Below are 144179 nucleotides of genomic sequence, written 5' to 3'. Positions count from 1 at the left end.
GTGTGACTTGGTGGGCATGGCATGGCTTGGTGGGTGTAGCTGGGTGGGCATGGCAGGAAAGGATACTGTAAAATCTCCATTCCCACCCCACTCCCGGGGAAGGTTACTGCAAAATCCCCATTTCCTCCAGATCAACTGGGACTCGGGAAGAAGCGAATAGATGGGGGTGGGGCCAGTCAGAATTTTTACTATACCAGTTCTTCAAACTACTCAAAATTTCCACTACCAGTTCTCCAGAATTCACTATCAGTTCCACTATCAGTTCTTGAATACAGCTCATCTGTCTGGAACCCGCACTGCATATCGGACATTAATACAATTGAGAGAGTCCAGAGATATTTCACGAGAAGAATCCTCCACTCCTCTGCTCACAACAGAATATCTTATGCCACCAGAGTTGAAATTTTGGACTTAGAAAATTTAGAACTACGCCGCCGTCAGTATGACCTAAGCATAGCTCATAAAATCATCTGCTACAATGTCTTACCTGTCAATGAGTACTTCAGCGTCAGCCACAACAATACACGAGCAAACAATAGATACAAACTTATGGTAAATCGCTCCAAACTCGATTGCAAAAAATATGACTTCAGCAACAGAGGGTCAGTGCCTGGAATACACTACCTGACTCTGTGGTTTCATCCCAAAACACCCAAAACTTTAACCTTAGACTGTCTACTGTCTACCTCACCCCATTCCTAAGGGGTCTGTAAAGGGGCGTGCATAAGCGCACCAGCGTACCTACCGTCCCTGTCCTAATGTTCCTTTTTATTCATATCCATTTCATGTATTCTTAATCATGTTTATACTTTTATCTGTTATCTTATATATGCTTGACAAATAATAAATAAATAAAATAATAATAAATAATAAATAAATTTCTCCTTGGAACCAGATCAGGTCTGAAAACACTGATCTGTCTTATTTCGCAGTGGGGGTGGGAGGTGCGCAGAGCTGTGGGAACGGCCTGAATTCTCTCCAGCCACCGGCTCTTCCGTTGGGTTCCATTATGACATCAAGTTTGGAACCTTTTCAAAACCCGAGGAACTGCCAAGATGGTGGTTGGGATGTGGACCTTCAGCAGCCCACCCCAGGAAGGGAAGAGACTAGGCACCTCTGCCTTGATCCTCATCCTGGGTGGCCTTTGGGGGAGATGGATCACGGAGGTTGGAGCTGGGCCAATGAGTGAAAAACTATCTGGTATTTATTCCTTTGTTTATTTATCCCTCCATCCCATTTCTACCCTGTTCATCTCACCTAGGTAAGATAGGTGAAGGAGGCTGAGGAATGAGCTGTAGGTCCTTAGAGATGTTCCCCAAAATTATGATCCCTTTCCTGCCCCCAGGAACACCCAGGAGATGAGGAGATAAAACCAAGGTGATGGCTACCACTGCATAATCAAAGCCTTTTTTTGTCGTATGCATGTGCAATACACATAAATTAGGGCAGACTTTCACTTCTACGCTCCCATATAATTGTTTTTATACATGTCTATGGAGATTCTCAGTCATCCAGGTCAGGGGGTCTCCAATCTTGGTCCCTTTAAGACTTGTGGACTTCAATTCCCAGAGTTCCTCAGCCAGCTTTGCTGGCTGAGGGACTCTGGGAGTTGAAGTCCACAAGTCTTAAAGGGACCAAGGTTGGAGACCCCTGTTCCAGGTCATGGTTGTCCCAAAGGTGCTTTTTTTCAAGAGGCAACTGAATTTTCTGGTTTTTCTTCGAAGATGTTTTGCTTCTCATCCAAGAAGCTTCTTCAGCTCTGACCGGATGGCAGGGAATATACTCTTTGCAGACAGCTGGACATTTGTCTTTTATACACACACACAGACCCCAAAATGACAGATGTTCCTATTGCCTCCCCTTGACCTGTAAACACATAATTTCTCACTGCAGGAACAAATAGGAATATCAAACCAGGAGAGATTAGGTAGAGTTCATGTCCTGCCTACATCTTCCTTCTCACAACCAGCAAATAAATATAGTTCCTCTCCATCATTGCTTGAGTCTTCGCAACTGGTTTTGCTAAGATAAAACAAGGAAATTATAAGAGTTTGGTCTTTGATTGAACTATGTCCCTTACTGATCTACAATAGTCTGTTTTTAAGCCCTGGTAGTAATATAATAATATAACAACAGAGTTGGAAGGGACCTTGGAGGCCTTCTAGTCCAACCCCCTGCCCTGGCAGGAAACCCTACATCATCTCAGTCAGTAATAGAACTATTGTGGATCTGAATTTGTTTTCTGTAACATGGGATAAAAGAAGACACACATGCATTGGCATGTATGTAGTTGTATGTATGTTTGTGCATCAGTAGTGGGTTTCAAATTTTTTTACTACCGGTTCTGTGGGTGTGGCTTGGTGGGCATGGCTTGGTGGGCATGGCAGGAGAAGGATACTTTAAAATCTCCATTCCTACCTCACTCTGGGGAAGGGAGACTGCAAAATCTCCATTCCCTCCCCAATCCAGGGGAAGGTTATTGCAAAATCCCCATTTCCTCTTGATCAGCTGGGACTTGGGAGGCAGAGAATAAAATGGGGATGGGGCCAGTCAGAATTTTTACTATTAGTTCTCCGAACTACTCAAAATTTCCGCCACCAGTTCTACAGTACTGGTCAGAACCTGCTGAAACCCACCTCTGGCGTGCATCTGTGTGAATATACACATTTATGTGTATAAGTTGTGTATTTGTGTGTCTATACACACACACACACATACACACGCACACACACACACACCTTATATACATACAAAAATATTGTAAATCCACATGTACATATACATACGTACATATACCTTGTAATTATTCTTCCAAATGTTGGAGAGGTCATCCAAAAATGGCTCGCTCTTTCATTTGTGATGGCCATGGGATAAAATTATACCTTCGAGATATACAGTTACTCCTTGATTTATGACCAACCACTTAGGACCATTCAAAATTATAATGGACCTCCCAGGATGATAATGCGCATGACTGCATTTTGGGCACTTGGCAACCAACCCACAGGTACAGCCAGTTGCAGTGTCCCACAGTCATGTGACCACATTTTATGATGTTTTTGCTAAAAGCCAGCATTTAATTCCGTTTTTGGCAACACCAAAACATGGTGAACAATTGGTTTTCTTAATGACTGCTCAGATGCTTTATGATTGAACAGGTCAATCAAATGGATGATCTGTTTTACAACTGTCATGACTTATGACCATAAGGAACCTACTCCATTAAGTTCATTAAGTCAAGGACTACCTATACAATTCTGGGGGCGATGAGCATTATTTCTAAACAAAAAAATCAATACTATCTTACTATTGTATTCCTATTCATGGGAATAAATCTCAAGCTTAAATAAGGAATGCATTATCTACTTCAATTTAGCAGCTAAAATAGTAACGATACATAAATACCACTTTATAATGCCTTGGTAAGGCCACACTTGGAATATTGCATTCAGTTTGGTCGCCATGATGTAAAAAAGATGTTGAGACTCTAGAAAGAGTGCAGAGAAGAGCAACAAAGATGATTAGGGGACTGGAGGCTAAAACATATGAAGAACAGTTGCAGGAACTCGGTATGTCTAGTTTAATGAAAAGAAGGACTAGGGGAGACATGATAGCAGTGTTCCAATATCTCAGGGGTTGCCACAAAGAAGAGGGAGTCAAACTATTCTCCAAAGCAGTTGGGAAAGTGTCTCCAAATGTCAAAAGTGAAAACCATGTGACTGCACTAACAACACAGCAGCAGCCAGTAGCAACCACAACTTCCCCAAATTTCATTCCCTCAGGAGTCGTAGGTTCCCAGATTTTGGGACCTATTCTATAAGTTAACCCATTTGAGGGACCTTGGTTCAAAAAATTGTTGCCCTATGAATGCACCATTTCACTCACTTAAAGACCATGACAATGAGAGTACTATCTAGTCTAAAGTATTTAGGAGGAAAGGTAGCATATTTATCAGTAGTGGGTTGCTACCGGTTCTCCCCAGTTCGCAAGAACCGGTAGTAAACATTTTGAATAGTTCGGAGAACCGGTAGTAAAAATTCCGCCTGGCCCCACCCCCAATCTCCTGCTGCCTCCCGACTGTCAGCTGATCGGCTAGAAGGAAAAAATCAAGACTCACTTGTCGAAGAAGAGGAGAAAAAAACACACTGTCCCTTTAAATTGAGAAGCCAATAAGCCTCCCAACTGATGGCTCACTTCTCAGCCAGGAGATCGCTTGGCAAAGAAGAAGTGGGGTGGGTGGGAAACGCTGTCATTTTAAATTGACAGAGCTGGAAGCTCCTTTCTGGGTCAGCTGAACAACAAATTGGATAAGTGGAGGCATTCTTATATGGTTCAAAGTTTTTGAAGTTTTGGGGTTTGTGCAACATGGGGCTTTGTGTTTCTAAAAAGGTTTGGGCGATTTCCATTGTGAAGTATCCTGTCCTGAATGAGTTTTCTGCCTGCTTGTAAATGGAGACGAACTTCCGGCTTCCACTTTCTATGATTGATTGATTGATTGATTGATTGATTGATTGATTGATTTTGTCACACAGTATATATAAGCATAAGCATGAAATAACTATACAATATATAAGCATATATATGAGTATGAGTATGTAATAACTATATTAATTGGATATAACGAAAGGAAACAATAAGACAGGAACAGTAGGCACGTTTGTGCTCTTATGATCTCTAAGCACCGGTAGCTATTTTCTGCTTACAAAGTTTCCTTTATGCAGCTGGCAGGAATGTGGAATTCCAAGCAGGTTCCTTGCTAGCAGCTTTATTATTCCTTAATTATCTGGGATATTTTATTTGGGAAATGAAGAGGGGTGAGTTTGATTCCTTCCCAGAACAGATTAGTGGGGTGGGGAGGAAATGGGGATTTTGAAGTAACCTTCCCCTGGAGTGGGGAGGGAATGGGGATTTTAGGCTTGCTGTCAAACATCAGCCAAAATATTAATGATTGTTTTGAACAATATGCAGGTTGTATTACATGAATGGTTATTTTATATGTGAAATTATGACTGAAACCTATATAGGTTCACACTGTCAGGAAGTTTGTCCTTAGTTTTAGGTTGCTTCTCTCTTTGTTGAGTTTCCACCCATTGCTTCTTGTTTTGCCTTCTGGTGCTTTGGAAAATACTTTTTCCCCCCCCTTCTTTCTAGCAGCCCCTTAAAAGACTGTTGCCTATCACACTCTTGGGCAAAGCATGTGAGCCATTTCCTCCTTTCAGTGGTCCATGAAAGTGCATCTATAGCAGAGGTCTCTAACCTTGGCCACTTTAAGACTTTAAGACAGCAAAGCTGGCTGAGGAATTCTGGGAGTTGAAGTCCATCAGTCTTAAAGCGGCCAAGTTTGAAGACCCCTGACTCCAGGGGTATGTAGATAATAAAGTTGAAAAAAGATGAACAACATTTTTGCACAACTATAGATACGTTGAGGCTGGGTGTGACAAGGAATGGCTGGGAGGGGAGGGGCCAGGCAAGGTACCCCTTGACATGAGAGACATTGAGTTGGCCACGCCTACCCAGTCATATGACCACCAAGCCACACCCACTGTCACATGACCATCAAGCCATGCCCACAAAATAAACCACGCCCACAGAACTGGTAGTAAAAAAAATTTAGAACCCACCCCTGATATGTATCAATCCATAACTATGATGCCCATCTCATTTTTTTCTCACCAGCCTCAAGCGTGTGCCCCATCATCCACCAGTACATTCCTCGGGACTCCAAAGCCTTCATCCCCATTCCTCGCTCTAACAGTTACGCAGTCCTGTGCCGAGTGAACCTCACCTCATCCCAATGTGAGTGGGTCTTGATTGCCAACAGAGGGCGCTGTTACTACTTCAACTTGGGCCTGAAGGAGCACCTCGTTCTCCACCAGATGGGCCTTATCGTCATGCACATGAAGAAGGAGCTGGAAGGAGAGTATCAGGTCCTCTCTGGGATAAACCGGACTTGCCAGGAAAGGGTCTTGATGACGTATGTGGGTAAGAGTCTCCCAGAGGGAGGAAGATGGCAATGACTGAGGTTTTTTTTTTAATCAGGGTGCTGTATAGATAAAGCTTGATCTTATGAAATGCTTTAGATGTATTCCGGGGGTGGGATCCCCACCGGTTTAACAACCAATTTGCCAAGCACGCGCACCAAACACACAATGTGAGCGCGTGCACAGTTTGGAGAAAACTCATCTTCCGCATTGCTTCCGGCAAGGAAAACAGCTGAGGCACGGCAATCCACTTTGCTGCGCCAATCAGCTGCGCTTCAGAAACGGAAAAATAGGTGAATATAACGCAGGCGGGGCAGGCGGACCTACTTCAAAAATCGGAGCGAACTGGTTCACTCACGGCTGAAAGTTGGAGCTAACGGTTCGCCCGAACTGGTCCAAACTGGTAGAATCCCACCACTGATCTGTTCCTTTAGCTAGGACTGAGAAGAACTGATAAGCCCTCAGCTATGAAAGTTTCTCAGTGACCTCAGACCAGTGATGGTTGACTGTATCCATGCAACGTGGCCCCATTCCTCCCAATGCCAGACTTGGTGAATGCTGATTTCGGAGGATGATGTGCTGTAACTTAGCATATTATGCCAACCCAGCCCTTTGATGAATGTATGGTTCTGTTCTGTCTCCGTCCTCACTTTGGAGTAACGAGCTGGCCTACAACCAGTGGTTACCCAGCTCCTATCAGTCCTGGCCGAGAAAATGCAGCTGCCTGCCAAAAAGTTCAAACAGATTAAGACTTCAGTTCACTTTGACATGCTTCAGCTAATTTGCTTCCCGTAGAAATGAGAGCAGTCCCAAAGCTCCTTATATATCCTTCCCTTCCCTCTCTAATCTTCTGAAGCGCGGGTCGGTCCAGGCTTGATTAGTATGGTTATCAGCTGCATCTGTAGGCATAGCCTGAGGAAGGGAGGAATCAGGGGATGTCGGCCTCATTACGTCCTCCGACTGGCCTGGTTCTGGCTCCTGGAGCCAGGCCAAAGGAATCAGTGCTCCTGAGGTAAGCCTTACCGGCCCTTCCCCCTCACTCTCAGAGTCACTTTCGGGCACATTCGGGGGCTGGAGCCACAACAGGTTCCATGTATGGTTTGGAATCTCCAAATGGATTGTTTCAACAACCAGGCTACTCACGTTGCATGAATGCAGCTAAAAAAGTTACAACACTACCTCACAGCTCACCCAACCTAACCAGGTACACAAAAATTAAAATATTCACTTATGGAACCCAATGAGGTCTACCTCCCCGCCTACTTTCAGTTTCATAGCCAAATCTGAAAAAAATAAAAATGGGACTCCAATGGGATCCTGAGTCTCAAGACTCAAAAGCAGTGATTTAACAACAGAAATTACAATCCTTCTGTTAATACAATCTTAAATACGAATAATCTATACTGATGACCCTTACCTAAGAGAAAAGAACAATTACCGTGGAAAACACGTGTTATCTAGTCAGCCATACATTTCGCAGAATCAAATTCACGAAAGAAGAAAATAGCAAGCTATCTGAAACAGAAAGAGAATAAGAGAGTTGGAAGTCATCTAGCCTAAATCTAGCCCATATCTCTATTAGCGGAGGTAAACCATAGCTTATTACTAATTCAAGTATAAAAAAAGCAACTCTTGCAAACAAATTCCTCAGCTGCCATAGGACACATAAAGCATAGGACTCAGGGGTGGATTTCACTTATCTTTGCTACCGGTTCGCTTGGGCATGTTCCACTTCTGCACATGCACAGAAGCTTCTGCGCATGCGCAGAGCATATTTGATGACGTCTGGGTGAGTGGCCAGAGCCTCCAACCACCGCTACTGCCAGTTCGCCCAAACCGGGGTGAACCAGTAGCAACCCACCACTGATAGGACTCCATAGGTCTTGCATAGACTCGATGCAGTCAAGCCATAACACACTGCAACACACTTTGAAAAACAGAAACTACTTGCAACACAAATGCCCATGCAACTTCACAAAAAAGGACACCCAACTCAATATGACACAAACAACATCCCAAAAGAAGGCCGTCCTTTACATCAAATGTATATCAGAGTCCACCAACAGATTATTCCAGGCAAAACTTTCTGTTCAAACCCATAGCAGTACCAGCAGAAGACAACACTGAAGCTCTGTACAAAAATACAATACAAAGACTGCAGAGCCCCAACAAATAGTCAAAAAGACCTAATACCAGCTCAGCAATTTCATTTCCCACTAACGATCTTGGGGCAGAACCTATTCCAACAAGGTTGGGAAACCATCAACATTTTAGATTTAAATTTAACTTAACGTTTTAAATCTAAATTTAGCCAGATTGAAAAAAATGCAATAGAATGTTTAGAAACCTGGGACTTTAACCAAAGCACAATTTAAAAAACAAAACAAAACCCACATATAGACTTAAGCCAGGGATGAACCACAAGATATTACCAAAGACTTCCCAAAGGTGCTTTTTCATAAGGCAGCTGAACTTTGTTTTACCTTGAAGACGTTTCACTTCTCATCCAAGAAGCTCCTTGGATGAGAAGTGAAACATCTTTTTTTTATTTATTTATTTACATTTATATCCCGCCTTTCTCCGAAGACTCAGGGCGGCTTACAGTGTGTAATAGTCTCATTCTATTTGTATATTTACAAAGTCAACTTATTGCCCCCCCAACAATCTGGGTCCTCATTTTACCTACCTTATAAAGGATGGAAGGCTGAGTCAACCTTGGGCCTGGTGGGATTAGAACCTGCAGTAATTGCAGGCAGCTGTGTTTTAATAACAGGCTATCTTACAGCCTGAGCCACCACAGCCCTTCAAGGAAAAACGAAGTGCAGCTGCCTTATGAAAAAGCACCTTTGCCACAAGCATGACCTGGATGACTGAGAATCTCCACAGACATTTACCAAACACTTCATTCACCAGTGGGTTGCTCCCAGTTTGGTCCGGTTCTTTAGAACCAGTAGTAAAAGCGGCGGGAGGCTCGCGCTCCCGTTGCGAACCGGTAGTAAAGGTAAATAGAACCCACCCCTGACTTCATTCACATGTAAAGTAACTGCTGCCAAAGGATCCCCTCGACCCAAGCATGACCACAAATGACACAGAAGGAAGACAGATAACATCGCTGCCAACCAACCAATCTCATTTCCTCATCTTTTGTACTCTTGAGGTTGCCAACGGGGGCAATGACAGGTTTGCAACCTCAACACCTACACTACCTCAAACCACAACAGATGTCAACTTTAAGCTATACATATATATATATATACATCTTCATCAAGGACTTGGACGAGGGGATAGATGGGGAACTCATCAACTTTGCAGGCGACACACCAAGCTGGCAGGAATAGCCAACACTCCAGAAAATAGGCTCAAGATACAGAAGGATCTTGACAGATTTGAACATTGGGTGCTATCTAACAAAATGACATTCAATGGTGAAAATGTAAGGTTCTACAATTAGGCAGGAAAAACAAAATGCACAGATACAATGTAAGTGGTACCTTGCTCAATAGTAGTAACTGTGAGAGGGATCTTGGAGTCTTAGTGGACAACCATTTAGATATGAGCCAGAAGTGTGCAGCAACTGCCAAAAAAGCCAACACATTCTAGGCTGCATAAACAGAGGGACAGAATCAAGATCACATGAAGTGTTAATACCACTTTATAGTGCCTTGGTAAGGCCATACTTGGAAAACTGCATTCAGTTTTAGTTGCCACGATGTAAAAAAAATGTGGCGACTCTAGAAAGAGTGCAGAGAAGAGCAACAAAGATGATTAGGGGACTGGAGGCTAAAACATATGAAGAACAGTTGCAGGAACTGCGTATGTCTAGTCTGATGAAAAGAAGGACTAAGGATGACATGATAGCAGTGTTCCAATATCTCAGGGGCTGCCACAAAGAAGAGGGAGTCAAGCTATTCTCCAAAGCACCTGAGGGTAGAACAAGGAGCAATGGGTGGACACTGATCAAGGAGAGAAGCAATTTAAAACTAAGGAGAAATTTCCTGACAGTTAGAATCTGTGGAACAACTTGCCTCCAGAAGTTGCGAATGCTCCAACACTGGAAGTTTTTAGGAAGAAATTGAACAACCATTTGTATGAAATGGTGTAGGGTTTCCTGCCTAAGCAGGGGGTTGGACTAGAAGACCTCCAAGGTCCTTTCCAACTCTGTTATTCTATATCAACTCCTATTACAATATCACTCTTTTTCTGTCCACTCCACCCCACCGGATGGCTTGTTGTAAGGACCATCACAGGAAACTCTGCTATTCTTTTATTCTGTCCACTTATTGTAATTTTTTAGCAATACTGCTACTCTTTGAGTTGCTACTGTAATTAAGCCTGAGTCCTTCGGGAGATAGGGCGGTATATAAATTTGAATAAATAAATAAATAAATAAATAGTAATTACAGACATAAATCACGATGGTCATAAAGCAGGCCATGTACATTTACAATATGTGTATAAGAAAAGGAAAAATAAAAAAACTTTTATAAAAAAAAAGCAGGCCAGCCCCAAGACTGGACCCAATTTTACAACTTTTGTTGTGGCAAAATTACACAAACCCGTTTTTTCATTATAGGGCATTTTTTTGGGGGGGGGAGGGGTTGAAAGTAAATGTTTGTTTCTAGCAAAAATGTCCTAAATCACGGCCACGTGACCATGGGAAACTGCAGATAGCCTGTAATGGTGTAAGGCAGGGGTGTCAAACTCAAGGCCCGGGGGCCGGATCCGTCCCATAAAGTGCTTAGATCTGACCCACAGGGCCGCCCTGGAAACAGCAAAGGACCAGTCCGTGGTGCCTCTGTCAGTGAAAACGGAGCTCAGGAGGGCCGTGTGCTGCCCTTCTGAGCTCTGTTTTCGCTGGCAGAGGGTTGCAGGAAGCCATCACAGCCAAAAAAGGAGCTCAGGAACCCGTTTTCACTGGCAGAGTGCTCGGACTGCCACAGGCGCCCCCGACATGATGTCGAGCTGGCGTCAGGGTTGGACTAGAAGACCTCCAAGGTCCCTTCCTACTGCATTATTCTGCACTTCTGTAAGCCGTAGATTTACCTTGCTTCCTGATCTGCAGGATTCCTTTTCAGGGAACACATCTGTTGTGCAGGGAGATATGGCATCCACATCAGAGGTGGTATTCAGCCGGTTCTGACCGATTCTGGGGAACCGGTAGCGGAAATTTTGAGTAGTTCGGAGAACCGGCAAATACCACCTCTGGTTTATTTTATTTATTTATAATTTAATTTCTATACCGCCCTTCTCCCGATGGACTCAGGGCGGTTTACAGCCATATTTAAAAACACAAAATACAAACAGCAAACCAACTGATCCAGGACTCCGTCAACTTCCAGATCTTCGAACCTTCCGTCGCGAGCTCAAGACTTATTTATTCATCTGTGCAGGACTGGCTTAGACTTTTAAATTTAGAGGGGTTTTAAATTGATTTTAATATTTATATTTCTATTTTTAATAATTGGTATTATTAATTATTGGCATTAGAATAAGTCTTTTAATGATTATTTTAATTTGTATATTGATGTTTTTATATGCCTGTAAACCGCCCTGAGTCCTTTGGGAGATAGGGCGGTATATAAGTTTAAATAATAAATAAATAAATAAATAAAATAAAAACCAAATATTTAATAGGCTGAATCAAACTAAAACGGTCGTAGACCAACATAAAACCCATTTAAAAATTTCGATTTAAAATTACCCTTAGGCCAGTCCCGCACGATGAAATAATAAAGTCTTAAGTTCACGTTTGAAGGTCCGGAGGTCGGGGAGTTGGCGCAACCCCGGAGGCAGCTCATTCCAAAATGCCGGTGCCGCCACAGAGAAGGCTCTCCCCCTGGGGGCCGCCAACCGACATTGTCGGTTGACATTGGTTGCCCTGCCCCCGATCTATTCACTGCCTCCTGAGTCCCAGCTGATCAAGTCAATGCAGATTTTACATTATCCTTCCCTTACCCTGGAGTGGGGTGGAAATGGAGATTTTACAGTATTTACCTGCCATGCCCACCAAGCCACGCCCACAGAACCAGTAGTAAAAAAATATTTGAATTCCACCACTGATCCACATCATGGCCCTAAGCATCCCCAAATGTGCCCAGTAAAACACACTTAACTCTCTCCTCAGAGAGACTATTCTGTAGGGGGAAACGGGGAGATAATTCAGTTTTATATAGAACAATTTTGCATCTTACTATGCACTCAGAGACTTGTCACAAATTATATTCTGAGAAGATTTCTCCTTCTCCCAAATGCTTCCCCCCACCCCAATCCTAGGGCCGTTATTCCTTTATCGGATCTTCTTGCTGATCCCTGGCATCATGTTCCTGGTGGGGCTGGGAATGCTGTGGGACTGGCTGATCAAAGCCCGCAGTCGCATGGGGGCCTCGGAAGAAGAGCAGACCGCTAACCAACTGATCCAGCACGTCATCGCCCCTCCCTTGGATACGACCGCCCGCCTGTGACCGAAACTCCAACTTTCTTTCCCGTTCACTAAAGAGGTTGACGCCAATGTGACCCGGCGCTCATTCATTTGCTCTCAATCCGTGGCTTGTAAATATCTCTTGACTGTTGTCCTGCTCAAATTCTGGGGTTGTTGGGGGTTTTTTTTGGTTCTTTTGTTTCAGAAATTGTAATTAATAAAGAGTTCTAAACCAAACTGATTTTGAGACTGGATAGTGACTGCTTGTTTGATGTTTGTTGCTGGGGGGAGGGGGTTGAGCGGCCAAGGCAAGATAAGGAGTGGCTGGGAGGGGCCAGGCGGGGTGGGGCGTGGTCAGCCAGTGGTGCAATCCACCGGTTCGCCAAACTAGGCAAAAAGTTAACAAGGGGTTCGGACGAACCGGACATAACTGGCTAAATCACACCCCTGAGGGTGTGCAGGGCTATTGGTGTCATTCCAGATCGGGCTCATGGTAACTGAGGGCCAAACCATCTTAGAATCCATGACGAGGAGTTAACCACTATGCCATCATGGCTCTTTCAGATTTAGGAGCCCATCCAATTCTCCATTCCCCTGCACAGCTATTGTTTTATGGGTGCTGAAAGGTGTCCTTTGAGCATTGTAGATAAGTGGAAAAATGCATGATCTGGGAATACGGTGACTTCCCCTTTGAAATCAATATTCTAAAGATGATGGCTGAGTGTAGGAAAGAAGAGATTGGTGAATCGTAATTTTCCCTGGAGTGACATTAGGAAGTTTGGCAGAAGGCTACTGCAGCAAGCATCACAGACCAAGACATTTATTGGCACAAACCGAAATAATTCCAAGATGAGTGAGAAGGGCAGACACAAGGGAGACCAGGCTGGATAATTCAACTGCAAGACTGGGGTAGAGATTTTGAAGTCCCACTGCCACTTTTTGCCAGGATGATATTCTGATATGAGCAAAGTGCAGTGGATAGAGGAAATAGTAATAGCAATAGCACTTATATACCATTTTATAGTGCTTTACATCATTCCAGGGATAAAATCTATTTACCTTCCTTACCGGTTTGGAAGTGCACGCACCGCGCAGGCAGACCTTCTGCGCATGCGCCAAAACTTCTGGGCATGCGCAGAAGGTAAAAAACACATTACTTCCTGGTTAAAAACCAGGAAGTAATGACACCTGGGCGGGTGGGCGGAGCTTCGCTCTGCCATTGCTACCGGATCGCCAAACCACCAGCCACAATCGCTACCGGATCGCCAGATCCAGTCAGAACCGGGACCATTTCACCCCTGCATCATTCCCTAAGCGGTTTATAGAGTCAGCCTATTGCCCCCAACAATCTGGATCCTCATTTTACTGACCTCGGAAGGATGGAAGGCTGAGTCAACCCTGAGCCTGGCGAAATTCGAACTGCCATATTGCAGGCAGCCAGCAGTCAGCAGAAGTAGCCTGCAGTACTGCATTCTAACCACTGCACCACTACAGCTAGGGCTGGGATTCTATCAGTTTGGGCGAACTGGTAGCTCCGACGATCAGCTGGGAGCGAACCGGTTTGCTCCAACGATTAGGTGGGCCCGCCCTCTTGCCCATGTGCTTTACTGACCTATATCTTCTCAGCTGATTCACACAGCAGAATGGATTGCCATGCCTCAGCTGTGTTACTCCCCAGCAGTAATGCGGAAGGTAAGTTTTCGTAAAACTGTGCACATGCGTGCCCGGAGTGCATGTGTGCGTACAAAACACGTGATCACCGAACCGGTTGTTAAACCAGCAGAATCCCACCACTGACTACAGCTCAGATAGAATAGAATAGAATAGAATAGAATAGAATAGAATAGAATAGAATAGAATAGAATAGAATAGAATAGAAAAGAAATTCTTTATTGGCCAAGTGTGATTGGGCAGACAAGGAATTTGCCCCCAGTGCATAAGCTCTCAGTGTACATAATCCCCATTTATCTGTATTTACTTCTTTGGTTCATGTTTATGTTCATACCTATACTTGTTATCTTGTACATGTTTGACAAACAAATAAATAAAATAAAATAAATCATCAGGTCAGACCAGTTTTGAATCTTCGAGTGACTGCTTGCAAAGAGGGAATAGAATGGACTTTCTCTTAAAACAGCCATCCTAACGCACCTCAATGTTTTCAACTTTCACCGGGCTGTTCTTTGCAACGCTACAATCTGAGCTAAGATCTCAAAGCTCCAGGTCCCACACCGAGAGGGGGTAGCTGCTTTGAGTGCTGAGAAAGGGGAGCAGCTCTTCATGGAAGTATGCTTGGAAGGTGTAGAGGTGGGACATGCTGCTGCTGTTGTAAAAAGAGAGCTGCCCCCCTTCAAAGTCCAGGTAGACCCCAACTTTCTCCATCCTCCCACAGACCAAGAGAGGCATACGGGGCTCACTCAGAGCTTGGTACTCTCCCGCCTTCAGCTCAATAGCCCACACCCCTTCCTTGGGCAGAAACTTCAGCTGCTTCTTGCGCTTCACAGACTTTTTGGCCGTCCCCACTATCCAACTGGGGCTGTCCCCAACTTGGATCTCCCAGTAGAAGCGCCCAGTGGTAATGCCCTTCCGTCCCACCACACACGGAGTAGAGGTGAAGCGCTCCAGCTTTCGTCGCCAAAACCGTCGGCCAGGACTGAACTTGACCCCGGTGGCTTCTTCCACAAGGACCAAGCTGGGATGAGCTGAGTTGCAATCCAAAGTGATGCTTGCAGGGACTAGAGAGGGAAGATGGAAAGAATTCAGAATGAACAAAAGCGGACTTGTGCAGCAGGGTATTGCAGAAGTATAAAGAGGTCCAGGAAAAAATTAGATACAAATGAATGTAATATTAGTCAGCTGCTAATAAAGCTATTCCCATCCTCAACATGCCTGAAGCTTCCTTCCTTTCTTTTAGCCCAAACTACATTATGGTGTAATTATATATAATAGGATAATTAGAGCAATTAAGCAATTATATTTAGAAGAGTTAGTGGTAAATGGAAAGGAGGCCATCAAAGAACATGGTGGGTTGACACCATCAAAACTGACACCAGCCAGAGCATAGAAGAACTCAGAGAAGCAGTGCAAGATTGAAAAATGGATACCATCATTAGAGATTACAGATTTACAAGAATTGGAAGGGACCTTGTAGGTCATCTAATCCAACCCCCTCAACCAGACCCTGCACCATTTCTGACAGGTGGCAGTCCAGCCTCTTCTTGAAAGCTTCTAGTGATGAAGCTCCCACAACTTCTGAAGGCAAAGCTGTTCCACTAGTTAATTGCTCTCAGGGTCAGAAAATTTCTCCTTATTTCTAGGTTGAATCTCTCCTTGTTCAATTTCCATCCATTATTCCTTGTCTGGCCTCCTCCTGTCTGTGGCAGCCCCTCAAATATTGGAAGACTGCTATCATGTCTCCCCTAGTCCTTCTCTTCACTACGACTAGCCATACCCAGTTCCTGCAACCGTTCTTCATATGTTTTAGCCTTCAATCCCCTAATCATCTTGGTTGCTCTCCTCTGCATTTTTTTTAGAGTCTCAACATCTTTTTTATAGCGTGGTGACCAAAACTGAATGCAGTACTCTAGGTGTGGTCTTACTAAGCCTTTATAGAGCGGTATTAGTACCTCACTTGATCTTGATTGTATCCCTCTGTTAATGCAACTTAGAATGCCATTGGATTTTTTGGCTGCAGCTGCACACTGTCGGCTCATATTTAGCTGGTTGTCCACTAAGACTCCAAGATCGGTTTCACAGTTACTGCTATTAAGCCTGGTTTCCCCATGTCTATATGTATACATCATCATCATCATCATCACCACCACCACCACTGTCGTGTCCCACTCCTCCGCTGACGGCCGGGTCAGGGAAATCCGAATCAGGCTTGCCTCTGCAGCTCTGCCCAAAGTCCTAGCAAAGTCCTCAGAGCAGGCAGGAGGCCAGAAAGTGACTTCAGCAAGATAAGTTTGACTTTGCCTGACTCAGAAACTGCCAGAAAGCAGATCCTTTATATAGGCCATGGGGTGTGGCTCCATGACTCAGCACTCATTAAGGCCTGCCCCTCCCTTCCTTCTGTTGCCTCCACCTATCCAGTCTTCTGATGCGAGGGTCACTCCAATCAGCAGCTGTTGGAAATAAACCTTCCTCAGGCTCACATGCTGTGGGGGAGGGGGAGGGGTCTAGCTGCTCCATTTGCCTGGGCATGGAGCCAGGGCTGGGGCCGGGGGGTGCTCCCTCCTCTGCAGCCTGCTTGGGCATGGAGCCAGGGCTGGGACCGGGAGGTGCCCCCTCCTCTTCAGCTTGTCTGGGCATGGAGCCAGGACTGGAGCCGGGAGGCATACATTCCTCCGTGTTCGGGAGCAGATAAGAAGGCCCCGGCTGCTGTGAGAGTGGGCAAGACACAACCACATTACAAGGTTATTGCTATGGAATACGTAGCCTTGAACTTCCAGAGAAAAAATAGGGTATAAAAGTAAATACATCCATAACCAATATGGGTAGTCCTCAACTTACAACAGTTCATTTACTGACCATTCAAAGTTTTAAAATCACTGAAAAAAGTGACTTGTGACCATTTTTCACACTTACAACTGTTGTAGCACCCCCATGGTCACATGATCTACCTTCAGATCAGTGGTGGTATTTAGCCGGTTCTATCCAGTTCGGGCGAACCAGTAGCGGCGGCTGTGGGAGGCTCCGCCCACCCACCCAGACATCATCACGTTTTTGATGCTCTGCGCACGAAACACACACTCACATTCGCGAAGGTAAGTGAATACCACCTTTGCTTCAGATGCTTGAAACTGACTCACATTTATGAGGGTCGCAGTGTCCAGGAGTCACGTAATCTGCCTGCGACCTTCTGACAAGCAAAGTCAACAGGAAAACCAGATTCACTTAACAACCGTGTTACTAATTTAACAACTACAGTGATTCAGTTAACAAATGTGGCAAGAAAAGTAGCAAAATGGGGCAAAATTTCTCGCTTAACAACATATATTTTGGGCTCAACTGTGATCGTAAGTTGAGGACAACCTGTACATTTGGTCTAAAAACCTCAACTCACCTGGATGTACCGCACCCAGGAGCTCCTTCCAGGCGTAGAATTGCAGAGGTCCTTTAAACTCGCCCAGGTTCAAATCTACAGCCACCACTCCATCTTCATCCTCTTCCTTCTCTTCTTCTTCTTCCTCTGCTGTCTCTTGTTCTTCCTCTTCTTCTTCCTCTTCTTCTTCTTCCTCCTCCTCCTCTTCCTCTTCTTCTTCTTCCTCCTCTTCTTCCTCATCAACGACTTCATCAATCTCATTCTCACACTCATCTGTGTCTTCACTGCTGGCCCCCAGCCCATCTTCTCCTACCAGTTCAGCATCTAGTTCGGGTTCGTCTGGAGCTCCTTGTTCCTTACGGAGCCTGTAGAAGAAGAGCATCCCAAGGATCAGCCATTTTAGAATAAGCTGCTCCAATAGCAATAGCACTTAGACTTATATACCGCTTCACAGTGCTTTACAGCAGTTTTACAGAGTCAGCACATTGCCCCCAATAATTTGGGTCCTCATTTTACCCACCTCGGAAGGATGGAAGGCTGAGTCCAACCTTGAGCCTGGTGAGATTCGAACTGCCAAATTGCAGGCAGCTGGCAGTCAGCAGAAGTAGCCTGCAGTACTGCATTTTAATCACTGCGCCACCATAGCTCTATCTATCAAGCCTAGAGGAATCAGATCAGGGTCTTTCTATAGAAAGATATCTAAGCACTTCTGATCAAAAAAGAATGATGCCACCCCAAAAAAATTTATTTCACTTCTTTAATGGATTTTATGCAACAAGGAAAAATAGCATGGAAAATATTTATACAAAAAATGGGAAGATTAGAATTGGAAGATAATTACATCTGGGACTGCCTCCTGCTCCATAAATCAGGTTTTAGTAGAAGCACCCATGCATTTTTTTAAAAAAATAATCACAGCAAAGAACAGCACAAAGCCAGCATTTTTTTGACTTCCAAAAAAGTTAAGTAGGTTCAGATCTGATGAAGACTCCCCAAGGAAGCTGCAAAAACCAAGAGAAAATGATGGCCATGCTGTGGCCAAGAAAATGCCCACCTCATCATCAGAAGAGAAGACTCACTCAAGAGAATCTCCACTTCTTTCTTTTTGCAGTTTTACAGAGATTTTAGAAGTGATTTGGGTAGGAGCCAAAGGGCCAGAAGAACATTCTCCCTCCCAATCAAATTCTTTTCATGGCCAAATCAATCTTACTTTGCTTCCACTCCCAAGAAGGAAGAGGAGCTAACATTATAATTGTAGCAGTTTTAAAATGGAAGTAAACAAGTAGCCATCTTCACTTCCACATGGGGAGGAGCTTCACCTACTCAGTTTGGAAAATCCAGCAGTTTCTGAAAGGTGGAAGAAGAAAGTCGTGCCTGCAGTGAGGAGGCAAACTAATATACCTTGTATCGGGGTGTCAAACTCAAGGCCTACAGGCCGGATCCAGCCCACAGGGTGCTTAGATCTGGCCTGTGGAGCCACTCTGGAAACAACAAAGGACTGGCCTATGGCGCCTCTGCCAGTGAAAACAGAGCTCATGAGGACCACATGCGGCCCTCCCGATCTCCTTTTTTGTTGGCAGAGGGTTGCAGGAAGCCATCAAAGCTGAAAACGGAGCTCGGGAGCCCATTTTTGCTGGCAGAGCACTCGGCCAGCCCCCAACACGAGTGACGTTGAGCTGGCCACGCCCACCCTGGCCACACACACACCTCGAGGTCAAACACAACTCTGATGTGGCCCTCAATGAAATCGAGTTTGACACCCTTGCCCTGTAGGGTCAGCCCTCCTTGTTGGTTCATGCTTTTCTTCCTTTCATGTATTTATTATATAGGTAGACTTAGACTTACCAGCTATTCATTGAGAGACCAAAGTTACAACAATCCTGAAAAGAGTGATTTACAACCGGTCCTCACATTTACAGCCGTTGGTCGTGATCAAGTTACAGGTGCTTGACAACCAGCCTTCATTTATGATAGTTGCCGCATTGTGGGTCATGTGACGGCCATTTGCGACTTTCCAAGCAAGCAAAGTCAATGGCGGAGGCTGGATTGTCTTAACGACTGCAGAGATTCACTTAACAATGGTGGCAGAAAAAAGTTTGGGGGCGACATTTAACAACCACCTGGCTTATGAAAGGAAACGTTGGTCCTAACTTTGGCTGTAATTTGATGTATAAGAAAAGAGAAACACTACTTACCTCTCTAGCAACTCTTTTGCCTCCTGTGGGAGGGAGGGAGGGAGGGAGGGAGGGAAGGAAAGGAAGGAAGGAAGGAAGGAAGGAAGGAAGGAAGGAAGGAAGGAAGGAAGGAAGGAAGGAGAGATAACAGTCAAAATAATTCTTTCTGTGGGTTATCACCCACTTTCCTGTCAAAGCATTGTGCATTTTAATGGTGCACAACAGATTTTTGCTCTCAGTAGATCACCTCAGTACGTAAATACTTCCACATCCCAGATACGCTCCCTCTACAAAAGTTGGCCAATGTACCCCGTTTCTCTGCAGCCTGCCCTTAAAATCAAATTGTTTTGCTTTTAGGAATAAATATTTCTTCTTCCCTCACAGCTGCCTGGATCTCATTTTTATTTATCCTTGTGCAACCCCAGCTTGAGTTGGAAGCCCAAATTATTCTTCTGACAATGATTTGGTGCAATCTATGCAACCAGAAATTTTCTTCTTTCCACGATCCTCCTTACCTTAAGGAAACTAATGTGGTCTTTGCATTCAAGGCCGGCCTGTACACGGCACAGAGTTTCTGAACGTGAAGCCATCTTGCAGTCCAGTTCCTTTAACTTGGTTTCCATCTGAGCCAAGTTCTTTTCTCTCTGGTTCTCTAAGGCCTGTTTTATGCCCAGCTCTCTGTCATTCAGCAGCTGGTGCATCTTCACAAACTCTCCAGAGATATGATCAGACAAGGATTCGGAGCAGGTCTGGAAAAACAGAGATGGGGCACAGCAAAAGGTTGTGGTTTGGTTAAACACAACATGATCACCTGTCCACAATAGTGTTGGTTTTGGGGTAGACTCCTGAAAATACCTTGGATAGCCATAAAAAATAAATCAATGGTCCATCAAACAAATCAACTCATTTGATTTCTTATTTGAAGCACTAATGACTCAAAACATCCTACTTCGGGTATGTTCAGTGGTGGGACTTATTCATAACTTAACAACTAGTTCTCTGGCTGGGTAGGCGTGGCTGGTTGGTCATGTAACTGGGTGGGTGATGTCACTCATCACAGCCAGCTCCGCCTCCTGGCCACTTGCCACAAAGGCAGAGGTTGAATTCAGTCGGTTGGGGCTAATTCCACCCCCGGCTGGCCCTGCCCCTGCTCATTTTGGGGCCTGTTTTTTGGCTGGTTTTTTGGACCATTTTCAGGCCGTTTTTGGCTGGGAAACCAGCCAAAAAAGGCCCAAAAAACAGTTGAAAAACTGGTCGTTTTTCAGGCTGTTTTTCAGCTGATTTTGGGGCCAGTTTTGGGTTGTTTTGGGGTCATTTTCAGGCCAATTTCTGAGCTGTTTTCAGGTCGTTTTGGGGCCATTTTCAGGCAGTTTTGGGGGCCATTTTTGGGGCGATTTCAGCCCATTTTTTAGGCTATTTTTGGCCCCAAAAACGGCCCAGAAAACAGGCTGAAAAATGAGCAGGGGTGGGGCCCGCCAGTAGTGGGATTTCCCAGTTCACCAAACTGCGCAGAATCTTAACTACCAGTTCCCCTGAACCAGTGTGAACCGGCAGCAGCCCTCCTCTGGGCATGTGATGCAAAGCCTTAACTTTCTTAAAGAGACTCTTAATACTAGGAAAGATGGAAAGAAAGAGAAGATGAAGAAGAACAAAAGCAAAGATGGTGGACATAGTTACAGTGGCAATGGGAACACCATTAGGAGATCTGAAAAACGACCTTAAGGATAAATCGTCATGGAGAAACTCCGTTTTGCTAGCAGTTGAAAACTACTTGATGGCATATAATTTATTTTATTTATTTATTAAATTTATATGCCACCCATTTCACTGTCAGGTAACTCATAATCAATCATTGCCACTATGATGATTACCTAGGCTACACCAGCAATTTAAATCTTTTGCCTTTTTTATTATAATATAATGAAAGCACCCGTATACACACATGTACATACATGCACACAAAGTTCCATTTATTTACACACAAACACACACACACACACACACAAAGTTCTGTGGGGTCCTTGCTGCTCTCTGAGCTTGATTGGGGGTTTTTTGGTAGAAGTTTCATTACCAAACTAGGTAATATCATCAGTGCCAGAATGGAGTGCAAACCCCACTCCCTTCTAGAATGGATGATGTTACCTCTGCAAGAAAACAACCAAACTCAGAAAGCACCAAGGACCCCACCGTTCAAACCTGAGCTACAAATATTCCCTTCTAACATAAAGTTTTTGTGGTACCGTAGCTTAGAGCACCACAGTGCTTCTAAATGTTTAAAACTATCAGTAAACTGAGAATCCCAGGGGAAGAGGGAACAGAATGGAATATCCTGAAAAATGCATGGTTCACAACTTTGGTGACTTGAATGCCACATTACAGCATATTTATTTATGCTTTACAGCAACAATTTATTTATTGTTGATTTGAATCAGCAAATCAAACAAGCAGGTAGCTTTTCTTTTCCTTAGACTGAATTGCAGGAGCCTGGATTAAATGCTGACAATGAAACACCTGATATTAAATCAATGAGCCGCAAATAATAGCACTGACAGCTATAGTTGCTGGGCTGAAGAGAGAAAAGATACACTCAGTTTAGCATTAAACAGAAAGTCCCAACCATCCCCACTTCCCAGCTGCACCTTTAATTCGATAATGTTCTCCTGCTGGTGGCACTGGCTCCTTTTCAGCCGCCTGAGATCTTCCTCAAGAGGCTCCTGAGATGCCTTCAGCTGGTCCTAAAAGGAAGAGAAAGTTGAGATCTCACTTAAAAGGAACACCAGCATTTGACTGATCCCAGGATTATTTTATACCTCCCTGCTACTTGCAGACGTTAATCCTGATATGACATGTTGCCAGGTTCTGCTCAGCAGTGCTTAAAATCTGTCCAGCCTTAATTAGCATTTTTTATGATAGTTAAAGGAACGCAATGGCTCAGTGGCTAGGACGTTGAGCTTGTCGATCGAAAGGTCGGCAGCTCAGTGGTTCGAATCCCTAGTGCTTCCGTGTAACGGGGTGAGCTCCCGTTACTTGTCCCAGATTCTGCTAACCTAGCAGTTTCGAAAGCACGTAAAAATGCAAGTAGTAAAAATAGGGACCACCTTGGTGGAAAGGTAACAGAGTTCCGTGTACCTTTGGCGTTGAGTCATGCCGGTCACATGACCACGGAGACGTCTTCAGACAGTGCTGGCTCTTCGGCTTTGAAGCGGAGATGGGCACTGCCCCCTAGAGTCCGCAACGACTAGCACGTATGTGCGAGGGGAACCTTTACCTTTACCTTATGATAGTTAAGAGTGTTTGGTACTGTGATAGATTTAGTTACCAATCTATTAATTTTGGATGTTCCCCTGCATTTATTTAAGGTATTTCTTTTTTGCTGATAGACCTTGTTTATACTTTTCCATTTTATGTCTATCTTTCAGCTTTTTTAAATGTATGGTTTTGTACAGGTTTTCTGTATATACTTTTAAGCTTCTTTCCCAGTGATTCTGCTCCTCATATAATGGCCTAAAGCCAATTTATCACTCCCAAACCAAGTCCCACAATTAAATTCTTTCCTCAACTCCCCTCATCAACAGCAGCTACACAAATCCAGATGACTGGAGACTGGAAGGGATACAAACAGGGATTTTAAAAAACAACAACAACCTCTTATCCTTTGCTGCCACCTTTGTTCTTAGTTGCGAAGTCGTGTCCGACCCATCGCGACCCCATGGACAACATTCCTCCAGGCCTTCCTGTCCTCTACCATCCTCTGGAGTCCATTTAAACTCATGCCTACTGCTTCAGTGACTCCATCCAGCCACCTCGTTCTCTGTCATCCCTTTCTTTTTTTGCCCTCAATCTTTCCCAGCATTAGGCTCTTCTCCAGTGAGTCCTTCTTTCTCATTAGGTGGCCAAAGTATTTCAGTTTCATCTTCAGAATCTGGCCTTCTAAAGAGCAGTCAGGGTTGTTCTCCTCTAGAACTGACTTGTTTGTTCGCCTTGCAGTCCAAGGGACTCGCAGGATTCTTCTCCAGCACCAGAGCTCAAAGGCCTCAATTCTTTGGCGCTCAGCCTTTCTTATGGTCCAACCTTCACAGCCAGACATTGCAACTGGGAAAACCATAGCTTTGACTATACGCACTTTTGTTGGCAGGGTGATGTCTCTGCTTTTTAGTACGCTGTCTAGATTTGCCATAGCTTTCCTCCCCAGGAGCAAGTGTCTTTTAATTTCTTGGCTGCAGTTCCCATCTGCAGTGATCTTGGAGCCCAGGAAAATAAAATCTGTCACTACCTCCATTTCTTCACCATCTATCTGCCAGGAATTGAGAGGGCCAGATGCCATGATTTTAGTTTTCTTAATGTTAAGTTTCAAGCCAACTTTTGCACTCTCCTCCTTCACCCGCATCAAGAGACTCTTTAGTTCCTCTTCGCTTTCTGCCATTAGAGTGGTATCATTTGCATATCTGAGGTTGTTGATATTTCTTCCGGCAATCTTAATTCCAATTTTTGATTCATCTAGCCCCGCCTTTCTCATGATGTGTTCTGCATATAAGTTAAATAGGCAGGATGATAGTATACAGCCTTGCCGATTCCTTTCCCAATTTTGAACCAATCAGTGGTTCAGTGCTGCCACTTAGTGGTCAATAAATCAATTAGTGTATCTTCCCTGCAAAAAGTGGGAAGATGAATTTTACCTAATGTATGTGAGATACGAATTCAGAATTCATTTTTCTTCATGCCTTTCATAGTAAAAATCTACTTATATTTCCTGGTAAATATTTGTGAGGCTTCTGAAGCTCCTACACTCAGTGTCTCTACCGTGAACTCTACTTGTACTTTATCTTGGCTTGCAAAATAAACCACCTAGAATATCCCCATAGTGAGATAAGTGGCAAATAAATTTCAGAGATGATAGATAGATAGATAGATAGATAGATAGATAGATAGATAGATAGATAGATAGATAGATAGACAGACAGACAGACAGACAGACATACATATTACTGTCTTGTTCCACCAGAGGCCACCTTCCTTCTCCTCCCAGGTCCCATTCTTACCTGATAGGTCTGAACTGCGTTTTTGATGGGCAAGAAGTCGTGTCCCCGGTGCTGAGGCAAGTCCCGGCAGATGACGCAAACAGGCTCCTCATCTTGGCTGCAGAAGAGCTTGAGAGGCTCCTCGTGTTCCTCACAGAAGTACCAGCCTCCGGTGCCACTCAACTGAGTCCCTTCATCGAGCTTCAGAAGCCGGGCCTTCTCGGCCAAGCTGCAGAGGGCTCGGTTGATCGTCATGCGGCGCAAAGCGAAGGGTCGGCGGCACTCGGGGCAGAGCCCTCGTCTTTGCCCTTTGGGGATGCAGGGCTCCAGGCAGGGAGCACAGAAGCTGTGGCCACACTCCAGCATGTGGGGCTCCCGAAAGAGGGAGAGGCAAATGGGGCACAGCAGGTCTTCAGTGAAACTGGACACTTCTCGTACTGAAGCCATGTTGGTCAATTCAAAGAGAGCCTGAACAACTTTCCCAAGTTAGAACAGCTTCTATTTCTGCCTGTTGAATGAACATTGAACATAGAGTAATAGGATTGGAAGGCACTTTGGAGGTCTTCTAGTACAACCCTCTGCCCAAGCAGATGACCCTATGCCATTCCATACATTGGCTGTCCAATTTTTTCTTTAAAACCTCTAGTGATGGAGCACCCACAACTTCAACATTATGCAAGCACAAGCAATAGAACAAAGTCAAACTAGAGTCCTGGACTTTCAGAGAGCTAATTTCAATAAACATAAAGAGAGCTTGGGAAGGATTCCATGGATGAGGATCCTCAAGGGGAAAACAATTCAAGAAGCTTGGGAAATTTTGAAAAGTGAGACTTTAAAAGCCCAGTCTAGCACAATACTAATGAAGAACTCTGGCAAATTGAAAGACAAAAAGGACAAGTATAAAAAGTGGAAAGAGGGGCAAATAACTAAGGCAGAATATCAGCAAATAGCCCGAGCCTGTAAAGATGAAGTGAGGAAAGCTAAGGCTCACAATAAACAAAGGCTTGCAACAAAAGTAAAAAATAACAAAAAAAGCTTCTTCCAACATATTAAAAACAAGAAGAAAAGACAAGGAAACAGTTGGTCCATTGGTGGGAGAAAGAAGCAAGAAGGTGACAAGCAACAGGAAGAAAGCAGAACTACTTAACTCGTTTTTTGCATCTGTCTTTACACAAAGGGAAAAAACAGTTCAACCTATCAAAAACAGCACCACAAAAAACAGATTAGGAACACAAGTTAAAATAGGGAAGAAAATAATAAGTGAACACCTGTCTACCCTAGATGAGTTCAAATCACCAGGACTGGATGGATTACACCCCAAGGTTCTGAAGGAACTGGCAGACGAAATCTCAGAACCACTGAACTATATCTTTCAAAGATCCTGGAGCACCGGAGAACTGCCAGAGGACTGGAAAAGAGCTGATGTAGTTCTCATCTTCAAAAAAGAAAAAAAATAGATTCAGGAAACTACAGACCTATCAGCCTGACCGCAATACCAGGGCAGATTCTGGAAAAGATAATTAAGCAACAAATCAGTGAACACCTAGAAGCAAACAAAGTAATAACCAAAAGCCAACATAGGTTTGTCAAAAACAGATCATGCCAGACTAAACTTATTGCATTCTTTGACAAAGTGACAAAATTAGTGGACCAGAGAAATGCTGTTGATATAATTTACTTGGACTTCAGTAAGGCATTTGATAAAGTAAACCATAACCTACTACTTGATAAGATAGAAAAACGTGGGTTAGATAGCATCATCACCAGATGGATTCGTAACTGGCTGACCAACCACACTCAACATGTAGTCCTCAATGGAAGTACATCCACATGGAGAGAAGTATGCATTGGAGTACCCCAAGCTCTGTTTTAGGCCCAGTACTCTTCAACATCTTCATCAATGACTTGGACGAGGGGATAGATGGGGAATTCATCAAATTTGCAGATGACAACAGGCTAACAGGAATAGCCAACATTCCAGAAGATAGGCTTAAGATTCAGAAGGATCTTGACAGACTAGAATATTGGGCACTTTCTTACAAAATGAAAATCAACAGTGAAAAAAGTAAGCTTCTACATTTAGGCAAAAAAACCCAAAATGCACCGTACCATATATGTGGTACCTTGCTCAACAGTAGTAACTGTAAGAGGGATCTTGGAGTCATAGAGGACAATCATTTAAATATGAGCCAGCAGTGTGCAGCAGCTGCTAAAAAAGCCAACACAGTTCTAGGCTGCATAAACAGAGGGATAGAATCAAGATCACGTGAAATGTTAATACCACTTTATAATGCCTTGGTAAGGCCATACTTGGAATACTGCATCCAGTTTGGGTTGCCATGATGTAAAAAAGATGTTGAGACTTTAGAAAGAGTGCAGAGAAGAGCAACAAAGATGATTAGGGGTTTTAACCTTGTATTCTTCCTTCTTGATTTTTAAGCCTTTTATCTCTTGATCTCTGATTTTTGTCAGTAGTGTTTCTAATGATAAAATGAATAGAAGAGGAGAAAGTGGGCACCCTTGTCCTCCCAACAGAAATAATAAAACACCCAAACTTATTGGATGTAGATAAGATAATTAGATATGAGAAACTGGTAAATGAACAGGGAAATTTGAGAACAAAACACGAATTGGAAAAAGAGGTAGGTAGGGAGATAGATTGGTGGACATACACACAAATACAATCAAGATATACAGAGGATAAAAAACTATACGAAATGCAAAAAGAGCAACAAGAATTGGATAAAATCGTACATGGAACAGAGATAAAATTAATCAGTAAAATATATAAATATCTATTGTGATATAAAATGGAAGATTGGGTGGTTAAAGAAACAATGATCAAATGGGCAAAAAATTTTGGATACAATATAGAACTGGAGAAATGGGAAAAAATGTGGGAAACAAATATGAAATTGATTATGTCTGCAGCATTTAAGGAAAACCAGTTGAAGATGTTTTACAGATGGCATCTCCCACCAGCAAAGCTTGCTAAGATGTACCCGAACAAAAAAGATGTACCCGAGCAAACAAAATAATAACCAAAAGCCAACATGGGTTTGTCAAAAACAGATCATGCCAGACTAATCTTATTGCATTCTTTGACAAAGTGACAAAATTAGTGGACCAGAGGAATGCTGTCAATATAATTTACTTGGACTTCAGTAAAGCATTTGATAAAGTAGACCATAACCTACTACTAGATAAAGTAGAAAAATGTGGGTTAGACAGCACCACCACCAGATGGATTCGTAACTGGCTGACCAACCGCACTCAACGTGTAGTGTGCAATGGAACTACATCCACATGGAGGGAAGTATGCAGTGGAGGCAATATGCAGTGGAGGAAGTATGCAAGGCTCTGTTTTAGGCCCAGTACTCTTCAACATCTTTATCAGTGACTTGGACGAGGGGATAGATGGGGAACTCATCAAATTTGCAGATGACACCAAGCTGGCAGGAATAGCCAACACTCCAGAAGATAGGCTCAAGATACAGAAAGATTTTGACAGACTTGAACATTGGGCACTATCTAACAAAATGAAATTCAACAGTGAAAAAAGTAAGGTTCTACATTTAGGCCAAAAAAACAAAATGCAAGGTACCGGATATGTGGTACCTTGCTCAATAGTAGCAACTGTGACAGGGATCTTGGAGTCCTAGTGGACAACCATTTAGATATGATACAGCAGTGTGCAGCAGCTGCCAAAAAAGCCAACACAGTTCTGGGCTGCATAAACAGAGGGATAGAATCAAGATCACGTGAAGTGTTAATACCACTTTATAATGCCTTGGTAAGGCCACACTTGGAATATTGCATCCAGTTTTGGTCGCCACGATGTAAAAAAGATGTTGAGACTCTAGAAAGAGTGCAGAGAAGAGCAACAAAGATGATTAGGGGACTGGAGGCTAAAACATATGAAGAACGGTTGCAGGAACTCGGTATGCCTAGTTTAATGAAAAGAAGGACTAGGGGAGACATGATAGCAGTGTTCCAATATCTCAGGGGTTGCCACAAAGAAGAGGGAGTCAAGCTATTCTCCAAAGCACCTGAGGGTAGAACAAGAAGCAATGGGTGGAAATTTCCTGACAGTTAGAGCAATTAATCAGTGGAACAACTTGCCTGCAGAAGTTGTAAATGCTCCAACACTGGAAATTTTTAAAAAAATGTTGGATAGCCATTTGTCTGAAATGGTGTAGGGTTTCCTGCCTGGGCAGGGGGTTGGACTAGAAGATCTCCAAGGTCCCTTCCAACTCTGATGATATTATTATTATTATTATTATTATTATTATTATTATTATTATTATTATTATTATTATTATTATTATTATTATTATTCCCCAATATGCTGGAAGTGCAAAAAAAGTATACGGAACATACATTTATGGTGGACATGTCCATCTGCAAAAAAATTTTGGGCCAAAATCAGAAAATGGCTGGAAGAAATAACTGACCAACACATAGACTGGAAACTAGAGACCTTTTTGCTGGGAATACTCAATAGGAAATATAGTAAAGAAATAAGGTATCTAATCTTACATATAATAACAGCCGCAAGAATATCTTATGCACAGAACTGGAAAAATGAGAATATATCATCGGAGGAGGAAGTGATAAGGAAAATTCTGGACGGTGCTGAGATAGATACATTAACAAAGGAGATAAAAGAAAAGGAAGATACGGAATATTATATAGTATGGAATAACTTGTATAATTGGGTAGAAATTAGAAATGGTAAATGACAAAAAAGGGGAAAAGCTCACAAACAAAAAAAAGGGTAGTGCATGAAAGAAAATGAATTGTTATAATGATAGGTATGGTGGAATATATACAGAAATAAGGGATAATGGGATAAAAAAGATAAGTATAATTACAGAACCAGAGGGGAAAATGTAAATAATAGAAGAATACCGAAGCTGGTGTAAAGGAGTATTTGTTTTATGTTAGTGTTTGTTATGTCTTGTTGTTGTTGTTTTTTTAAAAAAATAAAAAGTATTTATACAAAAAAAGATGATTAGGGGACGAGCTAAAACATATAAAGAACTGTTGCTGGAACTGGGTATGTCTGGTCTGATGAAAAAGAAGACTAGGGGAGACATGATAGCAGTGTTCCAATACCTCAGGGATTGCCACAAAGAAGTCAAGCTATTCTCCAGTGCACCTGAGGGTAGAACAAGAAGCAATGGGTGGAAACTGATCAAGGAGAGAAGCAACTTAGAACTAAGGAGAAATTTCCTGACAGTGAGAACAATTAATCAGTGGAACAGCCTGCCTCCAGAAGTTGTGAATGCTCCAACACTGGAAGTTTTTAAGAAGATGTGGGATAACCATTTGTCTGAAGTGGTGTAGGGTTTCCTGCCTAAACAGGGGGTTGGACTAGAAGACCTCCAAGGTCCCTTCCAATTCTGTTATTTGATTCGATTCAATTCTACAGACAAGCATTTCACTGGTTAATTGTTCTCACTGTCAGGAATTTTCTCCTTAATTCTAGGTTGGATCTCTCCTTGACAAGTCTCCATCTATTACTTTTTTTCCTGCTGTGGAGAATAAATCAAACCTCTCTTGTCTGTGACAGCCCCTCAAGTACTGGAAGACTGAGGTGAAGGGCTGTCTGCCATCCCAGAGAGATCAGACCTGGACACCAAAGTCATGAATCCTAAAACTGCTTTTCTTACAGGGTTACAGAAACAGAGTCTGGAGGCGTTTCCTGCCTTTATCCTAAAGTGAACCAGGAAAGATAAACCCTGAGACGTTTTCTCAAATTGCATGCCTATTTTGCACACAGAAATTTCTTATCTCACCGTTGCCTGGGCTGCGTCTCTTCCTCTAGGTGATTCTCACAGCCTGCTGCAGGGCAGGGAAACCCCTCAATGTGTCAGATCTGCCTCCACTTAAACCACTAAATAAGAAACATCCTCGGCTCCATCTGCTGAGAAAGGCAGGGTTTTTATTAGAAGTGCGTTGCAGTGTTGCATAGCCAGAATTGAGCATCGCACACCAAAAGCCTTAAGTTTAATCTTCCCCTCCCATCACCCACACCATGCAACCAATCATGTTCAGGCAGGATGTTTTTGTAATGGCCAGTTGTGTACAGGGAGATATGCTGCTGATATGCCAGGTGACTTTGAAACAGCAACTCCAAGAGATGCAGAACTTAAGTTTTCCTGCTTTCCTCCCTGCTGCAAAACTTAATTTTCATTTTCCCCCTTGCCTTCCTCCCTCCTCCCTTCCCACAATTCATGGCAGTCTGTGGAAGCACAAGTAAGTATAAGATGACAGCTGACACCATGTTTCTCTGAATCTTCAGAAAAGCTTATTTTTTTATGATTTTTTCAGCCGTCTTCATTTGGCTGTGAAACCTTTTTAAAAAAAATTTTTTTACTTTGAAATAAGAAAGGAATAATTCTGAATTAAATTGTTCAGATTATTGTGTATCCCCGGATCTTTCCTAAGCAACCACAGAACTCAGGTTTCTGGTCTGGTGTGGATTTCTTGCAAGAATCGCAGATGAATGAAAAGATAATCAGAAGAATAATTCCATAGCCCTAAGGGTTGTGAGGAAAACAAATTCTTGGACATCTTAGCAAGACAGAAGCTTAGAATGAACGTGTGTTATTTGAGGCCTTGCTTCTCGATATGCTTATAAAAACTTCTATGACAACTTCTATGTTTCTTTTTATTATTAAGACAATAACTCTTAAGAGTATGATAGGTGGGTGAGTGGATGGGTGGGAAAGTACCATATTTTTCGGAGTATAAGACACTCCGGAGTATAAGACGCATCTTAGTTTTTGGGGAGGAAAATAAGAAAAAAAAATTCTGCCTCTGCCTACCAGCATCCATCAGTATTCATCTGGCTAGCGTCCTGTCAGTGTGTGAGAGAGTTGAGGACTGTTTGAAAACTGAAACAGTATTTGCTGTGTGAGCAACAAGGAAGGAGACAGCAAGGAGCCTGGGCGTGGCTTAGTTCTGCAGCTCTGAGTCAGTGCTGAGCTAGTCTGCTGCTCAAAACTGAAACTGAAACAACTCCTCTCCTCTGCTTGTGATTTGCTTATATTTACTACCACGTTGGAGAACCTGCTTTTGGTATTATATATTTACTTCATGTGTTATATTATATATAAAGAGAAGTTATTGAATCCTGCTGAATCAGTCACTTGTGTGTGCTTTCTGGATGTGATTGCTGCTGCAAATTCTGACACGTCCTTGCAGCAAATAGTGAACAGCCAGGTCAGCTTCAGCACATTATTGCAGCCTGATACAGCACAAGCAGCTGATTGGCAGGTGGATCGGCCTCCTGGAATACCCCCAATCAGCTGTTCCAGGCTGCAGGGATTGCCACAAACCATCACCGCCTCTGTGCCTCACGTTTTTGACTACATTCAGTATATAAGACGCACCCAAATTTTCACTCTCTTTTGGGGGGGGAAGTATGTCTTATACACTGAAAAATATGGTAACTTGAGTTTTGCGCTGCTGCATGAAAAACCGCTCAAACAGAAATGCATTGTGCTCCAATTCAGTGTTTCTCAACTAGGGCAACCTTAAGATGTGCAGACTTCAATTCCCAGAACTCCCCAGCTAGCCTTCCCCAGAATTCTCCTTGCTTATACTGGGGGATTCTGGGAGTTGAAGTCCACACATCTTAAAGTGGCCGAGGTTGAGAAACCCTGAGTGTTTCTTTCCTATTGTATCACCCACCCATAAATATTTTACTAGTGTTCCTCGAAATTCCAAGTAGTTCTCAACTCACAACCATTCAAAGTTACTACAGCACCAAAAAAAGTGACTCATGGCCCTTTTTCACATGACCGTTGCAGCATCCCCAGGGTCACGGGATCAAAATTCAGAGGCTTGGCAACTGGCGTGTATTTATGACGGTTGCGGTGTTCCAGGGTCATGGGATCTCCATTTGCAACTTCCTGACAAGCGAAGTTAACTGGGAAGCCAGATTCACTTAACAACCATGTTACTAACTGTAGGGATTCACTTAACAACGGTGGCAAGAAAGGCTGTAAAATGGGGCAAAACTCATTTAACACCTGCTTTGCTTAGCAACAGAAATGTTGGGCTCCACTATGGTCATAAGTCAAGGACTATTGTATGGATCATTAGGTGGCCAGGCGGTAGTTCTCTTCCAACCTGGCCTACCTCACAAAATAGAGAATAAAATAAAATAAAATCCCCATATAAGTGGCTTTTTGCTCCTGAAGACAAGGAAGGAGGCTGAAATTAATCAAATAGATGTCTAACAGATATTGAGAAGCAATGTTGTTGAGATGTTGAGATTCTAGAAAGAGTGCAGAGAAGAGCAACCAAGATGATGAGGGGACTGGAGGTTAAAACATACGATGAACAATTGCAGGAACTGGGCCTGGCTAGTCTAGTGAAGAGAAGGACCAGGGCAGACATGATAACAGTGTTCCAATATTTGAGGGGCTGCCACAGAGAGGAGGGGGGGGGGTCAAGCTATTTTCCAAGGCACCTGAAGGCCAGACAAGGAATTATGGATGGAAACTGAACAAGGAGAGATTCAACCTGGAAATAAGGAGAAATTTTCTGACAGTGAGCGCAATTAACTAGTGGAACAACTTTGCCTTCAGAAGTTGTGGGAGCTTCATCACTGGAGGCTTTCAAGAAGAGACTGGACTGCCGTCTGTCAGAAACGGTGTAGGGTTTCCTGCTTGGGTGGGGGGTTGGACTAGATGACCTACAAGGTCCCTTCCAACTCTGTTAAACTATCTGAAGTCAATGAAGTTATGCCAGTCAGAGTGCATTCGAGTTCCTCAGGCTACAAAAAAGAAAAAGAAAAAAAATGCCGAATCCCATCTTCTATACTCCGAGTCCTCAAATTCCAGCTTGGAGATTGAGGTGGAGCATAATCCCGAATTCTCTTTTTAGAAATTCAAGGCAGGACTTTTATTACTTTTGCTTCCTGGAATGTTGAGTTCCTCTCAATCATTCAGATCTAATCCTTCAGAAAACTTGCTTTAGAAGAAATCAATCTTCCTGTTCCCATTTTTTCTATATCAGCCCCTTCCCACAGAATCCCAAGACTTGGCACCAATAATAAATAAACTGCTAGCATGGAACCGATGTTCGGCAACATTAAGCATTTAATCCAGCATATTCAGAGCCTGGGTAGTCCTTTGCATGCTTTTTATTAAGAGATCATAAATCTGGACAGCAGAATCACTTTTCAGCTGGTGGTGGAGGAGAGATTTGTATCCCACCAGATTGGGATCTGAGAGAGATTCAAACCAGGATTTTGAGCCACCGTAGAGAATTCCACCCACCTTCTACTAACTAAACCCCAAAGTTACTTGCTAATAACACAGATTTCCAGGGAGGGTTTTAATTGAAATTTGACTTGTTTTGGAACTGTATAGAAAACCCACCAGGAGCAAGATTAACAAGAGATCAGAACTCATTCCAAAAAACCACCACAGCAATAAATAACGTCTTGCAGGAACTCGCTTAATGCAATAAATCTAGTGAAAATACTATTTATAACTCACACGGACCACTTTAAAGTATATTTATTTCTATTCCAGCATTTTATTCAGTTCTTTAGGGTCTATTTTGCAAGCTGTTTGAGTCAAGTTGACTCAGGTGTAAGCAAAGCCCATTGAATTCAATAGTTTCACTTCCCATTAAGTATGTTTAGAACGCCATACTTTAGAATAGAATAGAATAGAATTTTTTATTGGCCAAGTGTGATTGGACACACAAGGAATTTGTCTTGGTGCATATGCTCTCAGTGTACGTAAAAGAAAAGATACCTTCATCAAGGTACAACGCTTACAACACAAATGATGGTCATAGGGAAATTTCTCAGGAAATCTCAGGTATTCTTCCCCTTCCCAACCTCCTGGCTTTAAGAGGCAAAGAATCAGCTGAAGTAAATAATTCAGTCACTTTCTTACCCTTGGATTGAAATGCTTTTCCTCTGGTTTGAATGGTTCTCCCCCACTTTTCCTCCAGGCTAAAAATCTCCATTGTAGTTCTTCTCTCCTATCTGGTTTTTTTCTTGTCCTTGTCACTCTGCTTCAAGGGGAGGGGAAGAGTTCAGGAACTGAAAATTGCAGCTGGGTTCCGTGTAGCAATGATAATGCAGCATTTTCCCACCTCTGCAAACCATCAGCATGCTAGCAAAGCTGCATCAGCATTTTTTTCACACCACTGCGTTAACACTACTGCATCCAGGTTGGGAAGGAGGGAGGGAGGGAGGGGTTGGCGAAAGACCTGGAAAGAAAGGCCAGTAATGATGCTGCCAACACAGGACATCAATGGGTGGATCAAACGATTGTGGCAACTGATAGGGAAGGAGTTATTGTCAACGTGGGTAACTTGTCAAGATGTGAAGGCTCAGAACAAAAGGATTTGACAATGTAGCCATGTCAACAAAAAAAAAAAGATGTTGAGATTTTGGAAAAAGTGCAAAGAAGAGCAGCTAAGATGATGAAAGGCCTGGAGATTAAAACATATGAAGAACGGCTGCAGGGTTTGGGGTATGGCGAGTCTAGAGGAAAGAAGGACCAGGGGGGACATGATAGGAGTATTCCAGTATTAGAGGGGCTGCCACAAAGAAGAAGGGGTCAACTTATTTTCTAAAGAAGCACGACAAGAAACAATGAATGGAAACTAAGCAAGGAGAGAAGCAATCTGGAATTAAGGAGAAACTTCCTAACAGTGAGGACAATTAACCAGTGGAAGAGCTTTGCCTCCAGAAATTGTGGGTGCTTCGTCACTGGAGGTTTTTAAGAAGAGACTGGACAGTCACTTGTCTGAAATGGTATAGGGTAGGGGTCTCCAACCATGGCAACTTTAAGACTTGTGGACTTCAACTCCCAGAATTCCTCAGCCAGCAAAGCTGAGCTTTGCTGGCTGAGGAACTCTGGGAGTTGAAGTCCACAAGTCTTAAAGTTGCCAAGGTTGGAGACCCCTGGTATAGGATCTCCTGCTTGAGAAGGGGGTTGGACTAGAAGACCTCAAAGGTCCCTTCCAGCTCTATTCTGATTGAATTAATTCTTCAGCATGTTACAAAATGTAAGAGCCAAGCCCTTGGTGTTAAATGTGAATGGTTTGCAAAGTTCCCATCCTTTCAAGTCCAGGTAATCCTTGACTTATAAGAGTTTGTTTAGTGACCAGCACTGGAAAAAAGTGGCATGACCATTTTTCACACTTATGATCATTACAACATCCCCACAGCCACATGATAAAAATTCAAGATGCTTGGCAACTGGTTCATATTTATGATGGTTGCAGTGTCACAGAATCATGTGGTCACCTTTTGTGATGTTTTGACAGAGTCAAAGTGGTGGCGAGACCCCTCCTCAAGAAGCCTTCCCTGGATCCAGCTATTTTATCGAACTACCATCCGGTCTCTAACCTTCGTTTTGTGGCGAAGGTTGTTGAGAGTGTTGTGGCACATCAGCTCCCTTGGTACCTGGATGAAACTGTTTATCTAGACCCGTGCCAGTCTGGCTTCTGGCCTGGGTACAGCACGGAGACGGCTTTGGTCGCGTTGGTTGATGATCTCTGGAGGGCCCGGGATAAGGGTTGTTCCTCTATCCTGGTCCTACTTGATCTGTCAGCGGCTTTTGATACCATCAACCATGGTATCTTGCTGCAGCGGTTGGGGGGCCTGGGAGTGGGGGGCACCGTTTTTCGGTGGTTCTCCTCCTATCTCTCCGACCGCTTGCAGACAGTGTTGGCGGGGGGGCAGAGATCGACCGCGAGGCACCTCGCATGTGGGGTGCCACAGGGGTCGATTCTCTCGCCCCTCCTGTTCAACATCTATATGAAGCCGTTGGGGGAGATCATCCGTGGTTTTGGGGTGAGTTTCCAGCTGTACGCTGATGACACTCAACTGTACATTTCCACCCCAGATCACCCGAAGCCGTCAATGTGATGTCCCGGTGCCTTGAAGCAGTTCGGGTCTGGATGGGGACGAACAGACTTCGACTCAACCCATCCAAGACGGAGTGGCTGTCGATGCCAGCATCCCGGTACAGTCAGCTAGTTCCGTTGCTGACTGTGGGGGGCGAGTCACTGGCCCCCAGGGAGTTGGTTCGCAGCTTAGGCGTTCTCCTGGATGCACGGCTGCCGTTGGAAGAACACTTGACAGCCGTTGCCAGGGGAGCTTTTTATCAGGTTCGCCTGATCCGCCAACTGCGTCCCTTCCTGGACCGGGATTCGTTATGCACGGTCACTCATGCCCTCGTTACCTCCCGCCTGGATTACTGCAATGCTCTCTACATGGGGCTCCCCTTGAAGAGCACCAGGAGACTTCAACTGATACAGAATGCGGCTGCGCGGGGGATAGAGGGAGCGTCTCGGACCTTCCATATAACACCTCTCCTACGCAAGCTGCACTGGTTGCCGGTGGTCTTCCGCGTGCAATTCAAGGTGTTGGTGATCACCTTTAAAGCGCTCCATGGCATAGGACCAGGTTACTTACGGGACCGCCTACTGCCGCCAATAGCCTCCCATCGACCTGTGCGCTCCCACAGGGAGGGTCTCCTTGGGGTGCCGTCAGCTAAACAATGTCGGCTGGCGGCCCCCAGGGGAAGAGCCTTCTCTGTGGGGGCACCTACCCTATGGAACGAACTGCCTCTGGGGCTACGCCTTCTTCCCGACCTCCGGGCCTTTAAGCGCGAGCTCAAGACTTTTTTGTTTCACCGAGCAGGGTTGGCCTAAGATTAATTTTTAATTGAGTGGTTTTATTACTTGTTATTTTAATATTCGGCCTTATGGTTTCAGATTTTTAAATTTCAAATATTGTGTTTTAATTTTTGTATATGTCTTTTTAACTTGGCTGTAAACCGCCCTGAGTCTCGGGAGAAGGGCGGTATAGAAATGTAAATAATAAATAAATAAATAAATAAATAAAGTGGGAAGCCAGATTCATTTAACAACCGTTGGACTAATTTAACAACTGCAGTGATTCATTTTAACAGGCAAGAAAAGTCGTAAAATGGAGCAAAATTCGCTTAACTATCTTGCTCAGCAATAGAAATTTTGGGTTCAGCTGTGGCCATCAACTGAAGACTGCCCATATCTGTGAACTATCCCTATCAATAACCCAGTAACCCATTATCCACTGTAGCATGCAAACTTTTACCTTTCACTCGCCCTTAAAGTAGCAAGAGTGTTTGTAAACATTCTTTGCTGATTCACCCTAACCATTGTCTCCAGCAGCTCCGATATTCATCAGCATTCTCTGACATCAGAGCAATTCACCCAATCACAGGTCGCTTATTTCAGCATCAACAATAGGTGGCTGAGAATTGATGTATCACCAAATCGGTGTTAATTCTTGTTGACCACACAATAAGTCTTCTGCAACCTGCTGCCAACTTGGGCCTTCAGATCTTCCAACAGCACACCCAACATCACCTTACATGTGTGTAAAATATGTGTGTAAAAGAACTGATTTTTTTTTTAAATTCTTCGTTTGCTTGTTCGGAGGGCTCACTGGCTTTTATTAGAGAAGATGGGATGGGATGGGATGCATAGTGGAGGATCCCCAGGAGGAAAGGGAGGCATTCTGGTGGAGGAAGAGGCAACCCAGCCCAGAGTATCATGTGTGGAAGAAAAAGGATGAAGACAGCCCCTCCTTAATAGTTCCCAGAGTATACTGTAGATGCAGATACAACAGTCCTCAGTCTGGCAAGATTCTGTCAATAGGTGTGAAACAATAAAGAACTCTCCTTGGAAGAATTGTCCCATGTCATTCTTGGTTTTGGGCCTCACAGGAGAACACCGCTGCAAAGCTCAAATAGGAAGTCCAAAAGAGGAAGAGTTACTAGAAGAAAGAAAATTACCCCCTTAAACCTCCAAAACTTACTTACAATACTTACAAAAGTATTGTAAGTTGGTGGTTTGTTAAATTCCAATTTTCTGAAGGAGCCACAATGCCTGGGTAGGTTTCTATGTTACCCCAAGTAAAAAACTAATAAAATCATACTAGAGCTGAGCAGGGTGTGTGTGTGTGTGTGTGTGTGTGTGTGTGTGTGTGTGTGTGTAAAATTGCATACATATGATCAAATGAACTGCTTTGTGCTGTAAATGGTCTATTTAAGGGCTGGGAAATTTAAGCATATAGCTATAAAGGTAGTCCTTGCTTAATGGCCATTCATTTAGTGACTACTAGTTGTACAGCTATACTCTGACATTTCCTAACCCTTGAATTTATATCATTATACAGCTACATTCAAATTGATACGGTTTCTTTCCATAGATTAATTTTTTCCACATCCTCCAGTCCAATTTCATTCTCTTTTATGTGAGTAGAAAGGCTGACTTTCACAGACCAATTGTGGTAGTATACAAAATGCAAAGCGTTTTATTTCACCACATAAATGGAAAGGAACTAAAAACAAACGAACCCCCAAACTTCTATATATTAATGTAAAAAAATCTATTTTTTTCTGCTCTTCAAATATATACACATCCCGATACACATAAAGAAACAAACAGCTACAAGTATTCCCAGGAAAACACAAAAAAGGCATTTGACAGGATAAATGGAGAGATGATAAACAAAAAAAAGAGAAATAGTTATAGGCATACTGTACCACTGAAACATTTTCAAACAGAAATATACATCTAATTAAGACAGGTAAATTTCAAACAACTGAAAATACTTGAAATATTAGCTTACCCCCATCAAGCAACAGTTAGTCATGACTAAAGCTACAATCCTATGTACAATTTATTGGGGGAAAAAAACATTCAGCTTTGTGGTACTTCCTCCTGAGAGAATAAAAATATAACCGTAGCATACATCCCTTTGCACGCTGATTCCAGGGAATCATTCTATGTATGGAAAAGCTTTTCTGGCTTTGTACATATTTGAAAAAGACACAAGAACTAAAATTCAGAAGTGCATCACACTACACCCTCTTTTGCACAGGTTTCACAAGTAGATCTATCATCAATGGACTGCAAAAAATCCGGATGAACAGTAGAAGGAAGCCAAGAGGCACAGGAAACCTACTGCTTGCTGCATCTAGCAATTCTCTAGATTTTTACAGCCCAAATACGATAATCTATTCAAGATGTCTGCTAAAGAACAACACCACACAATCTTTTGCACTTTCTGACAATATCATAAAACAACAGCCCCATATGTTTTTAACTCGCATGTTTTATATACCAAGCCACTGTGGCTTATAAGTCATGGTTTACAGCTTGCAACACGAGCATCCAGACAATCTAACAAACCATGATTAAAACAAGTCTGGGTTACTACTGTGCGTGAACCTTGTCATTGGTTTTCAGTGTTAGAATTTCTTTCAATTGCATAGATCTGGATGCAATCAATTTAACAGAATAGAACATTGTATACAAACGGAGTTGTCAATGAACCCTACAAATCTTAAGGGAACCTCTAAACCAGGAGTGTCAAACTCGCAGCCCACTGGCCGGATTCGTCATTATTTTATTTATTTATTTGATTTTTATACCGCCCTTCTCCCGAAGGACTCAGGGCGGTGTACAGGCAAAATAAAACAATACAATATACAGATTAAAATACCATTTAAAAAACTTATTTAAATTAGCCTAAAATTAAAAAATTTTAATGTGCTGGCCACACCCACCTCCAGTTTAGCGAAGGGGAAAGAAGTCGTAATACGCCACGTGACGATGCGAGTTTGACAACCCTGCTCTAAGCAAAAACATGTAAGTCTGAGCTGCACAGCGGTAACTTCTGAAGGACCAGGTTCAACAAATTGTTGTCACTTATGTTTTATCTTGGGGTTGTTGTTTTTTTTCTGATAAAGGATGCCTCCACCAAAAGCATAGAAAACTCTAATTATTTTAGGACATGTTGAAGACATTGGGAATTCCCGTTTCCGCAACTTTCTACAACTTTGAAAAAGGCTTGGTGAATCAATTACTTAACAAGATATATTTATTATTGCTTAAGACATTAAACAATATTGTGTTGGAGGCTAAAAAAGAAAAATCTTTTTGTCCTTTTGTCTCCTTTCCACCAAGGTATTTATTGCATAGGCTGCCTATCAGAAGTTGCCTGTGTGATCCAACGCAGATGGCGGATAGAAAGGTGCCCAGATGCCATGGCTAACTTCCAGGGCACTTTTGGAGTGGCATCTTTATCGTGGAATCACAGGAGAAAACAAAAATTCACGCACTGATTTCCTGACTCTTCTCTTTAGTTTGGAAAAGTGCATTTTTCCAACCACCCTTTTATACAGTACAGTATCTACAATCAGGTCACCTCAAGTCCCCAGGAAAAAGAAAAAAAAAACAAGTGTACAAAGAACAGGGCCAAGTCTTCATATTTTGGGGTGATCTGGAGGATGTGGAATGGCAAAACTGGTCCTTAGGAGGAACCAGCATCAATTCTTTTTTTCGGTTCAGTCCATGAACACATCCAGCCCAAAGTCCGGTCGGTGCCACATCAGATCTGGCTAATCTCGGTTCCTTCCTCTTTTTCTTGTCCATCTTGACAACAGCGAGGACCAGGTATCTCTTGGCCAACCGTGGATTCGTAAAGTATCTTTGAAGCCACTTCTTTCTTCCAGCTTCTCCAAACATCCAGTGCTTAATTAATCCCAGTGTGCTTGGACCAGATGGTCCCAGGTATTTTGCCAGTGTTAGTCCACGAATCTAAAGCTGAAAATGCAGCCCCCTCAGAAGGAGTCTGTCAAAGGTCCAAAATATCCCCTTTGACACATGCAGGCTTTCACAGGAAAGGAGAGAGATAAAAAAAAAATACAGCAAAAAAAGAGGGAGAGGGAGAAACAGAAAGGACGGAGAGACAGAGACAGAGACAGAGACAGAGACAGAGAGAAAGAAAGAGAGACAGAGAGACAGAGAGACACAGAGAGAGAGAGAGAGAGAGAGAGAAAGAGAGACAGAGACAGAGAGAAAGAGAAAGAGAAAGAGAGAGAGAGAGAGACAGAGACAGAGAGAAAGAAATAGAGAGACAGAGAGACAGAGACAGACACAGAGAGACAGAGAAAGAGAGAGACACACAGAGAGAGACAGACAGACAGACAGACAGAGACACAGAGAGAGAGAGAGAGACAGAGACAGAGAGAGAGACACACACAGAGAGAGAGAGAGAGACAGAGAGACAGAGACAGAGAGACAGAGACAGACAGAGACTTTCTGAAGAAAGACATCACACACAAACAGTGGAACACTACTGAGTTCTCCAGGGTTAATAACATAACCTTCCATCATGCAAGGGGGAAATGAAATCCAGTCTACACCCCCTTCCCTCAATGCTAGTGAATTGCAGTGCAGGGTAGCCTTGCTGAACATTATTCCTTCCCAGTTCTGATAGATTACAACTCCCATGTTCTCATCCAAGCCCCCATACCAACACCAATTGCTTTTATGCAACATCTGTAGAGAGATTTGCACACCACGTTACACAGGTTGCTGAGAATTAATCCAGTCTTTAACCACAAAAGATATGTGTTCAATTCAGTTTGAAATCGGAAGCAAGGGAGGGAGGAAGGAAAGGAAAAGCTTTCAAGAATGGATGGAACAATCACCCCAAATTTGCTTATAAATCCAGTGTAATGTTTCTGTTAGGATCCCATTAAAGAGCATTCAAACTCCCCAAATCTAATTTGGCAAGCTAAAGGAGTGTGTGAAGGACAGGGGAAAAGAGTGCTCCCTCACAATTTCTCTGGAGTGTTAAAGGAAACAATTTGAGGGTAGGGGGGGGGAAAGGGGAGTGTTAGCATTCAAAGTGGCACAACGCAAACGTTGCACTGTGCTTGATTGTTCAAAATGTTTACGTATTTTACTGCAGCCGTCCTTACAGACTCCTGCTAAGCAAGCCAACGTGAATATCCACTCCTCATGTTCTCAACGAGGGGCTGAAATCTAGGGCTACTTAGGGATGGGTCTGACTATAAAAATTGGGGAACGAGGTCTTTTGGGTTTACAGCCGTGATGGAATTCAATTTTTTTTACGACCGGTTCTGTGGGCATGGCTTGGTGGGCGTAGCAGGGGAAGGATACTGCAAAATCTCCATTCCCACCTCACTCCAGGGGAAGGATACTGCAAAATCCCCATTCCCAGCCCATTCTGGGGCCAGCCAGAGGTGGTATTTGCCAGTTCTCCGAACTACTCAAAATTTCCGCTACCGGTTCTCCGGAACCTGCTGGATACCACTTCTGTAGGAGACCTGCTCACAGAGCTGCTAGCGTTGAATGGATGTGAAGGATATGATTAGCCCAATCAGAACATTATACTGTGCCCAGTTTGCTGCTGAAAGAAGGAAAACAGAGAAAGGGGGCTTCAGTAAACACCTTAGGCACTAAACCTGCTTCCTTAGCTCACCCTGAAAACCTGGAGATCAAAGGACAGAAGAAACACCTAGAATGATACAAGAGAAGAAACATTTGGAAGAACAAGTAATAAAATATTTCTTCAGATTATGGCAGGATGAACAGGGCTACATTTGACAGAGCACCTTCCTTGCTTGGGTCTCTCCCAGATGTGCTAAGACTGGAACTAAGACTTTCTAGCCAACATGGTCTCTGGCTACAGACAATCTCATGTTCTCCAGATGTTTTGGACTTACACCTGTCCTTTGCGGCAGATGTTCTTGACGGAATATGGGACAGACACATGGAGGGCCCTTGGTTGCTTACTCTGTGGTTGATAAATACTAAAAAACTGAGAATTGTAGTTTCTAGACAAAGCAGGAAGGCACCAAATTGGTTTAAAGCTGAAACAGACTGGTTTAGGACAAGGAGAAATAGGAGTTAACAGAATGGAAAACAAACCATCGGGTTAAGAATTTCAGAATAAACCATTTTGGATCGTGGGAGGAAATAAGTTAGTTAGAGATGACCAGGCAAAAATAAAACCACATATTGGAAAGAGAACCACATAATGGAAGGTGAATGGTGAGATTTGGATGAGCAAAGGCTGGGCCAGAGTGAACAACCAGATGTCCCACAAAAATGCTCTGGAGCATGATGGCCTCTGAGCCACAGCAGTCCAGCAGTCTCTATGGTGCTGTCCAACTTCTTAACACAGCCTCCAATGTCCAGTGCTAGTTTGGTTCACACCATATTGAGGGCATCCTCAGCCAGGAAGCAGTGCAGGTGTTGGAAGGATGGGCGGTCCTTGGCCTCTCGTGCCCAGCATCTCAACATCATCTCATAGACAGCCAAGGGGCAGGTGGGTGGACGGCAGAGATAGACCTGAAGAGGGGGGGAAAGAGACGGTGTGACATGGCCCTGAGGACAGCAGGCCCAAGGCAGAGCCTGGATTTTCATAAAGCTTAATCTTAAAAGACTCAAGATCTTGGTGGCTCAGTGGTTAGAATGCAATACTGCAGGCCAACTCTGCCCAGAGTGTAGAGTTTGATCCTGATGGGGCTTGAGGTTGACTTTTATTATTATTATTATTATTATTTATTCGATTTTTATACCGCCCTTCTCCCGAAGGACTCAGGGCGGTGTACAGCCAAGGTAAAACAAACAATGCAATATACAATTAAAATACGAATTAAAAAACTTATTATATAATTGGCCTAAAAACTTTGGAACATATAAAACTAAAACCCATTAAAATTAATAATAAAAATTTAAAACCAATAAAATTTAAGCCAGCCCCGTGCAAATAAATAAATGTGTTTTCAATTCGCGGCGGAAGGTCCGAAGGTCAGGTATTTGGCGTAAACCCGGGGGAAGTTCGTTCCAGAGAGTAGGAGCCCCCACAGAGAAGGATCTTCCCCTGGGGGCCGCCAGCCAACATTGCTTGGCGGACGGCACCCTGAGAAGTCCCTCTCTGTATGAGCGTATGGGTCGGTGGGAGGCATGAGGTAACAGCAGGCGGTCCCGTAAGTACCCAGGCCCTAAGCCATGGAGCGCTTTAAAGGTAGTAACCAAAACCTTAAAGTGCACCCGAGAGACCACAGGCAGCCAGTGCAGTCTGCGCAGGAGTGGTGTTACATGAGAGCTACGTGAAGCTCCCTCTATCACCCGCGCAGCTGCATTCTGGACTAACTGAAGCCTCCGGGTGCACCTCAAGGGGAGCCCCATGTAGAGAGCATTACAATAATCCAAGACTCAGCCTTCCATCCTTCCGAGGACGGTAATGCATGCACAATACACACCAAAAGGAGGCTTGGGGAGGTAAGTAGAACAGCGAGGGTGGGGGGAAATCGACTGTGCCATGCAGTTTAGCTTTGCTAGAAACCAGATTTCCTGCTTTCTGCAAAGCTAAACCGTGCGGCACAACTGATTGTCGGAAATACCGGTTTGGAGGAACCGATAGCTTTTTTTAACTACCGATTCAACCGAACCAGCAGCTTTTTTTTTACTACCAGTTCGCCCAAACCGGAGCAAACCGGTAGCATTTCACCCCTGGCTAGAAGGGAGTGAGGTTTGCTCTCGGTGGGAGTGGTTCATGATATTGCCTAGTTGGGTAATGAGACAACTTCAAGCAGGCAACCAAGCTCAGAGAGCGTCAAGGATCCCACATTTCAATCCTGAGCTACAAATATTCTCTTTTATTGCAATCACAGGATAGCTTAACATTACAGACTGGTTCACACAGCATGCTGAAAGAGTGACTTGAGTTTCCCACAACACAGTAATCCATGCACTATCCAGGTATAGATAGTCCTCGACTTACAACAGTTCACTTAGTGACCACTCAAAGTTACAACGGCACTGAAAAAAAGTGACTTATGACCGTTTTTCACACTTACGACCACTGCAGCATCCTCACGGTCATGTGATGCTTGACAACTGACTCACATTTATGACGGTTGCAGTGCCCTGGGGTCGTGGGATCCCCTTTCCGCCAAGCAAAATCAATGTGGAAGCTAGGTTCACTTAACCACCATGTGACTAATTTAAGAACGGCAGTGATTCACTTAACAAATGTGTGTCAAGAAAAGTCAAGTAAAATGGGGCAAAACCCGCGTAAGAAATTTCTCACTTAGCAGCATAAATTTTGGGCTCAGTTGTAGTCGTACGTTGAAGACTTACGGGACCGCCTGCTGTTACCTCATGCCTCCCACCGACCCGTACGCTCACACAGAGAGGGACTTCTCAGGGTGCCGTCCGCCAAACAATGTCGGCTGGCGGCCCCCAGGGGAAGATCCTTCTCTGTGGGGGCTCCTACTCTCTGGAATGAACTTCCCCCCCCGGTTTACGCCAAATATCTGACCTTCGGACCTTTCGCCGCAAACTGAAAACATATTTGTTTGTTCGCGCGGGGCTTTCTTAAATTGGGGAGATTTTAAATTTAATTTTTTTAGTTTTAAATTGGGGTTTTAGATCATATATCTTAATTTATCGGCCTAACTGTATAATAAGTTTTTTAATCTATTTTTAATTGTATATTGTTTATTTTTATCTTGGCTGTACACCGCCCTGAGTCCTTCGGGAGAAGGGCAGTCTAGAAATCTAATAAAATAAATAAAATAATAAATAAATAAGACTGCCTATACATGTACCCGCGTGCATCCTAGTCTAACGTATTATATAAACTTTATATAATAGGCATTTTGTTAAACAGTCATATTGTTTACCTGTTTGCCCTGATGCCGAAAAAACTCGCCGGCGTTCTCGATTACTGCTTCATCCGTGAGCTGGCTGTATGGCTGTTCTTGGCACAGCATGAGGATTTCCCACAGCGTAACCCCAAACGCCCAAACGTCGCTGGCCATGGTGAACTTACCCTGAGGGGAGGAAAAAAAATGACATTCCTGGATTTATTAAACCAGTTTTACAACACGTTTCAACCTTGAGGGCTCTGGTCAGGGCAAGCCAGAAAAATCAAATCGAAAATATAAAATCCTCAAGGAAAAAACATTGTAACAGCTTCTGCCACTCGTAGGACTGAAAGTGCTGCTGCTTTTTTTTTTTTTTTTACTGGAAGGCCTAACCTTAGCAGTAACAGAGTTGGAAGGGACCTTGGAGGTCATCTAGTCCAACCCCTGCTCACGCAGGAGACATGTCCTAGGGATTCGAACCGCCAAACTGCCGACCTTTCTGATCGATAAACTCAGTGTCTTAGCCACTGAGCCACCTACTGTAACTTCATTAAGATTGGCTATAATAAGATAAACATTGCAAGTCTGATCATTTTTTCTTCCTCTTACACCTACAGGGACCATATGTCCTTTATTATAAAGGACAGTGCTTGGTAACAGAAAGCTGTCCTTTAGATTTATCTGTTTCTTTTCTTGGTTCTGCTCTTGAATGTTTCTTTGCAAAGCTTAATTATAAGCATACATACATTTTTTTTGTATAACATAAGCAATTTTTTCAAAATCCTAATGAACCTCTTTCAGATTTGCCCCTTTTCAGGTCTGTCCTTTTTTATTTTCCCCCAGCATCATCGTAACTTCAAACCGTTGCTCATCAGGGCTGTCATTAAGTGAGGACTACCAGTGATTGAAGCTCATCACTTCACACACTCACCATGAGAATGCACTCCCACGCCATCCAGCGGATCGGGAGCACGGCTCGGCCTTGGATGCGATAATAATCTCCAGCGTAAAGGTTCCGGCTCATGCCGAAATCTGCGATCTTGATGGTGAAACCTTCACCCACCAGGCAGTTTCGGGTTGCCAAATCCCGGTGCACAAAATTGAGGGAGGCAAGGAATGCCATTCCTGAGGCTATCTGAGCCCCTAAATGGACCAGAGTGGGATAGCTGAGAAGGGGGCGGGGGGGGGGGAGGAAGAAAAGATGGCAGGAATGTTAATTTAGAAAATGCGTATCTCACTCTCTGCCTCTCTACAAGATCAAATACAGAGTTAAGTTGCTCAAAATTTATGCTGCTACGTGAAACACTTGTTAAGTGCCTTTGCCTCATTTTACGACTTGTCTTGCCACAGCTGTTAAGTGAATCACTGCAGTTCTTAAGTTAGTAGCAGGGGTTGTGAATTGAACCTGACTTCCCCATTGAACTTTCCTTGTCAAAAGGTCACAAAAGGGGATCCCGTAACCTCAGGACATTGCAGCCGTCATAATTACGAACCCGTTGCCAAGGTTCTGGATTTTGATCATGCTATTCTGTTCTTCTCATACGTGTTTGCTTTCTTTGACTTACTACTTCTCGCTTCAATTTCTCTGCCCTGCATAGTTTAACCTCAAAGGGAATATACTGCGATGGCATTCGCATATGTAAATTGTGATGCCGAGTCTACCGAACTTGATTGTCAATATTTCCTCCCAAATCTACATCGGTTCGTTGATGGACTTTGATTTCAGAAATTTGGAATCAGTACCTGATGGTTGGTCTCCCATTGGGGCTGCCACCCAGCTTGTCTTCCAGCTCATGTCCACTCAGGAACTGGTTGAGGTCCCCATTCTCCATGTACTCAGTGATCATACACAGCGGATCATCCCGCACACACACACCCAGCAATCTCACAATGTTAGGGTCCTTCAGGCGAGACATGATCTTCACCTCCTTCAGGAAATCATTCCTGCGTGAACAACAAAAGACATGGACAGGGAGATGAGGAAGGTAGATGACAGGTCTCAAGAGAGGACATCTGGGCTCAAATGATTTATTTGTTCCCATTTTTTTTCTCAACCAACAAAAAAATCCCCTCATTTTTGCCACCAAAGCACTGGGGCAATTTGCAACGTACAATACAGTCTTCCCATGAATGTAAACATATTATGTGCCATCAAATTGGCGTCAACTCTTAGCAACCACAAAAATAGATTTTGTCTGTGATGGTCTGCCCCTAACCTGGTTATCCAGGTGTTGTTATGATGCCCCCAATACCACTGTAATTAAGTCCATCCACTTTGTTGCCAGTTTGTCCTCATCTTCCCTTTCCTTTCATTTCTAGTGAAATAATTAGAGCAGAGTCTGTCTGAACATTTTGAAATGCTCCCTCACAATTTCTCCACACCTGGGCTAAGCTCCCTTTTGTGAAATAAGCTGTTATCAGTGTTAAGTTGTGGGTGAAGACACAGGACAAAGGACACTTGCAGCTTGCAACAGATTTATTCAGTTCCAGATACAGCACAGTGAACCTGAGCCGCTGCAGCCCTTTTTAAACAGGAGTCAACTCGGAGGCTTCGGCCGGAGGGGTTGGGTTCATTGTCTCTCCGGTAGCCACTCGTGGAACAGTCTCGAACCTGGCTGTTGGCCTGGTTTGTTCTTTTTGGATATTTATTTATTTATTTATTTATTTATTTTATTTGATTTTTATACCGCCCTTCTCCCGAAGGACTCAGGGCGGTGTACAGGCAGAAGTAAAAAAGACAATATAATGTACAATTTAAAATGTAAATTAAAAAACTTATTATAATTAGCCCGAAACTTTAAAATATATAAAAAACTAAAATCCCATTTAAAATTAATATTAAAAATTTAAGAAATTTAAAAGACCAATAAAATTCAAGCCAGCCCCGCGCGAATGAAAAGAAAAGATTTATTTCCTTGTTCTCCGAAAGGACCCTGGGCTGTTTCTGACTTCGTGAAGTCATTGCTGGACCTCAGCTAAGTGGCCGCTGACTCTCTCTGGGATTGAGTGTTGTTTTTGTGTGTGGTGTAGGGCCTGGTTTACTTCTGTGGTTTCTATATGGTGTTTCCTTCCTTTCTCCGAGGTTTCTCTCTGTGTTTTGTGTTCTTTTCTAACTATCCCACCTTGGACCCCAGATGTCCTAGCAAACAGATTAAGAAGGTCTGGTTTTTAAAACAGCCCAGTCCTTGACCATTGCTAGGACTTCTGGTGTTGAAATCCACACATCAAAAAGGTGTCCAAGATGCTGAAGAATAGCAATAACACCTAGACACCACTTCACAGAGCTTTAGGTAAAGGTAAAGGTTCCCCTCGCACATACGTGCTAGTCGTTGCCGACTCTAGGGGGAAGAGCCAGCGCTGTCCGAAGATGTCTCCGTGGTCATGTGGCCGGCATGACTCAACGCCAAAGGCGCACAAGAACTTTACAGCCCTCTTTAAGCAGTTTTACAGGAGTCAGCCTATTGCCCCCAACAATCTGGGTCCTTATTTTACCAATCTCGGAAGGATGGAAGGCTGAGTCAACCTTGAGCCTGGTGAGATTTGAACTGCCAAATTGCAGGCAGTCGGCAGCCGACAATCAGCAGAAGTAGCCTGCAGTACTGCATTCTAACCACTGCGCCACCGTGGCTCTTGGTCGGGTTGGACAAATGTATACAATGGGTTGTGCTTTAACAATGCATGTTTTTATTTCCATCCTCAGGCACTCACCTGGCATTCTTGGTGGCATCCGAGCGTAGAATCTTCACAGCAACCAGCAGAGGGCGTCCCTTGCGCACGTTGAAAGGGAACTCCAAGCTGGGCAGATCTTGGGGGTTCTCCACTTCACATAAGTGGACCTTTCCAGGAAAGAGAGGAAACAGGGAAGCATTATGGAATCATAAAAGACACAGGGAACAATGGCACAGGGAAGGCAGTAAGGCATTGCTCTCAACCTTGGCAACTTGGAGATGTGTGGACTTCAACTCCCAGAATTCCCCAGTCAGCTAACACAAACGCTGGAGGAAATGTTTCCATTGGCCAAAATCCATCTGCCACGCAATTCTTTGTAACATGTGGCAGCGTGATGGAATACAATTCAGGTAGTCCTCGACCTAGGACCACAATTGACCCCAGAATTTATGTTGCTAAGTGAGAAATCTGTTAAGTGAGTTTTCCCCCCATTTTACGACTTTTCTTGCCTCATTTTGTTAAGTGAATCCCTGCAGTTGTTAAATTAGTAACACGGTTGTTAAGTGAATCTGGCTTCCCCATTGACTTGGCTTGTTGAAATGTCGCCAGCGGTGATCACGTGACCCTGGGATACTGCAACGGTCATAAACATGAAACAGTTTTCAAGCATCTGCATTTAAGCCATGTGACCATGGGGATGCGGCAAGGGTCGTAAGTGTGAAAAACGGTCATAAGTCACTCTTTTCAATGACGCTGTAACTTTGAATGGTCACTAAATGGACTGTTGTAAATGGAGGACCATCTGTAAGGAACAGATTCCCAGGAGGGAGGGGGTGCATTCCAGTGGAGTAAGAGGCCACTCAGCCCAGATATTATGCGTGACAGAAAGAGGGTGAAGACAGACCCTCCCTAATAGCTCACAATAGAGAAGAAGCTTCTTCAGCTCTGAGTGGATGGTGGGGAATGGAAGGATCCACCATCCAGTCAGAGCTGAAGAAGCTTCTTGGGTGAGAAGTGAAATGTCTTCAAAGCAAAACAAAAAGAATCCAGTTGCCTCTTGAAAAAGCACCTTTGGGACAACCATGACTGGATGACTGAGAATCTCCAGAGACATCTAGTCCTGAAGATGAGGTGATTAGTGGCAAGACATAGTTTGAATGGTCAGCCACCAGTACAAGTGGCCTTGTTTGTCTCTATTAATTGCTATTATTATTATTATCTTTATTCATTAAACATGAAACTCAGTCAACTGAACATTCAAAAAAGCATCACAAATACCACTGACTGGTGCTAATGGTTGATACGAATTGCTGACTGCGTCCTAGGTATCAACCAAGTACCTTCTTAAGATGTTCCAAGTAGCGAAGTTTTTTAGTTCTGCTGGTGTTATTGCAGGAAGCTGCAATTTGTTGATGTATCTTATAAAATTCTTGGACATGGTACCAAGCGCCCCGATGACAATGAGTATCACTATTACATGTTTCATCCATAGCCGTGTAGTTTTGATGGCCAAGTCGCGATATTTATGATTTTTTCCAGTTCTTTTTCTTTGACTCTGGCATCTCCTGGTATCACAATGTCAATAAATTGTACGTTTTGGTTTTCGACAACTGTGATATCTGGAGTGTTGTGTTCCAAGTGACGATCCATATGTATTCGAAAGTCCCACAAGATCTTCACCTTCTCATTTACTATAACTTTTTCCACTTTATGTTCCCATGACTTTTTGGATACAGGCAAATTGTATTTTTTACATGATGATCAGTGGATTAATTTAGCAACTCGGTCATGTCTAGCTTTGTAATCAATTTGTGCGATTTTGCTGTATTCACATATTTGTTGTTGCAAAGTCGGCAGTTTGGATTGTTGGTGGATTTTTGTATCTTTGCTTTCATGGCATTAGTTTGTAGTGCTTGTTCTTGAGCAGCGAGTATTAAACCTTCTATTATTATTATTATTGTTATTGTTGTTGTTATTATTATTATTATTTGTAGTATTATTAAAGTAGCATTTATTATTTATATACAATAAACATTTGGAAGTTGATGAACAATCTGAACTTCATGAAGGGGTCAATGAGCTAAGCGTTTGGAGGTCTCTGGTCTACAGGGAACAAATCCATGAAGTTTTCTTGATCTTTTTGGAAATAGCTTCACAAGATTTTCTTCCTAGGTCTGAGAGGATGACTGAACCAAAGTCACCGAGCTTGGCTTTGTGCCTAAGGCAGGAGTAGAACTTGTCTGGTCTCCTGGCTTCTAATCCAATACCTAAATCCTCTACATTAAACCAATTTGGAAAGTTTGATTGCCTGATTGTGTGCCATAACAACAACAACAACAACAACAACAACAACAACAATGAATTGGAAGGGACCTTGGAGGTCTTCTAGTCCAACCCCCTGCCCAGGCAGGAAACCCTACATCACTTCAGACAAATGGTTATTCAACATCTTCTTAAACATTTCCAGTGTTGGAGCATTCACAACTTCTGTAATTAAATCAGTGCTGGCTCTTCATGACCATATAGATAGATCTTCTCAAGAATGTTCTGGCCCCAGCCTGACCTTTCAAGCCTTCCAACAGTGCACCGATCATCACTGGTTGTCCTCTTCTTCCTCTACCTTCCATCTTTCCCAACCTTTCAAACTTATACGGATTATCTTTCTTCACGCACAGTATGCAAAATCTAATAATTTGAGCCTGACCATTTGTGCCGTGAGTTAGAACTCTAAACTGTGGCTTAGAGATGCCACAATTAAATCTGAAGCGTTGGTGGCATCTACCATCATGCCTCTACTACTTTACTACTCACTGGAAATGTGTGTCTGTTCTGACCTAGGCTTTCCCAAAAAGCACGAAGCAGAATCCTGGTCCCGACAAAACCCCTTTTATTAAACAAATGCGAATTCCTCTCATTCACATTCAGCAAAGGCCTGGCAAACAGTCTTTCAAACGTGAATTTATGAACACAGACCTTATCTAGTTTGGAAAGCTGCCATGTAAATATTTTCCAAACACAAGGCTGTGAAAAGGTTAGATTGGCAAGACTTGGCACAGTCTCTCTGAGATTCACAGAGAGATCTTCACACTCCTGCAAAAGCCCCCCATCCCACTTTTGCTCCTCTTTTATTTCCTATGGGAGGGGCCATTCATTTTCCACCTGTGGCTTTTTTCCCAAGTCGACCCTGATTTCTTAGCTGTTCTTTTCTTCTGGCAGCTCTGCGCATACGCACACTGGGAACAGGCTCCAGCTATTCCTTTGCAGCTGATAACTGTCAGACGGGCTTGGCCCTCTCTCTGCCTCCGATGCAACGCCCTCGTCCAAGCCTTCCCCAGCCTCCAGGACTGGCCCATGTTCCTCCCCAACCTCCTCACTGTCCAACTCTGCTGCCAGCTCTGCTGGCCGCCGGCGGGCCACAACAGTGTCTTACTTTTCCACTTGCATAGTCCAACCTCTGCTGCAGGGAAAACTGGACTTACCTCTCCAAACTGCCCTTCGCCCAGCTTCTCCTTGAAGATCAGTCGTTCTCGGGGAAATTCACCTACTGCCATGTCCTTGCCAGCAAGGGCATCCACCGCAACAGCAGGGACAGCATATGTGTTCCCCCCAGTCACTCCCTGCAAGTTGATGATGTCGGCTTCGGCGTAATGTGGCACGTTGTTTTGGAAACTTGGCTGGCTGGCAGCCAGTTCTGGTTCCATGTAGTCAATCCCGCATGCTGCAGAAGAAGAAAGAAAGACAAAAAAAGAATCACATTAGAGGTGGAGAAAGGACCATGGAGGACTTGCCCAAGCCCTAATGTGCTGCAACTCGTAGGCACCCAGCAGCCATCAGAGCCAACCGGAGCTCTGCTTTGGACACAAGGAGTCCAGATATAGCATCCTGCTCCAACCCCATTCTCCCTCCCCCACTCCAGAAGCTGCAACATCGCAGAACCTGCAAAGCGGAAGGTGATATTAGCCATGCACAGGGCCAACAAGAGGGAGATGTACGGAGGGACAGACATGGCAAAGAAAGAGAGAGGGAGACAGATGGACAGACAGCACCCCCTGGCAGGCGAAGGAGAGGAACTGCAGGATGTTCTGAGCAGGGAGTGAGGTCACCCGGGGTTCCCAGCCGCATCGCACAAGCTCAGCGCCCTCCTTACCATTGGTGTTGATTGGCTTAACCTGGCTGGGTGGCGGGAAAGCAGGCCTTCCCATTGGCTGGGCATAGGTGGCCAGGAGGAGATGGTAAGCCGGGTTGCTGAGCAGCAGAGCTGTCGGGAGAAGGGGGAGGGAAGGAGGGAGGGGGTGGGGAGGGGGGAGAGGACAAACGGACAGATGAAGAACAGACAGACGGATGGAGAGATGGATACAAAAGGTAAGGCGTGACACAGAAAACAGGCAGCACTTTAGGGATTCCTGCTCCTCTTTTAAGCTTCACATCCCAAACAGGGTAGCAAGAGACGCAGACACCAAATGACATGCGGTTTAATGATGGGAACCAGCCATCATTAGTATCGCTGAACAGAAGGAAGCAACCCAGAATCCTGACATCTCCAGACGGCCTCACCTGATGGCAGGGCTAAGACGGCCAGTGACAGCCAATCAAGTCCAGTTCTTTATTTGCTTATGCCCAACAGACAGAATCTTGCCAGACTAAAGCTTTACAGGAATCATCGACTTACAACTGTTCAGTTACAGCAGCACTGAAAAAAGTGACTTACAACTGGTCCTCAAACTTATGACCGTCACAGCATACTCATGGGCAACCAGCATGTATTCATGACCGTTGCAGCAATCATGTGATCCAGGGGTGAAATCTAGCAGGTTCTGACAGGTTCTGGAGAACCGGTAGCGGAAATTTTGAGCAGTTTGAAGAACTGGTAGCGGAATTTTTGAGTAGTTTGGAGAACCGGCAAATTCCACCTCTGGCTGGCCCCAGAGTGGGGTGGGAATGGAGATTTTGCAATATCCTTCCCCCGGAGTGGGGTGGGAATGGAGATTTTGCAGTATCCTTCCCCTGCCACGCCCACCAAGCCACACCACACCCACCCACCAAGCCACACCCACAGAACCTGTAATAAAAATAATTTAGATTTCACCACTGATGTGATCACTATTTGTGACTTCCCAGCTGGCTTTGACAAGCAAACTCAATAGAGGAAGTCAAAGTCACTAAACAACTGCATGATTCATTTAACAAATGCAGTGATTTGCTTAACAACTGGCAAAAAAAGGTCATAAAATTGGGCGCAGCTACCTTAACAACCACCTCGTTTAGCTAAAAAAGGTCTGGTCTTAACTCTGGTCATAAGCCGAGGGCTATCTGTAACTTTCTAACCTGTATCTGGGAGATTATAGGGCAGAGGTGCCTAACTTTAGCGAATTTAAGACTTGTGGACTTCAACTCCCAGAATTCCTCAGCCAGTCCACAAGTCTTAAAGTTGCCAAAGTTGGACACCCCTGTTCTAAACGATGTGGTTACCCTAAACTTTTTCCTCCTTCCCTTATTCAGTTCAGGGCTGAGGAGTCTCCTATTTTAGGTTTCTTTCTGGAATGGGTCACCTCCACGGGTGAAATTCAGCAGGTTCTGACAGGTTCTGGAGAACCGGTAGCGGAAATTTTGAGTAGTTCAGAGAACCGGCAAATTCCACCTCTGGCTGGCCCCAGGAGAGGGGAGGGAATGGAGATTTTGCAGTATCCTTCCCCTGCCACGCCCACCAAGCCACGCCCACAGAACCGGTAGTAAAAAAAAATTGAATTTCAACACTGGTCACCTCCTTTATTGGAAACTGTTGTGCGATTGTTCCCCACACATTCCATCACACCTGCTCCAGTCTTCTTCAAAGGAATTAACTAAGGATTTCCTCAATCCGACTATCTCCGAAAGTACCAGGCTACAAGTCCCCACTACCCCGCCTCAGGATAATGGATATTCCAGTCAAAAACATCTAGAGGCCGCAGTGCTGAGGAAACCTATCCCAGAATTTAAACTACTGTTGCTCTTCTTTCCCCACTCTTCCTCCACCTTTCAAACCATTGGAAAGCAAGCCATAAAATGACTCAAGGACCTCCAGGAGAAAGAATGAAAAAAACCTCCTTCACATCAAGTGCAGGTGAAATAATGCAACCGTTACTTGGCAGACTCTAGATTCCAGAAAGAAATGACTGACAGTTCCCTCACAAAAAAAAAATGTAATAACCTGCACGAAGCTAAGGAGAAATATTTTGGAGAAATTATCTCCTGGGTTTACCCGTGCTCTCTTCCTCATATAAAGCATCAAGTAAAATCATCTTCAGTAGCATGAAATAGTAGGATCCACAAGCTTTACGATCCACAAAGTTGACCATTTCACCATCTACCTAAACCATGAAATAACTACCACATCGGAGAAGGCCTCATATTTTGGGCTGGGAAGTACAATATGAAATGGAGTGGGGGGGGGAAATACCACAATTTTTATGAACTGTGGTGGAAAAGGGACTCAGTAACAGTAACAGAGTTGGAAGGGACCTTGAAGGTCATTTAGTCCAACCCCCTGCTCCTGCAGGAGACTTGTACTAGGGATTTGAACCGCCGAACTGCCGACCTTTCTGCCAGAAGTCCACCTGCCAGAAGTCAGGGTTTGCTCTTCTACAGGTAGTCCTTGACCACTATTGGGACTGGAATTTCCACCCTAAATTGCTGCAGTCATAAGTGAAGTAGGACCTGACTTAACAACCATTTTTACAATGGTCATTAAACAAATGCATGGCTGTTTCACTGTGGTCGTAAGCGTGGGCCGATTATTCCAATAATTGCAATCACATGACCGTAGTCGGTTGTGAAAGTGAGGAAGTTGCTAAGCACCTGAGTTACAGTTGTGTCACCATGAAAGTGATGCGACATAAGTCATAAGTGCAGGAACCAGTCTTAAGCGCAAGGACTTTTTCCAACTTTGTCGTAAGGAACGTTTGCTAAACAAATGGTTGTAATTCTACCTGACACTCCTAATTTTCTCTCCTTACTTCCCTTACCTGTGTTTCCTATTCAAATTTAAGCAAACCTACTTGCTTTGAAGAATTTAAAAAAAAAATGTTTCCTGAGATTTTTCCATTTCAGATGATAGGTGACATTGCGTTACTGTTTTCTTTAAAAAAAAAAAAAGATACAAAGATACCTCCTTGCATTTAGAATCTAAGCGCAACAAAAAGAAACCAAGCTTTATTTTCTTGAGTGTTAGTTCTCCATTTACAGTTTCTTTCACATTAAAAAAAAAAGTATTGAAAAAGCAGGCCATAAATCAGCATACCGTATTTTTTTGGAGTATAAGACGCACCTTAGTTTTTGGGAAAGAAAATAAGAAAAAAGCTGATTGGCAGTTGGATTGGCCTCCCGGAATACCCCCCGTCAGCTGTTCCCAGAGGTAAATTTTAGCAACAGATTCCTTGGTTGTGAGCTCTGTGCCTTGCTTTTTTTTGCCTTTTTTTTTTCTGCCTCTGAAACTTCTGAAAGTTTGTTTCAGAAAAAACTGGGTTTTTTTCTGCCTCTGAAAGCCTCCGAAACAGCTTCAGAAAAAAGCCTCTGAAGCTCTGTTTGGGGGCTTCTTTTCTGAAGCTTCGTTTCTGATGCTTTTTTTCAGCCTCTGAAACCTCTGTTTGAGAAGCTGGGGGGGGCTACATTGGAGCATAAGACACACCCAGATTTTCACCCTCTTTTTGGGGGGGGGGAAAGGTGTGTCTTATACTCCAAAAAATACGGTAATTTAGGAGCAGGTTATAACTTGATTTTGCTAGAAATTTAAACTACCCTTTTAAATGAAACCAACCACTAACAAAACATCCCAATTAATGGACTGCTTCCTTTTTTTGTTGTTGTTCCTTTCTTGAGTCACAATTCACAGCTTGCAGTTTATAGCAAAAGCCTACTTTTAGTATTTTTGATACAAGCAAGGAAATACAAACACACACACACACACACACTAAATGCACAACAATAGGGATTTTGAGGGAAGAAATTGTGAACTGAACATTAAAAATGGAGCCGACCAGCTTTTTGTAATTACTCTCCAGACAAGGAGAGGACTGGAGATCACCCATAAGAACTCTTTACAACTGCTCCTCGCATGGAGACCACAAGATAGCTGTTTCCATAGGTTTAGCACTCTGGGAAATGAGGAAATAGCTATCTTGTTCAAATCACCGTCAACACCTTCAAAAGAACACTGGATTTGAATACTTATTTTCTAATCGATTTTGGAAATTGTTTATTTTTACCTATTAAGTAACCTTTGAATCTACATGTTTTACAGCACCGGGCAAGTTCCCTTCAATGCTTGATGAGAGAAGTTTTAAATACAAGTTTAAGATATTTTTTTAAAAAATAAATAAATACCAAAAAAGGTGATTAGAACTTTGATTTTGGAAAATTACAAACATATTCATGGTTCTGATGGATTTGAAATAAGATTTTGGAATTAATTATAAGAATTCTTGCCATGAGAAATGCATTGATTAATTGATTGATTGATTGATTGGGTTTGTTTTGAATTCTGTTTTTAAAAAACTTGGTAGAATGAAACTTTGAAGTTTGAACACTAGAGGAAACCATAAGGAACTAAATATTACAATTAAAGGAGAAATAACATTTAGAATAGGCTGTGCTTAAAAGATGTTATGAAAGAGGAACAAGTTTTACCTGTGACTAGATTGAGATTGATCTGAAAGTGGATTTGAAAAATGATAGGCTACAAAAATGATATGAAAAAGCTGTTGTTATATTGGACATACAAAAGAAACCAATTAATAATTAAAAGGGATATATAGCAGTGGTAGGTTGCTATCGGTTCACCCTGGTTTGGGAGAACCAGTAGCAGCGGTGGCGGGAGGCTCCGCCCACCCACCCAGTAGCGACGGGTTTTGAAACCCGCCCCTGATATATAGGTAGTACTCAGTTTACAATTATTTGTTTAGGGACCACTCAAAGTTACAACAGCATCAAAAAAAAAGACTGATGAGTGTTTTCCACACTTATGATTGTTGCATCATCCCCATGGTCATGTGATCAAAATTCAGATGCTAGTTGCGGTATCCTGGGGATCATGTGACCACTTTTTGCATCCTTCTGATATAAGCACAGTCAATGGGGGAAGCCAGATTCACTTAACCATAGTAAAAATTGTCATAAAATCAGGTTCGGTCATATGATGAGTGACTCACTTAATGACTGCACTACAGTGACTAAATTGTGGTCACAAATTGAGGACTACCTGTACTTGCTATTTTGGAGAGGAGTCAACTGAATGTTTAGGGATGTTTTGAGGCCGGGTGCATGCGCGGAAGACTACGCTGGGAATGAAGTAATTCTCAGCTGTTCGAATAAAGTTAGTTTGCTTTTTTTCATGGATTGAGTTTCCTACTACCTACTTGGGCCTGGGTAACAACAGACATGTCTGCAAGAAAACAAGCAAGCTCAGAGAGCACCAAGGACCCCTCATCTCATACTTTCATTTATGAGTACAAGAATAAAAGTCAAGTAATTACCATATTGCTTTTTCATGAACATCTCAAAATGGTCAAAGACTACAGCTGCTCCCCTCCTTGAAAGAATGTACCTTAAAAGAACACGTATCTAATCTCAGGCCATTGAAATGCCCTTCTTTCATAATTCCACCAAATGAAGAATATGAATTGTTGTGACATGTGGCTTTCAAGAACACACATATTGGCCAGGGGTGGTATTCACTTACTTTCCCTACTGGTTCTCAAATGTGAGCCCGCCTGTCCACGCATCCGCCCGGCCTTCCATGCGTGTGTTTTGTTGGCGCACACGCCTTCCGCGCATGTGGCCGGCCCCAAAAACGTGCCTAAATAGGACGGCATAGAGCTGGGGCGGGTGGGCAGGCGATTTCTGCTATCGGTTCGGGCAAATCGGTCCAAACCGTCTGAATATTACCTTTGATATTGACTATTTCTCCCCTATTGCCTGTGGTGGTGGCCCTACTTAAAGCAGTGAAAATAGAATTTATTTCAGAAAGCCTTTGAAAGATGAGTGTTATTTTCTATGAAGCCGTTGTTGAGAAAATCTACTGCAAGATTATTTATGGGTCAGGATGATTAATTTAATTATTGTAGACCTACTTGGGACATTTTATTTGGTTCATACTGTTTACCATGGACGTTTTATTGTTTTACATTGTTTTATTAGGGTAACATTACATGATGTTTTCATTGCTGGCTGTCAGAATGGATACGACATGATGCTGACTAAATTCACACCAAAATGAATAATAAATCATGGCACTCCTAACAAATATTCAAGGGATTTCTCTTCTTCCTCCTTATTACCTTGGCTGCTTCACATTCTTGCCCCTTTGTTTTCACTCACTTTTCCCAATAATTTAATAGGTAAGATATTTTTTTAATAAATAAAACAGCAATAGCATTTAGGCTTATATACCCCATTCAAGGGTGGCATTCTCTTACTTTCCCTACCGGTTCACAGATTTGAGCGCTCGCACGCGCCCCCCATCCATGCACGCGCCCGGCCTTCCCCGCATTGCGCTTTGCTGGCCCGGCCTCAAAAACGTGCCTAAATAGGATGGCATAGAGCCAGGGCAGCACCCGTGATTTCCACTACCTTTCGGGCGAACCGGTACAAACTGGCTGAATCCCACTTCTGACCCCATTGCACAGTGTTTTACAGCAGGGGTCTCCAACCTTGGCAATTTTAAGACTTGTAGACTTCAACTCCCAGAGTCCCTCAGCCGTTGAAGTCCACAAGTCTTAAAATTGCCAAGGTTGGAGACCCCTGGTTTACAGCACTCTCTGGGCAGTATACAATGCAGAAGCATTATTTGCATCCTGCCCCCAACAACCTCATTTTACCAACCTTGGAAGAATGGTAAAGCTGAGTCAACCCTTGAGCCCGGTCAGGCTCAAACTCCAGGCGGTGGGCAGAATTTGCCTGCAATACTGCACTTTAAACAAAATAATTATAAATAAAGGAATTCCACCAACAGCCTCTCACCAGAATTCTCGGCACTGTGAGGAAGATCGGGGAGTTTCATGCGTGCTCTGTTGGGTTCCTGGTACTCTGTTTCACCCGAAAGGATGCGCTCGTATCGGTTGGAGTGCCTGTTGGAGCTCATTGTATTGTTGATGACAATCGTGTCGTTCGGGGCAGAGAGGTGAACAGTGAGGTCATCGTCAGAGATGCGGCGTTGAGCCTACACAGCAAGGTTGTGGAGAAACAATGAAGATTATTAAGGTCCAGATGGCAGTTTTCATTTCCCACCTTTGAAAAACACTTCTTCCAAATACCAAAGGTGCTTTTCCAAAAGGCAAGCAAATTTTCTTAATGTTTTTCTCGGCTTGCTCAGCCACAGTTGTGTCAGACGCCATGAGAATAAACAAGCCAACTTGGGGTTCTTTCCGATAGTGACTTCTTTTATTGGGTCTGCTACAAATCGGGTCTCAGGAAAAGTCGAGGGTTTTTTACATTTATATCCCGCTCTTCTCCGAAGACTCAGGGCGGCTTACAGTGTATAAGGCAATAGTCTCATTCTGTATATTTTTTACAAAGTCAACTTATTGCCCCCCCAACAATCTGGGTCCTCATTTTACCTACCTTATAAAGGATGGAAGGCTGAGTCAACCTTGGGCCGGGCTTGAACCTGCAGTAATTGCAGGCTCTGTGTTCTAATAACAGGCTTCTTAACAGCCTGAGCTATCACGGCCCTTCTCTATATAAAGTCAGCGCTCTCTATATAAAGTCAGCGCTGAGAGCTTCTGCCTCTCAGCCCCTTTTAAACATCCCACACTGCTCAGGCCCCGCCCCATGGCTGAACTGCTCTGTTGATTAGATGCCCAGCCACTCTCTCCTTCCTCGTTTGACAGCCTCAGCTGCCACATCATCTGCTAAATCCCGGAACTAAAGCAGCTCTTTCTAACGCTCAGCCCTCATCTCCCTCTATCCCGACCACCAGTGTGCTGACTCATTTCTCATGCTTGCCAAACGCAGATCCCTGCAGCCCTCAAACAAGTCCTTGATATGTCATCCCTTTGGATCTTTGATTAGGGGCTGCTCCCACGATCCGGATGCCTGTAGTGTCATGTGTCGAGCTGGATTGTGCTTGACAGTTTTTTTTTACTTGAAAACATTTCGCTTCTCATCCAAGAAGCTATTCAGTTCTGAAAAAGAACTGAATAAGCTTCTCAGGGGAGAAATGAAATATTTTCAAGGAAAAAGAAAACGAGAAAGTCCACTTGCCTTTTAGAAAAACACCTTTGGGACAACTTGTCAAAGAATTCATAACTGGCAGAGAGACATGGTAACAAGGTCAGCCAATAAATAGGCACAGCAACTAAGTCAGCCAATGAGGGCTGTTTGGAAACTGAAACTGGAAGGAGCCTAGGCGTGGCTCTGTAGCGCTCAGTCTGCGCAAAAAGGAACGAAACTAGTCTGAATGGAAATTGAAACTCATCTTTGTTGTTCTCTTCTCTGCCTGTGTTTTTTGCCTGTAATTCTCTACCACTTTGGAAGAATCTGCTGTTGGTATTGTATGTGTTATGCATATAAAGAGAAGTTAATGAATCCTGCTGAATCAGTTATCTGTGTGTGCTTTCTGCAACAAACTCTGATGCAACTATGACCTGGACGATTGACAATCTTTTATAGATATTTATTCTACCAAAACTGTCCTTGGAAAAAAGGGAAGCCCCCATATCTAGCACTTTCTTCATTCTCATTGCACCTTAGATGGTTATTCCAGCCTCTCTGGTGGCTTCCTAGGAGACCTCAGAAGCTTCTGCTGAGGGCTCTTGAGGTCAAGACCAAGGACACATCACCCTACCAGATGTCATTTTAATTAAATGTTATTTTATCTTGGGTCCAGAATCTACCCAGGATGTTGGGTAGTAGTAGTGAACATGAGCATGGAGTATTACAGCATCACAACACAAACCGCACCCCTTTTCTATACTTCACAATATTGTACACACAGGAGTGGAACTTACAGTGTGATGCTGCGACTTTAATTTCATTATTCTGATGAAAGCTGCAAGACCTGAGGATAGCACTGATGGAGCGCAGGTTGTTGTTAGTTCTGAACAAACTTATTTTATTAAAACAGCTGAGAATTAATTCATTCTCAACTTAGTCCAAAACAAATTCTTCATAAACAGTCCTTTGGCCTTATCACCAACCTTTATTGTCTTTGGCAACCTGCCAAAGGCTTTTCTTGGCAAAAAACCCACCAAGTTCAAAAGACACTGACCAGAAGCACTGACATCAATGTTGCTTTTCTACAAAGAACCCAACGGCTCATTGCTGCTCTTTTAAGCCTTATGGGAGGGGCCAATCATCCTCTGGCCTTACTCCCAAGTCGTCCTTTTTGCTTCAGCTGCTCTTGCCTTCTGGCAGCTCTTCGCATGCGTGCACTAGGAACAGGCTCCTGTTCCTCTGCCTCTCTGCTGTCCGCCTCTGGAGGCTCCGGAGTCCGCGCATCGCTCCCTGATGGCCCTGGCCCCACCTCTGCCTCCGATGCAGCGCCCTCATCCAAGCCTTCCCCTGACTCCAGGACTGGCCCATTATCTTCCTCAGCCTCCTCACTGTCTGACTCCGCTGCCAGGTGTGCAGGCTAATGGCGGACCACAACACAGGTGCTTTTTCAAGAGGCAACTGGACTTCCTTGTTTTTCTTTGAAGATGTTTCACTTCTCATCCAAGAAGCGCCTTCTGCTCTGACTGGATGGTGGGGAATGGAAGGATTTATACTCCGTCCAGTCAGGGCTGAAGAAGCTTCTTGGATGAGAAGTGAAATGTCTTCAAAGAAAAACAAGAAAGTCCAGTTGCCTCTTGAAAAAAAGCACCTTTGGGACAACCATGACTTAGATGATTGAGAATCCCCATAGACACTGATGGAGCAGAAGACAAATTAGAAAGCTGCTTTGTGCAATTCAGACTCTTATCGTTGTAGCTCTGTAATGTTTCTCTTGATTAACCATCAATGTCTATTGTTTGTTTCTGGTTTTTAAAGCAGGTGATACCAGAATCCTTCCCCTGAAGGATCCTTCCCCTGAGAGAGACTGGAACCTAACCTGATTTCTTTCCAATAAAAAGTTCTACTACAGAGTTATTATCTTTTCTTGATCCTTGCGCCACGGATTTCTCTATAAATAAATCCCCTCTCATATTGTAAAGTAACAGATGAGAACTCCAGCAGACCTCGGCTGAGAAAAAAATTCTTAATTCCTTTCAAGCAGATGCACAATTTTCCTTGAGTCGGCATGTCTTACCTTTCCTAAAATCTTTTGCCAATATTGACGCCAGAGAATGAGAAATATGACAACCAGGAGGAGGAGGATAATGACCACCAAGCAGCCAATCAAGATGGAGGTGTTGCTGTTGTCATCCTTCGCAATTGGCTGGCCAGATTTCGCTTCGCCCTCGAGATCTTACAAGGGAAGAAGCGTAGAAAAAGAAGTTTAGGAACACGTGACTAAGTTTTTCTGGTAACTGGTGGTAGTGGAAGAAAAATTTAGAGATGTGCTCTCTGATTTGCAAGCTACCCACCTGCCTGAGTGAGGTTCGAGGTGCCGTCGGCTTTGTCATTGAGTGAGGAACCAAGAGCCGGAGAGATGGGAATGTTGCGGCCCGAAGGGTGAGGTGGGGCCACCACTGCGGGATACTGACTTGAAACAGCAAGAGAAGGGTCATCCACAACATCTGGATGGAAAGAAAAGAGAAAGGGGAAGGGGAACAAGAGGAGAGAAAAGAAGGTATCCATCAACTGAGGTGCAGAAGCCAGAAAGAAGACATATTATACAATAAAAGCAGGAAGGCCTTGGACAAAATGGCTGGACTTTTATCCATTTATGGAATTTTTATATATCTTGATGCCACAATGGACCTGGGAAATTTAGCAGTAGTTTCGGTGTGGGGCAGGGTGGATAAAAATTAATGATTGTTTTTCTAAAAAAAAAATCAAAAAATCGGGTTTTTTTTAATTTAAATTGGATTTATTTATTTTTTTATCACATTTATTTTAATAAAATGCTTTTGGAGTAAAAAATCTATCTAAAGGTAGTTTTCTATTTAAGATACATTAATAATTTAGTTTATTCAGCATGAAACGGAGCTTAGTTATGTAGCAGGAGGCTGTATATCTTGCAATATTAGGACTGTCAGTGAGTCAAAAGCAGATCAGAGAAGGAGCCGCTGTGGGACAGAGATGACAGCTGCTCTTTAAAAAATTATGATTTAAATTGAGTTGATTTAAATCAAGCCTTTTTACTAGTGATTTAAATCATGATTTAAATTGTGATTTAAATCATGGTTTAAATTGTGATTTAAATCAAGCTGATCCACCCTGGTGTGGTGAATTGGTGATAAGCAGATCCAGGTAATATGCAGGGAGATCGTTTAACCCTTCCTCTCCCGTTTGTAGTTTTTGCTCTGCAAACGCCTTCCTGCTTCTTCCACCCATTGTGAAATTAGGTATGCAACAGGCAACAAGAAGGGCAGTTTTAGAACAGATCAAAGAAAAGCTACTGTTCACACAGCACTTCATCAAAACATGGAATTTGCTGCTGTAAGGTATAGGTATGCCCACCAACTTGGACAACTTTCCATGGTGGACTGGAGATCTTCACAGAAGACCATCAATGCTGGTAGATATGGGTCAGGAACAATTTGGCCAGCTTGTGGGCTGAGGGGAAGCCTGGGGATGTGAAGACGTGGGCCTGCTTGGAAAAGAGGCCTACTGCTGTCCATATCACTATATTCCCGTGGCTCTCTTCGGAGTTCCACAATGAAGTTCCACGAACTTCCAGAGTTCCGGAGTTCCACGGCAATCTCCTCCCAGGGCTGAAGGGGATCGGCAACGCTGCCACGACATCAAACAAGCCGGTCATTTCGGCTTCCTGAAGAAGCTCCACTTGGCCAATAGGCAGTTCTGATGGTCACAGATGAAGAAGGAGATTGAGGCAGTGGTGAAATGTAAAATTTGTTACAACTGGTTCTGTGGACGTGGCTTGGTAGGGGGCAATGTGATTGGGTGGGCTTAGCCAACTTTTTTTCTTGTTTTTAACTTTTAAAAGCATTTTTTCTACAATCTCTTCAGCCAAAGAGGTTATTTAAAAAATGCTTTTAAAAGGCTCTGACGATCCCAGAAGAAAAATGGGCTGAAGAAAAAATGCTTTTAAAAGTAAAAAAAAAAATTCTGATGATCACACGGCTCAGCTGGGCATAGGGCGGGGGCAGGGATTTTTGCTACCGGTTCTCCAAACCACCAGCCGCCATCGCTACCGGATCGAGAGATCCGGTCTGAACCAGGAGCATTTCACCCCTGGATTGAGGCCTACATCAAAAGCTGCCCGACCTGTAGCTGGGGAAACCTCCAGGTCTACTGCAGCCTGTTGACAACCCCATTCGGCAACAGACTACTGTTAATGTTTTCTACTGTATTTTTGGAATTGTTAAGTCATCCAGAGTCATTCATTGAGATGGGCAGCTATAGAAATTGACTGACTGACTGACTGATCTTGAAGAACAAACGCCTTCCTGAGTTGAGGGAACAAAGATCAGAGAAAGAAAGGGGTCTCCATTTCCTATCTGCAAGCACCCCAGAGGTATCAGAGGTATCTCTGGGAATAAACTACCTGACTCTGTGGTCTCTTCCCAAAATCCCAAAAGTTTCAATCAAAAACTGTCTACCATTGACCTCACCCCATTCCTAAGAGGTCTGTAAGGGCCGTGCATAAGAGCACAAACGTGCTTACCGTTCCTGTCCTATTGTTTCCTTTCGTTATATCCAATTAATATAGTTATTACATACTAATATACATGCTTATATATTGCATAGCTATTTCATGCTTATGCTTATATATACTGTGTGACAAAAATAAAATAAATAAATACAATAAATAAAGTATCCGTAGGAACAAAGTCCTGCGTTGAACCAGCAGGGCTGGTCTTATGTTTTTTGCAAGAGGAAGACTGGGTTAACTGGGGAAAGTTTGGTGATTAAGCAGCTTCCCTGCAACCTGGCACTCTCCCATTCCAATGGCTGCCCACCCTGCTGTTCTTTGGCCTGGAAACACAGCAGATGGGCTTTCCCAGATCTGTAACAGATGCCCAGAACATACAGAGAGAGAACAGATTGGAGGGTGGGGGGGTGGAAGGACATTTCTAATAGTATTTCTCAGGAGGTAAATTGGGGGGAAAGTCCACGTCATTTCCTAACCATGCTGCCAGCCCTCCCCTGACACCAGCTGCAAAGTGGAGGCAGTTTAGAATAAATGCTGAAGAATCTGGCTGATGGTCACAGCTGCAGACGGTTGGTTTTGTTTCCTTCCTTCAGGCACTGGAAGGAATGCCCTGCTCTCTTGGCATTGTCTTTTCTCTTTTTCTTCCAGGCAGGACAACAGCTGCAAATGGCTGGAACAAATGCAAAACTTTCCACAAAGCAATGGGGGGTGGAAGGAGAGAGATTCTCCTCACTCAAAGGTTTCCTTCTTCCCCCTCTTGTGAGTCCTTGAAAAAGGCAATGCTGATCTAAGTGGACTCATCCAGAGGGATGTTGTACTTTGAGTGCAATGACAATTAAACTTCAAGCATCTAAGTTTCTGGGACAGACAAAAACACGGCCTTAAAGCTAAAAGGCAAAAAAACGAAGCTCCATTCTTTTGTTCCAGCCATGGGTGGTTTTTTTTTATTTACATTTATATCCCGCCCTTCTCCGAAGACTCAGGGCGGCTTACAGTGTATAAGGCAATAGTCTCATTCTATTTGTATATTTACAAAGTCAACTTATTGCCCCCCCAACAATCTGGGTCCTCATTTTACCTACCTTATAAAGGATGGAAGGCTGAGTCAACCTTGGGCCGGGCTTGAACCTGCAGTAATTGCAGGCTGCTGTGTTTTAATAACAGGCTTCTTACAGCCTGAGCTACCACGGCCCTTAAAATTTATTTATTTATTTATTTATTTTATTAGATTTTTATACCGCCCTTCTCCCGAAGGATTCAGGGCGGTGTACAGCTGAAATAAAATACAGAGTATATACAATTAAAAGAAATTAAAAGAAACTATTAATAAATGGCCGATAATTTAAAAATTTACAAATATTTAAAATCTCTAAAACCCCAATTTAAAATCAACTATTTATGCCAGTCCTGCTTGAGTGAATAAGTATGTTTTTAGCTCACGACGAAAGGTCCGAAGATCAGGCACTTGACGTAAGCCAGGGGGGAGTTCGTTCCAGAGCGTCGGTGCTCCCACAGAGAAGGCCCTACCCCTGGGGGCCGCCAGCCGACATTGTTTGGCGGACGGCACCCTGAGAAGGCCCTCTCTGTGCGAGCGTACGGGTCGATGGGAGGCATACGGTAACAGCAGTAATTACAAGTAGTACAATTGACTTACGGCCACCATTGCCATCAGAACTTCTATTGTTAAGCAAGGCAGTCATTCAGTGAGTGCCCTCAATTTTAAAACCTTTTTTGCTTTGGTCATTAGGCAAATCACTGTGATCATTCAGTGAATAAAGTGAACTTAAGTTGTTAAGCAAGTCTGACTTTTCCCATTTGCTTCTCAGAAGCTGGTGGGAAAAGTCGCAAATGGTGATCACATGACCCAGAGATCCCGCAACTGTCCTAAATACTTTAGTTGCCAAGCCACCCACATTTTGATGATGTGAACACTGCCTGAGGATCAGTGGTAAGTCATTTTCCCCAATGCTGTTGTAACTTCAAACAGTCGCTAAACAAATGGTCATAACTTGAGGGCTATCTGTACGTTCTCCAGAGCTTTCCAAAGTTTCAGATACAGATTTTTCTTTCCCAAGAGGAACACTTTCGAGAAGAAATCATGGAGTGCTGAACCAAGAACATTTGCGTGTAAACTCCAGTATTTAGAATAACAGAGTTGGAAGGGACCTCAGAGGTCTTCTAGTCCAACCCCCTGCTTAGGCAGGAAACCCTACACCAATTCAGACAAATGGTTATCCAACCTCTTAAAAACTTCCAGTGTTGGAGCGTTTACAACTTCTGGAGGCAAGTTGTTCCACTGGTTAATTGTTCTAACTGTCAGGAAAATTCTCCTTAGTTCTAGGTTGATTAGTTTCCATCAGTTGCCTCTTGTCCTGCCTTCTGGTGCTTTGGAGAATAGCTTGACTCCCTCTTCTTTGTGGCAACCGCTGAGATATTGGAGGGCTGCTATCATGTCTCCCCTAGTCCTACTTTTCATTAAACTAGACTACCCAATTCTAGCAACCATTCTTTATATGTTTTAGCCTCCAGTCCCTTAATTACTGCAGGTTCTAGTCCCACCAGGCCCAAGGTTGACTCAGCCTTCCATCCTTTATAAGGTAGGTAAAATGAGGACCCAGATTGTTGGGGGGGCAATAAGTTGACTTTGTATATAAATATACAAATAGGATGAGACTATTGCCTTACACAATGTAAGCTGCCCTGAGTCTTCGGAGAAGGGCGGGATATAAATGTAAAAAAAAAAAAATTATCTTTGTTGCTCTTCTCTGTACTCTTTCTTAGAGTCTCAACATCTTTTTTAAATCATGACGACCAAAACTGGATGCAGTATTCCAAGTGTGGCTTTACCAAGGCATTGTAAAGTGGTATTAACACTTCACGTGATCTTGATTCTATCCCTCTGTTTATGCAGCCCAGAACTGTGTTGGCTTTTTTGGCAGCTCCAGCACACTGCTGGCTCATATTTAAATGATTGTCCACTAGGACTCCTAGCCAGTATTGTCAGTATGACTGACACTAATCAGTAAAAACAATTACGTGAGATCTTTTGAAGGCTTCATTCTACTTTCTACTTTCTGGTCATTGGCCTCAAGCAACCACCCAGGTCCCAGACCCAACTCACTTGAGAGAAAGGCAATTTCACTGAAGAGCATCCACTCAGCGGCAAAGTAAAAATGGCACTGGATGAACAAGCCGATTCGTCCATCCAGGGGTATGGTGACAGAGCGGGCACTGGGGTCCCTGACATCCACCGAAAGCTTTCGGGAGACGGGGAGAGGCTCCCAAGCTGTGGCAAGGCTGTGCTTGAAAAGACAATCCACCTGCCCAAAGATCCTCACGCCACGTGTGTGCATATTGCTGCAGTGAACCTGGAGATTGAGGTGAAGGAGAAAAAATGGGAAAGGGAAGTGGAGAAGAGCAGGATAATAAAAAAAAGACAGTGAACTCTGAAGCACGCTCATTTCCCTTCCCTGTGTTAATATTCTAGCACAGGGGTCGGCAACCTTAAACACTCAGAGAGCCACAAAGGTCCTAACCGAAAGTCCCCCGTTCAATTCGGAGCTGACCGGAAGTCCAGTTCCTCCACCATAGAGTCTCTTCCTAGCGTGGCATCCTTTTTCCTCTACCTGTCCTAACCGAAAGCCCTATCAATTGTAGAGACGACCAGAAAACCTGCCCCTTGCCATAGAGTCTCCTCCTGGAGCACCGTGCTTTTCCACCCCTAACCAGAAGCTGCTCTCAAAATTGTGGCGCCGTCCGGTGACAGGGAGCTGCAGCAGAGGGATGAAAGAGCCACATGCGGCTCCAGAGCCAAAGGTTGCCGACTCCTGTTCTAGCAGAATGTGACCCCACCCAAATGATTGGCAAGAGACCAGTTATAAACTGAGGACTATCAGTATTAGGAATGTGTCTTTTAATTGGCCAAGCCCATTAATCCTGCCACGTTCTTCACACCCAATCGGGTCCTCTCCATGAAAATGCTGTTACCTTCATATATGTGAAGGATCTGAGTCGGTCAAACTCGAACTCCATCTTGATGAAACCGTCAGGAAAAGATCTTTTGCTCCAGCCCACATAGTCGTATCCAGGCCAAACCCGGAACTCTTTGGTTTGGGTGAAGTCATCCAGTCCCACCACTCCATCTGTCAGCTGGCCAAGACCCCCAAAGTGTAACCTGCGTTAGAAAGGATCCCAAACAAAAAGAGGGAAAACAGGATGAGGAAAAGTAAGTCTAGGATCCCTCAAATCTCTTTAAGTACAGCACTGGTTCCATTAATTTTATGGAATTTCTGTGAAGAGTAGGAAATTCAGATACACAATGAAGTACAGAAGCAGCACTTAAACATATGCCCAAGTACCCCATCGGGTAACTGAGCTAAGAATGTCCATACTAATGAAGTCTGTTATTAACAGCAGCTGCTTGCAATTACTGCAGGTTCAAGTCCCACGAGGCCCAAGATTGACTCAGCCTTCCATCCTCTATAAGGTAGGTAAAATGAGGACCCAGATTGTTGGGGGCAATAAGTTGACTTTGTATATAATATACAAATGGATGAGACTATTGCCTTACGCAATGTAAGCCGCCCTGAGTCTTCGGAGAAGGGCGGGATATAAATTCAAATTTTAAAAAAAAAAGTGGGATCCAGAAGTGAACGTTCTTGGACAGAGCATCCATCTTCTGTAATCCACTCCCCCCAGAAATAAGATCAGCATCTTCATTAATATTTAGGAACATGGGCTCCTTGATGCTCTCTGAGCTTGGTTGTTTTCTTGTAGACGTTTCATTACCCAAATAGGTAACACCATCAGTGTTAGAATGGATTGAAGAGACTCCCTCCTAGCCTTGTTGATGTTACCTAGTTGGATAACGAACTGTCTGGAAGCAAACGATCAAGCTCAGAGTGCACCAATTCAACTCTGAGCTACAAATATTCTCTTCTGTTGGTATTAGGAACATGCTGAAAATTTGGTTGTTCAGATCGGTATTTCAGATGCTGAAATATTAATGACGTAGGTACCTGAGATGTAGAGCTGCCCACTGGAAGTTAGTAAGTTTTTATGAGTAATGAGTATAACTCATAAAATCATCTGCTACAATGCCCTTCCTGTCGAAGACTACTTCAGCTTCAACCACAACAATACACGAGCACACAATAGATTTAAGCTTAATGTGAACCGCTCCAATCTTGATTGTAGAAAATATGACTTCAGTAACAGAGTTGTTAATGCCTGGAATGCACTACCTGACTCTGTGGTCTCTTCCCAAAATCCCCAAAGCTTTAACCAAAAATTGTCTACTATTGACCTCACCCCATTCCTAAGAGGTCTGTAAGGGGCATGCATAAGAGCACCAGCATGCCTATCGTTCCTATCCTAATGTTCCCTTTGGTTGTATCCAATTTGTATGGTTCTTTCAGGCTTATACTTATATATATTGTTGTGTTTGACAAATAAATGAATAAAAAATAAAAATAAATAAAAAGTCTAATAGGGTGGATTTGAACTTTGGATATTTATACCTATTTTTGGATTATTCCTAAGTGAGTCACCTAGACTAGCTTTGACCGAAGCAGCATAAAATCGCTTACAAATAAATTTTAAAAATACATCTTCCTTTACACTTTGGGTATGAATGCTAATCCAGATTTCCCCAGCCAGGATTCTTTAAATATCTAAGATTAAAACTCTCTCAACTCTTAGCTGCCTGAAGATGACTGGAGAACACCCGAAGGATTGAACCGACATGATCTTGCAAGCCAACAGAATGAATGAAAATGTTGAATAACAAACATCCAGTTCAATTCCAGTTGCTGTGTTTGAAAGCCACTCAGGAGCCTCTTACTCACTCACTTGCTGACACTGGACCCGTCGTAAGTGGAGTCATTCAGGTAGACCGGTTCCGGAACCAAAGGCATCACCTGACCTAAAGGAGCCGTATAGGATTGAAGGCCATCTGTGGAAGGACACCAGGCATTCAGTGGTAAGTTTCCAGCTTGTTTATACCATTAGATGCAAATCTTAGATGGTTCCATGGAGAGAGGTTTTTCCACGGATCGGAGGGGGTGTGGCTTTGTGTGCTACCTACATCCTGCAAATGGGGCTTCGCTTGTTTGCACGGACTGGTTTCTGGCATGCCACAGGCCGGGGCGGGTCCATAGACCGAGGGTTAGGGACCCCTGATATAATGTGTTTCATTATATCAACCAGCAAATGCTCAGTCTTACATATTGGAAAAAAGAACCTAAACACTAAGTACAAGCTTGATGGACATTACCTTACTGATGACCCCCACCCTGTTAAAGACCTTGGAGTTTTCATATCAAATGATCTAAGTGCCAAAGCCCACTGCAACGACATCGCAAAAAAGGCTTTAAAAGTTGTAAACCTAATCTTGCGTAGCTTCTTCTCCAGAAGAAGCTACTAACCAGAGAATATAAAACATTTGCTAGACCAATTCTTGAATACAGCTCGACTGTTTGGAACCCATACCCATTTCTGACATCAATACAATTCAACGTGTCCAGAAATATTTTACAAGAAGAGTTCTCCACTCCTCCAAATACAACAAAATACCTTATGCCACCAGACTTGAAATCCTGGGTTTAGAAAATTTAGAACTACGCCGCCTTCGACATGAGCTGAGTTTAACTCATAGAATCATCTATTACAATGTCCTTCCTGTCGAAGACTACTTCAGCTTCAATTGCAACAATACAAGAGCACACAATAGTTTTAAGCTTAATGTTAACCGCTTCAATCTTGATTGCAGAAAATATGACTTCAGTAACAGAGTTGTTAATGCGTGGAATAAACTACCTGACTTTGTGGTCTCTTCCCAAAATCCCCAAAGCTTCAAGCAAAAACTATCTACCATTGACCTCACCCCATTCCTAAGAGGTCTGTAAGACGCGTGCATAAGAGCACCAGGGTGCCTACTGTTCCTGTCCTATTGTTTCCTTTTGTTATATCCAATTAATACAGTTATTACATACTCATACTCATATATATGCTTATATATTGTATAGTTATTTCATGCTTATGCTTATATATACTGTGTGACAAAATAAATAAATAAAAATAAATAAAAATAAAGTATAACATGTTTAGAGAGACTGGCTATTGTGGTACATGATGTAAACTCAGCAAAATATATCTAAAAAGTCATGACCAGGCAGCAGTGCCTCAGATAGAAAGTCCATACAGAGAGTGGTAAGGACAGCCGAGAAGATTATAGGAAGCTCACTTCCTGTTATACATGATACTTGGTGGTGGGTTTCAAAAATTTTTATTACTGGTTCTGTGGGTGTGGCATGTGGGCGTGGCATGGCTTGGTGGGCATGGCTTGGTGGGCGTGGCAGGGGAAGGATACTGTAAAATCTCCATTCCCACCCCACTCCAGGGGAAGGTTACTGCAAAATCCCCATTTTTTCCTGATCAGTTGGGACTCGGGAGGCAGAGAATAAATGGGGGCGGTGCCAGTCAGAATATTTACTACTGGTTCTCCGAACTACTCAAAATTTCTGCTACCGATTCTCCAGAACTGGTCAGAACCTGCTGAAACTCACCTCTGATGATACTGCTTCTAAGTACTACGTGCTTAGAGCTCAAATCATTGTTAGAGACTCCACACACCCACTTTACGGTCTGTTTCTGTTGCTTCCCTCTGGGAAGAGGTTCCGAAGTATTTCTAGCAAGACTGCCAGACACTGTAACAGCTTTGTTCCCTCTGCTATCCGTCTGGTAAACTCGCAAAATTTGCTTTTCTCGCCATGTACATGTATACTTCCGAGCTAGACTGTGTTGTTTCTCTGTGTCATATAATATATGTGGGTATATGCATAATTTCGTATTTATTTCTTTTGTCATGTTTCTATAGTGTATACTGGAGGTGGTGGCCCCTTTGAGAGCTGTACGCAATGACATTTCATTTTAATGTATGCCCATTAGTGTATGTATGCCATTCAAAATGACAACAAAATTATCATTCTATCCCTATTCCTATCTCATTCCATTCTATTTTCTATTCTCTGCACCCACCCTGAAAAAACTGCTAAAACACACTGTACTCTCAAACAATGCAAATACTGCTTTACTCACCTTTCCAGGCACAGCCGTAGAGTTCCACTCGCAAGCAGACACTCATGACACGGTCTGAACGGGGGTAGAAGCGGACGTACCGGGCAATGATGGGAGGGCCCAGATCCTTCAACACCACATCGTCAGTGTTTTCGTTTCCTGAAATCACCTAAGAGAAAAGGAGGAGTGAAGAGCGAAATGAAAAAGGGGTTGAATAGTGTTGTGTCTCGTCCAATCTCACCTCAGCTGGGGTCTTCTTATCTGCTTCCGAACACGGAAGAAGAAATACCTCCAGCCCCCAGCCCTGGCTCCATGCCCAGACAGGCTGAAGAAGATGAAATACCTCCAGCCCCCAGCTCTGGCTCCATGCCCAGGCAAACGGAGCAACTAGACCCCTCCCCCTCCTCCACAGCATGTGAGCCTGAGGAAGGTTTATTACCAACAGCTGCCGGTTGGAGTGACCCTCGCTTCAGAAGAATTGATAGGCGGAGGCAACAGAAGGAAGGGAGGGGCAGGCCTGGATAAGTGCTGAATCATGGAGCCACACCCCATGGCCTATATAAAGGATCTGCTTTCTGGCATTCTCTGAGTCAGGCAAAGTCTAAACATATCTTGCTGAAGTCACTTTCTGGTCTCCTGCCTGCCTTGAGGACTTTGCTAGGACTTTGGCAGAGCAGCAGAGGCACACCTGATTCGGATTTCCCTGACCCGGCCGTCAGCGGAGGAGTCAAATAGGGTCTAACTAGTCAACTTTGCCTGATCTATTGATTTAGAGCAGTGGTCACAGGTAGTCCTCGATTTACGACCAAATTGAGCCCAAAATTTCCATTGATAAGCAAGAAACTTGTTAAGTGAGTTTTGCCCAAATTTACAACCTTTTCTTGCCAAAGTTGTTAAATTTTCTTGCAGCTGTTAAAATTAGTAACACAGTTGTTAAGTAAATCTGGCTGTTGTGGTTTGCCAGCAGCCTGCAGAGCTGGCAACCGAGTCAGACAGCGTTGAGGCTAAGGAGGAGCATGGGCCAGTCCTGGAGGTTGGGGAAGGCCCGGATGAGGGCTCTGCATCGGAGGCAGAGGTGGGGCCAGGGCCATCGGGGAGTGATGTGCAGACTCCAAAGCCTCCAGGGGCTGACAGTAGTGAGGCAGAGGAACAGGAGGAGCCTGTTCCTAATGCACGCATGAGAATTGCTGCCAGAAGGCAAGAGCAGCTGAAGCAAAGAGGGCGACTCAGGAGCAGGGCCAAGAGATGATTGGCCCCTCCCATAAGGTTTAAAAGACCAGCAATGGCATTTGGACTCTTTGCCGGAAAACAACATTGATAGCTTTGTCTTGCTGCATTTGTTTTGTATCGGTATCTTCTGAACTTTTGCCAAAAAAGGCCTTTGGCAGTTTGCCTAATTGGACCAAGGTTGGTGATAGGACTGAGGAATTTGTGTTGGGAGGAATTTGCTTTAATTTAGATGAACTACCCTGAGAATGAGTTAATTCTCAGCTGTTATAATAAAGTTTGTTTGTTTTTACATTGACTGAGTTTCCTACTACCTACTTGGGCCTGGATCACAACACTGGCATCCCCATTGATTTTGCCTGTCAGGAGGTTGCAAAAGGTGATCACATAACTCCGGGACATTGCAACTGATATTTTATTTTAATTTGTTAAGATTCTTGTTGTTTTATTGGCTGTACATCGCCCTGAGTCTTCGGAGAAGGGCGGTATAAAAATATGAATAAATAAAATAAAAATAAATAAACTGTCATAAATATGAGCCAGTTGCCCAGTGTCTGAATTTTGATCATGTGAGCATGGGGATGCTGAACAGCCATAAATGTTGAAAGTGGTCATAAGTCACTTTTCCAGTCCCGTTACAAATTCAAACAGTCACTAAAGAACAGTCACTTCTTTCTGTCAAAGACTACTCAACCTTGGCAATGTTAAGATGAGTCATACTGCTTGGGGGAATTCTGGGGGTTGAAGTCCACACATCTTAAAGGTGCCAAGGTTGAGAAACAATGGATTAGACACAGTTGCGTTCTCCACAAAACGACTTGTTTCCATGTTATCTCACCTTAGAGAAGAAGTTATAGAGCTCCTTATTTACCTCATTGCCCCACCGGTCATGCCAAGGCATCCAGTGATGGCCATCCCGCTTGTAATGGAGCCGATAAGACCGAGCAAATTCCTTGCCGTGGCCACCTGCGTGGCGGCCCTGCGTCCCCACCAAGGTTAGGAAATGCAGCCGGCGCAGATCTATCTCCAGATACTCTGCATCATTGGGATAGACGGGTCCTGCAGGGCACCAAGCTCCATCGCCCTCATTCAGGCCCAGCCTGGACAACAACAAGGGAGATGTGAGCTAAGCCTTTTTGACTGCCTGTATCACATTTTATTTATTAAATGCTCATCATACCTTTATTATTTTTGTAAATATCTCAAAATAGCAAAGATATAGAAGACTCATTCCTCCTCCTATTTAACCCCCAAAACAACAACTCTGTGAGGTGAATTGGGCTGAGAGCGAGTGACTGGCCCAAAGTCACCCAGCCGGCTTTCATGCCTGAGGCGGGACTAGAACTCACGTCTCCTGGTTTCTAGTCGGGTGCCTTATTTTAGTTTGATCCCAGTTTGAGATCAAGTACAATCCCAAGATCTTTTCACATGTCTCATCCCAGGGCAAATAGCCTCCCTATCCTATTATCTCTACATCTGGGTTTATTTTCCAAAAACCTTTGTTCTGTTTTCAACCTGCTTGTTTGTCCAACATCCTTCCATCTATCCATCCACCCCCCCAGGGCTTCACAATGAAATGCATACATATACACATGAGTTACCCTATCTCTGATTTAAAGGAGGGATGCAATTACTGTACACATTGACTCAGTGTTTCTCAACCTTGAAAACTTTTAAGATGTGTGACTTAGAACTTAGAACAACTTTATTGTCACTTTGAATGTACACTAATCGGCAAACATTAAAATGAAATTTCATTGCATACCGCTCAAAAAGGGTCACCACCTCCAATATACACGACATAAACATGACAAAATACATACATACATAATTAATCAAGGAGAGAAGCAACTTAGAACTAAGGAGAAATTTCCTGACAGTTAGAACAATCAATAAGTGGAACAACTTGCCTGCAGAAGTTGTAAATGCTCCAACACTGGAAATTTTTAACAAAATGTTGGATAGCCATTTGTCTGAAATGGTGTAGGGTTTCCTGCCTGGGCAGGGGGTTGGACTAGAAGACCTCCAAGGTTCCTTCCAACTCTGTTATTATATTATACATGGATGCATGCATACATACATATATATATATGCATATTTCCACTTATATTATATGACATAGAGAAACAACATAGTCTAGTTTGGATGGACTTCAGCTCCCAGAATTATGTAGCATTAGAAGTTAGGGATGGTGGCTGGCTGGCTGGCTGGAGAATTCTAGGAATTGAAGTTCACACATCTTAAAGTTGCCAAGGTTGAAACACTGCACTAATCTAAGGAGTGAGGAGCAGGGGTGAAATGCTCCCTGTTCGGACTGGATCAGCTGATCCAGTAGCGATGGGGGTGGGTGGTTTGGAGAACCGGTAGCAAAAATCCCTGGCCCATGCCCACCCAATCGCCCAGTCATCCGCTTACCGCTTCTTTTAAAAAATGCTTTTGAAAGTAAAAAAAAAAGTCTCTAACGATCACAGCTGAGCCACGGGATCGTCAGAGCCTTTTTTGTTTACTTTTTAAAAAATGCTTTTAAAAGTAAAAGAAAAAACTGCGTGCCACAGCTGATCATTTCCTCCCCCCCCCCCCATGCTGTTCTACTTATCCCATGCCTCCTTTTGGCATGCATTGTGTGAGCGCCCACCTCGCATTTGGTGCGTGGTGAGCAGCCAGCAAACCGGTAGTAAACCAGTTCAGATTTCACCTCTGGTGAGGAGTTATTTTTAAAGTGGATTCTTCTTCTTTAACACATCCAGTTTATTTTGAATTTTGTTTGGTTTTTTTAGAGTGCTTGCCACGAGCCTCTGGGGAATAGGGGGAATATTGGCTCATGAATCATGACATTATTGTACAAATGAGATGACTTCTTACTTGGCCTGGACATCTTAACACAATCTGAACTGCTTGAGGACTGTCCCTTTTCCCTGTTATATCTACCTGACCCACCAGAGTGGGGAGGCAGGGTAAGTTGTAGACTCCCTCTCTTAAAGATATCCATCTAGTGAGACCAAAAAATAAAAGGGGCCTTCTTTGTGGTGGCTCCCTCCCTCTAGAACATCATCCTTGTAGAAATAAGATTGGCCCCATCTTGATACAGTATTTTTTGACATGGTTTGGCCAGCAGGCCTGGAGATCTCAGGGTGATACCAGTGGTGAAATGTAAAATTTGTTACTACCGGTTCTGTGTGTGTGGCTTCGGGGCGGGGGGAGGGGTAAAATGCTCCCGGTTCGGACCGGATCACCCAATCCGGTAGCGATAGCGGGGGGTGGTTTGGAGAACCGTTAGCAAAAATCCCTGGCACCCCCTTTCCCCACCCCCACCCAGCATGCCCAACTGAGCCACGCGATCATCAGAGGTTTTTTTTACTTTTAAAAGCATTTTTTCTTCAGCTGAAAAAAATGCTTTTAAAATAAAAAAAAAAGCCTCTGATGAGATGCGGCTCAGCTGGGATTGTCAGAACCCTTTCAAAGCATTTTTTCTACAAGCTCTTTGGCTGAAGAGGCTGTAGAAAAAATGCTTTAAAAAGTAAAAAAAGAAAGAAAAAAAAGGTGGCCACGCCCACCCAGTCATATTACCCACCACCACCAAGCCACGCCCACAAAATTGGTAGTAACAAATTTTACATTTTACCCCGGGGGTAGTATTAATGTGACTCGATGGGCATGGCCAACTTTTTTTTTACTTTTAAAAGCATTTTTTCTACAACCTCTTTGGCTGAAGAGGTTGTAGAAAAAATGCTTTTAAAAGGCTCTGACAACCCCAGCTGAGCCACACAATCAATTTTTTACTTTTAAAAGCATTTTTTGGGTGAAGAAAAAATGCTTTTAAAAGTTTTTTTAAAAAAAACCTCTCATGAGCGCGTGGCTCAGCTGGGCATGGGGGGGAGGGTGGCAGGGATTTTTGCTACCAGTTCTCCGAACCACCCACTGCCATCGCTACCAGATCAGGCAATCCGGTCTGAACCGGGAGCATTTCACCCCTGGGTGATACGGAGCAAATCAATATGGTTTGTTTCATTGCTGTTCCTGGGGGCGTAGGGTATTACTAGATTTTGTATTTGGGGTGTTTCTTCTGTTAGCCACCAGGGTCACTGTGATTGAGTTGGGCAGTCATATAATACTTTTTAAATAAGTAAAAAAATAAAATTTCTGAAATTTACATCATTGTGTCTTTTGCCCAATGGCATCCTGATCTACAAATAGATGTATTAACATTCCTGTGGATGGTTATGGATACTGTTGATATTAGCTAGTTCTCCCCAATCTGCAAATCTGATCGATCACTGATTAAAAAAAAGAAAGAAATCTTTGTTGACTCCTTGACATGTCAAGGAACATTGTAGTTATCCCTTATAAATTGATTCGCACAACGGATACTTTTAAGTTTCATAAATGAAAACTTAATCTGGCCTAGAAACTATATATGAAAAATCGTAAGACTTCTATCCAGTTGCTAATATCTACCAATGCAAGTAAACAGACTACAACAGCAGGTAAGTACCTTAGAGCCATTATGCAAATCATTCAAACTACAGGTATTTTTGTACTGGGCACCAATCCAACTTAAATGTTTTAAATGTAAATGAAGGCCCAGTTCCTAATCCCTAAAATACGGCACATTTGAATATAAGTACATGCCGAACGGGAATTCCCAGAACATTCATCTTAACAGACAGAGCTCTGAGTAAGTATGCATCAATAAATGAATGTGTGAATCGATTACGTCATGCAAATGAAGCAGCGGATACCTTCCTCACCTGCTGTGTTTTGCCGCCGTTGAATCATGCCATGAACTTGAGGCTGAAAGAGCTTCATCTGGAATGGTGCGATCCTGCATGCCAAGCGCATAGCGACACTTAGCTGTTGAAGGGAAAACAAAGTGAAAGGATGAAAAATACTCTCTGTTAGTGAATGCAGGCCCCAGATGCACACCTACAGATAATTCTTGATTTATGGTCACAATCAGGACCAGAATTTTCCATTGCTAAGCAAGGCTTAAGGGTAAGTGATTTGATTTTGCTTGTTGGAAGCCAGCTAGGATGGTTGGAAATGGCAATCACATGACTCCAGGATGTTGCCACCACTGTAAATATGGTTGCCAAGCATTCAAATTTTTATCACATGACCATGGGGATGCTGTAATGGTTGTAAGTGTGAGAACCAGTCCTAAGTCACTTTATTCAGCACTGTTGTAACATCAGACAGTTGATAAATGAATGGAGATAAGTAGAGTACTACCAGCCTAGGAACCAAGTATGTTACTGGTTTAACGATGACTTAATGCAATGAATAACACCCAGAAAAAAGTCAATAAAACTAACATCATGAGTCGGGTATGACTCATTTGTTGCATTTAGACAAGACAGAACAAATGCATGTATAAAATAAGTGGTATCTGGCTCAATAGTAGTAACTGTGAGAGGGATCTTGGAGTCCTAGTGGACAACCATTTAAATATGAGCCAGAAGTGTGCAGCAGCTGCCAAAAAAGCCAACATAGTTCTAGGCTGCATAAACAGAGAAATAGACTCAAGATCACATGAAGTGTTAAATACCACTTTATAATGCCTTGGTAAGGCCACACTTAGAATACTGCATCCAATTTTGGTTGCCACGATGTAAAAAAGATGTTGAGACTCTAGAAAGACTGCAGAGAAGAGCAACAAAAATGATTAGGGGACTGGAGGTTAAAACTTATAAAGAACGGTTGCTAAAATGGGGTATGTCTAGTTTGATGAAAAGAAGGACTAGGGGGGACATGATAGCAGTGTTCCGATATCTCAGGGGCTGCCACAAAGAAGAGGGAGTCAACCTATTCTCCAAAGCACCTAAGGGTAGAACAAGAAGCAATGGGTGGAAACTAATCAAGGAGAGAAGCAACTTAGAACTAAGGAGAAATTTTCTGACGGTGAGAACAATTAATCAGTGGAACAACTTGTCTGCAGAAGTTGTGAATGTTCCAACACTGGAAGTTTTTAAGAAAAGATTGGACAACCATTTGTCTGAAATGATATATGGGTTTCCTGCCTGAGCAGGGGGTTGGACTAGAAGACCCCCAAGGTCCCTTCCAACTCTGTTATTCTGTTCTGCTTATAACAGGGTTTAAAGCCAAGCTAATATTAAAGGTAAAGGTAAAGGTTCCCCTCGCACATATGTGCTAGTCGTTGCCGACTCTAGGGGGCGGTGCTCATCTCCGTTTCAAAGCCGAAGAACCAGCACTGTCCGAAGACGTCTCCGTAGTCATGTGGCCAGCATGACTCAACGCCAAAGGCACACGGAACGCTGTTACCTTCCCACCAAGATGGTCCCTATTTTTTCTACTTGCATTTTTACATGCTTTTGAAACTGCTAGGTTGGCAGAAGCTGGGACAAGTAACGGAAGCTCACCCTGTTACACGGCAGCACTAGGGATTCGAACCGCTGAACTGCCGACCTTTCGATCGACAAGCTCAACCTCCTAGCCGCTGCTAATATTACCAAGAGGCATTTCTTGATAAATCTTGGATGGACTAAGAAATTGCCAAGTTTGAAAAACATTCCAGGTAGTCCTCGGCCACAATTGATACTACAATTTCAGTTGCTAAGCAAGGCAACTTATGAAGTGAGTCCTCAACTCACAAAACACAAATGACTCCAAAATTTCTGCTGCGGGGTGAAACAGTTTTGCTCTATTTTATGACTTTTCTTGCCACCGTTGTTAAGTGAAAAACTGCAGCTGGTCAATTTGTCACATGCTTGTAAAGTGAAACTGATTTCCCCATTGAGTTTGATTGTCAGAAGGTCGCAAAAGGGGATCATTTGACCTCCTGCACACTGCAACCGTCATAAATATGGGTCAGTAAAAAATAAAAAACTTTATTAAAAAATAAATAAATAAATATGAGTCAGTTACTAAACGTCTGAATCTTGATCACATTCAAAGAGAAGCTAGGTGGGACATCTGTCTGGCATTGTATTTTTTTTAAGTATATTTATTTTGCTTTATATGTCTAGCATTGTATTAACCCGCATTCATGTACCAAGCAGGGAGTCAGATTTGTTGTTGTTTAGTTGCGAAGTCGTGGCCGACCCATCGCGACCCCATGGACAACATTCCTCCAGGCCTTCCTGTCCTCTACCATCCTCTGGAGTCCATTTAAACTCATGCCTACTGCTTCAGTGACCTCCTGCGCGTCCCTTGGACTGCAAGGCGAACAAACAAGTCAGTTCTAGAGGAGATCAACCCTGACTGCTCTTTAGAAGGGCCAGATCCTGAAGATGAAACTCAAATACTTTGGCCACCTAATGAGAAAGAAGGACTCACTGGAGAAGAGCCTAATGCTGGGAAAGATTGAGGGCAAAAGAAGAAGGGGACGACAGAGAACGAGGGAGTCAGATGGAGTCACCTATAACTGGTTCCTTTCAAAGATTCTGATGTTTCTGTATTTTCCACTAGGAGGCGCTCTAATGTCACATACAAGAAGAAGGAGGACACCAATTGAGTGAGTTTCAACAAAAATTTGAATCGAAACATAATAAATCCAAAAGATAATTTAATTGATTCAATAAACAACAACATGACTCAGAAGTTAAATTGGATTCTTTCAAGTTTCCCCTCCTGTATTAAATGCTGGAAGCTTTTTGGAATTCACCTCAAAAGGTAAATTGAAAAACACCTGAGGGGGGAAAAAACATAGGGTGACTCTAGAATGAAATTGAAATTGTTCGGTGGGTAACATTCAGTTCTGTTGTCAAATCCATTATTCACTGATGGATTTTGCTCTCCTCCTCAACAGAGACAAAATACAGAATAATAGAGTTGGAAGATCTTCTAGTCCAACCCTTTGCTGAAACAGGAGACCCTACACCCGTAATGGCGAACCTATGGCACCAGGGATGGAATTCGATTGGTTCGGACCGGATCGTGCATACCGTTAGTGGCGATTTTAAATGGTTCACCAAACCGGTAAAAACCACCCCTGGTTGGCCCCACCCACCTCCGCCCGCTTGCCGCTCACCCATTCTGTCCACTCACTCGCCCCTTCCGTCCATTCGTAGCTCTCCCCTTCCAACCACTCACCCTACCCACCCTCCCCCAGCCTATAAATGCTGCCTTCGCCACGTGACCCAGCTAATTGCTCACCAGTCGCCTCGCCTGCTCAACCCACCAAAGGTAAGCAATGCATGCCACCTGCTCGCCCTTCGCCTTGGGTCAGGGCCCAGGGCCCCACCATTCCCCAAGGTTGCGAAGCCGCCACCTGCCTCGACCAGGTCAGGGAATGCACCATTCCCTGGCTCCGGCCTTGCCCCGGAGCCTTCACCGCCCGCTCCATGCCGTGGAGATCTGACCTAGGCCGAGGGCGCATCTGCCAGAAGAAAGGACTTTGCATGCCACCTCTGGCACGCGTGCCATAGGTTCACCATTGCGGTTCTAGGTTGCTTGATTACTTGGCCTACGGAGGGTTCTGCCTCTAAGATTGGCAACAGGACTCTCAATTTTCTTCTCCTGTAGTGGTGCACATGCACATTGAGACCCTACGCACCAAGACAAATTCCTTGTGTGTCCAGTCACAGTTGGCCAATTTTAAAAAATTCTATTCTATTCTCTATTCTATGTGATACTCTGCCACTACTTGTCAGCCTGAGAAAATAAAAGCCCAAATATATATATATATCTTGGAGGAATGTAAAATATTCCAGGCAGGAGCCGACGCTGGATCGAGATCAACTGACCACTCTGTTTCCACTTGACACATCAGGCCACAACAACACTCAGTGTGTCCCATGGAATGTTTATGGGAAAGCAAACACCCCAACTGGAACCTCGTTTCCTTTCTCCTTCATGACACTTTAATGGGCTGGAAGTTGCCTTCGAGGGGCCTGCAAAACATTCCATCACGGAATTCTCCAAGCAGGGAACAGGCCATTCCAAGGCTTCTGGAACACTCAGAAGGGCAACCTGTTCCAAGGTCAGACTGTTCCATGACGGAATGTTTAGAACATTCCTGGGGTCTCTTAGCCGGGCATTGATCCCATCAGTCCATCTTAGCTTCAGCAAGGATGTTGCTTCAGTTGTCTCAGGCACAGCATTCGTGCTACACGCCCTCTTAATAATAAGCTCGCAGTAAAAAAAATGACAATAAAGGATATCTTATCTATCCAGAGGAGCCTTCCCTTCTGAGTTTTCATTTGCAGCTGAAGATCCTGATGTGGGTCTAAAAAAACTGCTCTAAAAAAATCCCCTTCAACTATAAAGTTTATTTTGTTTACTAGTAGTCCTTCACTTACAATAGTTCATTTAGTAACTGTTCGAATTTACGACAACACTGAAAAAAAGTGACTTATGGCTCTTTTTCACATTTACGACCATTGGGGCAGCCTCATGGTCGTGTGATCAAAATTCAGGCACTTGGCGAATGATTCATATTTATGACCGTTGCAGTGTCCCAGGGCCTTCTCACAAGCAAAGTCAACCTGGGGAAGCCAGATTCACTTAACAACCGCATGATAACAACTGCAATAATTCTCTTAACAATTGTGGCAGAAAAGATCGTAAAATGGGGCCAAACTCACTTAACAAATATCTCACTCAGCAACAGAAATTTGGGGCTCAATTGTGGTCGTAAATCATGGACTACCTGTATTAAATAAGTTTATAGGGCTGCCCAATATAAATTGCCAGGTGACGCCGGCAGGCAGTTTTTTTAAATTTTTAGTGCAAAACTACCTGAGAAGTGACTGTGTTAACTCTTATTTCATGAGGTAATTTTAATATAAATGAAATGAAAACCTTTTTGCCCTAGGTACATCAACAAGCTACTCCAAGGCAAGGTGCTGCTTGCAACCTATTCTCTCCGGTTATGTACAGGCGGTCTTCAATTTACAACCATAAAGGAGCCAATGGTGCAGTTTTGCCGAAAACTGGAAGGAAATGCCATTTGGGGGGGGAGGGGGACAAAGCTATAATGTGGTTAAATGACCACGGGATGTTTGCATATGGTTGCCTAGCACCCAAATTTTGATCGGGATGTTTGCAGCCTGGTTGCCTAGCACCCAAATTTTGATCACATGACCGGGGGGTGGGGGGGCAACAATTGGCATTTCAAATCCGGGTCATAAATTCCCCACCACCACGTCATAGTGACTTCAAATGGATGCTAAGAGATGGTCGTAAGGACTACCTGTACCTTAATTACATTTTAGTCCTATTTTTTTCCCCAGCTATTCTGACAAACTTATAGTTGCCAGGTATAATCCTTGTTCACTTTGCTAGTTCAGTCTGTCTTTAATCTGTCACATTTTTATAATATAATATAACAACAGAGTTGGAAGGGACCTTGGAGGCCTTCTAGTCCAACCCCCTGCCCAGGCAGGAAACCCTACACCATCTCAGTCAGATGGTTATCCAACATTTTCTTAAAAATTTCCAGTTTTTTTTATGCTTATTAGATTTCATTCTCATCAAGCACTGACTATTTTTCATGCAGTTAGCTGGGATCATTGTGGAATATACTTATTCGATTGATATTTTGATGAACGTATCTTTTCTTTTATGTACACTGAGAGCATGTGCACCAAAGACAAATTCCTTGTGTATCCAATCACACTTGGCCAATAAAGAATTCTATTCTATTCTATTCTATTCTATTCTATTCTATTCTATTCTATTCTATTCTATTCTATTCTATTCTATTGTCTTTCAATCAGGAGCTCAAAGCAGTACACTGAGCCCTCCCTCCTTCTATTTTCCCTCACCTATGAGGGAAGCTGGGCTGAAGTTCCTCCTCCTCCTAACTTTCCAGATTTGACAAGTTCATCCTTTCCCCAAACTGTGCAGAGTTAGTCTGCATGAAAGTTTCTTCTGGTTAATCCAGGATATGTGGATTGGGGGGATTTAATTCACCTGCTTCTCCTACAGCTGAAAACAGAGTTGAATCCTGATGCCAGCGAGCTGTTTTGAACCTCTGCCCTTTTCTCTCTTCGGCTTCGGCTTCTTACCTGGATCAAAGTGCTCTTCCAACTCCGATGTCCCCACGGAGACCAGCAGCAAAAACCAAAGCATCCTAGGTCCCATCCTGCCTCCGACCAGACGTCTGGTTACATCGATAACTGAACTTTCATGCCTGTTGAAAAAGTTGAAGAAAGAAGCTGTTAACGCAGCAGATTACTGCAGTCAACGGAGAATGGTTACATAAATTGGGTAGGTCTCTATAGTCTAATGCAGTGGTTCTCAACCTTTATAGTGCTGCGACCCCTTTAATACAATTCCCCATGATGTGGCAACCCCTTTAATACAATTCCCCACGATGTGGCGACCCCTTTAATACAATTCCCCACGATGTGGCGACCCCCAACCGTAAAATTACTTTCGTTTTGAATTTATCGCGCCTGAAGCCGTATTGGCTAGTGATCTGAACTGCTTGCGATTGCCTTGAGGACGGAGGCATTAAAGCGGAGACTCCTCCCCTATTAAGTTTATCGCGCCTGAAGCCAGATTAGGCTAGCGATTGGGAGTGTTTGCAGCTGGCTTGAGAGGGAGACATCAGAGCAAAGATTTCTCTCTTTTTTAATTCATCGCGCCTGAAGCCGAATTCGGCTAGCGATTTGAAGAGCCTGCAGCTGGCTTGTGGAGTCAACCATTGGAACGCGATTTTTCGACTGGCAAGTATACTTCCCATATTTCCGATGGTCTTAGGCAACCCCTGGCAAATCGTCATTCGACCCCCAATGGGGTCGTGACCCACAGGTTGAGAACCGTTGGTCTAATGAAAAGGACCATAGGAGACACGACAGCAATGTTCCAAAATTTGAAGGGCTCCTACAAAGACAAGGGAGGCAAACTATTTTTCAAAGCACTAAAAGGGCAAGAGGAGAAACAATGAATGGAAACTAACCAAGGAGAGAAGCAAGCTAGAACTAAGGAGAAATTTCCTGACAATAAGCCAGTGGAACGGCTTGCCTTCAGAAGTTGTGCGTGCTTCATCATTGGAGGCTTTCAAAAAGAGATTGGACAATCATTTGTCTGAAATGGTATACGGTCTCCTGCTCGAGCAGGGATTGGACTAGAAGACCTCACAGGGCCCTTCCAATTCTATCATTCTATGTTCATAACCTTATGTGGGTCTTTTCCTCCATCACTCAGCTTGATTTCAACCTGACTTAGCGGCATTATTCATTTCCTACTTCAAGCCCTTGATCGGTTCTAATAAATTCCACGCGTTCCAGGCAAGGAAATCACTCACATGCTGCTATTGTCTTTATTTTCCTAGATTCCAGCCAGAAGGGACTGGAAGTGACACACCAGCAGCGTTATAACACATAATCATCGCAGACAAAGAGGGCTACAAGCCAAATATGGGGTTCCTCATATATTTTGCTTCTGGGAAAATCCACCCTGTAAATAAAAAAGCCGGTCATGAGATCGATTAAAAAAATAACTTGGTTTCGATTAAATATTGGTGAAATAAGCTCAAGTAGAGTGAAACCATGATCTTATTTATTCGGAATGAAGCAGGCAGACTCATGTTAATTACAGAGCACCTTGTAGCCATACAGGTGGTCCTCAAATTACGTCCACAATTAAGCCCAAAATTTCTGCTGCTAAGTGAAATAGTTGTTAAGTGAATTTTGCTCCATTTTATGACCTTTCTTGCCACAATTGTTAAGTGAATCACTGTAGCTGTTAAATTAGTCACATGGTTGTTAGGTGAATCAGGCTTCCCCATTGACTTTGCTCGTCTGACGGTCGTAAAAGGGGATCATTTGACCCCAGGACACTGCAACCGTCATAAATATGACTTGCCAAGAGTGCGAATTTTGATCATGTGATCATGAGGATGTTGCAATGGTTGTATGTGTGAAAAATGGACATAAGTCACTTTTGTAACTTCGAACGCTGATTAAATGAACTGTTGCAAATTGAGGACTAGCTGTACACAATCCATAATGCTAATCCTAGAGCAGTGATGGGAAACCTTTTTGGCACTCGCCCAGAAACGTCGTACGCATGCGTGCACGCTCGTCGGGGCTGCGCTCCTGAAAAGCCGAACTTCCAGGTTCTGGCACATGCGAACTCGACAATCAGCTGGCTGGCGTGCATGCGCATGCCAGTTTTTGGCTTTGCCATGCATGCAAAGGACAGCTAATCATCGCACACATATGCACGCCAGAAAGCCAGAAAACAAATAGGCAAGGCCGTGTGTGCTGGGCGACATGGCTTCGCGTGCCACTTTGGGCATGTGTGCCATAGGTTCATCATCACAGGACTAGATGAGTTACAACAACGGTCACCAACTGGTGGTCCATGGACCACTGGTGGTCCGTGAGAAAATTTTGGTGGTCCACAGAAACATTATTTGCATTTTTTATATTGCACTAAATCAGGGGTCCTCAAATTACAGCCCCTGGACCGGATACATGCAATGAACGTTTGTGTTGCTGCAGAGAGTCTCCCCCTTCGGCATTTTTTGTGTGGGTCGGAGGAGGGCAGAAATTCCGACTTGGGGTCTGCTTTGGCCTCCTGGTGTAGGGCTTTGGGTGAAGGCTGGAGAGAAGTGCTACTGGTGGCGAAGAGCCGGAGGCCCTTGTTCCAGTGGGACTGCATCATGGCCTGGAACTGGCTGACCATCTCAGCCCACTAAACCTCCAGGTGCCGGTACCTGACCTTGAACTCCCGCAGGTCTTCCCTCTGCTTGGAAAGCCTATGCTCATAGTCCTCAGTGAGGTGCTTCTACTGAGCCTCCTTCTTGGCCGGATCCAATTTGAACTGAGCCAGCTGTTTTGCCACCTTTCTCATGGTGGCTGCTTAGCTCCAACAACTGCTTCCTGTTGGGGCCCTAAGGAGCCCAGGCAGGGAGGCAAGTGGCTAGGAGGGGAGGGGTGAACAGAGGCTGGTGAGGCGTCCCTCAATGTGAGTGGCACCAAGTTGGCCATGCCCACCCAGTCCACCTAGCCACACCCACTCAGCCAGTCATTAGGTAGATCATGTTAGTGATCCGCGGGATTTAAAATTATGAATTTAGTGGTCCCTGAGGTCCAAAAGATTGGTGACCCCTAATCTACAAGATCGCTTCCAACTCTGTTATTCTGTTAAGCTGAAATCACTATTATAATTTACTGTGCTGTTTTCTCACAAAAAATGCCCTTTGGATAAAATGAGCCCACACCTGAGACCAGGTGCTTCACATAACAGCCACGTAGTAGTTTCCTTAGCGACTGTGATGACTCACTTAATGAACATCATAAAAGCGGTCATAAAATTGAGTCTGGTCACATGGTGCCTCCAATTACAACCACAATGACTTATGACCAAAATTACAGTCCCAATTGTGGTCCTAAATCTACAAGACTATCTGTAATGCCTCTGAATATGGAGGTTCAATTTACCAGGCCATATTAGACATTTAAGGTGCCCGGCTCATCAGAATTACAGCCTAGCTACTGCAGTGAAGCAAGTGTCATCAATTACTACTCACAACTAAGAATAGAAATAGATATGCAATAGATAGTCAAGCTCTCCTCCCCTGGCGTTCATCCTGGAATTCCAGGCATGGAATTATTTTTTTCAGTGATGTCATTCCTCCAATTAAAAACAAGACAAAGCAAGCATAAAAAGAGGAAGTGCAGAAGAAGATAAGCTGAATGGTAAGTAAAGGTGGAAGGGACACGGTAGCTTAGGGGCTAAGATGTTGAGCTTGTTGATCGAAAGGTCGACAGTTCAATGGTTCAAATCCCTAGTGTTGCCGTGTAATGGGGTGAGTTCCCGTTACTTGTCCCAGCTTCTGCCAACCTAGCAATTTGAAAGCACATAAAAATACAAGTAGAAAAAATAGGGACCACCTTTGGTGGGAAGGTAACAGCGTTCTGTGCGCCTTTGGCGTTGAGTCATCCCAGCCACATGACCACGGAGACGTCTTCGGACAGCACTGGCTCTTCGATTTTGAAACGGAGATGAGCACCGCTCCCTAGAGTCGGCAACGACTAGCACATATGTGCGAGGGGAACCTTTACCTCAAGCAAAAAACCCATTGTGGCTTAGAGCCCTTAGTGAAAACAGCCTCCATGTAAAGTTCAGTAAAGTTCAGGGCCGCGGTGTGGCTCAGGCTGTAAGAAGCCTGTTATTAAACACAGCTGCTTGCAATTACTGCAGGTTCTAGTCCCACCAGGCCCAAGGTTGACTCAGCCTTCCATCCTTTATAAGGTAGTTAAAATGAGGACCCAGATTGTTGGGGGGGGCAATAAGTTGACTTTGTATATAAATATACAAATAGAATGAGACTATTGCCTTACACAATGTAAGCCGCCCAGAGTCTTCGGAGAAGGACGGGATATAAATGTAAAAAAAAAAAAAAGTATTGTTTGGTGAAAAGGGCTTTTTGAAAGGGGATAATTTTAAACCACAGTAAAGACTCAGTGGTTTTCCAGAGAACTTCTAGCATGTCGCACCATCAGCCAGATTGGATGACCGGGGCTGCTGGAGGTTGGAGTTCTATGATACCTAGAGGGTCACAGCTTCTTGACCCAGGAAGAACATTTCTTGCACAGCATGTCCCACCCCAGTTTTCTTCAGAGGAATAAATACAGGTAATCCTCGACACGCAATTATAATGGAACCTGCCCATTAGTAATAGCAATAGCACTTAGACTTATACACTGTATACACTTCACAATGCTCTACAGTCCTCTCTAAGCGGATTTACAGAGTCAGAATATTGTCCCCCCACCCACCAATCTGGGTCCTCATTTTACCCACCTCAGAAGGATGGAAGGCTGAGTCAACCTTGAAGCCGGTGAGAATTGAAGGAATCGAACTGCTGGCAATGTGAGCAGAGTTAACCTGCATTCGAACCACCACGTCACTACAGCTCGTATGTTGGTATGTCATGATGATTGTAAAATGTAAAAACAAAATGATGTTCCCAACTTTCTTGCAATGGTCGTTAAGTAAACATCGTAGCCATTAAATGAATGGTTGAAGAGGAGGCCCAACGATTGGAACTTTGGAAATGGATCATAACTAATGAATAAAGGCAAATATACCAGGGGTGAAATCCAGCAGGTACTGACAGGTTCTGGAGAACCGGTAGGAAAATTTTGAGCAGTTTGGGCCGCGGTATGGCTCAGGCTGTAAGAAGCCTGTTATTAAACACAGCTGCCTGCAATTACTGCAGGTTTTAGTCCCACCAGGCCCAAGGTTGACTCAGCCTTCCATCCTTTATAAGGTAGGTAAAATGAGGACCCAGATTGTTGGGGGGGGCAATAAGTTGACTTTGTATATAAATATACAAATAGAATGAGACTATTGCCTTACACAATGTAAGCCGCCCAGAGTCTTCGGAGAAGGACGGGATATAAATGTAAAAAAAAAAAAAAGTATTGTTTGGTGAAAAAGGCTTTTTGAAAGGGGATAATTTTAAACCACAGTAAAGACTCAGTGGTTTTCCAGAGAACTTCCAGCATGTCGCACCATCAGCCAGATTGGATGACCGGGGCTGCTGGAGGTTGGAGTTCTATGATACCTAGAGAGTCACAGCTTCTTGTCCCAGGAAGAGCATTTCTTGCACAGCATGTCCCACCCCAGTTTTCTTCAGAGGAATAAATACAGGTAATCCTCGACACGCAATTATAATGGAACCTGTCCATTAGCAATAGCAATAGCACTTAGACTTATACACTGTATACACTTCACAATGCTCTACAGTCCTCTCTAAGCGGATTTACAGAGTCAGCATATTGCCCCCCACCCACCCACCAATCTGGGTCCTCATTTTACCCACCTCAGAAGGATGGAAGGCTGAATCAACCTTGAAGCCGGTGAGAATTGAAGGAATCGAACTGCTGGCAAAGTGAGCAGAGTTAACCTGCATTCGAACCACCACGTCACTACAGCTCGTATGTTGGTATGTCATGATGATTGTAAAATGTAAAAACAAAATGATGTTCCCAACTTTCTTGCAATGGTCGTTAAGTAAACGCCGTAGCCATTAAATGAATGGTTGAAGAGGAGGCCCAACGATTGGAACTTTGGAAATGGATCATAACAAATGAATAAAGGCAAATATACCAGGGGTGAAATCCAGCAGGTTCTGACAGGTTCTGGAGAACCGGTAGCGGAAATTTTGAGCAGTTTGGGCCGCGGTGTGGCTCAGGCTGTAAGAAGCCTGTTATTAAACATAGCTGCCTGCAATTACTGCAGGTTTTAGTCCCACCAGGCCCAAGGTTGACTCAGCCTTCCATCCTTTATAAGGTAGGTAAAATGAGGACCCAGATTGTTGGGGGGGGGCAATAAGTTGACTTTGTATATAAATATACAAATAGAATGAGACTATTGCCTTACACAATGTAAGCCGCCCTGAGTCTTCGGAGAAGGGCGGGATATAAATGTAAATTTAAAAAAAACCATCAAATACCACCTCTGGTTGGCCCCGGAGTGGGGTGAGGATGGAGATTTTCCAATATCCTTCCCCCAGGGGTGGAGAGGGAATGGGGATTTTGCAATATCCTTCCCCTGCCACGCCCACCAAGCCACACCACACTCACCAAGCCACGCCCACAGAACCGGTAGTATAAAAATTTGGATTTCACCTCTGAAATATACGTGTCCCAGGATAAAGTTGCAGGATCCAATCTGAGTTGGGGCATCAGGACTAGAGGTTTTGCCTTCCGAGCTTTCAGACTTGTGCTGGAGCCCATCCTCGGGAGACTTCTCTCTAGCCTAGTTCCCTGAAGATGGGCTCCTGCACAAGAAGATCCAGGACAGAAAGCACTGGGTCCCCTGATTATGAGGCACTGTCATAATCAGGGGACCCAGGGTGTGTATCTGATCTATCCCTGTTCATCCTTTGAACATACAGAGTGTATCAAATGTCAGGCACATAATAATAATAATAATAATAATAATAATAATAATAATAATAATAACAACAACAACAACAACAACAACAACAACAACAACAACAACAACAACAACAACAACAGAGTTGGAAGGGACCTTGGAGGTCTTCAGTCTAAGCCCCTGCTCAGGAAGGAAACCCTATATCATTTCAGACAAATGGTTATCCAACATCTTCTTAAAAACTTCCAGTCTTGGAGCATTCACAACTTCTGGAGGCAAGTTGTTCCACTGATTAAGTCTTCTAACTGTCAGAAAATTTCTTCTTATTCTAAGTTGCTTCTCTCCTTGATTAGTTTCCACCCATTGCTTCTTGTTCTACCCTCAGGTGCTTTGGAGAATAGCTTGACTCCCTCTTCCTTGTGGCAGCCCCTGAGATATTGGAACACTGCTATCATGTCTCCCCTAGTCCTCCTTTTCATTAAACTAGACATACCCAGTTCCTGCAACCGTTCTTCAAATGTTTTACCCTCCAGTCTTTGTTGCTCTTCTCTTCACTCTTTCTAGAATCTCCACATCTTTTTTACTTTGTGGCGACCAAAACTGAATGCAAAACATGGGCAAACACAAAATCTAAATGAGACATTGGAATTTGTGAGCATCAAAGAAAATGTTCCTCTACTTAGGAATGTACCAAGCCCATGCATTAAACAAGTAAGGAGGGGTTTAGAAGCAAATTCTTGAGAGTCAAAGCTGTCAGTCAGTGGAACTGATATTGTACCTATTTTTTTTTCTTTATCATTTAACTCAAGGAACATGGATAAACTGACATTTTTCTTGGTCTAAGCACCATCTTGCTGAGCTCATCAAAAGCTGTGGGTTTTTTTTCAAGCTAACAAGACACTACAACCACCATAAATATGAACCAATTGCCAAGTGTCTGAATTTTGATGACATGACCTCAGGGACACCACAACAGTATGAAAAATGGTCATAAGTCACTTTTTTCTATATTGTAACTTTGAAAGGTCATTAAATGAACTTTTGTAAGTGGAGGACTGCCTGTACTACAGTGGCCTTCTCTGCCATATGGCCCAAAACTTTTTCAAACATTCGTTATGGAAATGACATTGACTAAAATGACATTGCAAAAACATCTGTATTTCTCTGGTTTAGGATTTTCCCACATGGATCTAAGAGCCATGTATTCCCCAACGGAAAATGCTTTCTCATAAACGCAACAGCTGCAGAACAGATGGGGAAGGGGTGATCCAGATTAGGGGTGCAGGACATGGCAGGGCAGGCAAAGGGAAAAAATCGGCCTAGACTCTCAATTCAATATCCGTTTCTCCTTCACTTTTTGTTTTAGCAAACTTCATCAATATGCTGCTCCAGGTCAGCTATAATCCTTTATGGTCTTTCAAAATTATCCCCAAATATATTGGAAATGAGTGTAACAGAATAACAGAATAAGAAGGGACCTTGGAGGTCTTCTAGTCCAACCCTCTGCTCAAGAAGGAAACCCTATACCATTTCAGACAAATGGCTGTCCAATCTCTTCTTAAAAACATCCAGTGATGGAGCACCCACAACTTCTGGAGATAAGTTGTTCTACTGCTCAATTGTTCTAAATGTCAGATTTCTCCTTAGTTCTGGGTTGCTTCTCTCCTTGGTTAATTTCCATCCACTGCTTGAGAGGAAAACGCAATAAGGCCAGTCACTCTCTCTTAGCCCAACTCCATCTCGCAGAGTTATTGTCGTGAGGTAAATGGGACAAGAAAGGAGTACAGGTACTCCTCGATTTACAGCCATTTGTTTAGCAACCACCTGAAGTTACAACCGCAGTTTGTAAGGTTGTCGTTTAAAAAACATTTTAATCTATGTTTAAATAAAAGAGCTAGGGCGTTAAGATGAGACTCTTTTAGGCTGTGGTGAAATTCAGTTTTTTTTACTACCGGTTCTGTGGGTGTGGCTTGGTGGGCGTGGCAGGGGAAGGATACTGCAAAATCCCCATTCCCTCCCAACTCCTGGGGGAAGGATACTGCAAAATCCCCATTCCCTCCCCACTCCTGGGGGAAGGATATTGCAAAATCTCCATTCCCTCCCAACTCCTGGGGGAAAGATATTGCAAAATCTCTATTCCCTCCCCACTCCTGGGGGAAGGATATTGCAAAATCTCCATTCCCACCCCACTCTGGGGCCAGCCAGAGGTGGCATTTGCCGGTTCTCCAAACTACTCAAAATTTCCACTACCAGTTCTTCAGAACCTGTCAGAACCTGCTGGATTTCACCCCTGCTTTTAGGGTTCCCATTTGGACACGTGTGCCTCTTGGTAATATTAGCCTGACTTTAAACCCCATTATAAGCAATAAATGAGTCACGGCCAACACATGTCATTAGTTTGATTGACTTTTATCTGGCTCATATTGATTTGCAGTAGGTCATAGTTGAGTCAGTAACACACCTGGTTCTGGTTCATATGATGGTAGTCCTCAACTTATAACCATTTCGCCACCGCCTGAAGTTACAACAGCACTGAAAAAAATGCTTAATGACCACTCCTCACACTTACAACATTGTAGCAGCAACATGATCAACTTTGGGCACTTGGCAACTGGCACATATTTATAACGATTGCAGCATTCTGGAGTTAGGTGATCGCCATTTGCAACCTTTCCAGCTGGCTTCCAATGAATAAAAGTCAATGAGGAAGCCAGATTTTCTTAACGCAGAGGTCTTCAAACTTGGCAGCTTTAAGACTTGTGGACTTCAACTTCCATAGCTGGCTGGAGAATTCTGGGAGTTGAAGTCCACAAGTCTTAAAGCTGCCAAGTTTGAAGACCTCTGGCTTAACGAATGCACAATTCACTGAACAATGCAGTCATTTGTTTTAACCACCATGGCAAAAGGTCATGGTGGGTCTAAGTCGGGCAGTGAGTCTCACTTAAGTGCTGCCTTGCTTAGCAACAGAAATTCTGATCCCAGTGTGATTGCAAATCGAAGACTCCCTATGTTATGTCCAGTATGTTCTCCACATTGTTTATAAAAATAATAAAGGTGGGATAAAAATATAATAGATAGATAGATAGATAGATAGATAGATAGATAGATAGATAGATAGATAGATAGATAGATAGATTTGGACTGTATGGCTCTCAAATTCAGCATGACTCCAGTTCCCATATTCCTCAGCTCTATGGACATTGTTATCAATCAACAATTTAGACTGCTTAAGAACCAGAACTAAACATTGCACTGGTATCTATCTATCTATCTATCTATCTATCTATCTATTATCCATCTATACATCTGTCTATCTATCTCTACATCCTTCCATCCATCCATCCTACCTACTCCACTCCAATCCAAAGCAAATTTAGATCTTCCCTAATTCCCCCCTCCAAAATCACCATCTAGACTTCCAACATCATTCATCCGAAAATTTGGTCTAGTGGTTAAGACACCGACTAGAAATGCAGGAGGACGTGAGTTCAAATCCTGCCTTAGCCCTGAAAGCCAGCTGGGCGATCTTGAGTCAGTCACTCTCTCCCAGCCTAACCCACCTTACAGGATTGTTGTTGTGGGGGAAGCAGGAGGAGGAAGAAGGTGTATTGAATATGCCCACCACTTGAGTTATTTGTAAAAATAATGGTGGCATTAGGCAAACAAACAAACATAACACATCTGGAACGCATTAGGTTGGCAAAGACTTCCCTGTAAAGCCCTGTAAACAGAAGTGGGATTCAGCCGGTTCTATCCGGTTCGGGCAAACTAGTAGTGGCGACTGCGGGAGACTCAGCCCACCCACCCAGACGTAATGCGCGAGCACTGCGTATGCGCACATGCTCATATTTGCAAACGGTAGGGAAGGTAAATGAATCCCACTTCTCCCTGCAAACATGCTTTGCCCATAGACCATACCCAATCTCCACAGTCCTTGATGGAGTGCCCCTGTAGAGCAGTGGTGGGTTTCAAAATGTTTTACTACTGGTTCTATGGGTGTGGCTTGGTGGGCATGGCAGGGAAGGGATATTGTAAGATCTCCATTCCCACCCCACTCCAGGGAAGGATACTGCAAAATCTCCATTCCCACCTCACTCCAGGGGAAAGTTATCCTTATATTAATTATAATTCCTTATAATTCCAGGGGAAAGGCAATCCTTATGATTTATATTGATATATTGACCATCAATTGTGTTGTAAATGTTGTACCTTGATGAACGTATCTTTTCTTTTATGTACACTGAGAGCATATGCACCAAGACAAATTCCTTGTGTGTCCAATCACACTTGGCCAATAAAATTCTATTCTTCTTCTTACTGCAAAATCCCCATTTTCTCCCGATCAGCTGGGACTCGAGAGGCAGAAAATAGATGGGGGAGGGGCAGTCAGAGGTGGTATTTACCTGTTCTCCGAACTATTCAAAATGTTCTCTACCGGTTCTCCAGAACTGGTCAGAACCTGCTGAAACCCACCTCTGCTGCAGAGACAAGAATACACACACACAGTTTTCAGGAAGTCTCACACACATTATTCAGAAAGCACGCTCACTCGCCCTTCACTTTGCCTTAATCCATGGTTTGGGAAGAGTGTTGTAAGGTGTGTGTGTGTGTCTGTGAGGCTGGCCAGCTGCTCCCACAATCCTTTGCTGGAATGTCCCTTCTAACAGCTGCCTGATCTAAGGCCAGCAACAGCAGCTGACAGACCATAATTTGGGGAAAGGGGGAAGACAGTGGGCAATGCAAAAGGCAAGGGGGAAATGATCACTCACACACACACACACCCCAAAATCAGGAGCAATGTCTTGTCTAACTAACTAACCCAAACCAAAAAAAAAAAAAAAAAAGCAAGAACTTTTAAATCATTGCTCGGGGATACAACTCATAGTTTGCACACAAAATGCTCCAAGTTTAATCCTTGGCCCAGCTGGACAGCGCAAGGAAAGGAAATTTTTCCCAATTATGTCATGTGAAGCAACTTTGCAGAGGGGAATTCCTGAATTTTTTAAGGGCTTTAGGTATGGAGGCAGAGGAGCAGTTAAAAGAAATCAAAGAAATTAAAGAAGCACAGTAGAATCAGCTAGGAGAGGTGGGGAGGGGTGACAGGGAGGTATACCAATCACACCAAAAAAGGCAACTTGAAAAAAACGCAGCCCTTTCTCATGATCTGAAATACCCAACAGAACAAATTCAATAGCAAAGGAGGTGAATTCTCCCCATATCTTTTATTGATTTTATCGTTGGAAGCTTGGGCTGAGCAAGCAGGATTGCTGAGTTGTAAAGCAGGCCATAGGCTAATCACTCATCATAAACACCTCAGAAACAACCAACAATTACAACCACACCTGGCATCACCCTAGCACACAAATCAACTAAAGCCCTCCTAACAGAAAAACAGTATAACAAGAGTTGGAAGGGACCTTGGAGGTCTTTTAGTCTAACGCCCTGCTCAGGAAGGAAACCCTATATCATTTCAGACAAATGGTTATCCAACCTCTTCTTAAAAACATCCAGTGTTGGAGCTTACACAACTTCTGGAGGCAAATTATTCTACTGATTAATTGTTCCAACTGTCAGGAAATTTCTCCTTAGTCTTTCCTTAGTTCTAAATAACTTAAGTACACCAAAAGACCCAGAAAAAAAAATTGGACTCATCTACAACACAGAGTATGTGACAGCCAACTATGTAGGACAGGCAGGCAGAAGTTTAGCCCAGTGCATCCATGAACACAAAGAAAGATTTTACAGAAAGATTTTACAGAAAGATCTTGACAGACTTGAACATTGGGCGCTATCTAACAAAATGAAATTCAACAGTGAAAAAAGTAAGGTTCTACATTTAGGCAAAAAAAACCAAAATGCACCGGTACCGTATATGTGGTACCTTGCTCAATAGTAGTACCTGTGAGAGGGATCTTGGAGTCCTAGTGGATAACCATTTAGATATGAGCCAGCAGTGTGCAGCAGCTGCTAAAAAAGCCAACACAGTTCTGGGCTGCATAAACAGAGGGATAGAATCAAGATCACGTGAAGTGTTAGTGCCACTTTATAATGCCTTGGTAAGGCCACACTTGGAATATTGCATCCAGTTTTGGTCGCCACGATGTAAAAAAGATGTTGAGACTCTAGAAAGAGTGCAGAGAAGAGCAACAAAGATGATTAGGGGACTGGAGGCTAAAACATATGAAGAACGGTTGCAGGAACTGGGTATGTCTAGTTTAATAAAAAGAAGGACTAGAGGAGACATGATAGCAGTGTTCCAATATCTCAGGCGTTGCCACAAAGAAGAGAGTGTCAAACTATTCTCCAAAGCACTTGAGGGTAGAACAAGAAGCAATGGGTGGAAACTGATCAAAGAAAGAAGCAACTTAGAACTAAGGAGAAATTTCCTGACAGTTAGAACAATTAATAAGTGGAACAACTTGCCTGCAGAAGTTGTGAATGCTCCAACACTGGAAATTTTTAAGAAAATGTTGGATAACCATCTGACTGAGATGGTGTAGGGTTTCCTGCCTGGGCAGGGGTTGGACTAGAAGGCCTCCAAGGTCCCTTCCAACTCTGTTGTTATATTAACACCAATTATCAGTCAGAAGATCCAACGAAAACCCCTTTTACATGGGTAGGATATTTGGCAACAATGCACTCAGGAATTTCTCTTGGGATTATCAGCTATCAGAAAAAATGGGTTTTTAAAAGAGGAGATAGAAAAGGATACAACTGAGAAACTAGTTGTTTTGAATATGGATTTCAAAATGAAAAAGATACATACAGGAAAAAAGATATTACACAATGCTTACAAATGAAAATGGTTGGTTTCTTATGAACTAAAAGGGATACACACAAATAATAAATCCGAAGAGTGACTTGGAAAACTTTCTTCTCTTGGACTTACAAAAGTGATGTGCTGCATTTATGAAGGAGCTGTTTTTTGTTGTTTAGGTATATTGATTTTATTTTATCATAAAAGGTAAAACAGAAAACAGGGAAAAAAAACAAAAACAAAAAAAAATATTCAGCACCAACAACAGCAAAAAAAAAAGAAAGAAAGAAAGAGAAAATGAATAAAGCACAGAGAAGAGCAACAACGATGATAAGGAGACCGAAGGCCTTCATATGAACATATAAAGAACATATGAAGAACGGTTGCAGGAACTGGGTATGTCTAGTTTAATGAAAAGAAGGACTAGGGGAGACATGATAGCAGTGTTCCAATATCTCAGGGGTTGCCACAAAGAAGAGGGAGTCAAACTAGTCTCCAAAGTACCTGATGGCAGGACAAGAAGCAATGGGTGGAAACTAATTAAGGAGAGAAGCAACCTAGAGCTACAGAGAAATTTCCTAATATAGAGAACAATTACAGGTAGTCCTCCATTTACAATTCATTTAGCAACCGTTCAAAGTTACAATGGCACTGAAAAAACTAACTTATGACTGTTTTACACAGTTAAGACCTTTGCAGCATCCCCATGATCATGTGATCAAAATTCAAATGCTTGGCAACTGGCTGATATTTATGACCGTTGCTGTGTCCCAAGGTCATGTGATCCCCATTTGTGAATTTCTGACAAGCAAAGTCAATGGAGAAGCCAGGTTCATTTAACAACTGGGTTGCTAACTTAACAATTGGAGTGATTCACTTAACAACTGTGGCATGAAAGATCGTAAAATAGGGCAAAAGTCACAACAAATGTCTCACTGTACAATTGTGGGCTTAATTGTGGTCGTAAGTCAAGGACTATCTGTAATTAGTGAAAGAGCTTGCCTCCAGAAGTTGTGAGTGTTCCAACACTGGAAATTTTTAAGAAGAGACTGGACAACTATTTATCTGAAATGATATAGGGTTTTCTGCTTGAGCAAGGGGTTAGACTAGAAGACCTCCAAGGTCCCTTCCAAACTTTCTTTTTATTCTGAAAAGAAACTATTGTTGGAATGCTATTTAAAAGTTATTCCCTTCAAAAAATTTAAAAGCATGATGGAATGTGCAGAGATGAGCAAATTGACATTTGAAATTAGAGAACAAGCAGATAAACAATATTATAAAATATGGGATCTATTTTATCACTGGTTAGAAGGAAAGACATGTTAGAAAAGATTTTTTTTAAAAAAAGAGAGGTCAAGATTAAGAGAAGTAATTTGAATTAAACTAATTTAGGAGAATGGAATGAATAATGTTATCAGAAAAAATACTACTGTTTAATTAAAAATTGATTAAGAGACCTGGACAATGTAAGACAGATGTATGAAAGAGATGTTAATTTTGAAACTGCACAAGAAGATATGTAAACACCTCACCAACACACTGTAATTGGTTTGATGAGATTTTTATGTTTAATTTTGTTGTTAAAAAATTAAAAAAAATATTTTAAAAAAATTAAAAGCAAAAAGAAAGAAAAAGAAAGTGGCTTATCTAATTAAGATTTAAAAGTATATATGATGTTCTTTTTAGTAACTTTTAATGGGTTCCTACTGAACAGAACTGAATGACAAAGGCAATGATTTGTTTATAGATAATATATGGGAGGAAGAGGTTGTTTTGTTAAAATATAGATGTTATTTCTAGTATGTGTTAAACTTGCAAAGCAGTTTCTGAGAAGAGACAAAGAGAAAATTATAAGAAATTAATTTGCGGAATACTATTTGAAGAATTAAAGATCAAGATTTTTAATAAATTGCTGTTTCTGGTAGCTCTTAATGGATTTTTCTTGACTGATGAGGCTTTATCTGTTTATAGATAAGAGATACAATAGGGGAAGAAATCATTTTTATTGTATTTTTAGAGAAAATGAGAAATTATTCTATTAAATCTAAAGGATTATGAAACTGATTTATTTGATTAGGGTTATATATGTTATATATGTTGGGGTTATATATCTTGTGACTTCTGGTAAATCTTAATGGACTTTTGCTAATTAAGATTGAATGATGAGGTTTATAGCAGTGTTTCTCAACCTTGGCAACTTGAAGGACTCCAGCTCCCAGCATCCCCCAGCAAACAGAGCTGTCCATTAAGCAGAACTGGCTGGGGTATTCTGGGAGTTGGAGTCCACCCATCTTCAAATTGTGAAGGTTGAGAAACACTAGTTTATAGCTAAGACATATGAGAAGAAATCTGCAGTCATGTAACCATAGGGATAGTAGCAGTTGTCAATGCAAGGACATACATAAATTACTGTTTCCGAAGCCACTCTTAATTCTGGACCTTTGCTGAACAAAAGGTCTGCTCATAAATCAAGACCTACCTCTATACCAGTGGTAGTTAACCTGGTCCCTACCGCCCACTAGTGGGTGTTCCAGCTTTCATGGTGGGCGGTAAGGGTTTTGTCCGATACTGAAGCATTTTACTTTTTTTTACTTTAATTGACTTTTTAAAAAAATTTCATAGCATTAATTAAAAACATTTTCATTAGATTTTCGTAAAATTCCCCGTGACAATTTAAATTTCTGAAAATATATTATTTGTATCGCCCGTGCATAAGTTTAGTTCACGTTACGTAAGTAAAACTAAATGGCGCTATTGCGACCTCAAACAAAAGAGCCTCGTCCCAGAATAGCTTGCGCATCTCCCCCCACACCACCCAGCTGTACCAGTCAAGCAGAGCTGGTAGCCGATGCCGCCCCCCCACCCAAACCTACTTTATAAATCACCATTACTGTGGAACCGGTGCGCAGTTAGAAAATGTTAATACTAACAGACCCCCAGGGGGAGAGCCTTCTCTGTGGGAGCACCTACCCTCTGGAATGAGCTTCCTCTGAGGTTACGATTACTCCCCGACCTCCGGACCTTCCGCCGTGAACTCAAGACCTTTCTGTTTTACCGTGCAGGGCTGGCCTAATACACTATGGTTTTTAATTCGGGTTTTTTATCATTTCTCTATTATAGTTTTAAATGGGGTTAGCCAAATTGAATAAGATTTTTAAAATGTTTTTAATTCTATTTATAAAATTGTTTTTATGTTTGGCTGTAAACTGCCCTGAGTCCTTTGGGAGAAGGGCGGTATAAAAATCAAATAAATAAACAGAGATATAAAAGTGGGTGGTAGGTATAAAAAGGTTGACTACCCCTGCTCTATACCTTTTTTTAAAAAAAATCTTATTCTTTTATTTTTTTTTTCCTCTGAACTTTTCAATATTTTTTACTTTTTATATATTCCTTAATTTCTCTTAGTTTTTTTCTTTGTATATTTAAACTTTAATAAACATTATTATTGAAAAGAAGGAACCTTAAAATTATTGAAAGAATCAAGATAGAAATCACCTAGCTTCAATCTCTAATCTGCTCAGGAACTCAGTCACCCGCTGTCTTCTGCTTGCTTCTCTCAGACTGAGCTGTCCTACCTTGTAGGGTTGTTGTGACAGTAACTTTTATAGGAAGCAAAAACACTTGCATAAACTTAAGTTCCTTGGAGAGAGACAGAGAGAAATACAAAGTCTTGTGGCTTTTGTCTTATCCTGTAGAACAGGATAGGTTGCCTCGGCAACTTTTAAGATGTGTGGATTTCAACTCCCAGAATGGCTGGCTGGGGAATTCTGGGAGTTGAAGTCCACAGGTCTTCATGGAAGATCTGTAGAACCTTCTAAGATGGTCAAGATTTAGCCTGAAAAATCAGTTACAGTTTTCATCTCATCCTCAATCTTCCTGATGTTGAAAACTAATTAAATCTTAACCCCGGGCTGAAAACATTTTTTTAAAAGTCCTACATTTCTGGAGTTAAAGCCTAGCTCATATTAAGCCTTGTCTGGATTTAAGAATATTTACTGCAGCCACAAAGTTGGCAGACTACGTTTTGGATTTTTTTCCCCCCCTTCTCCTCTCCCATGGTTTTGTCCTCATTCTCAACAGCAGCTGAACGGGTGTCCTCATTTTGCCCAACTGGATTTTAACCCCTGCAACCCAGAAGAGAGAGAGGGGGGATGGTGGCGAGGGGAGTGAAAGAGACATAAGGTGCCCAAAGGGGCAAGGAATTCCAGCTATGTATGAAGAATGCCAAGCAACTGGGTGGCAGTGCCAACCGGGCCAACGGGCCTGTTTGCAGAAAGCTGCAAAATTCCGTGGATGCCCCAGAGATTTGAGCCTCTGCCAATAACCAATTAACTATCCGATTAAATAATCCATAGAGCAAAACCCCTAAGATTACCTGAATAACATGAACTGAGGTATCAAACCTGAATAGTGTGGAATTTTAATTTTGGGGTTTTGTTAATTTTTAAAATTTAAAATTTTAATTTTAATTATCAGCCTTTATAATTCTGCTATGTTTTAACTGTGGTTTTAATTGTATATATTTTGTGTTTTTACTTTTGGCCTGAGTCCTTCGGGAGAAGGGCGGTATAAAAATTTAATAAATAAAATAAATAAAAAAATAAACTCTTTGAATCATTTTTTCAGAAAGGGCTTTGTGGGTGTGCTTGTTTGTTTATTTGTTTGTTTTTAGTCCCTTCGAGTCAGGTTTTTTTTCACTCCTTATGACTGCCTGGACAAGTTCCTGCAAGATATCAAAACTAGTTTGCCATTTCTTGCTTCTTCTAGGAGAGGGGGGGGGGAAGAGAGAGAGAGGGAGACTGATCCAAGGTCACCCAATTGGCTTTGTGCCCAAAGAACTCGCAAACTCCCAGTTGCTAGCCTGATTATTAAGGAATTATTCGTAAGGAATGCAAACTCTCACACCTCTTTAAGGATTCCATTTATTTATTTTTTACCACAGGTGAATTGCAAATTCAAGTCCTTTTGAAAACACTTTTCTGGTGCCTGGTTTAATAACTGTGCCTCCTCCCACGCTGATGCGTTAATAATTAAGGGTTGATAATTTAATAACCGAGTTACCCAGTTTGTCATGGGTGCCAAGAATTCTTTGCAACAGAAGATGTTGGGTGCACCCACCTACACACATTCCTCCTCGCCCGGATGTGATTTATATTCATATCCATCCCACATTTCTTTTTCAGGGCAAATAATATTCAGACAAATAGAGAGAAAAGAGAAAAAGAGAAAAAGAAAAAAGAAAAAAGGAGAAAAAGAACGCACTTTAAAATATATTAAACTTTAAATCCTTTAAACCCAAAATGTGGTTATTTCATTAACCCGGGGGATCCCACGGGAACCGGCAAGCTTATGATGTTAGTTTACTTTGTATTTTTTTGCAATCTTGGGTTTTTAATGTTCTTATTTTTAATCCCGTTTCAGTGTTTTAAGATCATTATACTGCTTTTAACAGTTATTGTGTTGGCAGTCCACCCATAGACCCTTTTAGTGAGATAGGTGGCTATATAAATTTGCAAAATACATAAAGAAGAAGAGGAAATATTAGCTAAATCTGATTACACAAACCCCATTTATGCAATTTCTGCATACCTTTTCGTTCTGGTTTTGAGTACACTCATATCCTGTTTCATATACTTTCTTTGGTTTTTGTTTTTTTCCTAATGCTTTCTTTGTTTTGGTTTTAAACTTCTCATTCACTCATTCTGAGCATTTCATTAACACCACCCAATTACTTCTCATTCTTCCCCTTAACTGTTCCTGCATAAATTTATGATTCATTCTCTGTATGACCAAACTACCTCACTGTAACCCACATTCATTCAGCATCTATTCATTCTCGCTTAATTACATCCAATTCTTAAGTAACCGAATTCCAAATGGATTCAACTTTCTCTTGACACATTTGGCTCTCCCTTTCTTACCACAACATGGTTAGCAGCACACACACACACACACACACACACACACACACACACACACACATGTTGGCTTCTGACAAATATTCATTCTGTGCAACAGGCCATTTACAGGTAGTCCTCAACTTACAATAGTTGGTTTAGTGATTGTTTGAAGTTACAACAGCACCGAAAAAATGACTTATGACCCGTTTTGCACACGACAGTTGCAAACCGACTCATATTTATGGTGGTCGCAGTGTCCCAGGATCATGTTTATTTATTTATTTATTTAATTAATTAAATTTTTATACCGCCCTTCTCCCGAAGGACTCAGGGCGGTTCACAGCCAGATAAAAACAAAACAACATTACAACAAAGAATTCATACTGATCAATCTGGTTTTATAAAAGGGAGGCAGATGAGGAATAATGTTAGACAGATTATTAATATATTGGAATATTTGGAAAAGAAGAATACTTCAGCAGCACTTATTTTTTTGGATGCAGAGAAAGCCTTTGATCGATTGCATTGGGATTTTTATTTAATTAATAGAAAATGCAATTTGGAGACTGTTTTATTAGAATAATTAAAGCGATTTATGGAGAGCAAACAGCACAGATTATAGTAAATGGTAGTTTGACAGAAGTTATTAAGATTGCGAAAGGAACAAGACAGGGATGTCCCTTATCACCATTATTGTTTGTTTTGACTCTGGAACCATTATTAGATAAAATATGAGAATTAATGAAAATAGAGGGAATTAAGATTAGACAATATGAGTACAAAGTTAGAGCTTTTGCAGATGATGTAGTGGTTACGTTAACGAATCCTATAAATTCAAGTAGATTTCTATTGGAAGTAATTGATAAATATGGAAAGGTATCAGGATTTAAAATAAATCAGAATAAAACAAAAGTGATAATTAAAAATATGTCTATACAACAGAAACAAAAACTAGAGGAAATGACAGGATTTGAGGTAGTAAAAAAGGTTAAATATTTAGGGGTCTATATTAGCTCATCGAACAAGAAACTTTATAAGAATAATTATGACTTGCTATGGCAAAAAGTTCAGAATGATATGAGTGGCTGGAAGAAATTGCAGTTATCCCTATTGGGAAGGATTGCGGCTATTAAAATGAATGTGTTACCTAGATTTTTGTTTCTGTTCCAGATGATACCTATAATTAAAAAGGATAAAAATTTGGAAGATTGGCAGATTGGGATTAATAAATTTATATGGCAGGGTAAAAAGGCGAGGGTTAAAATGAAAATAATACAGGACTCACGGGAAAGAGGTGGTTTAAGAATGCCTAACTTTAAACTATATTATGAAGCAGTAACCCTTTCAGTAATAAGTGACTGGTTTAACTTAACAGAGGAAAGAATTTTGAATATAGAAGGTTATGACTTGTTATATGGATGGCATGCGTATTTATTTTATGAAAAAAAAGTGGATAGGGCTTTTAAGAATCATGTGTTGAGAAGTGCTCTTTTGCGGGTCTGGAAAAAATATTCCTATAAATTAGAATACAAGATTCCTATATGGGCGAGCCCTAGACATGCAATAGAGAATATAAATATAGAACAGAAACAGGAAATGATTACTTATAAAGAACTTTTGTATGCTGAAGGAGGTAGATTGCAATTAAAATCATTACAGGTATTAAATGAAGAAGGGAGGAATTATACTTGGTTTCAATATGGGCAAATAAGTGCTAGATGGAAAGAAGATCAAAAAATTGGTATAATGCAAAGGGAGGAAAATTTAATAAAGCAAATTAGAAATCAGACCCAGGAGCATATAAAGAGATTGTATAATGTGTTGCTTGAAATAGATTCGGAAAAGGATTTGGTAAAGGATTGTATGATAAAATGGGCACAGAATATTCAGGAACCAATAATGTTGGAAACATGGGAGAAAATTTGGGTTAGAAATGTTAAGTTTACACAAGCACAGAATTTAAGGGAAAATTTTTATAAGATGTTTTATAGATGGCATTTAGATCCCAAAAAATTATCATGTATGTATCCTAATATCCAAGCGAAATGTTGGAGGTGTGATTGTGATGACGCTACATATTTTCATATTTGGTGGACTTGCAAGAAAATTAAGGTCTTTTGGATAAGAATTTGGTGGATTATTCAAAATGTACTGAAGAAGAAGATAAAGTTCCTGCCACAATTTTTCCTTTTGGGAATTATAACGGATTGTACAGGGATTGAGACTAAATTGATTCTGAATTTAATAACAGCAGCAAGACTGTTGATTGGACAATACTGGAAGTAAGAAGAGATACCTACAATAGAAGAATGGATACTGAAAGTTATTAATTTGGCTGAGATGGCTAAAATCTCAGCGTTTTAAAAGACAATACGCAGGAAAGATATTTAATTGAATGGAAAAATGGATTGATTATCTACAAAACAGATATCAGATTAAGAAATATCAGATTGCCTTTGAATAATTAGAAAGTTATTTTATGTAATGGGGAGGGGGTTGGGAGATGAAAAGCTTTGGATGTGGTTATTTGGATTGGAAGGGAAAATTTTATTCTATGTTTGGTTTATGTATAACAATACCTTGTGATTGACCCGGGAAGCCGGGGAGGGTTTTGGGAGGAGGGGGAAAAGGGAAAATGTTTTTGTTTTTTAAAACTCTTTCAATAAAAAAAAAACAAAACAACAATACATAAATACAAGATAAAACAATATTTAAAAAACTTATTAAATTTGGCCCAGATTAAAATATATTTAAAACAATAAAACCCACTAAGTAAAATTAAAAACCGAATAAAAAGTCTAAAATTCTATGCCAGTCCTGCGCGGATAAATAAATATGTCTTCAGCTCGCGGCGGAAGGTTCGAAGGTCAGGAAGTTGACGAAGTCCTGGGGGAAGTTCGTTCCAGAGGGTGGGAGCATCCACAGAGAAGGCCCTCTCCTTGGGGGTCGCCAGTCGACATTGCTTGGCTGACGGTACCCTGAGGAGTCCCACCCTGTGAGAGCGCACGGGTCGATGGGAGGCAAACGGTGGCAGTAGGCGGTCCCGTAAGTAACCTGGTCCTAAGCCATGGAGCGCTTTAAAGGTGGTAACCAACACCTTGAAGTGCACCCGAAAGACCACAAGCAGCCAGTGCAGTCTGCGCAGGAGTGGTGTTACACCTTTTCCACCCTTCTTACAAACCAAGTTAATGAGGAAGCCAGATTAATTTAAACATATTACTAACATTTCAACTGCAGTGACTCACTTAACAACTATGGCAAGAAAGGTCGCAAAATGGGACAAAGTTTACTTAACAAATGTCTCACTTAGCCACAGAAATTTGGGGTCCAACTGTGATCATAAGTCGAGGACTACTTGTACTACTGTCTTTGTACCAGCAGTTGTACGTCTTCCAATATTGCCATAGTAAAGGTAAAGGTAAAGGTTCCCCTCGCACATACGTGCTAGTCATTGTCGACTCTAGGGGGCAGTGCACATCTCCGTTTCAAAGCCGAAGAGCCAGCGCTGTCCGAAGACGTCTCCGTGGTCATGTGGCCGGCGCACAGAACGCTGTTACCTTCCCACCAAAGGTGGTTCCTATTTTTTCTACTTGCATTTTTACACGCTTTCGAAACTGCTAGGTTGGCAGAAGCTGGGACAAGTAACAGGAGCTCACCCCGTTACATGGCAGCACTAGGGATTCGAACCGCTGAGCTGCCAACCTTACGATTGACAAGTTCAACATCATAGCCCCTGAGCCACAGCGTCCCTAATATTGCCATACATTTCCCTATTTTTAGTAAACATTCTACAAAGGTATTCAAATTCATCTGCTTACTTTAATTTTTCATTACATCTGTATAACTTGCAATATTTTATTTTCCTGGGCAAATCCAACCATTTCTGATACTTTCAATTTTTAGATTCGGCAGCTTATGCTATTTATCTAATATTCTCTGAAAATCATTCAGGCTTTTAAACAGCAACACGGCATCACCCACATAAAAAAAGTACACATAAATTCACACTCTTGGCCAACACCCTTCTAAAGTCACTACTTGAATCCCTTTATACATTTCTTCACAAGTACATTAAACATCCAAGAGAATATCTCAGATCCTTGCCCTAATTCCTGCTTGGTGTTAAACCACTTGCTAAGTATATCCTGCTCTTAACACATTTAGCCACCAATCCTGAATTTTACATCCATTCAAAATACGATTACATCTATTCCCTTTATCATCTTTCCTCCAAACTCACAAATGTACAATAAATATTTAATTGAATGGAAAAATGGATTGATTATCTACAAAACAGATATCAGATTAAGAAATATCAGATTGCCTTTGAATAATTAGAAAGTTATTTTATGTAATGGGAGGGGTTGGGAGATGAAAAGCTTTGGATGTGGTTATTTGGATTGGAAGGAAAATTTTATTCTATGTTTGGTTTATGTATAACAATACCTTGTGATTGACCCGGGAAGCCGGGGGGGGGAGGGGTTTTTTTTGGGAGGGAGGGGGGGAAAAGGGGGAAAATGTTTTTGTTTTTTAAAACTCTTTCAATAAAAAAAAAAAAAAAAAAAACAATACATAAATACAAGATAAAACAATATTTAAAAATCTTATTAAATTTGGCCCAGATTAAAATATATTTAAAACAATAAAACCCACTAAGTAAAATTAAAAACCGAATAAAAAGTCTAAAATTCTATGCCAGTCCTGCGCGGATAAATAAATATGTCTTCAGCTCGCGGCGGAAGGTTCGAAGGTCAGGAAGTTGACGAAGTCCTGGGGGAAGTTCGTTCCAGAGGGTGGGAGCCCCCACAGAGAAGGCCCTCTCCCTGGGGGTCGCCAGTCGACATTGCTTGGCTGACGGTACCCTGAGGAGTCCCCCCCTGTGAGAGCGCACAGGTCGATGGGAGGCAAACGGTGGCAGTAGGCGGTCCCGTAAGTAACCTGGTCCTAAGCCATGGAGCGCTTTAAAGGTGGTAACCAACACCTTGAAGTGCACCCGAAAGACCACAAGCAGCCAGTGCAGTCTGCGCAGGAGTGGTGTTACACCTTTTCCACGCTTCTTACAAACCAAGTTAATGAGGAAGCCAGATTAACTTAAACATATTACTAACATTTCAACTGCAGTGACTCACTTAATAACTATGGCAAGAAAGGTCGCAAAATGGGACAAAGTTTACTTAACAAATGTCTCACTTAGCCACAGAAATTTGGGGTCCAACTGTGATCATAAGTCGAGGACTACTTGTACTACTGTCTTTGTACCAGCAGTTGTACGTCTTCCAATATTGCCATAGTAAAGGTAAAGGTAAAGGTTCCCCTCGCACATACGTGCTAGTCGTTGTCGACTCTAGGGGGCAGTGCACATCTCCGTTTCAAAGCCGAAGAGCCAGCGCTGTCCGAAGACGTCTCCGTGGTCATGTGGCCGGCGCACAGAACGCTGTTACCTTCCCACCAAAGGTGGTTCCTATTTTTTCTACTTGCATTTTTATACGCTTTCGAAACTGCTAGGTTGGCAGAAGCTGGGACAAGTAACGGGAGCTCACCCCGTTACACGGCAGCACTAGGGATTCGAACCGCTGAGCTGCCGACCTTACGATTGACAAGTTCAACATCATAGCCCCTGAGCCACAGCGTCCCTAATATTGCCATACATTTCCCCATTTTTAGTAAACATTCTACAAAGGTATTCAAATTCATCTGCTTGCTTTAATTTTTCATTACATCTGTATAACTTGCAATAAATAGTCTATTTTATTTTCCTGGGCAAATCCAACCATTTCTGATACTTTCAATTTTTAGATTCGGCAGCTTATGCTATTTATCTAATATTCTCTGAAAATCATTCAGGCTTTTAAACAGCAACACGGCATCACCCACATAAAAAAAGTACACATAAATTCACACTCTTGGCCAACACCCTTCTAAAGTCACTACTTGAATCCCTTTATACATTTCTTCACAAGTACATTAAACATCCAAGAGAATATCTCAGATCCTTGCCCTAATCCCTGCTCGGTGTTAACCACTTGCTAAGTATATCCTGCTCTTAACACATTTAGCCACCAATCCTGAATTTTACATCCATTCAAAATACGATTACATCTATTCCCTTTATCATCTTTCCTCCAAACTCACAAATGTACAATAAATATTCCTTCTCAACTCACACATTTCTCAATGACCTGGTAAAGAGCAAACCTCAGGTTACATACATAAAGGCACTTTCTAAATTTTGGTTGTTATCTTTGTGAAATGGCTTTCCAGACACCCTTAAGATATCTCCCATAGTTTTTTGCATTCACTCTTCAACAATAAAGGCAATAATAATAAAAAATTGTACATTGTTCATTTTAATCCCACTTTGTAGGAATCATGATCCTACATAAATCACCCAGAATCGTCATTAAATCATCATCAAAAATAGTCCTTCCAGCATTCTCTCACCTCAATTTCATGCCTAATAATTTTATCACTTTCCTTTTTAATTTCATTCCCTCAACTGCAAACAACTTAATTAATCCTCTTCACAAATTTCCCAATTTATCTAAAACTGCTCTACCTTTTCTTGTTCTTTTAAACATTTCTTGGTCTCTGGCTGCATTCTTTAAAACTCTATTTTTCTCTCCATACACCCTATATTGTTGTTAGTTGCGAAGTCGTGTCCGACCCATCGCGACCCCATGGACAATGTTCTTCCAGGCCTTCCTGTCCTCTACCATCCTCTGGAATCCATTTAAGCTCACGCCTACTGCTTCAGTGACTCCATCCAGCCACCTCATTCTCTGTCGTCTCCTTCTTCTTTTGCCCTCAATCTTTCCCAGCATTAGGCTCTTCTCCAGTGAGTCCTTCCTTCTCATTAGGTGGCCAAAGTATTTGAGTTTCATCTTCAGGATCTGGCCTTCTAAAGAGCAGTCAGGGTTGATCTCCTCTAGAACTGACCGGTTTGTTCACCTTGCAGTCCAAGGGACTCGCAGGAGTCTTCTCTAGCACAAGAGTTCAAAGGCCTCAATTCTTTGGCGCTCAGCCTTTCTTATGGTCCAACTTTCACAGCCATACATTGCAACTAGGAAAACCATAGCCTTGACTATACGCACTTTTGTCGGCAGGGTAATGTCTCTGCTTTTTAGTACGCTGTCTAGATTTGCCATAGCTTTCCTCCCCAGGAGCAAGCGTCTTTTAATTTCTTGGCTGCAGTCCCCATCTGCGGTGATCTTGGAGCCCAGGAAAATAAAATCTGTCATTACCTCCATTTCTTCACTATCTATCTGCCAGGAATTGAGAGGGCCAGATGCCATGATCTTAGTTTTCTTAATGTTGAGTTTCAAGCCAGCTTTTGCACTCTCCTCCTTCACCCACATCAAGTGGCTCTTTAGTTCCTCTTCACATTCTGCCATTAGAGTGGTATCTTCATCTGCATATGTGAGGTTTTTGATATTTGTCCCAGCAATCTTAATTCCAACATTCTCAACTTATAATCACAATCAAACTCAACATTTCCATTGCTAAAGCAAGACAGGTATTAAGTGAGTTTTTCCCCATCTTACGTCCTTTCCTGACACAGTTGTTAAGTGAATTACGGAAGTTGTTAAGTTAGTAACACGGTTCTGAAGTGAACCTGACTTCCCCATCAACTTTGCTTGTCAGAAGGTTGCAAAAGATGTTCGTGTGACCCTGGAACACTGCAACCACCATAAATATGAGCCAAGAGTATTAATTTTGATCATGTGACCATGGGGATGCTGCAATGGTCATAAATGTTAAAAATGGCCATGTCACATTTTTTCAATGCCATTGTAACATCGAATGGTCACTAAATGAAAGGTTGTAAGTCGAGGACTACCTACACCTATTTCTTCTTCTCATCCCTGTCAATGTAGGAATTTTTTTAATCCATTGTGAGTGGGGGTTGCTCTTCATCATTCCACCTAGCATCTTTTTTCATCCTTCCTATGAAAATAGGTAGGGATGCGATGGCTCAGTGGCTAAGACACTGAGCTTGTTGATCAAAAGTTGGGCAGTTCAGTGGTTCGAATCCCTATTGCCGCGTAACGGGGTGAGCTCCCGTTACAAAGATGATTAGGGGACTGGAGGCTAAAACATATGAAGAACGATTGCAGGAACTGGGTATGCCTAGTTTAATAAAAAGAAGGACTAGGGGAGACATGATAGCAGTGTTCCAATATCTCAGGGGTTGCCACAAAGAAGAGGGAGTCGGGCTGTTCTCCAAAGCACCTGAGGGTAGAACAAGAAGCAATGGGTGGAAACTGATCAAAGAAAGAAGCAACTTAGAACTAAGGAGAAATTTCCTGACAGTGAGAACAAATAATAAGTGGAACGACTTGTCTGCAGAAGTTGTGAATGCTCCAACACTGGAAAATTTTAAGAAAATGTTGGATAGCCATTTGTCTGAAATTGTGTAGGGTTTCCTGCCTGGGCAGGGGGTTGGACTAGAAGGTCCCTTCCAACTCTGTTGTTATTATATTATATTATATTATATTATATTATATTATATTATATTATATTATATTATATTATATTATATTATATTATATTATATTATATTATATTATATTATATTATATTATATTATATTATATTATATTATAATACTATATTATTATATTATATTATATTATATTATATTATATTATATTATATTATATTATATTATATTATATTATATTATATTATATTATATTATATTATATTATATTATATTATTATATTATTATATTAATTATATTTTACTTGTCCCAGTTTCTGCCAACCTAGCAGTTCGAAAGCACATAAAAAATGCAAGTAGAAAAATAGGGACCATCTTTAGTGGGAAGGTAACAGCGTTCAGTACACCTTTGCCCTTTAGTCATGCCGGCCACATGACCACGGAGATGTCTTCGGACAGTGCTTCGGCTTTGAAACGGAGATGAGCCCCGCCCCCTAGAGTCGGGGATGACTAGCACATATGTGCGAGGGGAACCTTTACCTTTATTATGAAAGTAACTCTCTACAATTCTGCAACCCACTGCAGCCATTCTTTCCACACTGTTTCCACATCATCTTTCTTACATCTGTTTTCCATTCATTCTTTTGGGAGATTAATTTCTAATCCTTTCTCATGCAGGACTCAAACTTTCTGCAATTGTTCTATTTTCGTCCATATTCCTTTCACTTCTATCCTTTTCTTCGCAGTCCATTTTTTTCCAGGAACTATGCTCAATGCTATCAGATAATGGCCTGTTCCACATTCAGAACGTCTTATCATATCCTCTGTGAATCATCTCAATTGTTCCTCATAAACGTTCAAATCGTTTTTTAACGTATCCCTTTTTTCCTGGGTATGCATGTGTCGATTTATGATTAGATCACATATTCAAAGCAGATGTTTTTTTAGCACCAAAGTGCATCTCACCAAATGGTTCCCATGTTCATTCATTTCATCAATCTCTGAGTAGCCCGATCCCTTTTTCTATACGCTTTGATTTCATTCTCACTCATCTATTCTTGTCATCCATGTATTATTCCCTGGATACTTTCTGTCAAAATTCTGCATGTTTTTCCCAAACCAAATTGTTTCATCTCCTATTGCCATCATTTGCAGGAGTGCAGCATGCAACTATCATCAACTTACGAATCTCTACTTTCATACAACCGCACAGGACCCATACCAATTCAGGCGTATGTTTCAGCACCTTCGTATCTCATAGTTTTTATTCTTTTTCTGAATTGTTTATTTTTTAGATGGTCATTTATCTCCCGGCTTCTATATTTAAACTGTATTCTCTGTCTTAAGTCACCAGGGGAAGGGGGCAGCTTATAAATATAAATATTTATGTGGGCTGTCCCATTTATATGGCAGTATGCGGCATCAGCCGAAAAAGCTAGTAAAATCCTTGGTTGTAAAAACAGAGGCATAGAATCAAAATCATGTCATGTATGAGTACCACTTTATAAAACCTTAGTAAGACCACACCTGAAATACTGCATCCAGTTTTGGCCACTGCATTACAAAAAAGATATTGAGACTATGGGAAAAAGTGCAGAGAAGAGCAAGTATTCGCTCAGATTCGGGACGGGTTGGACACTGATTGGGTGGATCTAGGCGGGATGACGCAGGCACGTCTTGAGAACATTGTTTGGGCTGAGTTTGACTCTGTGACTCCCGATGACATGGACAGGATACTGGGGAGGTTGAATGCCACCACATGTTTATTGGACCCGTGTCCCTCCTGGCTGGTACTGGCCACCCAGGAGGTTACACGAGGCTAGCTCCAGAGAATTACCAGCGCTTCTCTGATGGAGGGAGTCTTCCCTGCCGCCTTGAAAGAGGCGGTGGTGAGGCCCCTCCTCAAGAAGCCCTCCCTGGACCCAGCTATTTTGGCTAATTATCGTCCAGTCTCCAACCTCCGCTTTCTGGCGAAGGTTGTTGAGAGCGTGGTGGCTTGGCAGCTCCCCCGGTACCTGGAGGAAACTGTTTATCTAGCCCCGTGCCAGTCCGGCTTCAGGCCTGGGTACAGCACAGAGACAGCTTTGGTCACGTTGGTTGATGATCTCTGGAGGGCACGGGACAGGGGTTGCTCCTCTGTTCTTGTCCTGTTAGATTTGTCAGCGGCGTTCAATACCATCGACCATGATATCTTGCTGCAGCGGTTGGGGGGTTTGGGAGTGGGAGGCACCGTTTTACAGTGGTTCTCCTCCTACCTCTCTGACCGTTCGCAGACGGTGTTGACAGGAGGGCAGAGATCGACCGCTAGGCAACTCACTTGTGGGGTGCCGCAGGGGTCGATTCTCTCACCCCTCCTGTTCAACATTTATATGAAGCCGCTGGGAGATGTCATTCGTGGTTTTGGGGTGAGCTGTCAGCTGTATGCTGACGACACTCAGCTGTACATCTCCACCCCGAACCACCCCAACGAAGCCATCGATGTGATGACTCGATGTCTTGAAGCCGTTCGGGTCTGGATGGGGATGAACAGGCTCCGACTCAACCCATCCAAGACGGAGTGGCTGTGGATGCCGGCAGCCCGGCACAGTCAGCTTACCCCATTGCTGACTGTGGGGGGTGAATCGTTGGCCCCCAGGGAATCGGTGCGCAATTTAGGCGTTCTCCTGGACGTACGGCTGTCTTTAGAAGATCATTTGACGGCCGTCGCCAGGGGAGCTTTTTGTCAGGTTCGCCTGATTCGCCAATTGCGCCCTTTCCTGGACCGGGACTCGTTATGCACAGTCACTCATGCCCTCGTCACTTCCCGCCTGGATTACTGCAATGCTCTCTACATGGGGCTCCCCTTGAAGAGCATCCGGAGGCTCCAACAGGTACAGAATGCGGCCGCGCGGGGGATTGAGGGAGCTCCTCGTAGCTCCCATGTAACACCTCTCCTGCGCGGGCTGCATTGGTTGCCGGTGGTCTTCCGGGTGCGCTTCAAGGTGTTGGTTATCACCTTTAAAGCGCTCCATGGCATCGGACCGGGATATTTACGGGACCGCCTGCTGCCGCCAGTTCCCTCCCATTGTCCGGTGCATCCAGTGCGCTCTCACAGGGAGGGCCTCCTTAGGGTGCCGTCAGCCAACCAATGTCGGCTGGCGGTCCCCCAGGGAATCGGTGCGCAATTTAGGCGTTCTCCTGGACGTACGGCTGTCTTTAGAAGATCATTTGACGGCCGTCGCCAGGGGAGCTTTTTGTCAGATTCGCCTGATTCGCCAATTGCGCCCTTTCCTTGACCGGGACTTTTTATGCACAGTCACTCATGCCCTCGTCACTTCCCGCCTGGATTACTGCAATGCTCTCTACATGGGGCTCCACTTGAAGAGCATCCGGAGGCTCCAACAGGTACAGAATGCGGCCGCGCGGGGGATTGAGGGAGCTCCTCGTAGCTCCCATGTAACACCTCTCCTGCGCGGGCTGCATTGGTTGCCGGTGGTCTTCCGGGTGCGCTTCAAGGTGTTGGTTATCACCTTTAAAGCGCTCCATGGCATCGGACCGGGATATTTACGGGATCGCCTGCTGCCACCAGTTCCCTCCCATTGTCCGGTGCGTCCAGTGCGCTCTCACAGGGAGGGCCTCCTTAGGGTGCCGTCAGCCAACCAATGTCGGCTGGCGGTCCCCCAGGGGAAGAGCGTTCTCTGTGGGGGGCCCGGCTCTGTGGAACGAGCTGCCGGTGGGATTCCGTCTCCTCCCTGATCTTCAGACCTTTAAACGCGAGCTCAAGACTTTCTTTTTTTACCAAGCGGGGCTGGCCTGATTGATTGATTTTAATAATTGGGGATTTTAGCGGGTTTTTAACAGGGGTTTTATCTTTGTATTTTTATCTAATAGTTTTAAGTATACAGCAGTTTAATTAGATTTTTAACTTTGTTATGGTATTTTAAATGGTTTTTTGTATTATTGTCGTTTTATTTGCTGTACACCGCCCTGAGTCTTCAGAGAAGGGCGGTATAAAAATGTGAATAATAAATAAATAAATAAAATAAATAAATAAGTAGGTTGATTAAAATCCTGGAGACTAAAACCTATGAAGAACGGTTGCAGAAACTGGATACGGCTAGTCTAGAGAAAATAAAGACTAAGGGGTGACATAATAGGCGGTATTCCAGTATTTGAGGGGCTGCCACAAAGAAGAGGGGGTAAATTTATTTTCAAAGCACCAGTCCAGAAGGCAAGGCAAGAAACAATGGAGGGAAACTAATCAAAGACTTACAACCACTGCAGCATCCCCATGATCAAAACCCGGACGCTTGGCAACTAACTCATACTTATGACGTTCGCAGTGTCCCAGGGTAACAAGATACCCTTTTGAGACCTTCTGACAAGCAAAGTCCATGGGAAAGCCAGATTCGCTTAACAACCACATAACTAATTTAACCACTACAGTGATTCACTTAACGGCTGCAGCAAGAAAGGTTATAAAATGGGGCAGAGTTCAGTTAATAACTGCCCTGCTTAGCCACAGAACTGTGGGGGGGTCCGTTGTGGTTGTAAATTGAAGATTATCTGTAGCTCTTCTGATTTTGCTTCTAAAGAGTACCACATTTTTTTTCATATCTCTTCCCCAGGATAAACGGATCTTGCTTGTTGAGAAAGTGCTGATCAAAAAAAAAAAAAGCATCTAATAAAAAGCAGTTCCTTCACATCCATCTAACCCTTCATTTCACGATTGTAGCTTTTGCCAAGTTGTTATGACGAATTTGGCTCGGCTCCACGTACAAAATTTCCTACTTAACATAATTTGCTAGTTTCTTTTATAGATTTTTTGTCCTTCAGAATTCCACAAATACATTCCCCAAATATAGATCACGTCAGATTTTGCTGTGATTTACTTGGGCTTTGGATCGGAATTCATTTAGAGGAGAAGGTCATTCCTTTCTATTTTCATTACATCTCATGTTAACATTTACTGCAAAGCTGATGAAGATCTACATTTCATGACCCACAGACAAATTTGTCCTTGACAATGTTGATTCTAAACCAGTGTTTCTCAACTTTGGCAACTTTAAGATGTGTGGATTTCAATTCCCACAATTCCACAGCCAGAATAAGTGGCTGGGGAATTCTGGGAGCTTAAGTCCAGACAGCTTAAAGTTGTCAAAGTACTGCTCTAGATAAACATGTTCCTCATCATGTCATATACCTTCCCATCTTCCCCGCTAAATTTTTAATGAACGAAGGTATTTGGTACATTAAATCAAGCACTTCTATATCCTGCTTGAAACACTGATAGAAAAGATGAGTATAGTAAGTCCCTATGATATAATACCAATTATGGGAAATTATGGGAATATTGTTTCTGATCCTTTCAGTAACATATAGCCACAAAGTTATCCTGCATGATTTTTTTCCTAATACAGTGCTTCACAAACCTGGGTAAATTAACCCAAATTGGGGGAAAGGGGTATTTCTTTGAGTAATGACCCACAAACCCATCACCGATCACAGTAGGTTTGAAATTGACTTAAAAGATTACCTACATGAGGTAAAATGTTTTTTTGAAAATCTCCCAAAGTATTCCTACTGAGATGAAAATTGATGAAATTACAATGGGAATTTGTTAAAATGAAAGATTCATATTGTTTTTGTAATACAGGTAGTGCTCGAGGTATGACCATTCATTCAGCAACTGCTTGAAATTTTGAAGGTGCTAAAGCAGGGGTCCCTTGGACTGCAAGGCGAACAAACAAGTCAGCCCTAGAGGAGATCAACCCTGACTGCTCTTTAGAAGGCCAGATCCTGAAGATGAAACTGAAATACTTTGGCCACCTAATGAGAAAGAAGGACTCACTGGAGAAGAGCCTAATGCTGGGAAAGATTGAGGGCAAAAGAAGAATGGGACGACAGAGAATGAGGTAGCTGGGTGGAGTCACTGAAGCAGTAGGCATGAGTTTAAATGGACTCCAGAGGATGGTAGAGGACAGGAAGGCCTGGAGGAACGTTGTCCATGGGGTCGCGATGGGTCGGACACGACTTTGCAACTAACAACAACAAAGCAGGGGTTGGCAACCTTAAACCCTCAAAAAGCCACTAATGTCCTAACTAGAAGCCCCCCCCCATTCAATTCTGGAGCTGACTGGAAGTCCGGTTCCCCCACCATAGAGTCTCCTTCTAGTGCAATGTCATTTTTCCTCTACTTATCCTAACCATAAGCCCTATCAATTGTGGAGCCAACTGGAAAATCCGCCCCTTGCCATAGATTGCCGGGTGCGAATCCCTCTTTGTGAGATGGGGTCATAGGTGTCAGATGGGCTTGCTGGTCGCGTACCTGGCTCCTTGCTGCGTGACAGCTGCCCTGCCCGAGCTCCTGGAGGTGCTTGCTGGGGTGGCAGTTGAGACCCCCAGACTTTTAGTCATGGGGGACTTTAACTTGCCATCTTCCGGCTCGTCATCGACAGCAGCTCGGGAGTTCATGGCTTCCATGACGGCCTTGGACCTGACCCAAGTAGTTGATGGCCCTACTCACATTGGGGGAGGCACTTTGGATTTGATTTTTGTCTCTGGTCAGTGGTTGAGAGATCTGGACTTGAAGGAAATAGTCATTGAACCTTTGTCATGGTCAGATCACTCTCTCCTTCGCCTGGACTTTCTGACCGCCATTCAACACCGCGGGAGGCGGAGCCGATCGTTGGTTCCGTCCCAGGCGCCTGATGGACCGGAGAGGTTCGGACGGAGCTTGGGCCACTTCCTGAGAGTCTGGCTCACGGCACGGCTGAGGAACTTGTTGCGGCCTGGGAACAGGCCGCGGTGGGGGCCCTAGACCGTGTCGTGCCTTTGCGGCCTCTGACCCGGCGCAGGTCCCAACCGGCTCCTTGGTTCTCCGAGGAGCTGAGAGGGATGAAGCGCCGGAGAAGACGCCTAGAGAGTTCCTGGAGGTCTAGCCGTTCGGAGGCTGATCGGACACTAGTGAAGTCCTATAATAGGGCTTACCTAGTGGCATTGAGGAAGCGGCGTAGCTCCGCCTCCTCCCTCATTGCATCGGCAGATAACCGCCCAGCCGCCCTGTTTCGGGTGACTCGTTCCCTCCTTCATCAGGGGGAGCGGGATGACCCGTTGCAGGGACGTGCTGAGGAGTTTAACGGTTATCTATACGATAAAATCGTTCAGCTTCGGGACGGTCTGGACCAGAATTGCGGTGACTCAGATGAGGCGTCTGAGGGTGGTCTTGGTGACATTTTGTGGGATGAGTTTGACCCTGTGGCTCCCGAGGACATGGACAGGTTGTTGGGTAGGCTGAATGCTACCACGTGTTTACTGGACCCGTGCCCCTCCTGGTTGGTACTGGCCACTCAGGAGGTGACACGAGGCTGGCTCCAGGCAATTACGAGCGCTTCCTTGGTGGAGGGAGTCTTCCCAGCCACCTTGAAAGAGGCGGTGGTGAGGCCCCTCCTCAAGAAGCCTTCCCTGGACCCGGCTGTTTTAGGTAATTATCGTCCGGTCTCCAACCTTCGCTTCGCGGCGAAGGTTGTAGAGAGTATGGTGGCATATCAGTTTCCCTTGCACCTGGAGGAAACTGTCTATCTAGACCCGTTCCAGTCCGGTTTCCGGCCCGGTTACAGCACTGAGACGGCTTTGGTCGCGTTGGTGGATGATCTCTGGAGGGCCAGGAATAGGGGTTGTTCCTCTGCCCTGGTCCTATTAGACCTCTCAGCGGCTTTCGATACCATCGACCATGGTATCCTGCTGCGCCGGTTGGGGGGATTGGGAGTGGGAGGCACCGTTGTATACAAATGTATACAAAAGCTTTATGAGATTAGGTAATTTTATTTTCTAACGATCTCTGACATGGGTGTTTTTGCAACAGCCAGACCCTGGGTCATCTCCCTTATGTGCTCCACTCTCAGTTAAAGAATTAAAGAACAAAAGACAAAAATATTGAAAGTAAGAGATTCAGAGGGATGAAGAAAGGTGTTCTTTAAAAAAAAAAAAACGTTGCAAATTAACGTTTCCAGTCTCTTACCTAATTCTTTAATCAAAAGGATACTGCTGATATCAAGAAAGAAAAATAATGTTTAATAATATCTGTAACGCAGAGTAGGAATTCCGCTTATAACAAAGTTATAGTCCTGTGATGGCGAACCTATGGTTGCACATGGCATGCAGATCCCTCTCTGCGGGCACACGAGCCGTCGCTCCAGCTCAGGTCTGCCACGCATGTGTACGTACCTCCCGCCGTCCAGTTGGTCTTTCGGTCTCTGCTGTGCATGCGCAAGGGCGGGGAGCATGCGGGGGACATGCACGCATTCATGGGGAGGGCGCATGCATGACGGCGCTCGCATTGCATTTTGGGGGTTCATACGCATGCTTTGGACACTCAGTGCCAAAAACTCAGTGCCAAAAACTCAGCCATCACTGTTATAGTCTATTTCCAAGGAGCCAGACATTTTTTTCTGTTTGTTAGGCTGTATAATGCATTGCAGCAGGCTCCAATCTAATACTGCTGTTACTTAAAAAGAAGAAGAAGAAAAAAGCTGAAAAGTCACAAAGTGGCATGATATTTCATAATAGGCCACACATAAAAGCCTTAGCCAATCAGCAGCGAGATAGCCATATATATCACCGATTTAATTAGATCCCTCTTCCTGTCTAGCTCTTTCATCAGCAATTAATTTAGTCTGATAAACTGGAAGGAACGTAGTCACGCAAGCAGAGTTTACAATCTAAAGCAAAAGCAATTCATTTTCTAATTCCCCTACTACTATAATACTAGAGGAGTACCAATCCAATTTTAGAATACATCCACAACCAAGATTTGTGTTGCTAAGCAAGACAGACACTGCAACCACCATAAATATGAACTAGTTGCCAAGCATCCGAATTCTGATCACATGACCATGGGGATGCTGCAACGGTTATGAGTGTGAAAAACTGTCATAAGTCACTTTCTTCAGTGCCGTTGTAACTTTGAATAGTCACTAAATGAATCATTGTAGTCTAGGATTACCTGTAGGAATTAACAATTCCAGACACAAACTGAGCAACGTGGTATATGCAGTACAATGCAATGACCCATACGCAGATGTGTACATTGGGGAAACAAAACAACCACTTCATGAACGCATGGCACAACATAGGAAAACAAACCCATCAGGACTAGATTCAGCAGTCCAACTTCATTTAAAAGACAAAGGCCACACTTTTGAGGACAGCAAAGTCCACATTTTGGACAGAGAGGACCACTGGTTTGAATGAGGGGTCAAAGAAGCCATCTATGTCAAAATTGAACAGCTTTCACTCAACAGAGGGGGAGGGATATGGCATAATCTATCTCCAGTCTACAACACAGTCATTTCAGCAGTTCCAAGAAGGCTCCACACCCATTTACACCACTCAGGTGACCCTGACAACACAAATAAATCCCCAGGTGGCTTCAGTGACCCTCTAAATATGCAAATGACCAGCTGTCTGCAAAGAGTATAAATCCTTCCATTCCCCACCACCCTGTCAGAGCTGAAGAAGCTTCTGGAATAAGTGAAATGTCTTCCAAAAAAAAAAACCCCAGAAAGTCCAATTGCCTCTTGAAAAAGTACCTTTGGGACAACCAAGACCTGGATGAAGGCAGTGGGAGTCAAACTATTCTCCAAAGCACCTGAAGACAGGACAAGAAGCAATGGGTGGAAACTAATCAAGAAGAGAAGCAACCTAGAACTAAGGAGACATTTCCAGGCAGTGAGAACAATTAATCGGTGGAACAACTTGCCTGCAGAAGTTGTAAATGCTCCAACACTGGAAATTTTTAAGAAAATGTTGGATAGCCATTTGTCTGAAGTGGTGTAGGGTTTCCTGCCTGGGCAGGGGGTTGGACTAGAAGACCTCCAAGGTCCCTTCCAACTCTGATGATGATGATGATTGAGAATCTCCATAGACATTTAACTGGTACATAGTGAAGCAGTTGTAGCACAGAGTCAAAAACCTCAACACACCTGCCTAAGTTTCCCTCTTAAGGGAAGAACTGTTGCTTGGTTGGAGAGCACAAACTTTCTAAGGACAAAATTTTCCCACTAAAGGTGCACTGCAATTCTAGTTCAATTATAGTAACATTTCTAATGAGCATATGTAAACATTATGCAAATCCATGCCTTCAAGGGGGCAGTGTGTCTCCTCCTTTTGAAGCAATGGGCTTCTAGCCAAATTATAGACTACAGCCCTTCTCATGTTTATCACCCCACCAAGATTGTAGAAATCAGGAATCAGAGAAAATCACATACTATCAGGTCATAAATGGTACAGATCAGTGGTGGGATTCAAAACGTTTTACTACCGGTTCTGTGGGTGTGGCTTGGTGGGTATGGCTTGGTGGGCATGGCAGGGGAAGGATACTGTAAAATCTCCATTCCCTCCCCACTCCAGGGGAAGGATACTGTAAAATCTCCATTCCCACCCCACTCCAGGGGAAGGATACTGTAAAATCTCCATTCCCACCCCACTCCAGGGGAAGGATACTGTAAAAATCTCCATTCCCTCCCCACTCCAGGGGAAGGATACTGTAAAAATCTCCATTCCCTCCCCACTCAAGGGGAAGGATACTGTAAAATCTCCATTCCCTCCCCACTCCAGGGGAAGGATACTGTAAAAATCTCCATTCCCTCCTGACTCAAGGGGAAGGATACTGTAAAATCTCCATTCCCACCCCACTCCAGGGAAAGGATACTGTAAAATCTCCATTCCCTCCCCACTCAAGGGGAAGGATACTGTAAAATCTCCATTCCTCCCCACTCCAGGAGAAGGATACTGTAAAATCTCCATTCCCTCCCCACTCCAGGGGAAGGATACTGTAAATCTCCATTCCCACCCCACACCAGGGGAAGGATACTGTAAAATCTCCATTCCCTCCCCACTCCAGGGGAAGGATACTGTAAATCTCCATTCCCACCCCACACCAGGGGAAGGATACTGTAAAATCTCCATTTTCTCCCCACTCCAGGGAAAGGTTTCTGCAAAATCCCCATTTTTTCCCAATCAGCTGGGACTCGTGAGGCAGATAATAGATGGGGGCGGGGCCAGTCAGAGGTGGTATTTACCGGTTCTCCAAACTACTCAAAATTTCCGCTACCGGTTCTCCGGAACTGGTCAGAACCTGCTGAAACCCACCTCTGGCATAGATACTAGAAGAGAGAATGGAAATTAAGTGGCAGACATCCTGTGTCATCCTTAGCATCTCCCATTCAAAGGATCTGGTAATAAATGCTTGCTGAAGACCTTCAACTGGAACTCCAGACCAGCGATGGTGAAACCTTTGAAGCTTGGCATGTCAAAAATTTAGAAAATGCTTAATTTGACTCTGCTGGCATGTCATCCTCGCCCTGCCTCATAAAGAAAAAAAAATGTCCGTTTTTCTGAAGCACAACATCAATATGAGAGCCTGCTGGTTCCACCTTATTGGAACAACTGGTGTTCTTTTTTGACGGGGAGGAGGGGAATTAGGACAGCAAAAAAATGGAGCAGTCCTGGATTATGTGACTTTTCTACACATTCCTCCATGCAGTGTCATCCCACAGCTATGCCTCCCTAATTTTAGGATGACCTTTGCTTCCTCCTACCGAAGGTGGCCTCAGCGTCTTCCTCTTTAGAAACTCCAATTCTGGATTGCCTTGCAGGGTGACACTTGTCTAGCATCAGGCAAAAAACAACAACACACACACACCCCAGAGAATTCAAGCATCTAAAAAGGTTAAACCTTGGCGGCTGGACTAAAGTTTATTAAACTGAGATGTTTCGTTACTCATTCAAGCAACTTCTTCAGTCAAAATGAAAAAAAACTTAGCTTAGGCAGAGAGTCAGAGAGTTGTTGGAGTGTACTAACCAGGGGGTGGGATTCAGAAACTTTAGCAACCCGTTCTCTGCCTGGTTGCTGGGTGGGCGTGGCCATGGTGGGTGTGGCCTACTCAGCCTCCTGCACCCGGAGAGGGGCGGTTTCACCTCCCCAGACTCCGGAAGCTTTCCTCAAGCATCCAGGAGGGCGAAAACGGTCTCCCCCGGGCTCTGGAGGTCCTCCAGAGTCTGGAAATGGGCCTATTTCCGGACTTCCGGTAGGCCCGTTTTTTTGCCCTCCCAGAGCTTCTGCGCAGGCCCTACACTTACCTGGCATCTAAAATGGGCTGCGTGGAGATTCCTGGGAGGGGAGAGGTGGGGTGGGCAGAGTCAGCCAGTCCTCGCAACTACCGGTTCGGCGAACCAGATTAAAATTAACATCCGGTTCTCCCGAACCAGTCCAAACCGGCTGACTAACTCTTGCCATACCAACTGCAGGGGTTTCTCCCCAAAATGTATTGCAAATGTAAATGAAGACTCAATCATCCAGACCAAAAGCATCTAAAAAAAGTTAAATCATGGCAACTTGGACCAAAGTTTATTAAACTGAGACGTTTCGTTAATCATTCAAGTTAACTTCTTCTGTCAAAATGAACATTTTAGGTTAGGCAAAATGTCAGAGAATTCACATACACAGAGAATTCAAGGCTTGAGTTTTGCCATGGCTCACTCAAAAAAAAAAAAAATTTCAGAAAAGAAAGTCTACAGGGAAAAATGTCCCTTTAAAAAATTTCCCCACCTGTTTTTCTTCACTCCTGGTTTTGTTTTTTTTCCCTTCGAAAAAATCTCCCCATCAAGCGTTCCAAACAAAGATTTAAAGCATCTGCCTCATTTTGGACAGATTAATTTTCTCAATCTGAAAAACAGAGAGTTCAGAATGCTGGAGGGTTAAAGAAATGCCGACATTTATGAACTGCATCAGAAATGTCCAAAGTACTTTGAGTATTTCAGGCTAGACATAATGGCGGGGGCCGTATTTGTTTGTTCACATGTCTGCTATAATTTATCTATAAATCGTGGAGGGAGACAGATGTAATTTTAGTCTCAAGAGGATCACAGGGGGGCAAGAAACTCAACCCTTCCCCCATCCCCCCCACCCCAAATTCTCCACAAAACAGCAGTGCCTCAACATGAGAAGAAGGAAAATGGGAGAAAACAAAAATTATCTAGGGATGATGAATCAATGGAGGGGAAGGAGAAGAACTATAGGTAATCTTCGATTTAGGACTGGTCACTAAGTTACAACGTACCCCCTAAAACAGGGGTGTCAAACTTGATTTCATTGAGGGCCGCATCAGGGTTGTGTTTGACCTCTGTTGGCCAGAGTGGGGGTGGCCAGCTTGATGTTACTTGTTTGCGAGGCACTTGTTTGTGAGGCACTTGCGGCAGCCCCAGTGCTCTGCCAGCGAAAACTGGCTCCTGAGCTCCATTTTCGGCACCAGCGGCCTCCTGCAACCCTCTGCCAGCGAAAACAGAACTTGGGAGGGCCGTGGGAGGCCCTCCCGAGCTCTGTTTTCACTGGCAGAGGCACTGCAGGCCGGTCCTTCGCTGTTTCCAGGGTGGCCCTGCAGGCCAGATCTAAACACATTGCGGGCCGGATGTAGCCCGTGGGCCTTGAGTTTGACACCCCTGCCCTAAAAGGTCCTTGCAACCTGGATTTGAAGTTCAGACAACCAACCCTTCCCCCACCCCCACAGTCATGTGGTCACATTTTGGGCACTGGGCAAGCAGCCTGCATTTACGGCCATTTACAGAATTCTGCAATCATTGGACTGATTTATGACAATTGTTTCCAAAAACTGGCATTTATTAGACACTGGTGAAGAAGGCACAGTAGTGCCTACATTTTTTGCATCGCATGAGAAAAGTTCGTCTTCCTTCCCCTGTCCTTACCACTTTTTATAGAGGGACAATTGAGAGCATCCTGTCCTATTGCATTACTGTCTGGTTTGAAACTACCAATGAACTTTTCTGCCGTCCTCACCACTGCTTCAGAGAGGAAGGTGGTGCATAGAGTGGTGAGGATGGCAGAAAAGTTCATTGGTAGTTCACTTCCTTCTATACAGGACATAGCACATAAGCGATGCTTGAGCAGGCTCCGCAGGATTGTGTGGGATGCTACACGTCCTCTTCATGACCTGTTTTCCTTGTTAACTTTTGGGGAGGAGGCTTCAAGGTATCCGAAGCAGAACATTCAGTCACAGTTTTGTTCCGTATAGCATCAATCTTGTGAACTCTCAAGTTTCCTTTTTCCACTATGTATTCAAAATATTAATGATTAATATTTATATGTGTGTGTGCGTATACCTATATGTGTGTGATACATACTTTGTTTTGAGAGCAGGCAACAGAATTTCATTTTTGATGTGGGCCAGTGTGCTCACAGTAAAAAATGACAATAAAGGTTATCTTATCTAGTTTCCAGTTTCAGGCAAAAATTGCCCACTGCGGACAATGGGTTCACTTAACAACTGCTGCATTTGCTTAACAATCATGGTGATTTGCTTAATGACCATCATACAAAAAAGGTTGCAAAATCAGATCAGTCGTGCAATGGACCTGCTTAATGAGCGGCATGATTTACAACTATAATTCCAAGCTGAATTATAGTCTTAAATCAAAGACGGATGGAGGCCACTTCAATTCTCTTCATCTGCTGACATCCTTTGAAAGGCCACAAACCTGGATGTCCTTCAGCTATGTGGACTTCAACTCCCAGAATTCTCAGTGAGATTATCCATGGTGCTGGGAGGCACACAATGGTGGGTATAACTATGAAATCAAAGCCTCGCCTTATTTTATGTGCATCATTTTAATTCCACGATGATAATTGTCAGCTTAATTTTTTTTTTATTCTCCCCACTCCTCTGTGGGGATGCCCTGATGCTCAGCAATAACTTTGCTGGCTCAGAAATTCTGGGAGTTGAAATCCATACATCTGGGGGGCATCTGGAATGCTGGTGGAGACCCTTCCCTTCACTGCTTTAACACCAACTCCTACCCTCAAAACAACGCTACAGAACAACTAGACACAAGAACAGTTTCTTCCAAATGCCATCACTCTGCTAAACAAATAATTCCCTCAACACTGTCAAACTATTACTAAATCTGCACTACTATTAATCTTCTCATCATTCCCATCACCCATCTCCTTCCACTTATGACTGTAACTTTGTTGCTTGTATCCTTACAATTTATATTGATATTGTTTCCCGATTGCTTATTTGTACCCTATAATGCCATCACTCTGCTAAACAAATAATTCCCTCAACGCTGTCAAACTATTACTAAATCTGCACTGCTATTAATCTTCTCATCATTCCCATCACCCATCTCCTTCCACTTATGACTGTATGTCTGCAAATTTGTTGTTTGTATCCTTACAATTTATATTCATTTAATTGTTTTCTGATTGTTTATTTGTACCCTATGACTATCATTAAGTGTTGAACCTTAGAATTCTTGATGAAGGTATCTTTTCTTTTATGTACACTGAGAGCATATGCACCAAAACAAATTCCTTGTGTGTCCAATCACACTTGGCCAATAAAAAATTCTATTCTATTCTATTCTATTCTATTCTATTCTCCTTCTGCCTTCCTCCCTCCCTTCTTTCCTTCCCTTTATGCCTTCCTTTCTTCCTCCCTCACTTCCTTCCTTTACTCCCTCCCTTCTTTCCTTCTCCTTCTCCTTCTCCTTCCATTTATGGCTGTAACTTTGTTGCTTGTATCCTTACGATTTATATTGATATTGATTGGTTCCTGATTGCTTATTTCTACCCTATGACTATCATTAAGTGTTGTACCTTAGAATTCTTGATGATCTTTTCTTTTATATACACGATTTATATTGATATTGATTGGTTCCTGATTGCTTATTTCTACCCTATGACTATCATTAAGTGTTGTACCTTAGAATTCTTGATGATCTTTTCTTTTATATACTGAGAGCATATGCACCAAAGACAAATTCCTTGTGTGTCAATCACACCTGGCCAATAAAGAACTCTATTCTATTCTATTCTATTCTATTCTATTCTATTCTATTCTATTCTATTCTATTCTATTCTCTTCTCCTTCTGCCTTCCTCCCTCCCTTCTTTCCTTCCCTTTATGCCTTCCTTTCTTCCTACCTCCCTTCCTTCCTTTACTCCCTCCCTTCTTTCCTTCTCCTTCCATTTATGACTGTATGACTGTAACTTTGTTGCTTGTATCCTTACGATTTATATTGATATTGATTGGTTCCTGATTGCTTATTTCTACCCTGTGACTATCATTAAGTGTTGTACCTTAGAATTCTTGATGATCTTTTCTTTTATATACACTGAGAGCATATGCACCAAAGACAAATTCCTTGTGTGTCCAATCACACTTGGCCAATAAAGAACTCTATTCTATTCTATTCTAAATGGCATCTGTTGTCTTGCCCCAAGAACCTTCTAATGAGTCTCTCTCAGACATCCACCACCTGAGCTCGGTCCCCAGCCTCCAAAGAATGTTGACACAAAATGGACTTTTATTAACTACAAGCAGGGTAATCCTACCAAAGCTATTTAGTTTTAATTACATTTAAATGTCATTGGAATCAAATCAAAGGTCATTTTTGCCCTGACGTCTCCCATTAGTTCTTGGAGAATATCTCGGTATTCAAGGCACTCAAAAGCCAAATCTATTCTGCCCACCCACCCAAAAAAAAAATTGGTATTTTGCCACTTCCAGATCCTGGAGCTTGTAGTTGAGAGTCTATTGTCTGTCAAAGGCAGGGATGGGCATCTATGGCGACTTTACAACCTGTGGAAATCAGAAGGCAGCCAATACTGGTTTGTTTGCTCTTTACTTCAAATAAATGAGAATCTGTGGTCACTAAATGAATGGTCGTAAGTCGAAGACTACCTGTGTAATGGCTAAGAAACCAGAATGGCCCTGGGGAGATTCAGGTTTTAGCCCCCATTTAGCCACAGAAGTTCCCTGAGGGACTTTGGGCCACTCTCTCATAACACCTCATCTTGTGAAGGTGTTGTGAGATAAAACAGAAGGAAGGAGTACAGCACCATGAGCTGGGATATAATTCAAATAAAATATTCCAGTCCACAATATCAGTCAGGAGTGTGCGAGGGGTTTGGGAAATCCCTGTTCTTGAAATTTTACCGTTTAATCATGTGCTTGACTCGGTGCCAATCCATCCACCCAGAAACACACACACATCCACACCCTCGCTCTTTTCTACCCCATGAAATCCTTAAGGCAACTAACAACCTTTGACAAACCAAAGCAGCCTTTAAACATTGTAAATGTTGACTTAAAAAGCCCAGTATTAAAATCACTTGATAACTAAAATCCAACCAAAAAAAATGACCATTTGCAGGACACTTAAGAGTGAGAACACAAGACTGTCCTGTACAGAATTTCTTACAAAATTATAAATATTTAATATTACCCAATATAAACTACTGTAATACACAGACATAAATAGAAGGGAAACCACAACTAAATAAAAGTATGCTTTGTTCTAGGCATGGAAGAAAGTACCAACTTTGATATTTGGCCAAAGCATTGTAGGCAAGGTTGTGATTTAGCCAAAGAGATACCTGAAGATGCCATATTTTCATCATCATCACCATTATCATTCACTATTATCATTCCTTAACATCTGGTAACCAGAGATAGATAATCTTGGAATGTGGAAAGCGCATTTTCCAGTCATTTCAGAAAGAGCAACACGCTATGCAACGTGCTTTTGTTGTCAAACACATGGTTTACATAGAGTGGCCTCTGCTTAATCATACCTTTTTGAACAAGATTCCAATGGTTGGGATCAAATGTCTCTCTGAGTCATAAACCACACAGAATCCAAAGCCAAAATCTATTTATACAGCAGTTCGTACACTGCCCATTTCAGAGATTCTGGCTGGGGAATTCTGGGACTTGAAGTCCATAGGTCTTTAAAGTTGCCAAAGTTGGACACCCCTGTTCTAGAGCTCTTTTCTCAACCTCAGCAACTTTAAGGTGCATGGACTTCAACTCTGAGAATCCCCCAACCATAGGGGAATTCTGGGAATTGAAGTCCATGCACCTTAAAAGTTGCTGAGATTAAGAAACACTGCAGATCAAGGGTCTCCAACCTTGGCCACTTTAAGACTTGTGGACTTCAACTCTGGGAGTTGAAGTCCACAAGTCTTAAAGTGACCGAGGTTGGAGACCCCTGCTGCAGATGGTTTATATTATAATAATCTGTTGATATATCTATCAACATATAATTCAACAACCTCCTGCCATAAGCAATCAAAATCCCAATTTTGCACCCACACATGCGCTAACGGTCTGAACTAGATCACCATAGTGCACCCACATCTTGCTGTTTGTGAATCCACCCACCTCCTGCAGACACAACAAATTGCACAGGTTCCAGCCACATAATGCACAAAGACAGAACAAATAAATCATGTTTATCTTTAAAGCTCTGTCTCTGAATTCCTTTCACCTCCTCCACATGTTCAAGCCTGTCTGTGTGCAAAAACTAAAGGCAAGAAACACGCTTTGTAAAAGCATTAAACGTGAGAGTTGTTGGGTTGCCAATTTTACAGGCGATTACCAGTTCTTACATGGCGGAGAGCCACATTAATACATGAATACAGGTAGTCCTCAATTTACAACCACAATTGACCCCAAAATTGAAGTTGTTACAGTAAGTGAAAAAATTGGTTAGGTGAGTGTTGTCCCATTTTGCAACTTTTCTTGTCACATTTGTTAAGTGAATCACTGGAGTTGTTAAAATTAATAACTCGGTTGTTGAGGGAATCTGGCTTCCCCATTGACTTTGCTTGTCAGAAGGTTTCAAAGGGTGATCATATGACCATCGTCATAAATACATGCCAGTTGCCAAGTGTCCAAATTTTGACCATGGGGATGCTGCGACAGTCATAAGGGTAAAAAAGACGCAAGTCACTTTTTCCAACGCTGTTGTAATTTTGGTCACTAAACAAATGGTGTAAGTCGAAGACTACCCATTTGTTGCTAAACTTAAGTCTGGTGTCAAGAACAAAGGAGAAATGGTGAGAAGGAAACTCCCAATCTTTCTTCATTCTTTCTCAGTCTGACCTACCACACAGGGCTGTTGTGGGGGAAAAATAGGAAAGGTAACTTTTATGCACATGTATACTGTGTTCCCTGAGGGGGGCAACATAAGCTAAAAGATAGTTAGCCTTTGAAAGGCCTGGCAAGAACTTTCTCCCTATGTTGGGCAGGAATGGTATTTGGTTGAATTAAAATTTGAATCTAACTAAAACCCAACTAACCTATTTTGCAACTTTCCTCTTCAGCCACTTCACAAATTGCAATTTTGTGGCTACAAGGCCTTGAGGCCTAAACATATGACTAGCACAGGGCACAATTGTAGGCCTCCAGAATACAGTGTCTTTGAGAACAAGATGCTGGTTTAATCCTGGTTCATGTTGGTATTACCGTACATCAGAAAGAACTTCAGCTCAGCTCCTGGCAGATTTCCATTGAAGAAGCCTCTGATTCTGCCAAATGACTTGAACTGGGCAAAGGGCCTGTTCCATCAAGCAATACTTTTATTAATAGAGTGGATGAGTGAACAATTTCATTGGACAATTATATAGAGAGCTGGAAATAATAACCATGCAATGGTGAGGACAGAAAAGACAGGAACTCTGAACTTTTCCTTCCCTTAGTCTATTTAGGACTTGGAAGACAGATCACCAAGCAAGGATGTCTGCAGCGGTTGGTCAAAAAAAGACAAGATGGCACCTCTGACAGTGCCAAAACATGTAAACACAACATTTCTTAACATAAACTTCCATTTTGAAACTGGGGTTTTCTGCCTCAACAACAGCCTGTCTACATTAGCAGGCCAGATTCAGTGGCCTTGGATGTTGATAGAGAGAAAACTGATCATTTCTGTATGTTGCTGTTCTGGAATCATCCAGGTCAGAAATTCTGAAATGCTGTTACACTTAGAATTCATGAATTCTGAAAGCCAAGTGGGTTAAAAGTCAACATTAAGCAAATACAAGTAGTAGAACAAAGTCAAACTAGAGTCTTGGACTTTAAGAGAGCTAATTTCAATAAACTTAGAGAGATCTTGAGAAGGATTCAATGGATGAGAATCCTCAGGGGGAAAACAACTCAAGAAGCTTGGGAAATTTTGAAAAGTGAGATTATAAAAGCACAGTCTAACACAATACCAATGAAGAAGAAAAATAGTAGATCACAAAAGAAACCAGCATGGATGCATAAAGAACTATTTGACAAATTGAAAGACAAAAAGGACAAATATAAAAAGTGGAAAGAGGGGCAAATAACTAAGGCAGAATATCAGCAAATAGCCCGAGCCTGTAAAGATGAAGTGAGGAAAGCTAAGGCTCACAATGAACAAAGGCTAGCGACAAAAGTAAAAATAATAAAAAGCTTCTTCCAACATGTTAAAAACAAGAAAAAGTCAAGGAAACAATTGGCCCATTGCTGGGAGAAAGTGGCAAGAAGATGACAAGCAACAGGAGAAAGCAGATCTACTTAACTCATATTTTGCATCTGTCTTTACACAAAAGGAAAAACAATCCAACCTATCAAAACAGCACTACAAAAAACAGATTAGAAACACAAGTTAAAATAGGGAAGAAAATGGTAAGTGAACACCTGTCTACCCTAGACGAGTTCAAATCACCAGGACCGGATGGATTACACCCCAAGGTTCTGAAGGAACTGGCAGGCGTGATCTCAGAACCACTGAACTATATCTTTCAAAGATCCTGGAGCACAGGGGAGCTGCCAGAGGACTGGAAAAGAGCTGATGTAGTTCCCATCTTCAAAAAGGAAAAAACAGATCCAGGAAACTACAGACCTATCAGTCTGACCTCAATACCGGGGAAGATTCTGGAAAAGATAATCAAGCAACGAATCACCGAACACCTAGAAGCAAACAAAGTAATAACCAAAAGCCAACATGGGTTTGTCAAAAACAGATCATGCCAGACTAATCTTATCGCATTCTTTGACAAAATGACAAAATTAGTAGACCAGAGGAATGCTGTTGATATAATTTACTTGGACTTCAGTAAAGCATTTGATAAAGTAGACCATAACCTACTACTAGATAAAGTAGAAAAATGTGGGTTAGACAGCACCACCACCAGATGGATTCGTAACTGGCTGACCAACCGCACTCAACGTGTAGTCCTCAACGGAACTACATCCACATGGAGGGAAGTATGCAGTGGAGTACCCCAAGGCTCTGTTTTAGGCCCAGTACTCTTCAACATCTTCATCAATGACTTGGACGAGCGGATAGATGGGGAACTCATCAAATTTGCAGATGACACCAAGCTGGCAGGAATAGCCAACACTCCAGAAGATAGGCTCAAGTTACAGAAAGATCTTGACAGACTTGAACATTGGGCGCTATCTAACAAAATGAAATTCAACAGTGAAAAAGTAAGGTTCTACATTTAGGCCAAAAGAACAAAATGCACCAGTACCGTATATGTGGTACCTTGCACAATAGTAGTACCTGTGAGAGGGATCTTGGAGTCCTAGTGGATAACCATCTAGATATGAGCCAGCAGTGTGCAGCAGCTGTTAAAAAAGCCAACACAGTTCTGGGCTGCATAAACAGAGGGATAGAATCAAGATCACGTGAAGTGCTAGTACCACTTTATAATGCCTTGGTAAGGCCACACTTGGAATATTGCATCCAGTTTTGGTCGCCACGATGTAAAACAGATGTTGAGACTCTAGAAAGAGTGCAGAGAAGAGCAACAAAGATGATTAGGGGACTGGAGGATAAAACATATGAAGAACGGTTGCAGGAACTGGGTATGTATAGTTTAACAAAAAGAAGGACTAGGGGAGACATGATAGCAGTGTTCCAATATCTCAGGGGCTGCCACAGAGAAGTGGGAGTTGGGCTGTTCTCCAGAGCACCTGAGGGTAGAACAAGAAGCAATGGGTGGAAACTGATCAAGGAAAGAAGCAACTTAGAACTAAGGAGAAATTTCCTGACAGTTAGAACAATTAATAAGTGGAACGACTTGCCTGCAGAAGTTGTGAATGCTCCAACACTGGAAATTTTTAAGAAAATGTTGGATAACCATCTGACTGAGATGGTGTAGGGTTTCCTGCCTGGGCAGGGGGTTGGACTAGAAGGCCTCCAAGGTCCCTTCCAACTCTGATGTTATGTTATGTTATGTTAAAAGTAACTCACTACACAGGAGGGGCCACAGTTTTTGCTTTTTAAATTTAAAAGCCCATGCACAAAGGATGAGGCCTCCCCCTATCTACTTCACTGTATAGGTTTTCAGGTTTTAAAAAGGACGTCCTACTAAAATTTTTGCGATGGGCTACACTGCCAAGTGGTTAAGCCACTACTTGTGTTTTTTAATGTGTTGGATTTTGCAAAGCCTCCCATGCTAAAACTTTGGGAAAGAAAATCCAAATTTGTGAACTCTTCCATATTTCTAGATCTAGAGCAGTGATGGCTAACCTTTTTGCCGTCACGTGACAAAAGCGGGAGATGCGCGGGGGGGTTGTGCATGTGTGTGTGTGCCCCCACCCATAATTTAATGCGGGCCCCCCACACACATGCATGTGTCCCTGCGCTCCCCTCGCTTTTTGCACATGATGGCACGGTGGGCTCATTTTTCGCCCTCCCTAGGCTCCAGAGCCTTTCTATGAGCCTGGGGAGGGTGAAAAGGCCTTCCCCACCCCCCTGGAGGCCCTCCGGAGGCTGGAAGCAGCTTTTTCCCCGACTTCCGGTGGGCTCAGAAGGCCTAAAAATCAGCTGGCTGGCACGCACATGCGCTGGAACTGAGCTAGGGCAATGCTCGTGTGCCCACAGATATGTCTCCATGTGCCACTTGTGTCACGCATGTCATAGGTTCGCTATCATGGATCTAGAGCAGGGGTGTCCAAACTTGGTCCCTTTAAGACTTGTGGACTTCAACTCCCAGAGTCCCTCAGCCAGCTGGGAGTTGAAGTCCACAAGTCTTAAAGGGACCAAGTTTGGACACCCCTGATCTAGAGTCTTACAAAGATTGCAAATGGCGTTCACATGACCCTAGGACACTACATACCAATTGCCAAGCACCCAAATTTTGATCATGTGACTGAGTGGAGCGCTGTAACAACTGTAAGTGCAAGAACTGGTTAAAATCACATTTATCAATGCTGCTGTTAACTTCGAACGGTCACTAAACAAATTGCTGTAAGTTAAGGACTACCTGTACCCCAAAAGGTCAGGTTGGGAGGGCAACATTATGTGATAATTGTTCTTTTATAAATGTTTCTCAATTTTGGCAACATTAAGATATGTGAACTTCAACGAATGGCTGGCTGGGGAATTCTGGGAGTTGAAGTCCACATATGTTAAGTTGCTAACATCGACTATTAGTTTACTATAGGTTCAGAGGTGAACACCATTGTGCCTACAGCTTGCCCATTTCTGACCAATTTCAAATCCCCCCCCAAAAAAGACACCTATTGGCCCATCTTCTCCCCAAATAATACAGGTAGTCCTGAATTTGCGACCACAATTGAGCCCAAAATTTTTGTTGTTAATTGAGACATTTGTTCAATGACATTTGGCCCCATTTTACGATTTTTCTTGCCTCGGTCGTTAAGTGAAACACTGCAGTTGATAAGTTAGTAAACCTGCTGTTAAGTGAATCTGGCTTCCCCCATTGATTTTGCTCGTCAGAAGGCTGCAAAAGGGGATGACATGACTTTGAGACACTGCAAGTGTCATTAAGCAGGAATCAGTTGCCAAGTGGCTGGATTTTGATCACAGGGGAGGCTGCAAACGTCATAACTGTGTGAAAAAATGATCATAAATCACTTTTTTCACTGCCTCTGTAACTTTGAACGGCCACTAAATGAAGTGTTGCAATTCGAGGAGTCCTGTACTACAAATAACAGTATTCATATGCCTGGCTAGGTGGCTCAATGGCTAAGATGCTGAGCTTGTCGATCAGGAAGGTCGGCAGTTCAGTGGTTCGAATCCCTAGTATAGGTCTCCTGCGTGAGCAGGGGGTTGGACTAGATGACCTCCAAGGTCCCTTCCAACTGTTACAGCTACATTTCAATCCCAGGACTGGACAGTGGATGGCCCACTAAAGGATATCAGGGATTATTTGCTACCAAAAAAAATATCTAGTAGATCCTCATATATAAAGATGGGGCTAGCAAAGTAGCAGGAAGCAAGCTAATTTAACAGATAAACCCTTTGGTTCAATCCTGAGACACCATCATAATTTTTGATCCTGCATCAAAAAACAGCCATTTTCTGGTTTGGCAACTTGCAGGCCTTCAGGAAGAAGAAGAAAGCGACCACAAAGAATCACTTTGCTCCTTTTTAGCCATGCTAATTTGCAAAGCACGTGGTTACAGTCTGGACTGTGATCATGAGCACACATTCGTTATATATGTTCCAATGCTAATGAATAAATTATATGTAACAGAAATACTGGGATTGCAGTCACTACCATATCTCCAAACTCAATTGAACGGCCACCCTGAAGGGGCAGATTAGCCCAGCTTCTCCTGTATTAAAAGCATTAATTTTTAAACTGACATGCAAGCGTGCTTTTTTGCAGCACCAGGGAATTTTTAAACACACAGAAAGCTGACAGCAGAAAAAGATCTAGTAGTCCACTGAGTTTCCTCTCATGCTTTTTGGTTGTTTTGGTTTTCTGTGTTTATTTACTTATTCATTCACCATTTTTAATTATTATTTTTATTTGATTTTTTAAAAATTTTTGTCAGGTGGTTTTATCCCAAGCAGGTTTAAACTCAGTTACTGACGATCCAAGATAGGTTTCTAATATAAACTTTTTTGTTCCTGGACAAATGACCATATTCTTTGCACACGCACACACACACACACACACAACACGAAGGAATGACAAAAGTTGCGAATCTACCTGCCTTTTGAAAAACGGATGGCCTCACTAACAAACAAACAAAAAAAAGGAAATGAGAGAAAACTTGGAAATGATAACCTTTTGGTCCCTTCCATCCAGTGGTGAAATCCAATTTTTTTTACTACCGGTTCTGTGGGCGTGGCTTGGTAGGCGTGGTGTAGCTCGGTAGGAGTGGCAGGGGAAGGATACTGCAAAATCTCCATTCCCACTCAGCTCTGCGGCCAGCCAGAGGTGGTATTTGCCGGTTCTCTGAACTACTTAAAATTTCCGCTAACGGTTCTCTGAACTGCTCTCTGAACTGCTCAAAATTTCCGCTACCAGTTCTCCAGAACCTGTCAGAAACTGCTGGATTTCACCCCTGCTCCCATCTGTCCAATCCCCCAGATTAGATTAGATTAGATTAGATTAGATTAGAGGGTGCGGAAGCCAGTCTAAATTTCCCACAGTGGGAATTGCAGATTGGTATTGATTTCTCAATCCAGATGCAGAAAGTCACGCCTCCCTCAAATATCTGTCTCCCAAAATGCAGGAAAACAGAGAAAGCAGGAAGGGCTAAGGTTGTCTTCAGATAAGATGAAATTCCCTGTGCAATTGGGCGAGCAACTCCACCTCACGTGGGTTTTATATGTAAATATACATTCCAGTATTTCCCTGCAACCGGTTTTTTTTTTTTATAAGGAATTAAACCCAACAAAAAACGGCCCTGGGCGAAACGAAGCAAAGAACGCGAATCTGCCCGAGATACACCTGAAACCATTTTGTGTAGGCGTTACTTTCCAGCAGGTATAATTTTGAGTACTTTTATGTGACAAACAAGTTAGGCACCCAACTCAGGTCTATTGCACAGAACTGTGGCTTCATTAACCACTCAAGGCCACTCAAAATAAATCTCTGTTAAACCATCAATCTGGGATCTCCCAGCACAGCAAACCAAAATCCAATCAAATCCATGATGATTTAGCACAAGTGTGTGCCGGACCATCCAACGAAGCTGTCTATTCCGGGTCATGTTTGCCTTGGTTCTGAACCCAAAGGGGGCTTTTTTTTTTTTTCAAGAAGCAACTGGACTTTCTGGTTTTTCTTTGAAGACATTTCGCTTCTCATCCAAGAAGCTTCTTCAGCTCTGAAAGAAGGACACCTTCCAAAGCAAAACGTCTCCAAAGGAAAAAAACCAGAAAGTCCAGTTGCCCTCTTGAAAAAGAAGCCCCCTTGAGACAACCACGACCTGGATGATTGAGAATCTGTTCCACAGACAGTTAGTTCTGAACATTGAGAGGAAGGCACTCTGTCCATGGTCAGGAACACTGTCTCGTTCAAGAACCCCTCGCGCCTTCTGGATTAAAAACGCGACACGAAGCAAAGTCTGTCCTCAAGTCGCGCCCAGCCCTAATTTCTTCCCGCTCGGAGTCCACTTCCACCGCCGTCCCCGCCGCTAAGTCCACAGCAGGTGACTCTGGGTTTCAAACCAAGGCAGCGCCGGGAAGCGAGCGAGCGAGCGAGCCCTGCCCCGCGTCCCACTCACGGTCCGAGGTCGCCCGAAGCCCCGCGATTTACCTTTTCCTCGGCTCTTCTCTCCAACAGCGGGGCGTAAAATGCGACCAGCTCCCAAACGGCTGGAAAAACCCAGGAATCCCTTCCGCCGAGACCACCTCCGGCTCTTGGCCCCGGCCCGCCCGCGGGTATCCAAGCCGAGGAGCGGCGGCGGGGAGTTGCACGGGCGAGAGCGAGCGACCGAGAGAAGGAGACGTGGGAACCGGCCCTGCCGAGAGCGCCGCGTCCCGCTGCCCCCCCGGCACGTAACTGGCGAGGGAGGGAGCGCCGCTCCGGAGTTGGCAGCCAGTTGCTCGCGGCTGATCTCATCCGGGATTTGCATAAACCCCCTTTTCGCGGCGCTGGCGAGGCGGGGACTCGCTCAGCAGTGGCCGGGTGGCGGCGAATGCGGAGCCGTGGATGCCTCCCCGCCTCTCTTCCCTCCGTTCCTTTCCTTTCCTTTCCTTTCTCTCTCTCCCTTCCTTTCTTTCTTTTTTCTCTTCCTTTTTTCCTTCCTTCTCTCTCCCTTTCTTTCGTTCTTTTTCTCTTTCTTTCTTTCTTTCCTTCCTTTCCCTTTCTCCGTTCCTGCCTGCCTGCCTTTCTTTTATTTCTCTCTCTTTGTCCCTTCCTTCATTCGTTCCTTCTCTCTCTCTCTCCCTCCATCCCTCCTTCCCTTCTTTCTCTCTTTCTTTCTTTTTCTTTCTCCCTTCCTTTCTTCCTCTTTCTTTTTCTTTCTCCCTTCCTTCCTTTCACTTTCTTTCTTTCTCCCTTCCTTCCTTCCTTTCTTCTCCCTCCCTCCCTGCCTTCTTTCTTTTTCTTTTCTTTCTTTCCTTCCTTTCTTTCACTTTCTTTCTCTTTCTCCCTTCCTTCCTTTCACTTTCTTTCTTTCTCCCTTCCTTCCTTCCTTTCTTCTCCTCCTCCTCCCTTCTTTCTTTTCCTTTTATTTATTTCTTTCCTTCCTTTCACTTTCTTTCTCTTCCTTCCTTCCTTCCTTTCTTCTCCTCCTCCTCTTCTTTCTTTCTTTCTTTCTTTCCTTCCTTTCTTTCACTTTCTTTCTCTTTCTCCCTTCCTTCCTTCTCCCTCCCCCCCTTCCCTCTTTCTTTTTCTTCTTTCTTTCTCTTTCTTCCTTCCTTCCTTTCCTCTCCCTCCCTCTCTCTCTTTCTCTCTCTCTCGGCTCTGAAATTAACTCGCGCGCCTTCCTGCTCAGCTGTCGGCGAGCGCTCGCAGCTCCCCCGAGAGGCCTCTGGTTTGGGGGTCGCTGGCGTGTGGCTGCGAAGGAGGAAGGGAGAACCGAGCGGAGGCCACGCGGGATCTCAAAAGCAAGTTGCGCCGCTCCAACACTCGGATGGGTCTCCTTCTGGCTTTTCCCGGACCCCGCCTGCCTCTCTCCCGGGGCTTCCATGTGAGACGTCACGACGGGGACATTATATTTATCTTCCTTATAGATTTCCCACACAAACTGGCTCAGGAAGAGAGAGGAGGGGTCCTCCACGACTTGGATTTCCCCCCACCCCCAACTAAAGGGAAGAGATAAAGAGCGCCTAATTTACTATATAAAGGGTTTGATTTAGTGCCATCCGGGCGGGGAGAGCTTCGCAAATTGCAAAAGAAGGATTTCTGCCCCCCAACAAGCTTCCAGTTGCAAAGCCGACTATAAAGAATAAGGAAGTAGGAGTATTTATAAAAATAATAAAGGTGGGATATAAATAAAATACAATAAAATCAAAACCTAGGACAGTATAGAGATAGTCCCTGACTTACAACCATTTGTTTAGCAAGGGTTCCAACTTACAATGGCACTGAAAATGTTACTTGCAGTGGGTCTTCCCCAGTAAACTTTATGTCAACTCAATCCCTAGTCACCTGACTGCTTGACTAAGGCAAGGTGCTGCATGCAAGGCTGAGCATGAAGATTATCTATTAATATTAATACTAATATTAATACTAATATTGAATATTATCAATATTGATATTGATTGTTTCCTAGTATGGTTCAATTGCTTATTTGTTCCCTATGACTATCATTAAGTGTTGTATCTTATGTATCTTTTCTTTTATGTACACTGAGAGCATTCTGCACCAAGACAAATTCCTTGTGTGTCCAATCACACTTGGCCAATAAAATTCTATTCTATTCTATTCTATTACATCCATTCCATTCCATTCTATCTGGAAGCTTCAACTGATCCAGAATGCAGTGGGAACAGTAGTAATGGTCATGGCTTGGTGTCCATTTATTTATGCCAATAAGTGCTCTTTTGTCAGTTTCTGGCAAAACTGAAGAAGCTTCTTGGATGAGACGTGAAATGTTCTTCAAGCAAACCAAAGGTGAAAAAGCACCTTTGGGACAACCATGACTCACAATCTCCATAAGATATGTCCATTTACTTATCTTACATAGGGTTCTGAACGTCATATAATACAATGGTCAAAAACTTCTTTAATCTGAAAGAAATAAAAAATAAATAAAAGATAAAATCCAGAAAATTGTATGCCCCATGTAACACTTCAGATGGTTGTTGGTTTGCTACCAGGTACAAATTCAGAGTGCTGGTTATTATCTATAAAGCTCTATAGAGCCAGTTTGGTCTTGTGGTGAAGGCACCAGGCTAGAAACCAAGAATCTGAGTTCTAATCCAGCCTTATGCATTATCACTGTCTCTGAACCCAAACCACCTCACAGGGTTGTTGTTGTGGGAAAAAGAGGAGGAAGGAACATCATGTATGTTCCCTGCCTTAAGTTACATGTTATTACAGGGGTGTCAAACTCAATTTCATTCAGGGCCACATCAGGATTGTGTTTGACCTCAGGGGGGCTGGGGGAGACATGCCCAGCTTGATGTCATTCATATTGGGGAGGGTGCCTGTGGCCCGAGAACTCTGCCAGCGAAAACAGGCTCCCAAGCTCTGTTTTCAGCCATGACGGCCTTTTGTAGCCTTCTGCCTCCGACAGGACCTGTGTTTAACTCGTAACAACTGTGTTTAACTCATAACAACTCATCTATTGCAATGTCCTTCCTGTTGAAAACTACTTCAGCTTCAATCACAACAATACAAGAGAAAACAATAGATTTAAACTCAATATTAACCGCTCCAAACTTGATTGCAGAAAATAT

The 144179-nt window shown here is 43.1% G+C and overlaps 2 protein-coding genes across 4 annotated transcripts; both read right to left on the bottom strand.

Annotated features, from left to right (window-relative positions):
* Positions 1 to 13346: 13346 nt before the first annotated feature.
* On the bottom strand, positions 13347 to 30623 carry LOC131192464 (zinc-binding protein A33-like). Its single transcript, XM_058171635.1, has 7 exons — positions 30437 to 30623; positions 24657 to 25143; positions 22257 to 22352; positions 20133 to 20366; positions 19639 to 19661; positions 17465 to 17808; positions 13347 to 15134 (listed from the first exon to the last, which is right to left on the bottom strand). The coding sequence occupies exons 2-7, from the start codon at positions 25080 to 25082 to the stop codon at positions 14611 to 14613; spliced, it is 1647 nt and encodes a 548-aa protein (XP_058027618.1). The 5' UTR covers positions 25083 to 25143; positions 30437 to 30623; the 3' UTR covers positions 13347 to 14610.
* Positions 30624 to 41742: 11119 nt separating this feature from the next.
* DDR1 (discoidin domain receptor tyrosine kinase 1) lies at positions 41743 to 141797 on the bottom strand. 3 transcript variants are annotated; one of them, XM_058168546.1, is made up of 18 exons: positions 141088 to 141797; positions 86819 to 86943; positions 80600 to 80702; positions 76723 to 76951; positions 74646 to 74793; positions 72399 to 72501; positions 70536 to 70722; positions 69670 to 69916; positions 64354 to 64506; positions 64077 to 64234; positions 60809 to 61007; positions 53964 to 54074; positions 53296 to 53534; positions 49856 to 49983; positions 47891 to 48091; positions 47079 to 47313; positions 46184 to 46333; positions 41743 to 43841 (listed from the first exon to the last, which is right to left on the bottom strand). In XM_058168546.1, exons 2-18 carry the CDS (start codon positions 86892 to 86894, stop codon positions 43701 to 43703), a joined length of 2808 nt encoding a protein of 935 aa, XP_058024529.1. In that variant the 5' UTR covers positions 86895 to 86943; positions 141088 to 141797; the 3' UTR covers positions 41743 to 43700. The 3 variants fall into 3 exon arrangements, with proteins under 3 accessions (XP_058024529.1, XP_058024530.1, XP_058024531.1); XM_058168547.1 differs by lacking the exon at positions 53964 to 54074 and having other exon boundaries at positions 141088 to 141794; XM_058168548.1 differs by lacking the exons at positions 76723 to 76951; positions 86819 to 86943; positions 141088 to 141797.
* Positions 141798 to 144179: the final 2382 nt, after the last annotated feature.

This window comes from Ahaetulla prasina, chromosome 2 (assembly GCF_028640845.1).
Source record: "Ahaetulla prasina isolate Xishuangbanna chromosome 2, ASM2864084v1, whole genome shotgun sequence".
NCBI lineage: Eukaryota > Metazoa > Chordata > Lepidosauria > Squamata > Colubridae > Ahaetulla > Ahaetulla prasina.
This window is presented reverse-complemented; position numbering and strand designations above follow the sequence as displayed.

Excerpts from the sequence above, each read along its gene's own strand:
- DDR1 (XM_058168546.1), bottom strand. The coding sequence starts at position 86,894 with ATGGGACCTAGGATGCTTTGGTTTTTGCTGCTGGTCTCCGTGGGGACA. Across the intron at positions 80,703-86,818 it reads GGAAGAGCACTTTGATCCAG|CTAAGTGTCGCTATGCGCTT; the intron begins GTAAGAAGCCGA and ends TCCCTTCAACAG. Across the intron at positions 53,535-53,963 it reads TAAGCCAATCAACACCAATG|CATGCGGGATTGACTACATG; the intron begins GTAAGGAGGGCG and ends CTTCTTCTGCAG.
- LOC131192464 (XM_058171635.1), bottom strand. The coding sequence starts at position 25,082 with ATGGCTTCAGTACGAGAAGTGTCCAGTTTCACTGAAGACCTGCTGTGC. Across the intron at positions 22,353-24,656 it reads ACGCAGTTCAGACCTATCAG|GACCAGCTGAAGGCATCTCA; the intron begins GTAAGAATGGGA and ends TCTTCCTTTTAG. Across the intron at positions 17,809-19,638 it reads GCAAAAGAGTTGCTAGAGAG|GCTCCGTAAGGAACAAGGAG; the intron begins GTAAGTAGTGTT and ends CTTCTTCTACAG.